A 143,639-nucleotide genomic window follows, 5' to 3' on the forward strand; every position below is an offset into this window, starting at 1 on the left:
TGACTTATATGGAAACACTGGTGTGGTCAGGGGGAAAAGCAAATTTCCTGGGAGAAGGAGGTAATGGAAGTTCACTGGTTGAGTTTAGATGGTGTGATTGCCTGGTAGATGGTGGTGAAAGGTAGTGAGTATCATTACTGCTCTTCCTACAGAGTTCACATTCTTTTCAAACCTTGATTTCTTTCCTTTCCTGTGGTCACTTAGTTGAGAATTTACCCAGGAAGACTGCCACTCAGTAAGTACTGTTTTTGTTCTTCACAAAATGTTTTTTTTTTGCTGAGAAGTGATATTAAGGAAGGGGGCCTTAGTGGAGATTGTGTGGTTGTGAGTTAGAAACCCTCAGTCTGAGCTCAGTTTCGTCACTAATCTGCAGTGTGACTTTGAGTGCACACTCTTAAATCTTCCTGAGAATCAGTTTCTCTATCTTCCGAATATTGATGCATCCTCAAAGAATACTTGAGGGGATGAAACATAAATATGCAACTGTACTTGCGCAAAAAAATGTAAATTCCTCTTTTTTTCCACCTATGCAATGTCATGTTTTTCTTAATTTCAGATCTTATAGATCTCCCTATTACTAGAATTTAAATTCTTTGTACTTCATACTTCAAAAGTTGATATCTAGAAGTTTTCTTGTAGCAAATTAATATAACAAAAAAGTGGTTGTTTTTCATTTAATGCCACCAGAGAGAAAGAAAATATAGTTTTCAAATGCTCATCCTTACTGCTCCCTTTCTTTAACTTGAGAAGGACTCTAATTTGAATTTTTGAAATTCAATCTAATTAATATGTGCTGAGGACTTTTTGTTTTTTTTTAAATCAACATGAGAGGTGGTTAGATTATTCTTCCTTTTCAAAATCTTGGGGAGTACTAGTCAGGGAATTTTAGGTTGTTTATTTGGAGGAGAGAAAATGTACCTGGCATGAAGACTTGGTTCAGCAGATAAGAGGAGGCACTAGAAGGTTAGCTTTTTGACAGTAGGGGCTCTATCACCTTTGATCATCACCGGACCCAAGTGTCTAGCACTGAGAAGGCACAGAATTGGTATTTACTGGTTCATTATCCCTAATCGGAAAATCCCAAATACAAATGCTCCAAAATTTGAAATGATTTGAGACAATGCAATACTGAAAGTGGAAAATTCTACTCCTGACTTAGTGTGATAGGTCAGAGTCAAAACACAATTGCATTAAAAATATTATAGAAAATCACTTTCAGACTATGTGTGTATGTGTGTATGTGAATCACAAATGAATTTTGTGTTTAGACATGGGTCCCATTTCCGAGATATTTCCTCATGTATATACAGATACTCCAAAATAAAAAGAAATCCTAATTCTGAAACATTTCTGTACCTCAGATTTTGGATAAGGCATATTCAACTGGTTATAACCATTAGTTGAATAAAAACAGTTTTGATAAAAATAAGTTTGGGCTTTTGTGATACTGACCTGCTGTTGGCATGTTCTTCGCGACATCTGTCTCCATGTTGCTTTTCCTTAATTTTTCCCTGAATTTCATCCCTGAGGTAAAAAGCCTCCCACTCTGGACTTTCCATCACCTTTATCCAGCTCTAGCTTGCTGCTGTGGGTAATTCGGTCCACTCACTGTGCTCCACACAGACCAATAAAAATAACAGCAGCTACAGTCTGTTCAGGACTGATACAAGTTTTGTGGCCAAACCCGTTTTGGACGAGGAAAATTGGCTTGGAGAAGTTGAATGTCTTCCCTGAGCTCCCATTAATAAGTGGCAGAGGCAAGACTGGGATCCAGGCCTCTGGCTCACCAGCACAGGAGGCACATCTCAGAGCAGACACATATGCCCCCTCTCCACAGCGTGCCTGTGATGCCTCTTCTTCTACCTGTACCCTATTCATGGGGCACTCCTCACCTCTCCTGCAGTCTGCCTTTTGCTCTCCTATTTACTTTTCCTTACTGTGCCCTCAGTCTTGCCTCAAAGACATTATGACTGAATGGACATATCAGTGTCTTAGAACAAAATGTGTCTCTAAGTGGTCTCTTGGAACTTACTCCTAACTGCCTTATTGTTTTCAAGAGTTTATCATAATAATCCCTAACACTGGATGCTATCAATTTGCCAGTGTTTTTCCCACTTTGCCGTATGAGGAATCTAAGACTCATAGCTGATAATAAACTTGTGGTCTAGGATCTGATTACAGAGTGGACTCCAGAGGTTCCCAGCCACTGTGGGCACCTGGACTGAACTCCATGAAAATAGGCACTGGGTCTCATATTATTTTGTAAACTATAATGCCCATGTTTGGCAGCCAAGGCAGATTAAAATAGCTGGGCTGATGAACGGTCTCAGACTGTTGCTTAGGGAAGTCTGTGGGGCTGGCTCTCCTGGCCATGTCCCAGTACCCTAAGCCAAATCTTAAAAATAAGAATCTCTTTTTGGCAGAAGAAAGAAGCAAGACTCTTGATAATTTCAGAAACTAAACTCCCTGAAAGGATAAATATTTCTGCCCCTGTACAGTAGTAAAAATGCTTACTCTTAACACAGTTCCAAAAGAGAATTCAAAAATAGTTTTGGCAAAAACTGCATTGTCAGAAAGTGATTATCACCTCCTCATTACTCATACATAATATAGCCTCCTGCATATTTGTTCATACACATTCAAGTGTATTTGAGAAAATATTAGGACTATTATTTTTTAAAATAAAATCAGCTTATGTAGTTCTTTCAAGATTTGAAGAAAAAAAGTTAGACATTACCATTATAAATTCCAGGAGAACCTCAAGTTTGAGTCCTGGTAATAAGTCCTGGTGAGGACACACAAGCACAAATGCACACGAACAGATGTTAATGTGTGTGTATCTATAAACATAAACAACATTAATATGTGTGTATGTTACATATATCAAAATACGTGAAAATCATTTATCTTAAAATGTCAACTAGTTAAGAATTTAAAAAAATATATTTCAACTTTGTTATAAACTTATAATTATATCATACAGAAACTCCATAACCTTAACAATTTTATGATTGAAAATTTCAAAACATGGCATGTTCATTCTTTATTTGCACCAACTGAGAATAAAATCTCCCTCTGCTGATTGTTTCAGTATTTGCAATTTTTCTGGAAAGATGGTGAAAAAAAAGTGATAAAAAAAGAAAAACAGCTTTTATTTTTAACATTCCAAAAACTAAGTACTTAGGGAGATATATGTATATTTATATTCTAGTGCTTAGTTATCTAATACTTTTACCTAAGATGCTGTGTAGAAGCAGCAGCTTAAAGCAGCATAAAAATTGCTGAGCTGGGCTGGGGATATAGCTCAGTTGGCAGAGTGCTTGCCTCACATGCACAAGGCTCTGGGTTTGATCCCAAGGCCAGATTCCATGGCTACCCTTACAGAGTCTAGCTGGAGGTTCCTGGGCAAAGTGGACCCTCTCCAGCCTCAGATTCTTTATATGATATAATGAGAGGATTTCAGTGTATGTTCTGCAAGAAGCTTTCTAACCCTTAAGGTTTTATGATTCTTAAAGTATTGATTCCCTTTCTTTTTTAGGACTATATACATGTTTTAAAGTGATATAAAATAAATATTTAGAAAAATAAGATTAAAATGACAAAATGGGTATAAATCAGTTGTGCTAGTGCTATCACAACATGGTGGTGTTGCACAGTATAATAAATTTAGAAAGTAATACCCTGAAGTGTTCGAAACAGATTGAACTTAAATTACAAAAAACATCATTATTTTACAGTCTTAAATTACAAAAAAAATCATTATTTTACAGTTTTCTGATTAAAGTATAACACACAGTTGATAGTGTGTTATATGAAATTTCATAGAGGTTAAATGTGAAAAAAAATACGTTTTTTAAAAAATTAACAAAAAAAAGATAGTTTCTGAAAGTGCTACCATTGATGCCAGACTGCTCAATAATTGCAATAGTCTGATGTGTCTTGAACAATTTTAAATAGTACTTTTCTCTCTTTATGTTTTCCTCTTCTCTGGTCTAAACACTTTTCCCTCCACCCTCCCAACTTGTTCTTCTTTCTCACTGTGTGAACCTGTTTTTAACTTTTCCCCTTAGACATATCTTATGGTTATTCTGGAAGTAAACTATTGCTTAAAATCTGAAATGAGATACTGTAATAATATTGCATCAAATATAAGCATGACCAGTGGTTTTCTGTTTTAAATATGAATAAGCATTAGCATTTGTGAGGTTTTTTTTTTTTTTTGGTTTTTCTTTTTTTTGTTGTTTTTTTTTGTTTGTTTGTTTTGTGATTTATTTCAAAGATGAATTAGTCAGCATTGACCTCTCAGCAGGAATTGCCTAAGTTGTAAAAACACTGACAGTTCAGAGAACACTCCTTGATGAAGTCACTGGGAACATTAGTGTGAGATTTGTGATTTGACACCCTCTTTATTTCTCTATTATTCATATTGAATTTATATCCTTAAAATAATATGTGTGTGAGGGGGATTAGCACAGGATAAGTTTTAACTTAGCTTTTAATATTTGCTTTTTTAATAATGAAATTGGATCACTATCTTTTGCCTTTAAAAATACTGTTAGTTGTAGATAGACACAATAACTTTATTTGATTTATTTATTCTTTATGTGGTACTGAGGATGGAACCCAGCATGTCATATGTGTTAGGCAAGTGCTCTAAACTAAGCTACAGCCCCAGGCTCCACCCCACCACACACACACTTATTTGGGTGGTTATTGTTGCATAACAGAGCAAACTAAAAGGGCTTCCAGTTATTCTGTAAAAATGAACCCCCATTTGAGTTAGGGTTTCTCTACCCCTTGTAGGAGACAACCTTGAGAGAGGAGCCCTCACCAGGGATCTGGCCTGAGATAGGAGATCAGAAAAGGTAGACCAGGAAGAGTGAGTTGAGTGGCATGGCAGGGCTTTAAGGAACTATTCTGATCCTCTCCTTACTTGAAAGCTGTTTTTCTTCTCTTGGTTGGAAGCCTAGATGTGTCATGATTCTGCAGTGTCACTGACCCAAACTGTCAGGTGTGGCAAATACTAATGCCTTTCCATGCCAAGTTTTGGGGATTTCCAGTAGTGAGGCTATGCTGGATTCTTCAGCCTGATGGCGGATGGGAAACTTAGAGTACATCATAAAACTCCATCATTGCATTTGGAATTCATATCCAGAACTCTTAGACACTCTCCTTGGATTCCCAGTAATATGGGCCTCTAGTTCTGAATCAGTGCATCTCTTTATTGAGGCATGCCTTGTATTTTTCCTATTGAAATGGAATAACATGCAAATGAATATGAGGCTAGTGTTTTTACCAAGGTGTTGTGAGAATTATCGATCTGATGACTTTAATAACAGGTTCAGGGAAAAGAAGAATGAGCCCCAGTTAGTGGGAGCTATATGGACCTGCCTAACTAAACCCTGAGCTGCTTGCCTCTGCTTTTAGTTGTGAGGAGAAAAGGAAGTAGTTCAATCTGATTAACCCAATGTAGTGTAGACTTTCTATTGCTTGTAGGTGAGCCCTTTCTGAAATGATTAAGTCAACATAAGGTTGATTATCTTTATTCTCTTTCCACTTTGTAATCATATTCATGTAAAACTGTAATTTTAAAACTTAATTATCCATTGACAACTGTTTTTAAAATGTACCCTGCAGTTTGCTCATCTTAAAATGATCCCCTTCGGTGGCGGTCCCTTCACCAGTTTTTGCTGATGGAAGCCAATGTGCCCAGCCCTGGGTGAAGGCCCTTTCCATAGGGCTGCGGGCCTGTGCCTCACCTCCTCACCTGTTCTTGGTAACACAATCCTTCCCCTGTCAGCAAGGTAGGCTGTTAACTCTTCTTGTAGAAATTGAAACCCCTCTGTCTCTGGCCCCAGGACACCAGGAAAGGTGTGTGCTAGACACACGCAGACACCGGCTCCGGAGAAGAAACTGGGATAGGTCCACAGGCGCCCCAAGCCCAGCAGAGCCTTCACTAGCCAAGAAGCCATGATTGGGGAGGGGCGCAGGGGCAGGGGCAGCTCTTTCCGCGGAGGGGGGCGCCATTGTTGTGGTCCCTGCAGCCCTTTCTCTCTGCCCATCCTCTGTGGAGGGATCTGGGAAGAGGGCGCCGCAGAAGGCGAGCCAGGCAGAGACCCTCAGGCGGGCAGGGCTCCGCAAGTCCGCCGCCAGCTCTCCGCGGCAACCCGGACTGGGTTCTACCATGAAGGATTATGTTCTTCTAGGACAAAAAAAAAAAAAAAAAAAAAAAAACAAGGGACCAAGAAGAGATTTATAAGTTATCAAAGCACAATGAATGAGTAAATACAAGTCAAAACATGAGAAACAGAGAAGTTTAAGTCTGCAAAACAGTACAAAAAAGTACAAAACAAGGAATGATATAATTTAGATGGAAGACTGACTCTTGATGGCGTGAATTTTGATCTGGTTATTGGAAGGAGAGGATGAATCTGGTAGCTGCCTCAAATGGGTAATATGGTAATACACTGCACAGGGATAGATGAAAAGACAGAGAAAGTTATGTTTTGTGTAAAGCGGAAGATTGGTTGGCTAAAAAAGTATCTGTAGGACATGGTAATCAAAAAAGCATTCATTTGCCTTATAATTTTTTTTTAATATGAAGCTACTAAATAAACAGTTTAATGGGTAAAGAAGTTAGACATAACACATTCAAAAGTTCAAATATGATGTATGATAAGGAGTAAAACAATAACACAGAAAAAATCACAGATGGTTTGAATCGGTTACATGATACCTACTCTGCAGGCTTATTAAATACTATAAAATAGCATATATGTAGCACCTAGCTCTTCATGGGCCTGAGTTTGTTGTCTTTCCCTCCCTCTAGATACCTTTTAGTTCTCAGATTGCAATGGAAAGCAGAGAATCTTGAACAATGCATGAAAATGAAACTTTCAAAAGAGGTGTGACTTGAGCCATAAAAGATTTGTGGGGGTTAGTGAAGTAATGGACATCATTCCAAACAGATGGGTATATAGGTGTGTTTGGAGGAAATTTAGGAAGCTTTTGTTGAACTCAAGTGGATGAAGAGGCTTGAAAGATGGGCTTGGAACCAGATATTGGCTAGTGGAATCTTCCTTTTCTGCTGAGATCCCGCCTGGAACCCTATTTTGGCTAATCGTTTACCTGTCACTGTGTGTCAGATCCTGTGGTAAATAGGAGTTAGAAGTTGACTAACATTGAATTTCTCATAGCAAACAGCAGAGTGCTTAGTACAAAATAAGGTCCTCAATACATATTTGTTTAGCACGTTAATGGAACAAATGCATAGGGCTGAATGTATATGGCTTTTCATGCCAGAGTTGTTTCTAAGTATGTGGACAATATGAGACTGAATATAGTGGAGGGGTAGATTGGAGTGTTTTGGAGAGATGGAACTGTGACCCTGGCTTATTGGATTATGGAATTCATGGATGTAGGCGACTTCTTCTACAGTACATGCTGAACTCTGACACCATTTCTTATCTGTTTGTTCTTTTGGTCTTAGTTTCATTATTTATTAAATAAATCGCCAGTGTCTTCCTCATAGCTTTGAGGGTAAAGTGGAAAACAGCTCAGCACCTGGCACATCCTTGATACTCACATACATGTTAGTAATAATCACAATAATGGCTATTTTGTTTTTATTGATTAAAGTATTGATATCTATTTGAGTCTAAAAATGTATTCTCAATCTACCCAAATATTGAGCAAAACTCAAAATAATGTATAGTGCTAGTATACAATACTTTGTAGTTGACTAGGTTGTAGGAAAAAAAAACCCTCTTATTATGTCAAAATTTCATTTTTGGAGACAAAAGATCTATCTAAAAGACTCTTTAATCTCACTCTGTACTAAGAGAGCATTTTTTTTCAGCACCTGCTTAGTCTATTATACTAACTTGGTTTTCTTGATCTTCGTAGCAATTCTGAAAATGTTGACCATAGTTTTTTTATCCTAATTTTGGAGCTGAAGAAATTAAAGCTTAGTGACAAGGCTAGTTTGTGACAAAGTTATTTATGATTAATAATGCTGAAAAGGAGAGGCTGAGGTTTAATTTTGAATTAGTGTCAAAAATAACTTGGAAGCAAGATAAAGAACAATCAGTCATTATGAACACCTGACAAGGATTCCTGAAAAATGAGACTGCACCCGTTATAACCCTGCTGCCATCCCCTTAGTCTTGCAGTGTGCACAAGCACAAATGTATGTATGTGTTAGTTTCATCTTTTAAAGAGTTGCCTTTTTGGTAACATAGTGTTATAAAATACCAAATGTTGCTCTTCAGGGTTTTTTTCTGAAAATTTGGAAACAGCAGTTTTCAGTTGCTGCAAGGAGAGGACCTTTCACTCTTCAGAATTTAGTTGTCTGTCAGATGTTTTTAAAGCCCTTAGAAAGCAGGTATATTGCACTGTAATGAATATGGGACCTGTGTGCTGTTTTGACATGAAGGATTCATTTTAGCATTTAGCAAGTTCTAAAGTATGGCATAAAACAGCATTTCTTGGGCTGAGGATGTGGCTCAAGCTGTAGCGCAATTATCGCCTGGCGTGCGTGCGGCCCTCGCCTGGCATGTGTGCAGCTGGGTTCAATCCTCAGCACCACATACAAACAAATGTGTGTGTGCCTGCCGAAAACTAAAAAAAAAAAAAAAAAAAAAATAGAATAAATGAATAAATATTAAAATTCTCTCTCTCTCTCTCTCTCTCTCTCTCTCTCTCTCTCTCTCTCTTTAAAAAAAAAAGAAAAGAAGCAGCATTTCTAACTTCTCAATCATCCAGACTTCAAACCTTGGAGTCAGCTTCAAGACCTTCCCTCTGTATGCACATCAAGTTCTGCACATTCTTTCTCCCTAACCTATTTTTCAAAAAAATGTAATTTCTGTCTTGAAGGCTGCCTGGATCTACTCTAATGTGTAGTTGTGTCTTCCTTGTGCACCTCTGGTGGTTGGCATTTGATTACTATCAATCTCAACCTGCAAGACTGTGAATTTTTAATTTAAAAGTAATATTTCACCATGAAATAAACAGCCATATCTCACTCAACAGAATGTTCTTACTATCTAACAAAGTGTGGTATGGAGTGGGTTCGTTGCTTGATGATTTAGCGAAATAAATGACTTTGATTATGTGGAACCCAAATAAGATGTTTGAGACCAGAGAAACTTTTTGTAATATTCAGTTCTAAATTAAGAAATAAAAGAGAAAAAAATCAAACATTATAATAAATATTCTGGTAATTATATAGTTACTGTGGGCTTCATTATTATTGGCTGACAGACCAATCTTTTACTTCCCAAGTGGTGATCTTCATCCTTGTATGAGTAGACTTTTATTTATTTATTTTTTTTGGGGGGTAATTTTCCTTAAAAGGCCATGATAACTCTAGTGGAATAAGGATTATATTAATATCCCCCAGAGAGACTTTATATGACTATTCATATTAACTGCACCCCACAGAACCACCATGCTGAGGAATAAACTGAAATGCTAATTAGGGTACTTGGAGTTGTCCTGTCTCTTTCCTCTAAGAAATGTGAGCTCACTGTGCATATAAAACACACTGAAGCATAAAGCAGTAAAGTTAACCCTGCCTAGTGCAGTCTGGGTAAGGAAATGGAAAGTTTGTGTCTGGGTTGCCCAGAATCTTCCATTTTCCATTGTTACTACAACAATCACGCTATTCTCTAGAACTTGCAGGGAGTGCCTGTCCTGGTGAAGCCTGGGGCCCTTCATGGGGTCAGGCTTGAGAAATACTGAGTAGGTTCAGTAAAGCTTGTCAAGGTGTCTGTGCAGAAGGGATGTTGCAATAGTAAAGGACTACTTAATTTTCACATGGCAATGTTTTATTTAGACTTTATTGAAAATTTTCTTGTATTGATCAATATTTTAATTGTAAACTTCCTTTAACCCCCATACTAGGATAAAAATTTTAGTGTAAGGAAAAAAATTGTCATTAAAGGTTTAAGATACCATTGAACAGTGGCTTTTTATTTTTTTTGAACACTGGCTATTTTTAAGTGCTTTTAATGGAATGACACATGTTAAATTACACAGATCTGTGCTTTTTAAAAACACATGCTTAAGATTTATTATACTTTAATGATACATTTAAATAAAATTATCAAATTAATAACTTTATTAGTTTGTTAAGATAATATTGAATAGTAATATTTAATAGGTGTTCGCCCCGCCCCCCCGCCCCGCCCCGTGCCCCTGCCCCTGCGTTGCCCCTGCGTCGCCCCGCTACCCCCAGTGCGCAGGCCTGTGCGCCCCAGCGCGAATGCCTCAGGAGCACTGCTGGCCCCCAGCCGCCCACTTTTTCCTGTTGGCTTCTCTCGGATCCTGGCTGCCACCTGCTGAGCGCCTTGGACCTCTTGAGTCCCGCAGGTGAGTTTCCTCCTTGAGCAGCGGCGGGGGCGTTCTCCCGCGCTGGGGCGGGCAACATTCCGCGCCCCCACTTTGCTGCGACCTTTGCGGGCTCGCCAGCGGGTGCGGGCTGCAAGCCTCTGCGGGAGGCGGAGGGACGCCAAGCAGCGGGAGGGATGGAGGGCTGCGTGTCATTGTTTTTGGGCTACCGAAGGCGGACTGAACGTGTGGCGCGCGGGAGAGGAGCGTGGGGACCCCGGCTTGGCAGAGCCATGGATGGACCGGATCGGGCCTTGGACTCTGCAAAAGCTGAGGTCGCGGTCACAGCGAGACCGGGAGATGCGCTCCTGGGTCGGTCTGGGGGCCCGCACTGAGGGTGGTGGGGCCAGAGGTACTCGGGCGCCCTTGCTGGCTTCGTCGTCTGGCTCCGACCAGGAAGACAATGGGAAGCCCCGGTCCTCCGCCTGGTCCTGCCCAGAACCCCGCGGAGGAAGCAGAGCGAGTCCACCTTAGCCAAAGAGGACATCATCCATGGGTTTGCCAGGACCAGCTTTGTCCCTTTTGAAGCGCTGGAGGTAAGCGCCCCCTCCCCCGTCTGCCTTTCCGCGCGGCCCCTTTGGTGGTGCCAGGCTCGCCTCCTTGGGCACAGTCTGTAAGTCTGTTGGCCCGACGGGGCTTCTGTGGGCGGGCTCGACGAGGAGCGCTGGCAGCAGACTCAAGGAGCCCTGCCCGCCTGAGGGTCTCTGCCAAGCTCGCCTTCTGTGGCGCCCTCTTCCCGGACCCCTCCACAGAGGATGGGCAGAGAGAAAGGGGTGCGGGGACCACAACAATGGCGCCCCCCTCTGCGGAGAGAGCTGCCCCTGCCCCTGCGCCCCTCCCCAATCATGGCTTCTTGGCTAGTGAAGGCTCTGCTGGGCTTGGGGCGCCTGTGGACCAATCCCGGGTTCTTCTCTGGAGCCGGTGTCCCAGTGTGTCTAGCACAGATCTTTCCTGGTGTCCTGGGGCCAGAGACAGAGGGGTTTCATGGTTTCTTTGCCACCCCCACCGCATTTTTTTTTTAAATTGAAGCTGGGGAAGGGGGCATTTTCTCCTGTTTGGGAGAAAGGAGGGAGGAGGGGAGAGAAGAGATAAAACATTATTTCATGTACTTATTGATTGATTGTATGTCGTCCTCTGAGAAGTGTCTGTTCAGGTCTTTGGCCCATTTGTTGATTGGGTTATTTGTTTTCTTATTGTTTAATTTTTTGAGTTCTTTGTATACTCTGGATACAAAGTGTACAGTGTATAGTGTAGAGTGATAGGTGAAAAGTCTGAAGCTTTAGCTTACTTAAATGGCTATAGTAAGACTTTTTGGAATGCTTTATTCTTTTTCCATTAATTTTCAGTACCAACTGTTGAGCTTTGTATACACACACACACACACACACACACACACACACCCCTTTACAACCACCACATACCCAAGTCTGTCAGAAACTTTATTATATTTTTAAAAATTTAAAAATATTTTATTGATTGATTTTACTGACAAGTTGTATTTACCATGTGTAGGATGATGTTTTAAAGTATATATACAAGATATAATGACCAAATATAGCTAATTGACACATGTATTCTTTCATGTCACTATCATTTTGTATTTAGAATATGTTAGAACACTTTAAATCCATTCTATTAGCATTTGTAAAGAATACAATATACTAATTACTCTCACCATGTTGTGAGTAGAACTCTGACCTTCTTATGCCTATGAAATTACATTTTTTTTTTGTTTTGGAGCAACATTACTCTGCACCCCAACCAGCACAGCCCTAGTAACTATCATTTTACTCTGTTCATCTCAAAGTTCACCTTCTTCAGATTCTTCATGTGAGTAAGATGTAGCAGTCAATGATTCATTGTGTCTGCCTTACAGCACTTAACATAAACTCCTGCATATTCATCCATGTTGGTTTGAAAGACAAGCTTTTCTATTTTCTTTAAATCAACAAGAATTTATTTGGAGAGGATGTGAGGTGAAACAGAAGACTGTGTATTCATTCCATGATTACTTAAATGGGTACATTTTCATTAAACCCAGAGAAAAGGCATATGCAAAAGCAAGCCTTTCTTGGTCACATTCTTCAGTTTCTAAAGTTGGATTTTTTAAAGAATTTTTTTAAGATATAGATTAACACAATACCTTCATTCCATTTATTTATTTATTTATCTGCATAATGCTGAGGATCAAACCCAGTTCCTCACACATACTAGGTGAGTGCTCTACCACTGAGCCACAACCCCAGCCCTTGGATCTTAATATACTAATTGCTGATTGCTTTTTTGGGTGCATATTGATTGTACACAACAGTAGATTTCACTCTGGTATATTATTCTTGAATTCCTCATAATTTGATCAGTTTCACTCCCCTTTACCACTCTTTCCTTTCCTTACCCTGGTCCTCTTCCTCTTCCCTAATGATCTCACTTATACATTCATTCTGTTCTTCCCACAATCCCCACAGCTTCCACATATAAACAGGATACTTGTCTTTCTGAGTCTGGCTTATTTAACTTAATGTGATCATCTATAGTTCCATCCATTTTCCTGCAAATTACATAATTTTGTTTATATTCATGACTGAATATTGCTCCTTGTGCAAATATAGTACATTTTCTTTTTTCATCTGTGACAACTAGGATGATTACATAACTTGGATGTTGTGAATTGTGCCATGTTGTACATGAATATGCTAGTATCTTTATAGTATGCTAACTTTAATTCTTGCCACTAAAATACTGACAAGTGATTTAGCAGGATCATATTGTAGTTTAATTTTTAGTTCTTTGAGGAACCTCTCTACTCATTTCCATAGTGACTGTACTAATAGATATTCCCAGCAGAAGTGTGTAATAGTTCCTTTTACCCTGCATCCTCTCCAGCAGTAATTATTTGTTTTCTTGATGATTGGCATTCTGACTGGGGTGAAGTGGAAATTCAATGTAGTTTTGATTTGCATTTCCCTAATGATTAAAGATTATTAATACTTTTTGTAATTGATGGACATTTGTAATTTTTTATTTTTTAAAAATGGTTGTATTAGTGCATTGTAGATATACATGATATTGGGGTTCATTTTGACATACTATATACCTGTATGTATTATTTGCTCCATTTCAAGTCCCTAGTACTTCTCTTTCCTTCCTACTCCCCCTGTTCTTCCTCCTCTACTCTATTGGAATATTTATTGATTTTTTTAAAAATAGGTACCTTATCAATATTCAACTTAATAAAGGTGAAATTCACTGTGATATATTCATATATGTACACGACATGATTTGGTCACTTTAATTCTGCAGTTCCTTCTTTTTCCTGTTCCTCCCCTCCCCCAACTTAAAGCAATTAGTTGGATGACTACATTCTCTTTGTATACTAAGCACATCTGGTAAGGAAATGTTTTTCTTATTGACATTGCTAATCTAAAATTCTTGGTGGTAATTTGACATTTTCTTTGCTTTGAAACAATTTGGTATTGAAATTATCCATATCTTAAGGCTATGTGAAATCTCTTTGTAAATTAAACTGTTTGGACTGTGTCACTTTTGGGGGAAGTATCTCTTTGACGATTTTATCTGTATTTCTTCTATGGTAATTGGTGTCTTTGAATTTTCTGCTTTCTGGAGTGGATGTGTATAAATTCTATTGTCATGGAGCTATCCATTTCATCAGGTTTTATTTGCATAAAGTTGGGGGTAGTAGTTTCTTATGATTCTTTTAGCTTCTTTTCTCTGGTTATTTCTTGTTTTGCATATTGGCATCTTCTCCCTTATTAGGCCTTAGATTTGTTGCAATATTTTCCTGTTTTATTCTTTTACGCAAAAAAGAAATCTGAGACTTACTTATTAGTTTCATTACTTTGCTTTTTCCCCCTAAGTCTTAATTTCTGTTTCTACCCACATCAATATTTTTTGTTCTCTTCAAGTTTAATTTAGTGAAATTCTCTTAATTCTGGATGTGAATGGATTTATTTTCATTGTTGTTTAATAGGTATGTATTTAAGGTTGTGAATTGTATTCTTAGAAAGTTTTTAGCAATATAAAATATGATACACAGTGTATGCATTATACTTATTATTGCATAGATATTTTAGAATTTCTGGTTTCCTGACAGTTATTTGAGTCTTAACATTTTCAGATGCTAGGAGCTTCTTAACAACAGATTTTCTTAGTGACTTTTCTTTAATTGCATTGTGTTTCGAAACTGTAGTCGCCTATAATCCTAGAATTTACTGGGATTTTATCATTCACTTCAAATGAGACCACATTTTTTTCCCTTCCTTAAGGTCGATTTCTTAAAGAGAAGGTTAATTTTATGATTTTTACCTTACAGTTAAATATATATCAATTAAATCTATTTTATTATGACAACCTATGTATGTTTTTAGTATTTTTTACCTACTTTTTAAAATCCATTTGTGATTCATGCTTTGAGAGGGTTGAATAATAATCTATGAATAATGGATTACCATTTGAAACTCTTTATACCTGCTATAGAGTTTGTGTTACAAATATGTATCATATAACACCTAGATATTAATATCATTATTTGATATGAATATCTGATATGATATGAATATAAGTGAATCACACTCAGCATTGTAGTGTTTTCTTCTTTGCTTGTTTGGTTCTTTTTATTCCCAAGTTCAATATTGCCTGATGTAGGATCTGCCAGCCTCCCTCATTTCCTCCCTTCCTCTTTTCTTTCTTTATTTTTTCTTTCTTTCTTCTTCTCTTCTTTATCCCATGTCTTTCTTTGTCTGTCCTTTTGTTCTCAAGCTTCAACAGTCAGGTGATTGTAGAATGGAGTGGAATCTGCCTGTAATGCAACTGAAAGTGTGTTTCCTTTCAGTGGGTGAGTTTAATTCTAACAGTCTGAACAACATAAATTTGGTGTTAGTACTTTATTTTATATCACGGCCTCCAATTAATAGATTTTTTTCAACAACATTTCATAAGGTGTTCTGCTTTCTTATTTCTGTGTTTGCTTTCTTTTTATTAGAATAGTCTATATATTTCCACTTTAAATGTAGTAATTGTTGTAACTGTAGAAAAACCTTTAAGGTCCTTGTTGCTTTAAAGATCATGCAGTTTTCCTCACTGATGATCCATAATACAACTAATATTTTTCTCTTCACATATCCTTTTCTGCCAGCTGACTTTAGCATTATAAGACAAATAATTTAAAATCCTTTTGTTATTTATCAAATTTAAATATCTTTGGTCTTAGTTACTAAGGGAGTCATCTTAATGCTCTATACACTACAGACCATGTTCTTGCTTCTTCAGCTTTCCTATTTTTTAGTAAATTTTATCATTTCCATATTGTTATGGCTTAAATTACCTATATTTTCAAATAGCAACATAATTACACACTTGATTGGAATTTAGTGCCATAATTAGTTTCAGTGTTCATGCCAATCTTTCCACTCTTTGCTAGTATTTATTCCAGCTATCTCTTGGATGACTGTAGTTTGGCTTTTAGTAAATTTCTTGAGAAGGCACCAGGAGAACAAGATTTTAATTGTTCATACAGTTTGGAACATTTTCTGTTTCCTTTACAATTAGTGAGTTAGGTTGGGTTTAAAATCTCATCTTATTTTCTTCTTCCACAATTTCATAAACATTCCTCCATCCAGAAGAATAACTTGAAGGCAGTGGTGTCCACTGAATCCTGTTTTTGAATGTTGCTTTAGACAAATGCAAAAGAGACTGATTTCTGTTCTACCCTATAAGTTACTAGAATTTTTCGCCTTGCTGTTCAAAGAGTTGTAGTAACTTTAATAGGATAGGTCCTAGTCTTGACAGTTTATCTAGGGAACTGTGTGACCTTTCAGTTGGTCTTTTATTGCAAATTTTTTTCTTTTGTTTTATCCTGTATATATTTTTTTTCTTCCAATGTTTTGTTTTTCTTTTGTGATTCCAGAGATGTGCACTTAGATCCTCTTTACTTGGTTTTAGATTTCTCAGTTTATGTCTAGAGGTTCTTAAATTTGAAATAGTTTTTCTTTTTTGCTTCCGTTTCTGTCTTATTTCTTATATCTATGCACCTCAGTTGCGATTTCTCTGTAAAATCCGGTGTATAGTGAATAATACTTTACACTCTGCTTGCTGATGTTTCATTTTGTCTTTTGTCTTCTATTTTAGCCACGTGGAACTCCTATTTGATCCTTTTGCAGTAACTTTTTAGAATGTTCCGGGTTCCCTTGGCCTCTGCATTTATATAATTGTCTTCCTATAAGGCACCCTATGATTTTTAGAGTGAAATTTAAGGAGACAGGAAAGGGCTGGGGTCTTTCTGTCTTGACCTCTCTGCCCGCCTTCTTCTCCTGCAGGTCTCTCTCACATCCTGCCTCTCATACAGGTTGTCTGGACCTGTCCTTTCCATCATTTCTCACATGTACAGGTCCTGGCTTCTATTCACATATATTTTTAAGCAATCTATTTTTTTTTTTATTCAAAACATTACAAAGATTTCAGAATCACATCGGTTACACATCCACATTTTTACATAATACCATAATAGTAACTGTTGTATTCTGCTACCTTTCCTATCCTCTACTATCCCCCCTCCCCTCCCCTCCCATCTTCTCTCTCTACCCCATCTACTGTAATTCATTTCTCTTCTTATTTTTTTCCCATTCCCCTCACAAACTCTTATATGTAATTTTGCATAACAATGAGGGTCTCCTTTCATTTCCAAGCAAATTCCCTTTTCTCTCCCTTTCCCTCCCACTTCATGACTCTGCTTAATGTTAATCTTTTCCTCCTGCTCGTCCTCCCTGCTCTGTTCTTGGTTGCTCTCATTATATCAAAGAAGACATTTGGCATTTGTTTTTTAGGGATTGGCTAGCTTCACTTAGCATAATCTGATCTAGTGCCATCCATTTCCCTGCAAATTCCATGATTTTGTCATTTCTTAGTGCTGCGTAGTACTCCATTGTGTATAAATGCCACATTTTTTTTTATCCATTCATCTATTGAGGGGCATCGGGGTTGGTTCCACAGTCTAGCTATTGTGAATTGTGCTGCTATGAACATCGATGTGGCAGTATCCCTGTAGTATGCTCTTTTGAGGTCTTCAGGGAATAGTCCGAGAAGGGCAATAGCTGGGTCAAATGGTGGTTCCATTCCCAGCTTTCCCAGGAATCTCCATACTGCTTTCCATATTGGCCTCACCATTTTGCAGTCCCACCAGCAATATACCCTTTTCCCCACATCCTCGCCAGCACTTGTTATTGTTCGACTTCATAATGGCTGCCAATCTTACTGGAGTGAGATGGTATCTTAGGGTGGTTTTGATTTGCATTTCTCTGACTGCTAGAGATGGTGAGCATTTTTTCATGTACTTGTTGATTGATTGTATGTCCTCCTCTGAGAAGTGTCTGTTCAGGTCTTTGGCCCATTTGTTGATTGGGTTATTTGTTTTCTTATTGTTTAATTTTTTGAGTTCTTTGTATACTCTGGATATTAGGGCTCTATCTGAAGTGTGAGGAGTAAAAATTTGTTCCCATGATGTAGGCTCCCTATTTACCTCTCTTATTGTTTCTCTTGCTGAGAAAAAACTTTTTAGTTTAAGTAAGTCCCATTTGTTGATTCTTGTTTTTAACTCTTGTGCTATGGGTGTCCTATTAAGGAATTTGGAGCCCGACCCCACAATATGTAGATCGGAGCCAACCTTTTCATCTATCAGACGCATAGTCTCTGATTTGATATCAAGGTCCTTGATCCATTTTGAGTTAACTTTTGTGCATGGCGAGAGGAGGGGATTCAGTTTCATTTTATTGCATATGGATTTCCAGTTTTCCCAGCACCATTTGTTGAAGATGCTATCCTTCCTCCATTGCATGCTTTTAGCCCCTTTATCGAATATAAGATAGTTGTAATTTTGTGGATTGGTTTCTGTGTCCTCTATTCTATACCATTGGTCCACCCGCCTGTTTTGGTACCAGTACCATGCTGTTTTTGTTACTATTGCTTTGTAGTACAGTTTGAAATCTGGTATCGCTACACCTCCTGATTCACACTTCCTGCTTAGAATTGCTTTTGCTATTCTGGGTCTTTTATTTTTCCATATGAATTTCATGATTGCTTTATCTATTTCTACAAGAAATGCCGTTGGGATTTTGATTGGCATTGCATTGAACCTATAGAGAACTTTTGGTAATATTGCCATTTTGATGATGTTAGTTCTGCCTATCCATGAACAGGGTATGTTTTTCCATCTTCTGAGATCTTCTTCTATTTCTCTCTTTAGGGTTCTGTAGTTTTCATTGTATAAATCTTTCACCTCTTTTGTTAGGTTGATTCCCAAGTATTTTATTTTTTTTGAGGATATTGTGAATGGGGTAGATGTCCTCATTTCCAGTTCGGAAGATTTGTCACTGATATACAGGAATGCCTTTGATTTATGCGTGTTGATTTTATATCCAGCCACTTTGCTGAATTCATTTATTAGCTCTAGTAGTTTCTTTGTAGACCCTTTTGTGTCTTCTAGGTATAGGATCATATCATCCACAAACAGTGATAATTTAAGTTCTTCTTTTCCTATTTTTATGCCTTTAATTTCTTTCGTCTGTCTAATTGCTCTGGCCAGTGTTTCGAGAACTATATTGAATAGAAGTGGTGAGAGAGGGCATCCCTGTCTTGTTCCAGATTTTAGAGGGAATGCCTTCAGTTTTTTTCCATTTAGAATGATGCTAGCCTGAGGCTTAGCATATATAGCTTTTATAATTTTGAGGTAAGTTCCTGTTATCCCTAGTTTTTCTAATGTTTTGAACATAAAGGGATGCTGTACTTTGTCGAATGCTTTTTCTGCGTCCACTGAGATGATCATATGGTTCTTATCTTTAAGTCTATTGATGTGGTGAATAAAGTTTATTGATTTCCGTATATTGAACCAGCCTTGCATCCCAGGGATGAATCCTACTTGATCATGGTGCACAATCTTTTTTATATGTTTTTGTATACGATTTGCCAGAATTTTATTGAGGATTTTTGCATCTAAATTCATTAGGGATATTGGTCTGTAGTTTTCTTTCTTTGAGGTGTCCTTCTCTGGTTTGGGAATCAGGGTGATATTGGCCTCATAGAATGAATTTGGGAGTTCTCCCTCTTTTTCTATCTCCTGAAATAGATTATGGAGTATTGGTATTAGTTCCTCTTTAAATGTTTTGTAAAACTCTGCTGTATATCCATCCGGTCCTGGGCTTTTCTTGGTTGGTAGTCTTTTGATGGCTTCTTCTATTTCCTCCCTTGATATTGATCTGTTTAGGTTGTTTATATCTTCCTGATTCAATCTGGGTAGTTCATATGTCTCAAGGAATTTATCTATGCCTTCACTATCTTCTATTTTATTAGAGTATAGGGTTTCAAAATAATTTCTAATTATCGTCTGTATTTCTGAATTGTCTGTTGTGATGTTGCCTTTTTCATCCCGTAAGCTAGTAATTTGGGTTCTCTCTCTTCTTCTCTTTGTTAGTGTGGCTAGTGGTCTATCAATCTTATTTAATTTTTCAAAGAACCAACTTTTAGTTTTGTCAATTTTTTCGATTGTTTCTTTTGTTTCGATTTCATTGATTTCTGCTCTAATTTTAATTATTTCTTGCCTTCTACTGTATTTGCTGCTGATTTGTTCTTCTTTTTCTAAGGCTTTGAGGTGTAGTATGAGGTCATTTATTTGTTGGCTTTTACTTCTTTTAAGGAATGAACTCCATGAAATGAATTTTCCTCTTAGTACTGCTTTCATAGTGTCCCAAAGATTTCGATATGTTGTTTCTGAGTTTTCGTTTACCTCTAAGAATTTTTTAATTTCCTCTTTGATGTCTTCTGTAACCCTTTTTTCATTCAGTAGCATATTGTTTAATCTCGATGTGATGTAGGGTTTTTCCTTTCTCATTTTATTATTGATTTCCAATTTCATTCCATTATGATCAGATAAAATGCATGGTAGTATCTCAACTCCTTTGTAATTGCTAAGCTTTGCCCTGTGACATAATATATGGTCTATTTTTGAGAAGGATCCATGTGCTGCTGAGAAGAAAGTGTATCCGCTTGATGTTGGGTGGTATATTCTGTATATATCAATTAAGTCTAAGTTATTTATTGTATTATTGAGCTCTATGGTTTCTTTATTCAATTTTTGTTTGGAAGATCTGTCCATTGGTGAGAGAGGTGTATTAAAATCTCCCATGATTATTGTGTTGTGGTCTATTAGACTCTTGAACTTGAGAAGAGTTTGTTTGATGAACGTAGCTGCACCATTGTTTGGGGCATATATATTAATGATCGTCAAGTCTTGTTGGTGTATGGTTCCCTTGAGCAGTATGTATTGTCCTTGTTTATCCCTTTTGATTAACTTTGGCTTGAAGTCTATTTTATTTGATACAAGTATGGACACCCCTGCTTGCTTCCGGGGTCCGTATGAGTGATATGATTTTTCCCAACCTTTCACCTTCAGTCTGTGTATGTCTTTTCCTATCAGATGAGTCTCCTGTAGGCAGCATATTGTTGGATCTTTTTTTTTAATCCATTCTACTAGCCTATGTCTTTTGATTGGTGCATTTAAGCCATTAACATTTAGGGTTACTATTGAGATATGGTTTGTATTTCCAGCCATATTTGGTTATGTATGATACTTAACATGATTAGTTTTTCCTCTATGCTTAGTTTTTCCTTTATTGTACTACCTCTCGTTGTTGGTTTTCATTGTTATTTTTCATTTCCTCTTCCTGTAATGTTTTGCCAAGGATGTTTTGAAGAGCTGGTTTTCTAGCTGCAAATTCTTTTAACTTTTGCTTATCGTGGAAGATTTTTATTTCATCATCAATCCTGAAGCTTAATTTCGCTGGATACATGATTCTTGGTTGGAACCCTTTTTCTTTCAGCGTTTGAAATATGTTGTTCCAGGATCTTCTAGCTTTCAGAGTCTGTGTTGAAAGATCAGCAGTTATCCTGATTGGTTTACCCTTAAATGTAATCTGCTTCCTCTCTCTTGTGGCTTTTAAGATTCTCTCCTTATTCTGTATGTTGGGCATCTTCATTATTATATGTCTTGGTGTGGATCTCTTATGATTTTGTATATTCGGTGTCCTGTAGGCTTCTAGTATTTGGATTTCTTTTTCATTCTTTAAGTCTGGGAAGTTTTCTAGTATTATTTCATTGAATAGATTACTCATTCCCTTGGTTTGGACCTCTGTACCCTCTTGTATCCCAATAACTCTTAGGTTTGGTTTCTTGATGTTATCCCATAATTCTTGGATGTTCTGCTCATGATTTCTTAACATTCTTGCTGAGCTGTCTATGTTCTTTTCAAGTTGAAAAACTTTGTTTTCGTTGTCTGATGTTCTATCTTCCAAGTGTTCTACTCTGCTGGTAATACTCTCATTTGAGTTTTTAATTTGGTTTATTGTTTCCTGCATTTCCAGGATTTCTGTTTGTTTGTTTTTTATATCCTCTATCTCCCTATAGAGTTGATCTTTTGCTTCTTGGATTTGTTTATGTAATTCATTGTCCAAGTGATTTTTCATTGTCTGAATTTGATGAATAATGTCTTCCTTGAGACTCCAGATCATCTGAAGCATGTATATCCTGAACTCTTTGTCTGACATTCCATCAGCTGCAGATATTACCTCATCTAATGTTGAATTGACCTGTATTGTTTGTGGTCCTTTCTTTCCTTGTCTTTTCATACTGCTCATGATTCTTTCTAGCTTTGTGAAACTGTTGAGTTAATGTTTTTCCCCTTATATATTTGTATTGTTCTTGAATAGCTTCAATATCCCTCTTTTTCAGAGAAAGACAATGTTAACAGATCCCAATATCAACAGTACATTATCTAAGGACAAGTTTTCATTATTAATACATTTATAGTTAGATTCTAAGACTATAGATGTTGGATTTAATTATTACTTAAGAATATATTCCTTAGTTTCATAAAAGGCGTACCATATCTGGTGGCATATAGAAAACTTAATTTCAGACGAAGGATGTTATACTTAAAGAGAAAGGAGTGAGGGAATGAGGTTAAACTAACTTAGCACCTTTGGAGAACTCTAACCACTCGACTGGTAATTTATGGAAGAATGTATAGACTCAACCTCCTATTATATAGTTACCCTATGTATAGATAGCAAAAGTTAGGAGATTGAAAGTGGTATAGAGAGAATATGAATTAAAAAAAAAAAGAAAAGAAAAGAAATAACAAGGAAGAAAAGAGAAATAAAAGAAGGGAAAGGGAAGTAAGATAGAAATACAGAAAAAAAAATGGGGGGAGGTGGGGTATATGCAATTCCTCTATATTATATTACTTTGGTAATTCAGTTGTTCATGCTCAGTTCTTGGTTTCACATATGCTGAAGTTGTGGAAGAGAGAGAAGAAAAGAGAAAGAGAGGAAAGAAAGAAAAAAAAAGTCTCTCAGAACACTGTTTTCCTTGCTTCCAGTAGGTGGCGTTGTCTATTCCTAGTTTGAGCCTCTGTATTCAGGGTGGTGGGTATAGCCAGTGTGAAGGGAAATGAGATTCCACCTGTATCTTTCCTACTCTAGTCTCTGAGGTAGAAACCAGGTGCCTCTACAGTTGTTGTTTTGTGTTGATAGCTACAATCCCCAAAAGCTTGTGGGAAATATTTTGAGTTATCGCAGCTAAGGGTGGGGGAGTTGGAAACCGGGTACCTGGATCAGCCGCAACTGTGCTGGTAGCCACACCCACTTTGATGGGTTTTAAGGGTTGATGGGCTTCCTGGAGACTAGCGCTCTGGGCGGGACCGGACTTCCTGCTCCGGTCTGGCTGAGCGGCTGGCGCCTTCCTGCTCCGGTCTGGCTGGGCGGCTGTCGCGGCCTCCTGCTCCGGTCTGGCTGGGCGGCTGTCGCGGCCTCCTGCTCCGGTCTGGCTGGGCGGCTGTCGCGGCTTCCTGCTCCGGTCTGGCTGGGCGGCTGTCGCGGCTTCCTGCTCCGGTCTGGCTGGGCGGCTGTCGCGGCTTCCTGCTCCGGTCTGGCTGGGCGGCTGTCGCGGCTTCCTGCTCCGGTCTCTTTTTAAGCAATCTAGTACCAGTAACTTTCTAGTTTCTAAAAGTTCTTTTAATTTATTGTCTACTCAGATTATCTTTTTTATCACAGCCCCCAAGTAAAAGGTCTTCTCTTTTAACAACAAAATTATTTCTTGTCCTCCTTCTCTTCCTTCCTTTCTTCTTCACGGTAATTTAAGTTTGGGGGGAAACATGAGGAAAAACAGGCACTTGCTTTGCTTGTTCTTTTGATCTAATCTCTCTGAAATTTCTGATAATGTTTCTAAAGAATAGCAGTAAAGAAATTTTGAAGACTGAATAGGCAAAATGTTTATATTTTTCTGTCTTCTCTGTTTAATATTTGTATTTTTTTGGAAGCTCATACTATTCAGAAAACAAACTAATGACTTTTGTATATATTTGACCAGTTGATCCTGATTTTTCCCCTGCCTCACAGTTCTGAAAGTTTTCCTTCCTGATCTGGTAATTTCCATTTCTCAGACCTTTCTATGTGTTGGTGACCATTTTTGTTTCTATTCAGCATTCCTAGAAAAATCATGAATATCTTCTGCACTGAAATAAAATTTATCTCTAATCAAGTATCTCTGCCCTCTAGGGCGAGGTCAAGATCTTCAGCATGAGAGAGAGTGAGCCTGCATATCTTACCCCTTCCTACATGTTTTGCCAGGCTCCTCTTTGTTCATAGGTTTGCTTGTTTTCTTTACTTCTAACCTGGAATCACTTTCAGTCCTGAATCCATTGTCCATTTTGGACACTTGTCTTGTATCTCAGGATAAAGTGAAGTTCTTTCCTTTTTAGGGTTCTAGAACTTTATTTATGGTCAGTTATAGAATTTAACACATTGTCATAAGTATTTTTTAAGTATCCACCTGCCCTCTTCTAGGCAGTATCTATCCTGCCTAGTAGTTCCTTGAAAGTCAGGGGAACAACTTCTAGTATAGATCTGGTAGGCACATTTTAAAACACTTGAATGAACTGCAGGTTGGTGATATGTATCATTCCTGTGACTTAAGTGTTTTTCAGTAATTTCTCTGAAAGAAGAATTTTTCACTGTAAATTGTTTAGATTTTTGAGATGTTCTAGACTCTCCTGATCAAAGAGTTACCATTAGAGGTGAAGGGGAGAATGGACTAGTGATGGATGAGATAAAGCTCGTCAAGTACATGCCACATCCTTTTGGAAATAAAGTGTCTTATTAGAGTGATAGGAGCTGATAGAACTAGGGTTTCTGAGTTTATGTCTAATGATTTAGGCTATATGTTAATTACCACAACAATCTATTTTAGGGCTTTCTCTGAAATTGATGTTCTTAGGATAATACTTGATTTAGTGTTCATTCTAGTGACCACTATGTCAGGTAGCAAAAGAATATTCATTGTTCCTGGAAAGAAGACCATATGCTTTTGTTAAGAAAAAATGATAAAGCTAACAATTGTTAAGATGAGATAGGAAGATTTCCCACTGTGTAACTGGAGTGTCTAGTTTCTTTCCACATTGATTGTACATGAGTATAATACCTACTGTGTACAGAGGGCCCTCTGCTAGGTGTTCTGGGAGAAGCTAAGGAAACAAGAGCCTGGGTTCCACCATGAAGGATTATGTTCTTCTAGGACAAAAAAAAACAAGGGACCAAGAAGAGATTTATAAGTTATCAAAGCACAATGAATGAGTAAATACAAGTCAAAACATGAGAAACAGAGAAGTTTAAGTCTGCAAAACAGTACAAAAAAGTACAAAACAAGGAATGATATAATTTAGATGGAAGACTGACTCTTGATGGCATGAATTTTGATCTGGTTATTGGAAGGAGAGGATGAATCTGGTAGCAGCCTCTAATGGGTAATATGGTAATACACTGCACAGGGATAGATGAAAAGACAGAGAAAGTTATGTTTTGTGTAAAGTGGAAGATTGGTTGGCTAAAAAAGTATCTGTTGGACATGGTAATCAAAAAAGCATTCTTTTGCCTTATAATTTTTTTTTAATATAAAGCTACTAAATAAACAGTTTAATGGGTAAAGAAGTTAGACATATCACATTCAAAAGTTCAAATATGATGTATGATAAGGAGTAAAACAATAACACAGAAAAAATCAGAGATGGATTGAATCGGTTACATGATACCTACTCTGCAGGCTTATTAAATACTATAAAATAGCATATATGTAGCACCTAGCTCTTCATGGGCCTGAGTTTGTTGTCTTTCCCTCCCTCTAGATACCTTTTAGTTCTCAGATTGCAATGGAAAGCAGAGACTCTTGAACAATGCATGAAAAATGAAACTTCCAAAAGAGGTGTGACTTGAGCCATAAAGGATTTGTGGGGATTAGTGAAGTAATGGACATCATTCCAAACAGATGGGTATATAGGTGTGTTTGGAGGAAATTTAGGAAGCTTTTGTTGAACTCAAGTGGATGAAGAGGCTTGAAAGATGGGCTTGGAACCAGATATTGTCTGGTGGAATCTTCCTTTTCTGCTGAGATCCCGCCTGGAACCCTATTTTGGCTAATCATTTACCTGTCACTGTGTGTCAGATCCTGTGGTAAATAGGAGTTAGAAGTTGAGTAACTTTGAATTTCTCATAGCAAATAGCAGAGTGCTTAGTACAAAATAAGGTCCTCAATACATATTTGTTTAGCACGTTAATGGAACAAATGCATAGGGCTGAATGTATATGGCTTTTCATGCCAGAGTTGTTTCTAAGTATGTGTGGTTGGTTTCACTTCCTCTAAGCATGGTAGAGATGGACTACATGCAGGTTTGTGCTTGGTTGTGGGAGATGCAGGAAACAAGCTTTTCAAAAGATCTTTCAAAGCATTCCAAAAATGTTCTGCCCCACAAAATCACGTGCAACTCATCTTGTTTTCTTTTACTAATCTCAAAACACCAGTTTTGAAATGGAGATGTCCCCACTGCCCTCCATTCTATAATGAAGCCAACCAGCACACCATACTTCCTGCTGATCAGAATTTTCAACATATCTCTATTAATCTGGACCAAAAGGGTAGGTATCCATAATTCCAGTAAATAGAGGCAGTCCCTGTGTCTTGGAGATAAAACATACAGGAGACTCTGATATCTCAAAAACAGAGTTCCAGCAATGGGACCTTTCTAAAGAGGGTATCCCCTTGGTGAATCACCAAGGAAATGACTATAATTGCTTCAGTTGAAGAAGTGGGGTTTTTTCCTTCACATGCCTCTAAGCACAGTGAGATGGCCAGACTCTGGAGATCAGCTTTCCTCTCTGTAGATTGTAGCAGCAAGTTTTTTTTTCTTTTTTACTAGAACCAATTCTGACTGTTTTCTTTCACATGGTTCCTACATTTAATTGAAACTCACCTCAGTTTCTATCCCTTGGATGACCATGTAACCATGACTACAGCTTTCCAGAGCTCTTTACAGATCTATGTCTCAGTTTTTTTTTTTTTTGTTGATAGAGCCTGACTTGTGTTGTTGATGACTCCTGACCTGCAAAATTCATGTCCTTGTTGGGTCCTGGAAAAATGAGAACATAAAGGCCAGGGTTTCTCATCAATCATCAAGAAAGTCTAGAAAAAGGAACCCAAGTAAAGTAGTTTCTTCAGTAAGCACTCTGATTCTGCTGAGAAGAATCTGCAGTGCACCTGTCCTCCATTGACATCTCAGGCAGAATCCAATTTGATGAAACTCATTACTGGAAGTTAAAATACAATTTTTTAAGATTATAGAGGTTGTGAGCCTACCAGAGAAGATCTTCCACCTAGCCAGTTTTTCCCTGAAAACTGCTGCAGTTAAATTATTTTATTAACTATTTTATTACTCTAAAAAACATATTTTTGGTCTAATCTGTTCATTGGCTTTCTGTAATTGCACTCCACTGCATGCCCTTACTCAGGTTTGCCAAACATACACTTGTTGATTTGACCCAAATTCAGGGTGCAGTCAGTAACCATTGTCCGCATCTACATATATGTTTTTTACCATAGTATAATATTTTGTAATTTTTTCTTGTGTGGAAACTGTATTGAAAAGAAAGAAAACTTTTTTTAAAACCAGTTTGTCATTTTATTAAACTAGTTTTCCTATCAGTAAAAGTTTCACCAAAAGAAATTTAGATTTCTGTAAGCCCTTGCTTCCCAGAATAAAACAGTGGGAACAAGGCTTCTTTTCTACTTGATGTGACATAATTCAGTATCAACAGGAAAAGCTTCTAATTAGAATGTTTTAAATGTTTAATGATGTGTAGCAAATGTGTATATACATATATATGTGTGTGTATACAACTTACACTTTATACTTGTTATATGGTATATATGTTATATATGGTAAAAGGTCCTCTTATTTTTAGTTGTAATTTATGACTAGTGTTCAGTGTAATGAAGTTACTTCCTGATAGAAATATGCACATCAGTTAGTGTACTATTGGTAGTTTTCTCTCTCTCTCTCTCTCTCTCTCTCTCTCTCTCTCTCTCTCTTCTTTTAACTGTCAATGGACCTTTGTTTTATTCATTTATATGCAGTACTAAGACTTGAACCCAGTTCTTCATACATGCATGGCAAGCACTCTGCCACTGATCCTTCTATCCTGGTTTTATAGTTAGTAGACAAATGAATATAATATTTTGCTGATTTGCAGAGTATATATAACACTGTGATATAAAATATTTCAATTTTTAACGTGTACTTCTCAAGTTTTTAAATCTAATTTATTTCAAATCTGGAAAATTTGGTGTCTCCTTAGAATACTGATTAGGCAATCTTCATATAATTCATTAGTGATATAATTTTACCAGACAACTATCTCTCAGATTCTTCCTCAGAATAGTGTTGGTCATTCATTTGGTGATGCACATCAAAGAGAAAAAGATGGTATAAATGGACATACAGAAGGTAAGAACCACTCGTTATAAAATCATTGGATGTAATGCATGTTTAAAACATGAACACTAGTGTGATTTAATAGTGGAAGAAATGAAAATAATAAATAGTATGGGAGTTGAAATAGTGTATCTTATCAAGTTGCAACCACAGGGTAAGTTGGAGTGATCCTAGAGGAACTGAGTTATTAGGTCCATTTCCAGACCTACTTAAATTAGAGGAACGTTGAGACATAAGAAAAGGGGAGAGAAGAATTCGAAAATGAAGAATGAGAAAAGACTATAGACAACAACAACCAAAAAAAAAAAGAAAAAGATAAAATAAGCAGATGCACTTTGATGATGGCCTGATAAAACATTCCTTGGAAAAATTATGACTTCTAATACATCTACAAATTAGAGTACAAATTTGGAGAATTTTAAATAGGTGAAATAAATGACCAGGCACATGGTGCATACCTATATTCCCAGTGGCTATGGAGGCTGAAGACTGAGAAATAATTTTTATTTTAAAGCCAGCTCAGTAACTGAATGAGGCCCTCAGATATTCAGCAAGACCCTTTCTCTAAATAAAATTTAAAAAGGGATGTGGATGTTGCTCAGTAGCTAGACACCCATGGGTTCAATCCCCAGTACCAAAAACAAAATAACAAAGCAAAAAGAAACATCAAATAGGCATGTTAAGTTAGAGGAATTGGTAGAAGATTAAGCATGCATAAGAACTCTCAAATTTTATTGAATCATATATTGGGCACCATGTACAAAATGTATGTTCTGACTCAGCAGGTCTTTGGTTCTACATCCTGAATACATTCAAAGATGCTTCCAATGCTCCTTGATCCACAGACTACATTCTGAGTTGCAAGAGCAGTTGAATAAATTGCCCTTTAGAAAATCTAAATTAAGAGCCATTGTGACTTAGTTCATGGCATAACTATATTAAATTAGAGCATACATCTTGCTTTGTTTTTGATTATGTCTGTTGGCAAAGGGGAAGAACAAATGGATGAAATATAAAAATTGTATTTTTAAAAAATATTTTTTGTAGCTGTACACAATAACTTTATTTATTTATTTATTTATTTTTATGTGGTTCTGAGGATCGAACCCAGAGCCTTGAATGTGCAAGGCAAGCATTCTACCGCTGAGCCATAACCCAAGCCCCCAAATTGTATTTTTTAAATATTTTTTAAGTTGTAAATTGACACAATACCTTTATATTATTTATTTTATATAGTGCTGAGGATTAAACCCAGTTCTTCACATGTGTTAGACAAGTGCCCTAAGACTGAGCCAAAACCCAGCTCCTAGAAATTGTATTTTTAAGATACAGTTACTGCATTGGAAAGAAAAAGTAGTGGGAATAATCTAAACAACAACAACAACAAAAAAAGAATCAAGACTACAGATCTAGAGATAGCTTTTGAAAATTAAAGGGAGGGGGTAGTGAGGAGGGAATAAAATTAGCTAGGTAATTTTGAAGGTAATAATAAGGAGACTGAGGTAGTGCATTTCAGCTGGTTTCATTATATTTGCCTTCAAACAAAAGTGAGAATTACTGGTCCAGAGATGGTTTTAAGCAGGGGAAACTGTTAGAATTGGGGCAACCAGCCACTTTAATTTCTTTGCTCCATAACTACTAAGTATAGGGAAGTATTGATATCAGTATTTGATATCAGAAACATAGCGTTTAAGAAACATGAGGCATTTTAAAAGATAATTAGTTTTTTTCTTTAATGAAACCATGGCTTTGGGCAAGCTAGGAATGCATTCAATTACTCTACCAAGTCCTTTTCTCTATATAGCTAGTGTTCTGATATGACAGATATTTTATGAAAATCTTTGAAAGTCTAAGAAGTTATATCAAACAAGGCTCATTTTGTAAACAGCAGACTCTTTAGGTTAATTTGTTGAATACCAAAGCTGTTATTTTTGTATATATGCTAATGAATTTGAAATATAAAAGGTTATTCATGTCTGATAATTCTTTTGCATTTAAGTTCACTTTTCCCCTTTGGATTACCATATATTAATATTTTATGCTTATTAAAATTATTTATTAGATACAGTTTCTATGTCTTCTCAAATGAATGAATCAATAAACTTTGAGTGGGTCAGACCAGAGAATATATTAAAAGAAGATACACCACTGTCCTCCATGGGTATGGAAAAATGATTATTTTAATAAGTGTATACCAAACCTGATCATTTCTCAGAACTTTCCTCAATGCAAATGAATTATACTTTCCACTTGACGGTTATCACAACTTTGGACTTACTATATTGTAGGACAAATGGAGGAATAGGGTACTTACCTGTAATAAAGTTAATGAAATGATTGTGATAGGCTACATTAAACACACCTGCTGTTAAATTATTTTCTTTACTTTATATATTTATAGACCAATTTCTCCTTTGCTCCTCTGATTAGATATCCCCATTCCCTTAATCAATCTGCACCTTTACTTGGTATGTGTGCATTCCCTATTATATTTTTGGTAATTGGAACTGTAATCTCACTTTTGAAAACTTAACTCTATTCTTAATTAAACTAATATTGGATGTTTTTCTTCAGTATATTTGAATCATGCTGCTGTACTCAACAAAAACCAGCAAATACAGAAGTCCAAATGATAAAATATTATTTATCAAAGCTAACCCATGGAACTTGACTCCATGTCAATTTAGCAGGAAGGTGTGGTTGATTTTGTCATATTCATGTTTTGTGGATTGTGTATCTCTTTTGCTTTTCAGTATTTCAGAATTTCACACATCCTGTTGTGAAGATAATTATAAACTTCTATGTTTATCTTGAATTATTAACTGTGTATAGTATAAAATGTACAACACGTATTGAATATCTACTTCCCAAACCCATACAGCCTATCTTAGACAGGAGGTATTTTCTTCAAAAGAATAACAGTGGGGACAACAGAAGAAAGGATTTGCAAATCAGGCAAAAAAAAAAGATACACACACACACACACACACACACACACACATACATACACACACATATACATATACATACATACACATTCCAGTGTCTATATTGGCATACAAGTTTAAAATTATATCTTTAAAGTCACAACAAAATGATTTCTAAAAAAAATCTTTATCTCAGACATTTTTAAAATTAAATTTCCTGGAATTCTTATACATGTTAGGTGAATTATGAGGCTCTATTTTCCTCCAAAATTTTATAAAAACTTATTGCATAGCTGCCAATAATTTCCAAATCTGGGAGATGAACATAAAAATATGTGTCTGAAACCCAGAGATTAAGTATAGTGTGTGAAACAAGACCCAATTAAAATTTAAATTCAATTCTAATATAATACCCACTTTATTGAATAATTACATTGAACCCATGTTGTACTTTATGCAGCTGAGGATTCTATGTCCTTCATCAGTTGTGATTATTTTTTTATTAAACCATACAAAGTATTATTGTGTATTCTTTATATTATTAGTTTTCTATAAAACTAATAGAGTATTTTTAGGAAATTACTCTTTTATGATTTTTATTGACCCAGAGTTGTGAATTCAAAAATACTTACACAAACTAGTTTATATATTCCCTCTTCATGCTTTTCTTTCTTTCTTTTTTTTTTTTTGTTTGCTTTTGTTTTTAGTTTACTTCTCAATGATGGGGACTGAACACAGATACTTTGGCATGCTAAGCAGTGGCTCTGCCACAAAGCTTTTTCTCTTATTTACTGGAAGGTTGGGTAAATCCAAGATTCAGGAAACTGACCCCCAAGCACTAAAATGAGTTCCTTAACATACAAAAATGAGAAATTCAAATATTAGATGGTAAATCCAAAAAACTTAAACAGTTGGTGTGTTTTAATTCTACATGTCATTTGAAACCTTGTGTAACAGTACAGAGCTCTTATTCCAGAGACCCAGCTTTGTCCTTTATTACTTAATGAAACTTCATTCTACACTGGTTCCAGGAAATGATATATGCTCTATTTTTCATGGAACATTTTTTTCCATTCTGGCCTGCTTTTTTCTATTTGTCACTCCTGCCATCTTCTTATTCATTTCTGCTCATGCATATGCTCTCCACACTCATCCTATCTTCAGCATTTGGAGCCATCTAGCTAAAATGCAAATGTGACTATGAACCTCTTTAGAAGATAAAAGGCCAGCTTTTAAAATTACCCAGAAATCTTTCATGAGTTCAGCCTAACACTTTATCCTTTCCCTTAATTTTACTGTCATCTGGATGGCTCCTCACCAATCCCTATATTTTTAGACACATACTGACCCATTTAATGCTTCACTCTGTGTATAGCTACAGCCTTTTAAGCTTTCCCCATTTTCTGCCTCTGACTAGTAACCTCATTCCTTTAGTCTCTGCTGAATCCTAGCTCTAGGAAAGCCACTATTCCTGGCACCTTTTTACTCTATTCTCATAGGGAACATAATAATTCTCAGTTCAAATAAACGGTTGATGCTAAGGTGATGTAAAAGAGGTCTTCTCAAGTTCAGGAGCCAAAGGGCTAGACAGGGGAAGGAATAATTTACAGGTCAACTGGTAGATATCCAGTTGAATAGTGGCTGAAATGCTGAGATACCTCAAGGGGGTAAAAAACAGTTTATGACAAGGAGATTGGTAATCATGCAGGACTGAACAGACTAAGTTGTACAGAAGAACACATTTTTTAGAGTAATGTAGAAAAACATTGCATATGCAAGATGTTCATTGATAACAGTAGAGAGAGTCTAAGTCACTGTGGAAATGACTACTGATGAATAGTTGTTTTTAAAAGTTAATGTTATGGGGAAGAGAATAGCAAATTGTGTGTATCCTCACATTTCTATAGTGTTTTTAAAATTTAATTCTGGCAAAGTTTCATTCATCTTGAGTGGATATACCTTTGAGATATTCTTGTTTTCTTAAACCTGGTGATACATAGTGTCTCCTCAGGTAGACTGTTGAAGTTTTATACCACTAAAAAAATTCCCTGAAAAAAAATTCTTTGCTGGGTACAGTGGATCACCTCTAAACACAGCTATTGGGAGATTGAGACAAGAGCATGGCAAGCCTCAGGCCAGAACAAACACTTTAGAGAGACCCAGTTTCCAAAAATAAACAAATATACAACTCTGGCAGAGCTCTTGCCAATGTTGCAATGTTCTAGGGTTAAATCACTTGAGTACACACAAGTATACCCCACCAATAAACAGTTAAAGAGGTAATATCACCTAAAATTCAAGCTTATTATTACTTTTTATTTTTGGCAGACTATCATTCTCTCTAAATGTTCTAAGTAGTTTACGTAAATCTACATACATTTTTCAGCTGAACCACTTTGGTTCTCATCATCTGAAGAAGAGGAGGAAGGTCTTGATGACACCAAAAGTAAGCAGCCACAGGTGTGTTCACTCATATATTTTTTTAAACTTCTGATTTCTTACTGTATTCCTTATTTTAAGAAAGTCAATATGGGCAAATTTGATTACCTTTCATAACAGTGTTTTGAAATCTAAAGGTGATAATTTAATATTCAAACCTAATAGAATTTAACTGGTTATGAATCTGAAAATACCATTAAAATTCAGGATAATATATAGATAAATATTATCCTTGTGATTCGGGCAGAAGTTTTTCTGAATATTATTTGGGTTTCCATTTTTTTAATCCCTGAAAATGATGAAGAAGTTAAAATTAGTGGTTTTGCAAATAACCATTTAATTAATGAACATATATAGTTGTGATGGTCATTGAGTACATTTATGGTAAAGGATGGTCCTTCCCAGTGGCTCAGTTTTAGTTACATATAAACATGGTGCCCACACCTGGCTGCACAGGTTGCCTCTAGGGTTCCTCAACCTGGTGCTCTTGACCCTGCTGACCCGATCCTGGGGGGACTGCTTTCTGCAGGGTCAGATGGTAGCTGCATCTCTGGCCTCCACCCACTAGGTGGCAGGAGCTCTGCCATATCCCAGTCAAATATTATGAAGTGCCTGCCCAGGTGGCCAGGGGTCCTGAGGGGTGGAATTGAGCTAGGTTGAGAGACAGCCTGGGACCACCCTGTGACTTCCTCATGCCAACCCAGGTAGGACCAAATAAGGGGCACAGCAGCACCTCAGCCTGGGCAGGAACACTCCTAGACGAGGTGTTCTCATCTCTTGGGCCTCAGAGGACCTCAGAGGTCCCTGTCTGATCCCCAGACAGGATGTGCATGGCTGATCCTAAAGAAGGTGGACGGTGCACACATTTCCTGCCCAGGCCCCTGGAATCCCGGAAGCCCAGAGAAAGGGGCAGAAGGGGCCCTGGTCCCCCTCTGAGTGGTTCTCTGGGCCCTGGAGGTGGGGTTTCCACCCATTCAGTGTAGAAGGGCAAGTTCCCCTGGAGGGCAGGCCTGAGATTCCTCTTCTGTCATTGCCCAGGCCTCGGCCCCTCCCCAGCTTCCATGGGTCCTGCAGCTTCCCCTCCACAGGCTCTCGCTGCTCTGCTCAGTTCCAGGAGCCCAGGACCCTCTGCCTCCCGATGCTGTGGCTGCTGCTGTCCCTGCTGTGGGCAGTGAAGGGGGCCTGTGCAGAGGGACCAGGGATGGGACACAATGATGGCCCTCGGCTTCCCCCCGGGTGCCTGGCTCAGGATCCGGGATCCAGTGTGGAGATGCCAAATTCCATGAGGGTGCAGGAGGTTCTGTGTGTCCTGGTGCCCTGCAGCTTTTCCTGCCCCGGCTCAGGGAGTGGCCCAGTCTCTGGCTACTGGTTCCGTGCAGGGGCCAATACAGATCATGACTCTCCAGTGGCCAACACCACCCTACTTGGAGAGTGCAGAAGGAGACCCAGGGCAGATTCCTCAGAGGTCCTCGGGGACCCAGGAACCAACAACTGCTCCCTGAGCATCAGAAACACAGTACTCTGTGCATCTGACAGTGGCATGTGACAGTGACAGTGGCCTGTACTTCTTTCAGATGGAGAAAGGAAGATTTAAGTGGAGTTATTGTGCAAACCAAGTCTCAGTGCATGTGACAGTATGGCTCCAGCTCTGGGGCAGCCTAGGGAGGTCACAGGACAGGGGTGGGTGGGACCCTGCCCTGGGGGAGTGGGGCTCAAGCATTAGAGGCTCAGGGAGCAGCTGGGTCAGAGCCTGAGCTTCTCTCAGGGCCCCACCTCCCACCCTCCCTACTGACCCTGCCTGCACCCCTCTGCTCACCAGCCCTGACCCACACCCCTGACATCCTCGTCCCTGGGGCCCTGGAATCTTGCCATCCCAGCAACCTGACCTGCTCTGTGCCCTGGGCCTGTGAGCAGGGGACGCCCCCCACCTTCTCTTGGGTAGGGCCCACTCTGTCCTCCCTGGGCCCTAACATCATCCACTCCTTGGTGCTCATCCTCACCCCGTGGCCCCAGGACCATGGCACCAACTTCACCTGTCAGGTGAAGTTCCCTTTAGCTGGCGTGACCACAGAGAAAACCATCCAGCTCAATGTCACCTGTGAGTAATTGGACAGGACACCTAAATTCCTGGGGGTTTGAGGGGCAGGGAAGGAGGCTTGAGTCCCAGGGCTGAGGACAATTATTGTTCATGTTCTGGTGACCTAGTTTAGTCAGGGACCTTGGAGGGCACAGGCCTTGTCCCTCTGTGTGTCTGTGGTCATGGGGTGGGTGTGGGGAGTGGTGCTTCATCTTCAATCCAACTAAAAGGGGCAATAAGCCACCTTCCTGTCCACATGCTGTAGAGAACCCTGCAGTCAGTGTCTCCCCAGGGGCTGGCCCAGGCAGTGGGGGTCCTCACTGGGCCTGGGGAGCAGGGCCACCTCAGTTCAGGGCAGAGCTGGGTCCCCCTCATGCTGGACTAACCTGGTGATGGAGCCCCTTGTTGGGGAATCCAGTGACCACTCCTCACCCTCAGCCCCACCACTGCCTTGAGCACCTGTCCCCACCCTCCCTGGCTTCCTGGAACTCTAGCACCTGCCCCTCACCACCACAGGGACAGGGTGACACTCTCATAGCAGAACTGGGCTTCCCAGGCCCCCTCCCAGCCTCCTCCTGGAACCACCTCCAGCCTCCTCTTCTTATTCCCCAACAGCTTTGATCTAAGTGCTTGTGGGAGGAGGCACCGTCCAGGGAATACGCAGAACACACACAGCAGACTGTCCCCAGAGCCTAGGTCCCTCCCAGAAGTGACTAGTGTCCATGAAAGCTGATCTGAGCCTTGGATTGTCCACCTGAGGACTGAGAGGTCACTGCATGTCAGTAGCACTGAGGATCCATGTTCCTGGTGGAGTCCCACTGCAAGGAGGGACCCTGTTCTGTGGACAGCTACCACCAACTGGCCGTCCTGGCTCTGACTCCATTCAGCCCAGAGGATTGAGCAGTGGATGGTCCTGAGTCTCCGTCCACAGCTGGGTGTGCACATCAGTGAGCTCAGCTCCTGAACGCAGAGACACCTAGGTCCCAAGCTCTTCTCATTCTGGGAGCATGACCAGGTGCTTCTCCCCTCAGAGTGGAGACAGTAACTCCCACCAGCAAGGGGGCCAGTGAGGGTGTCCACCAAGCTAGGGTGTGGAGAACCTCCTGTCTGGTTTTGCTTCTGGTGCTGGGGATTGAACCCAGGGCTCAGGACCTACTCACCACTGAGCGACACCCTCTACTCCTGGAAGAACCCTTGGATCTCTGCCCATGTCAGGTCAATTTCAAATCTCCCTGTAGTTTATAAATTTACATCCACACATTTTTATTAAGTTAAAATCCACACAGTGTCAAACCCACCACAATCCACTTTACACTAGACATGGCATCTTGTGCCTGTGCAGTGATGTGACCCACAACCTCTGTGAATTCCCAGAACACTTTCATCACCCCAGAAGGAAGCCCTGCACCCATGAAGCAGGTCTCCTCCTCTGGCCAACACTAACCTGATCTAGTCTCTGTGGATTTGCTCTCTGGACGATGCTTAGAAATGGAATCACACAAAAGTGGCTTCTGTTCTGGCCTCATTCACCAGACAGTGATTTAAGGTTCTTTCCTGTAACACAGAGGAGCACTGCACTCCTTCCCAAGTGTCCAGTATCTATTGTGGGCAAGACTACGTTTGCTCATCCATTCACAAGTTGATGGAGAGGAGGGCTGTTCCCTCCCTTTGGTCATTATGAACATTGGCTGGGAGGGCTGGTGTTTTTCTTTGAGTAAGGGTTTCCTGTTCCTGGGGTATAATCTGCAGGTGTAACTACCAAGGCTCTTGTCACTGTCCCTGTGTCAGGATGACTGCCCCTCCCCCAGCGTCAGACACTCTAAATCCCACCCTCATTGTCCACGCGTCCTGAATTCTCCACACTCTTACCAACACAGGGATTTTCCTTTGTGCAAACTGTGCTCTGCTGTGGGTGTGAAAGGGACACACACTGCAGCTTTGATTGGCATGAAGGTTCCCGTGGAGGGAGATGAGAACATTTTCCTGTACGTGTGGTCATTTGTAGGTCTCTTCAGAGGGGGTGTTTTCAAATTCCGGGATCCTGCTTTAGCCTGGGTGTTTGGGTCCTTGGTCACTGGAGCCCTAGGAGGGTTTTCCACACACTGGACAATGACCTGTCCACCCCCAACCCTGTGACTGGCCACTCTGTGCTCCAGTTCTGTGTGTTGTCTCTTCATTTTCTTGATGTGAAATCGATTAACGAAAGACTTCCTTGTGACAATGAGGAAGTTATGTCCTGTGTGTCCAGCTGCTGTTCAGTCAGGGCCTGCGGGGAGTCCTGGGCTGATGACCCCACACTAGGGTTGGAGGAGTCCTGGAGGAGCCATGTCCATGGCCTCAAGTGGGAGCAGGGACTCGAGTTGTGGATTAGCAGGTGACTCTGGCCTTGTCCACTTTTCTGCAGGGAGGTCAGGACCCATGGGTCCTGGTGGCCATTGGGAGGTGGCTGTCAAGATCCTGCTCCTCGGACTCTGCCTCATCTTGCTCAGGTCAGCACAGCCCAGGGGTGGAGAGGAGGTGTGGGCAGGGCAGGCATCTGGCACTGAATCCCAGAGTCTCAGATTGGGGGACCCAAGGGGTCAAGAATGAGAGCTGAGGACTCTGCCTGGGCCATGGACCATCGCTGTCTGTCCCCAGTTCTGGTCCAATGTGGGGGGAAGTGGGTCTCATCAAGGAGGTCTTCAGGCCAGGCCTCCTTGGCTTCCCTTAGTCACCTCCAGCCCCCTGACAGGGGACAACGTAGGCGATCACTGCCCACTGCACCAAGCTGCCCTCCTGAAGGCCCTGGTCTCTTCGCTCAGAGTGAGGTCCTGCAGGATGAGGGCAGCTAGGCCAGAAACGGGCGAGGAGCTTGCAAATGCTGTCACCAGTTAGTCCCAGGTCAGTGACGCAGTGTCTCAGCATGCCACATGCCCAGGGACACCTTCCCTCTGATGTCCACAGGTTGGCCAGCTCCACCATGAGCTGTCCCTCCTGTCTTGAAGCCCACCTTCCTGCCTGGGTCCCCTGTGACCCTGGCTCAGGGCCCCATCTCTACAGCAGAGCCAGGTGGGTCCCCACATTGGCCTTGCTGAACTCCCTGGTGCCCTCAGCACCTGGCCATTCTCCTAAGCCTGGCCTTCCTCATGTCTATTGCCCCTGAACATGGTCATTTGTGGTCCTCGTCTCTCCTGCTCACTGTGTCTGGCTCAGCTCCTGCCATCTGTACCCCATACCAGCCTCTAGAGTGTGCCCACTTCCTCCATGGCATGACCAGCTGTGTGACCTCCATGGACGGTGACAGGGGAACAGGGGACCCTGGACAAGAGGGCCTCATAGGGCCATGCTGTAGACTCTCTCCCAGAGCCGTCCTCCCTCCTCTGCAGACCCCCACACTCTCAGGGTCAGGCTGCTGGGGTCTGAGACTTGGCAGGCGCAGACCCTACTCCTGACACGCAGCTCCGCCCCCTCCTGCCTCTGCACCTCTTTGTCCTCCTTCAGCTCCAGGCGTTTGTGTGTGTGTGTGTGTGTGTGTGTGTGTGTATTTGAGGTTCCTGCAGGTGTTGGGGGTAGCGTCCACCCGTGATTAGGGCTGTGTCGTCACTGATGTGGAGGTGCTCCCTGTCCCAGGGTCTCCCTGGGAGCTGCCATCAAGCAGCCATCCTTGCAGAGGTGGCAGGAATGAAAACAATCATAAACAGTGGGCGAGGACACATGGCACTGACGGGCGTCTGTTGGAGGTGGTGCAGGGGGCAGCTGGTGGCAGGTGGCAGGCTCTGGGGCCATGGCTATGGGTCGTGTTTAGGCAAAGCCGGTGGCGGGGGGGTGGTGACGGGCTAGGGTTCCCTGAGGAAGGGACCTGGGAAGGGGTACAGGGAGCAGCGTGACATGGCTCAGACCAGAGGCCACCGCTGTGCTCTGTGGAGTGACTGGGCACAGAGGGGGGGGCGAGAGCAAAGGTGGGAGGATGCAGACTGGCCCTGCAGACTAAGCCCTGGACGCAGGGCCTGCGAGGATAGCAGGACCTGCGAGGACAGCAGGCCCTAGGTGCACGTGGCATTAGCAGGACCCTGTGCTTCTGTGGTTGTTGGCCAGAGTGGGTCCTGGGTGCCCAGAGAAGGGAAGGGAACACGCAGCCTCCTGAGGAGCTTGGGAGGAAGGACCAGGCCGGGTGTGGGGAGGACGCGCTGGGAAGAGCTGGAAGGTCAGAGTGTCCAGGGATGTGGTCAGTGGGGAGAAGGGCAGGGGTGGTGGGAGCATGCTTCCCTGAGCAACCAATGGACTCAGAGGGGCAGGGCTGTGGGAGGAGGGGGGTTCTTAGATGCACCTGGCCCCACAAGGGATCCTGGGAAGGGAGCTGCCTGCACCCTGGGGACAGAGGAGAGAATCCACCTGTGGATGTCACACTGTGTCACTGGGGAACAGTGAGTCACCTGGGTAGATGGAGAAGAAGCACAGTTGTCCTTAGTGACCTTCACTGTTGTCCCCGACCAGTGCCTGCAGCTGAACTAAGGTCACCATGTGAATTTGCAGGGACCCAAAATAAAACACAGACACAACTGACCTTCACACAGGCTTCAGGACAGTGGGGGGGTGGGGGAGAGAGAGAGAGGGAGAGAGGAGGATGGAGGGAGAGGGAGAGAGAGCAGGAGAGGGAGAGAGAAAGGGAGGGAGGGAGGGAGGGAGATGGAGAGAGAGGGAGGGAGGGACAGAGGGAGGGGGAGAGAGAGGACTTCAGAAGTCAGCTTTTATGTGGGGGGACACTTTGCTTAAAAAGTTCTATCCATAAAAAGGCAGAAGGGGCAGGGATACCAGGGATGAGGTGAGTGGAACCTATTCATTGTGCTGTGATCCCATGTGTCTTGTTCAGTTTTTGTTACCTGTGCTTTGGGGTTACCCAGGAAATTATACACCTGCCATGACCATGGTCATGGCGCTGTCCCCATGTTCCCTCCAGTGGTTTGACAGCTCCAGGTCTCACATTGGGGCCTTCCACCTGTTGTGGTGGCCTTTGTGCAGGGGGAGTATCGTGGGCAACAGCAGTTCCAACGCAGCGATGGGGACGGATGTGGAGACTTCACTGGAGAAAGTTCAGGAAACCTGGAAGGAGGGGCGGGCTGGAAGTACAAGGCATCTAGAAGAGTTTGGTTGCAAAAAGGGATACACAAATGCCTCTGGGGACAGAGGGCTTTTCTTGGATCCTGCTCCACACCCTCCAGAGCTGCCCTGTGAATCCCCTCCATGTGCCCATTGATCTGTGATGGACACGGGGGGACAATTCCCACACTGTCTCTGCAGAGCTGGGGCGGGGTCCACCCCTGCTTCTCCCAGGGTGAAGCCTGGATCCCTGGCTGCCGCCCCCCCCCAGTGTCTTCCTCTGCGGATGCCTGGTCTCCTGCCCTAGAACATGTGCTTCCTCTCCCAAAGAGAGACCCCGTGATTGGATTCAGGCCCCCACTGGATAATCCTGGATGATCATCGCTACTCAAGGTCATTACCTGATATCATCTGCAAACCCTCTTTTAACAGCAAACATCTACAGCTTGGTGGCTAAGGCCTGGGCCTCGTTGGATGTCTCCCTTCAGCCCACAGCCATGTCCTGTGACCTTCTGCTCCTGGAGTGGCCCCCTGTCCTATGTTCCTGACCTTTGCTCGGCTTTTCCAGCCCCAACACACTTGTGTGCTCCTGGTGTGCAACACCCAAGCTGGGGAACAGGGACCTGCTCTGCTGATGAGGTCATTCAAGGGGGAGAGAAAAAGTCACACATGAGAGGTAACCCTGGGACTAGGGCATGCTTGTGTCCAGAGCATGTCAAGGTGGACCCTCTGGGATGGGGCTGGAGCTCAGTGGTGCAGTGCTGGCCCAGCATGTGTGGGGCACTGGGTTCAATCCTCACAGAAGAACCTCAAAACCAGGCCATCTACAAATGACAAGTAACAAAAATGGTCCCCACCTGATTGATAAATGGTCTCTCTGTAAGGAAATCACACATGGCTGTGCAAAACACTGGGGAAAGGACTTGGAGACATTTCTCCAAGGAATACAAATGGTGCCTACCATGAAGATGTGCACACACACCAGCATCAGGAGTCACCAGCGAAGTGCAACCCCAAACCTCCACGTCACCCTTCACACTGCACCTGTTAAATACGTGCCCCTCACACCCATCATGAGGTTCCTATTTTAAAATGGGCAATGCCAGTGAGAAGGAGGACGTGGGGCTGGAGGCTTGTGCTCTGTGCTGAGAAGGAGAAAGGGGGCACCCACTGTGGAGGGCAGCGCCGCGGTTCCTCAAAACACCAGGAACAGCTGATCTGGTCACCAGAGGTTCCACTGTGACCATCCTTAGGGAACCCACACAGACCTGGGAGGCAACGTGTCCACCCCAGGGTCACTATGGCAGCATTCACTGTAGCTAAGGGGAAGTGGCCACCTGTCCCTCAGCTGCTGCTGGACCAACCCAGCCTGCCCTAACCTGCAGGGGAGGAGGACCTACAGGAGCCTCAGCAGGGTGCCCCCTGAGCACAGAAGGCCAGGCACAGGGGACAGCACCATTTCCATTGAGGGGGCCCTGGAGCAGGAGAGTTCACAGGGGAGTGGGGTCTCCATGGCGGGGCCCCAGGAAGAGGCCTCCACTGGGCACAGAGAATCCAGGGCCAGTCAGTGAGGAGAAGCTGCTCAGCAGCCTTGGCCTGTGGGGCTGGAGACTGCAGCCAGGGGTGGTGCACGGCCTGCTCCAGGGGAATACAGCGACCAGAGGGGGAAGACCGTGGACTGCAGTGGACCAAGTCCAGCTGTGTGTACCCAGGAACAGGGCCTGAATCCCACCTTCTCCTGCTCCAACAGAGCTCCAATGAGAGGACAGTGAATCAGTAGAAGAGCCCAGTGGGTGGGGGAGGGGACAGGTGGAGGACAGAGGTAGGGGACACAGCACTGGGACTGAGTGGAGCCAGTCACCTTTCCTGCCCAGATGACGGTGTCCCAGTGACCCTGCTCTCAGACACAACTGTAACGCACCAAGGAAACCTTCACAAAGGAACAAGGATGGTTAACATGACATAAGTTTAGGGACACCCTGGTGGCCCCAAATGCTAGAGAGGACCTGCAGCCACTAAAGCTCCCCAAGACTGCCAGCAGGACAATGAGCGGTACCGCCATGTGGAGAGGAGTTGGCAGAGTCACCTAAAAGGGAACCTACACTCTTGCCAGGGATCCAGACAACCTCTCCCAAATCTTTATCAAGTGACATGGGGACTCTACTCCACAAAATAAGTGGCTTGTCCTTGTGTTTCTATATTTAGAGCAGCTTTCTGTCACTGTCACCAGGCCTGACAGCAACCCCACCATCACCTGGAAGCCACGTGGGTGGGCCCGTCATGAAAGAAGCCTCTGGAGACACAGCCAACCCGCGATGACCCTGGAATATGTGGAGCCAGGAGAGTGGAGCAGACCTGAGCCCCTGCTGCATCTTGTCCTCGTGAGCCACTGGGGCTGTCTGGAAACCTGAAGTCCCTTGGGGGCCACTTCACAGTGTGAGGCAGACTAATGTGGAAGTGCCAATATGTGTCACAGGAAGTCCCCAAATGGCCCCCGTGCTCACCCAGCAGGCAATACTCTTGGGAGAGAAGCCCCTCAGCTCTGGTTGAGGACACTGCCCCCTCTCTGTGCCTCCTGAGGACACCGCGTGGCCCTGTTCTAGAGGGTCACTGACCTGGTGTCTGCACTGGACACTGGGAACAGCTCTGTGCCCTATTGAACCCCTCCCTCATGCTACCAAGGCAGGTGGCTGACTTCCCAGCACCTGTGGCTCTGGAGCAGGCAACTGAGGCCTGAGCTTCTAGGTGGGCCGCCCCAGGTGGGGACTGGGTGGCAGCCTCTTGTGGCCTCACCAGCAGTACAGGGAGCCCTGGTGGTTTGCACAGAGTGTTTGGCTGGCTGTGTCCCTCTGCCTTTCTTGTGCTCAGACACGGCCCTACAGAGTCCCTCCTGCAGGACTGACCACTCCACGGAATGACACTAGTCTGGCCCCAAGTCCAGGCAGGAGTTGGCCAGCTCCTGGTGTGACCAGTACACACAGAAAAGCCCCTCAGGTGGGAGGACTCAGAACCCTGCCAGTGTCACACGCTTCCAGTGTCCCTAAGGCCCTGGTCCCAACTCAATGTTCCAGGGAAGTACCCAAGACGGGGGCAGAGCCTAGTCACCTCACTTTTCTGCACCTCTCTGGCAGGCTTCTGGGTCTCTGGCTGTGGGGTTTCCCTCCTCAGCACAGAGCAGATGGACTGCAGTGGTGAGCAGGTCTGAGGTTCCTCTGCTGAGAACCACCCAGGCCTCGGCCCCTCCCCAGCTTCCGTGGGTCCTGCAGCTTCCCCTCCACAGGCTCTCGCTGCTCTGCTCAGTCCCAGGAGCCCAGGACTCTCTACCTCCTGATGCTGCAGCTGCTGCTGCTGCTGTCCCTGCTGTGGTCAGTAGAGGGGGCCGGGGAGTGTGCCCCGTGATGACCCTCAGCATCCCCAAAGGCGCTCCCTTCAGTATCCAGAGCACAGCGTGGCTGTGCCCAAGTCCTTGACGGTGCAGGAGGGTCTGTGTGTCCTGGTGCCCTGCAGCATCTCCTATCATGACTCAAGGAATGGCAAAGTCTTTGTCTCCTGGTTCCATGCAGGGACCAATACAGACCACAGCTGTCTTGAGTAATGAGACCCAGGGCAGGTTCCACCTCCTCCTAGACCCAGGAACCAACAACTGCTCCCTTAGCATCAAAGACACCAAGCGCAGTGACAGTGGCTCCTACTTCTTCAGGTTGGAGAAAGGAAAGTTTAAGTGGAATTATTGTGACAAGATGGTCTCAGTGCATGTGACAGGTAAGACTCCAGCTATGGGCCAGCCTCAGGGAGGTCACAGGACAGGTCTTGGTGGGACCCTTCCCTGGGGGAGTTGGGGGTCAAGCATTAGGGGCTCAGGGAGCAGCTGGGTCAGAGCCTGAGCTTCTCTCAGGGCCCTACCTCCCACCCTCCCTACTGACCCTGACTGTCCCCCTCTGCTTATCACCTCTGACCCACACCCCTGACATCCTCATCTCTGCGACCATGGAGTCTTGCCATCCCAGCAACCTGACCTGTTCTGTGCCCTGGGCCTGTGAGCAGGGGATGCCCCCCACCTTCTGGGTAGGGCCTTCTGTGTCCTCCCTGGGCCCCAACATCATCCACTCCTCGGTGCTCACCCTCACCCCGTGGCCCCAGGACCATGGCACCAACTTCACCTGTCAGGTGAAGTTCCCTGCAGCTGGTGTGACCACAGAGAGAACCATCTAGTTCAATGTCACCTGTGAATAATGGGCCAGGACACCTGGGTCCTTGAGGCTGTGAGGAGCAAGGAAGGAGGCTTGGGTCCCAGGGGTAGGAACACTTTGTGTCCATGTCCTGGGTACTTGGTTGAGTCAGGGACCTTGGAAGGCACAGGCCTGTCCCTCTGTGTGTCTGTGGTTATGGGGTGGGTGTGGGGAGTGCTGCCTCATCTTCAATCCAATTAAAAGGGGAAACAAACCACCTTCTTGTCCACGGTGCTGCAGAGAACCCTGCTTCAGTGTCTCCCCAAGGATGGCCCAGGCAGGGAGGGTCCTTTCCATGGCTCTTAGTGCTGTGCTGTCTGAGCCAGGCTGGTTGATACCTAGCTTCCAGGTGTTGGAATACTGGAGAGGCCACGGGTCCCCCCAGGAAGCCCCCGTCAGGCCTCCATCCCCAAGTATATTCCTATAATTGCATAAGGACATTTGGGGTGACCAGCAATTAGCTCTTTGCATATCTCAAAGAATTTTCTGTTTTTTTTTTTCAATCACTGATGCCTTGGTGACATTTGAAAAATGGTCTTTATATTTCAGAGGAAATGAAGTTTCACTGCAAAATCAAGTGACAGATGCAGAGATTTCCCATACACCAGCCCCCGTGTGTGTGCACCACCTCCTGAGTTGTATGACGTCATGCTCCAGAGTGGGTCATTTACTACAATCCACAAACCTACGTGGACACGTCACTGTCACCTGGAGTCCTCACTTCTCAGCAGGGCCACCCTTGCAGTCGTATGTTCTGTGGGACTTGACACCATAATACAGTCACATAGAAGAGCCCTTGAAACATCACTGGGACTTTCTTGCTTATCCTGTCAATCCTTCCTCCCTTGGCCCTGACCTCTGCCCAGAGATCAGCACCACGGCCTGTTCCCATCGGCATTGTCATCTGGTCTCCTCACTGGACAGTGAGACCCCAGGGCAGGAGTGGTTCCCTTATGAGTCCTCCTCAACTGTGGACCTCCACTGCCCAGGGACACCCGGACTCCAGGTGTTGAGGTCCTGGGAGGCTGCCCAGATCTGACCCAAGGCCTGACATGGATTCCCTGCTCCACCCTGCTTCTTGTCCCTTCTGTAGGCCCAGGGAGCCCTCTGACCCTGAGTGACAGGGCCAGCAGAGACCAGGACAGGAGACTAGGGAAGAGGGAGGGATGAGGTCCGTCAAGGTCCTGCATCTTCTCTGTCCCCATCCCTGTCTCTAATGGAAAGTCCTTGTCCCCCATAGCTTCATGGTCCCACTGTGACCAGGTCTGGGGTCTGTGGCATGGAGACCCTGGGTGGAGAGAGACTGGGGTCCCAGGACTGGGCAAGAGCCTGGGTGGACAGGAGGCACAGGGTGAGCTGTGTTCTTCCTTCTAAGGTTCCTGACAGGCTGACGTCTTCTGAGGGGTGGGAAGACTTAGGGGCTGAACCCACGTGGGAGGTGATGGCCCCCGAGTGCTGAAGAGGAGGGGACACATGCCTGGTTACCAAGAGTGGAGGTCACCCCAAGTCTCTTCTCTCTGCAGGGAGTCAGGGGACAAACGCAGCAGCAGGAGTGGTTTGGGGGGCCATCAGGGGGGCTGGTGTCATGGCTCTGGTGGCCCTCAGTCTTTGTCTCATCTTCTCCATTTGAGCCCCAGCCTGGGGTCGGGGATGGGTCGGGGTGAAGAGGGGGGATCCAGGGTTGGAGGAATCTGGAGGGGTTCTGAGGGCTTGGGACCAAGATGGGGTATAGTGGAGTTGAGGACCCAGGCTGAAGCCTCTGGGCAAGCCTGTCCCCTCCCAGCCCCAGCCTCAGATGCCCAGGAAGCAGGGTGGAGAAGGGACCTTGTCACAAAGTCCTATGGTGAAGACCACCAGTTGACCGCTGACCTAAACCTGCCAGTCACGTACTCCAGGCTATGACAGTGACCCCACTGAGCAAACCAGGCTCAAAGACACCCGTGTCCCGTCAGAGTGATATCCCACAGGAGGAAGGCAGCCAGGGCAGCAGAGGGAATGAGTGACACCTACCCCGCCCTCCAGCCAGCCTCCCTGGTAAGTGCCCTGTGCACCCTGTGATACAACCTGTCCTCAGGGCATGTCCCCAGGTGGCCATGGTGGTGCCCACTCAGCATGCCTAGAACTGAGCTGGTCGCTGTCCCTTGTTTTAGAGTTTAGGTCTAGTGTTCAGACATGGCAAGGCCAGTCTACCGGAGATGATGGCCTTGTGTGAAGACAGTGTGTGACTCCCAGTTCCAAAAAGGAACTGGCAGGCCACGCCAAGCAAGGCCACTTGTGGAGCAGGAGGGCTGGTCAGGGGACAGGGGGAGGGGAAGTCGTGGGAAGGAGCCCATGCTGAGGGCCTGGGTGAGACCGGGCGGGCAGCAGGTAGGACTGGCTGTTTTGTGTCAGCAGAGCCTGGGATTGGTGTGTCTCTATTGTCTGACGCCTTGCCCTAGGTTATTAGGTTATGTGATGGTCATCCAGAGAGGAAGGGCTCAAGGAGGACGTGGTTGGTCTGGGGTCTGGGTACCTGGTCTGCAGGGAAAGGTTCATAGTAGGCGTGTCCTCTGCTGTCCCTGGGGATGGGCTCTGAGAGAGGCAGTGTCTGGGGTGGGCAAGGCCCTGATGTCAGAACCTCAGAAGTGCATGGCTAACCCATCCCTACACCCTTCACTCGCTGGGTTCCCCATCTCTGATGGCACTCCTGTCCCCACAGCCCAACAGAGACCTGGCCCCTCTCCACCCCAGTCCCCCATCCTTCTCCCTCTGCCCACCTCCACCAAGGTACTCCTGTTCCTCTGAATTCAGCCTAAGGCAGCCCTCCCCCTGAGCCCAGCTCCCTCCCCCACTCCTTTCTGCCTCATACCCCTTCCCCAGCCCATGAGCAGGACCTGCACCAACTGTCCTTGTCCCCACCCAAGTTTGAAAAGCACTGCTTCTCATTGCAGAAGAGGAGCCCCTTGGCAGCCTGCCCTGGCATTTGGGGCAGGAAAGGCAGGGTCACGGTCAGCGGAGTGGACCTAGAGCCCAGAACTGGGCCTGCAGCAGAGAAGGGCTGCATCTCCGAACCCTCCAGGCAACTCGGCCCCACTCCATAGCTGCCCAGGCTCCTGTGGGCACAGCTGTGCCACATCTGGTGGCAGCCTCATTCCCTGGGCTTCCCCACCTGAGCTCCACAACAAGACCTCTGTGGTCACCTGTGCCCTGTCCTCTGAAGTCGCCATGGGCAATCACCTGCCTATTCAGCAATCTGCACTGGTTCCCTCTAACACTGACCCACAGGGCTCCCTCTGCACTTCCACCTCCTGTACACCCAGTGCTGGGCACAGAGGCCCAGGACCCCAGTGGTGTTTGGGATGGAGGATGCGTGAGGGGAAGCCCCTCCTCTCTGAGTCAGTTCCCGTGTCTGTGAGACAGCAGAACAGGGGTCTGCACCCAGGTCTGTGAATGCAGAGCAGGATTGGGAGCAGAGGGGACTCCTGTGTTGTGAGGCATCAGGCCACCTAGGGAGCAGGAAGGAGGGGCAGGAGGGTCCTGCCAGGGTGGACCGCGCCCAGCCCCTCCAGCTTCCCCACCCTGCCCTGTGTGACCCTCTCTCCTTTCCACACAGGTGTGTCAGCAGGAGCCCCCGCTGCCTGGCCCTGCTGACCACTGAAGCTCCTCAGGAGATGGCCCTGACTTGGGGCAAGAGCAGGAGCTACACTACGCCACCCTCAGCTTTCACCAGGCCTCCTGCAATGTCCATGGGGCAAGTCCTGCAGAGGACACCTCCACCCAGTACTCAGACATCAGGGCACAGGGAGGGACCAGCAGGAGCCTGTCTCAGCAGAGGACACCTGCTGTGGAGCCACACTGAGTGACCACGCCCTCCAGTCCTGATGCCCCAGGATCTGGCCAACCCTGCATTCCTGTGGCCTTGTCAGAGACTCAAGGGAACAGCAGGGAGGCCTTCTGTGTTCGGCACAACCCTAGGGTGGAGTTACACTCACCTGTTCCCTTGTAGTCCTGCCCCTCTGCCCTTTTAGGTATAGAACTTTCTAAGAACAGAGTCCTCCAATAAAAAATGACCTCCAAATGTGTTCTCTCTCTCTCTCTCTCTCTCTCTCTCTCTCTCTCTCTCTCTCTCTCTCACACACACACACACACAGACACACATAAGGCTATTGTGAATTTCTCTTGTTCTCTCCTTTGGGTGAGTATGAGGCCAATGACTGGGAAGCCGTCCTGAGGTTGTGTGAAGGTAAATTGTGTTTTGTTTTGTGTCCCTGCAAATTCACAGGAGCCATCTTAGTTCAGCTGCCCGTGCTGGCCAGGGGCGCAATCCCACCCATTATGGGACCAAGAGGCTGATGACTGACACCACATAGAGAAGGGGTCCCTAAGCAGCCATGAGTGCGTTTCCTGCTGTAATTACATTATCTGAGAATTTGCCACCAAAGACCTGGATCACACCTCTGCTCACTCCTGATGAACCCTGTGACACAGGCCAGCCACTCTGCCGCTCTGTATACCAGAATCCAGGTCTGCATTAGTGTAACACTGACTGTGAGGGAGCCAGAGGTGAGCATAACATGCACCTGCAGGAGCCCATGACTGTGCATCCTGGTCCTTCCCCCTGACTTTAGTCCAGAGGCCCCTGAGCACAGACACTGAATCAGCAGCTCAGGCTCCGTCTGCCCACACTCTGCAGGGGGCGCTCTCCCCCTGACCTGCACCACCTCCCTCCACTCCCAGCCTCCTTCTCTCCATTCCTCCTGTCTTCTACTCAGCCTTCCCAGCTCCTTTATGTCCTGCCACAGGCAATTGCAGGCTAGCACTGAGAAAACTTTCTAGAACTCAGAGCTGACCACAGGTAGGCTAAAATCTCCATGCCCTTCAGAATGAGCTCAAAGGCAGATGCTGGGTTGAGTGGTGAAGTTGAGCTCATGACTGTCCTTCTAGAAAACCCAATTATAACAATGAAAGCTAGTTCAGGACGTAACTGCCCAACATGCACCAAGCAGCACCAAACCATGGCAGGGACAGCATTACGCCAGAAATTCATGAGGACCAGTAAATAATGGTGGACTCTGGCCGTGAGTGAAAAGCACCTGTGGCCTGGATGCACTCCCAGGTCCTCAGCAGGGCGGCTGAGTCAGGCTCCTGTCCAGGCTGGTGGCAGGTGTGACCAGCTTGTCTTCACTGCCGAGACACTGGGAGGTGGCTGTGATGCTTCCGGGTCCTGAGAAGTTGGCATCGTCCCATGTCCCCTGCTCCTCCCGCCTCAGTGCAACTAGGAACCTGTAAATGGTTAAAAAGACGGAGGGACTCTGAGAAGTGGGTGAGGCCAGCTGGTCAGGACCCTGGACTGGAGAGACACGGAGGCAGGGTCTCTTCTGCCCCTTCAGCCGCCACCACCCCACAGTGGCAGGTCCCTCAGGACCCCACCCCCACCCCTGGCCAGCAGCAGAAGGCAGCCACGTGGGCTCCTGGTAGAACAGGCTCCCTCTGATGGCCTCAGGCAGGACCGACATTTCCTTGAAGGGGAGCCAATCAGAGCTGAATCAGTGGTCACAGGTGGTCCCCTCCCCATCAGGCCTGAGCCATGGCCACTGGTATTTCTGAACCTCAGTTTTCTTCTTGGTCAAAGTCATGAGGCTGGTGTGAAGCATGATGCTTACAGGAGCAGCTCAGGGGCCAGCAGAGGGCCTCATCAAGCACAGCCCCTTCCCTGTGGCCAGCCTGGGGGGCAGATGACCTTGCCCTCAGGAGGATGTTGCCTGAGGGGGACAGGCAGCTGCAGGGGGTGCTCAGCACAGCCCACCTCTGATGTCTGGTCCCCTGTGACTACACCTGTGTCTCCACCTGTGCCTCTGAAGCAGGCCTGGCCATCCCCTCCTGGGCCACACTGGGCTCCTCAGGCTCTGGGCTCAGCTCTCTGCAGAGCTGGGGCAGCTGAGCTGGATCCTGACCCTGTTTCAGCACCACGGTCAGTGGCAGACCCCCTGCAGGGATGTCCCTGGGCAGAGTCTCCTGGTGGATGGAGGTCCCTGAGCAGAGCCTTGTGCACACTTCAGTGCAGAGGTGGGTTAGAGAGGGGCCTGGTGACACGCTGTCTGTGAGCTGGTCAAGGGTGTCCAGGTCCATGTGGGGTGTGTGTGTCCAGGCTGGGGCGTCTTGGCCCTGGGGGTGTTAGAGAGGGATTCAGGCTGTCCTGAGGTGAGGGTGGGTTAGCAGGGATACCTCCAGTGACCAGGTGGGAGTCGCCGTGCGGTCTTGGGACAGCATTGGTAAGGAGCATAAGTCACTCACAGGCATTTAGAGCACACCAAGACCCTGGGAGAATCAGGTTGGCTCTGGTGAGCAGCCTGCTCCTGGCAGCCCACACCCACAGGCCTTCTCCACTCTTCATCTGAATTTATTTCCCTCTTTCCCCTCAGAGGTTTCCCTCTGTCTTCTCACATTTCTGTCTGGGGAGTCCGTCTCTTGCCACGTTGTCTCAGGCACCGCAGGCCCCAGCCCAATTTCTGCCCAGATGCTTCCTGCAGCTTCTTCTCAGCCCAGGCTGACCTGAGCCCAGAGTCCTTGAAGGACAAGGAGTCTGGGTGCCACTGAGACAGGAGCATGGGGACCTCATGCCTGCATCCCCCACCTCCCATGTGCCCCTCTCCTTCTGGTCCCTGCCTCCGTGGGGGGCCCACCTGGGCAAACATCCTCCTCCCCTGTGGCCTCTCCAGGATCTGCTCCATCTGGAGGCCTGGGATGCTGTCTCTAAGGCCAAGAGCACAGACCCAGCAGGGACCCTGTGCACAGAGGCACACCTGGGTTCCTTCACTACTCCATCCAAGGATGATTTTCCCCAAACAGGGTCACCACCATGACTGTCATACAGGGAAAATTAACACATTAGATATTTTACTTCACTCATTATTAATGAGAGAACCAGAAAGGAGAGAAAGAAACACAAGTGTTTTGATAGGAATTTGTGGATGAACTATGAAACCAGCTCACTGTGTGGGAACCAAGGGCCTCCAGGAGACAGAAGGCAGGTTCATGTGTGGGAGGAATGGTTTGCCCTTCTCCATCTCTCCCTTAAGGCATGGTCATATAGCACAAAGGCACACCAGGCTGGGATCAGATCACTGCAGATAGGATGCTTTAAAGAGCACAGAGTCGTCCCTTGGAGAAGCAATCTCATTTTGCAATTCTGTATTTCCTTACCATTTGTAAAGTAACTACTGAGCACCTCACATATGCCACACATTGTTCTAAGAAGGATTCAGCAGTAAGCAGAAGAGATACAAAATCATCATTAGGTATACAACTTAATATTGAGAAAGACAGGTAAATAATAACTAAGTGTATTGCATGTTATTCTGGTTGGTGACAAGAAGTTTGGAATGAAACAAAATGAACATACAGAGAGTGACCATATCACATGCACCTGCACGCACAGATTCAAACACACATTCACACATATAAACAGGCACATCTCAAAATTCACACATATTCCTCATGCAGACACACACATGCACTAAGAGATGAGATGCATACACACCTCAGACACATCACAGCTCAAACACAGAAAAATCCACATGCACACCTCAGACATGTGCACAAACACCATGGACACACATGCAGACCCACATTCAGGACACATATACACTCCAGATGCTGATGTGCACCCCACATATGCACACACACACCTACCTCAGACACAAACAGAGGCAACAGATACCAACACAAACACACCACAATGCACAAAACATGGCCATGGACAAGGGAGAACCCGCTCATGCTACAACACACACAGCAGGGCAGCAGCTACCCTGGGTCCTGAGGGGATCCTTCACTATGCCATGGAAAACTGGAGCTCTGGCTCTCAAGCCAGCCAGACCCAATGTCCTGGTAGGAGAGAAATGACAGGTGTTATTGTTTTACTTCATTTTATTTTTTGCAGGGCTGAGGACGGAGCCCCAGGTCTCATACAGGCTAAACAGGAGCTCTATCCCTGAGCCACGTCTCCAACACTTTCTTATTTTTAAAGAAATTTTTCATTTTGAGGAATTTTATATTTACAGAAAATTTGCTGAGATGGTAGAGAGAGTGTCTATAAATCCCTCACCCAGATGCCCTTGTTAAAATCTGAGATCACCACGGGACATCTCCACAGGAGGAGGTGACACTGGGACATGCACTCTGTCCTAAGCACAGGGCGGGGTGGGGTGGGGTGGAATTGTTCTCTGCATCCAGTTCTGATTTACCACTGAACGTGATCCCAGGCCTTTCACTCACAGGATCTTGTGGGACAAGTCTCATCCTTTCATCCTCCAATCTCTCATGTCCCAGTTGAGGTCCTCTCTGCCTGTTTATCTAAGGGGCCACTGAGCCACTTCCTGATCTGGTGAGTCTTCCCCTTCTCCTGCCTCCCTGGGCCTGGGAGTGCTCTGGTACTATATAAAGAGCTTCAAGACCCAAAGACAACATTCTCTCCAGCATGAGCCTTCTCCAAGTCCTTCCTACCACCCTGGGAAAATTCTAGAACTTCTTCCTCTTGGATCTCATCCATCTCTTCTCCATAGCTGTATTTATAGGATTTAGAGACTGTCTGAATTGTCTGAGAGGAAGCTATAGAGAATAATGGGTAAATTTAAACCCCTTTGTAAGAGCCAGAAGGTGGAGAAAAACCAAATGCCTATGAACTGATGAATGGATTAGCACACTGTGACCTACCCATATGGTGGAGTATCACTCAACCATAAAAGGACTGAACATGGAGGTCCACTACAGCATGGATGAGTCTCAAGAACATGATGCTACATGAGAAGCCCAACATGAATGATCACATTTTGTATGATTCCAACAATAGGGAATGTCCAGAGGAGGTAAAACACTGGAAACAGAAATTAAATTGGTGAGTTTCAGGAGGTGGATGAGGAGGAAATGGATACCAACTGCTTAGTGGACACAAAAGTTCTCCTTTTGAGGTTATAAAAATGTTTTGCAACTAGATAGAGGTGGTCGCACAACATTGTGAATGTATTAAATGTCATTGAGTTGTTTGCTTTAAAATGGTTCATTTTATGTCATGTTATTTTGCCTCAATTAGAAAAATAATAGGTTTGTCACAGTGGCATTGGCTGTAATCCCAGTGCCTTGGGATGCTGAGGTCCAAGGATCACAAGTTCAAAGCCAGCCTCAGCAATAAGGGAGGCCCTGAGCAAAGTCAAGAGACCCTCTCTCAAAATAAAAATTGAAAAAGGCTTGGGATGTGGCTCAGTGGTAAAGTGCCCCTGTGTTCAGTCCCCAAAACCAAAATGTGATGATGATGATACTGATGATGATGTTGATGATGGTGATGGTGATGATGGTGATGGTGATGATGGTGGTGATGGTGGTGATGGTGATAGTGACGGTGATGCTGCTGCTGCTGCTGCTGCTGCTGCTAATGGTGCTAGTGGAAATGGGGGTGATTGTGATGATGGTGATGGGGATGAAAATTTGAAGTCAGATATCCAGGACTCTAATGCCTGCTTCACAACTCCATCTCTTCCTTCTTCCCTTCACACATCTGTAAATGGGGATAACAGGACCACTTAGCTCATGGGTTCATGTTGAGGATTCAGGGAAGTGGCCCAGCAGTCTGGTGCATGTCTGGGGTGTGGTAAGCGTCCAGCAGCAGTCAGCTTTGGGGGAATGGTCAAAGTGCATTCAGTTGAGTGCCACGTGCTGCTGAAGTCATTGATCAATTTTCTAATTGACTGTGTCAGTTTTTCACTGATGTGGCCCAAACACCTGGTGAGAACAGCTCAGAGGAAGAGGAGTTTATCTGGGAATCACAGAGGTTCAGTCTATGGTGGGCAGACTCCATTTCTCTGGGGCCAAGGTGAGGTGGGACATCGTAGCAGAAGGGTGTGGTGGAGGACAGCTGCTCATCCCAGGGCAGAGGAGAGCACAGTTGGAGGGCAGAGCCGGCGACAAGTAAAAGCCCCAAAGGCACACCCCAGGGACTGCTTCTTCCAGCCATCCCCATATGCCTCCCATCACCACCCAGTAATCCCTCAAATTATTATCCCATCATGTGGACTAATCCACAGATTAGGTGACAGTGTCACAGTCTCCTCATTTCACCTGTGACATTCATGCATTGGCACACCAGAGTTAAGGGACCAGGAGGGTTTGAATGACATTATGGGCAGAAGAAATGTAAACCATCTCCCTGAACTTACACTGGCTGTAGATATAAGGGACAAGGTGACACAGAGCGAGCAGAATCCTGGGACAGGGGCAGTCCAGGGAAGGAAGGTGTTGATGCTCCTTGATTAGTTGGACCTAATAGCTGAAGGATGTCACCTTGATGGGGGATCTCCAACCTGCAGGAGAGGGGGGTGGAGCCTTTGTTTGTTCTTTTTTGATTTAGCTTAAAACCGTCATTGTCACACCAAACCTCCCTTTCTTTCTCTTTCCTCCTCCGTTCTCCAGCCTGTGACTAGTGAGAACATCTCAGTCCTTTCCTGGCAGTGGAGGTTGGAGAGTTTCCCTGGAAGAAGATCCTTACAGCTGCACCTGGAGGGGAGGCAGGAGTTGGCCAAAAGAGAGGAGCCAAGGAGCAGCCAGGTCCTGTACATCAGGGTCCTCCAGAGTCACCTGGGGTCTGTGCCCAAGGGCCAGGCAGCCAGGATGAGGGCGGACGTCACCCTGCAGTCTCATGGAAAGGACAAACCTGGACTCAGAAGGAGATTTATCAACAGGATAATCTTCTGGGGCAGGAGGACCCCTGGGCCATACACAGGTCATCATGGATTTTATAAGGTTGGAATCGTGTGGCATCTTTTCCTATCATGATGGAACAAGACCAGAAATCCATCCCAAGAGGAGAGCAGAGAGCCACACGGATGTGGAAATCCTACACCAATGGTAAACACCCTCTGGGCAAGAAGAACTCCCCAGGGAGACCCAACAATTCCTGGAGATGAAGAGCAGCAGGACACAGCATGAGGATCCACAGGTCTAGGGGGCAGAGCTGGAGAGAAAAGTGAGCATAAGAGCTGACCTGGGGAGGAAAGGTCTCCAACCAGTGACCTGATGTCAGGCAAAGACCAAAGTACAAACCTAACAGAGGGGAACCACGGTCACCACAGACACCATGACACCAGACAGAAAAGTAACAGAAAATCAAGCAAACAAGAAACTGCTTCTTAAAAAAATCAAACAGAATTGACCAAAGAGTCTGTACTTGACTGACCAAGTACAGACTCTCAAATCATGAAAGTCGTAAATGAAAATGAGGCTATCCCAATGACTTTAGAGAAATGAAGATGATTAATTGAGCCCCTGGGACAGTCCTAGTTAATGAGTGGCCCCACCGGGGTGAGAGGACAGATTCCTGGAACCTGCAACCTACACAGGTTGAACCATGAGCAGGCGGAGCCTCTGAGCAGACCTCACACTGGCAAGAAGATGAGTCCCTAACCCAAGACCTCCACCAGGACAGTCCTGGCCCAGATGGCCTCACTGATCACCTCTACTGATCATGTGGGGCTAACATGAACGTCAATCTCCTCCATAAAGTGTGGGGAAAGGAGCACCAGCTCATTCTGGAGGCCAGCATCGTGCTGAGGATGTGCCAGATACACAGGACCACAGGGAAATGGAGCTGGCCACCAGGAGGAACGTCCATGCCAGGATCCCCACATGACAATCCAAACTGAAACCTCTGTCTTTAATGACACTGACAATTACTCTTTAAATGGTTAAAACCATAATTATTATTTCTCATCTATTTTCTCAAAAAATTATAAAGAGTATTGTACCATATTTGGGATCATTTCACCCCAAACGTTTCCATCAGTTCAATAAAATTTCAATCAAAATTCTGGCAGGTGTGTATGTGGAGGGGGTTCACAAGCTGTTTCAAAGTTATAAGAAAATGCAAAAAAGCTGAAAATTTAAGACTTTCTTGAAGTAATAGAAAGCTGGAATCCTGAAGATGCCTGACTTTTAGATTTGGATGAAGTTAGAGTAACTAAGACACTGGTTTTGGTGGAAGCAGAGATAAACAGGCTACTGGATCAGAATAGGGCACCTAAGTAAAGACCTGGGAACACAGAGAACTGGGGGTGATTAAGGGCCACAAGGATTCAGGGGAGAAATGGTGTTTTCAATAATTGGTGCCAAAGTCATTAGAAATTTAAACAAAAGAGGATTAACCTGGATCCACATTTCATATCACATCCAAATATCCATTTGTTATATATCATAGACTTAAGTGTCACTATAATACAGTGAAGCTCCTAGAAGAAGCAAAGAGGAATATTTTATAATATTAGGGGGACTTATATTTCTTAATCAGTATACAAAAATCAGTACCCATGTTTAAAATTTTTTTAGTTGTAAATGGACACAATACATTTATTTTTTTTTATTTTTATGTGGTCCTGAGGATTGAACCTAGTGCCTCATCAGTGTGAAGCAAGCACTGTACTGGTGAGCCACAACCCAGACCCTAATTTTTAAAAAATGTTAAATTGGATTTCACTTAAAATTCTAAGAACTTCTCTCAATTTTAAAGCATTAAAGTCAGGTGTGGTGGCACACATCTGTAATCCAAGTGACTCAGGAGGTTGAGGCAAGAGGATTGCAGGTATGAGGCCAGGTCAGCAAAATTAGCAAAGCCCAAAGCAACTTAACAAGACTCTGTCTCAACATAAAAAATAAAAGGGCCTGGAGATTTGGCTCAGTAGTGAATCGCACTTGGTTTCAATCTTTAATACATTAAAAATAATAATAATAAACAACACTAAGAGAGTGAAAGGAAAGCAAAGTCTTGAAGATATTTACAATGTGTGATTCTAAAAAAAAAAGAATTCATATCCCACTATATAACTGCTATAAAACAAGAAATATAAAAATTACAAAACAACTAAATTTTATTTTAATGAAAATAGTGTTCACACAGCCCTCACACCCAGACATTTCCAAATGGTTTATAAGTATAGAAAATAACATTACCCCTCTGGGAAATGCAAATTAAAATCATGGGACCACCCTAACACACACACACACACACACACACACACACACACACAAACACACACACACACACACACACACATACACGCCTTCATCACCTGTTAGCAGAGATGTAGAGCACATGGGACTCTCCTGCTCTGGGGGTGGGAGTGTCACCTGTTTATCCACATCAGCCACATCTTACAAAGTGATCTCTATGTCTAACCTGTGGAATTCCGAGGCCCGCCCGACGTGCTTGTCCCTAATTAAATGACCACTCACGGGTGAATATGATGTAGGCAATATTTCAAGCCTGGAGGACACAGCCAGGAAATGTAGTGATATCAATTTCTGCCACCTCGAGCTTATGTCCTAGTGGGACAGGCGATAAAAGCAGAATTGATCAGCATAATGTTTTGAAGTGGGTCAGAAAGCATGCAGTGGTTGAAGCATGGGAGATTAGAAGGATCAATCAAGAGGAAGGGAGTGTCTGGGTTGGAGGGTGGGTGGGCTTTCATGAGTGTGGTCAAGAGAAGCCTCCCCAAGTAAAAACTGCTGCCTACCAACTCCCAGGACTCTGCCCCCCTCTATTGATTAGCTCTGTCCCACTGGTCACAACGAGAGGCGGGACATGCAGGTGAGCTCCTGATTGGCCCTGGTCACTGTGCCTCAGCTCCTGAGGCCCCTGCTCCATCTGCCTGACTGGCTGGGGGTGTGGAGTAGGCATGTGCAGATGCTGATTGGCTGCTGAAAATGCACACAGCCGCTGATTGGCTGTTGAAAATATCATGCAACTGCTGATTGGCTGATGATGTGGGTGTGACCTGCGGGGGCGGGGGTTCTGGCCAGCAATTGACTTCCCTGTGCCTTCCCTGCACCACAAAATGATGATGACCTGTCTCTGGACATACATTGCTTGTGGCGTTTCTGGAGTGGCAGAGGGGTCCTTCCTGGGACTCCCCAGACTGAGCTCCAAGAGCCGGGGTTGCTGTGGTCTTCAGTGATCCAGCCACTGGCCTTGGAGGCCCTGCACCAAGGCCTTGCAGGCCTGTGGGGGGTACAAGGGCAGCCGAGAGCTTGGAGCTCTGGTCAGTTCACCTGGAGACCGTGTCTATGCTCCCTGGTCTGTGCTGTTCTATATCACTCCTGTCACCTGGTCAGCCTGCCTCCCCATCAGTTCCCTAGTCGGCCTGTTTCCAGATCCATCACCCGGTCAGGCAAAAGGGCAGCAAGTTAGTCACCAGTCTGTTGGTAAAGCAACTAAGCTGTGTGTCAGTGAAGGATCAGATTAGTGCCCTAAGGAGTCAATGATTAGCCCCTTGTGAATCAGTTCATTAATTACTGAGACAATTCACCCCTTCATGCCCTGCTTGTTAGTGGGTTAATTAGGCTCCTCTACATCAATCTCTTAGGAGAAGGCAGTCAGTTATTAGTCTCACAAGTTATCCCACCTATAAAGACAGGGTATCAGTCTCCCTGTTAGCCTTGGGCTTCTCTAGAAAACCATTTTTACCATTAATGTAAGTCAGTGCTTCCTTTATAAAGGCAGGGAGAGGCATTTCCACTCTTCTCCCTCTGCTAAGGAAACACACGGAGGTAAGTGAGTCCAAGACAAAGAATTGCCTGCAGCCCCTGGAACACAGACCAAGGTGAACTTGAGAAAAGTGGTGGTCAGGAGCCTGGCAGAGAGGAACAAGAAGAAGTCAGAGTTTTAAAACTAGATGGACCCTAAATCTTCAGGAATAAAGACCAGTCTTGTCATCAATGAGAAAAAGGAAACCAAGAGGGAAAAAATACTTGATCCAAGGTCTTCAGTGATTTACTGGCAAAGCCTGAGCCAAAACCCAGGTAAGGTTCATTCAATATCCCAAATGAGGTTTTCTTATTTTTTATAGCTTTATTTTTTTAACTTATTTTCTTCTGTGGTGCTGAGGATGGAACCCAGGGTCTCACAGCTGTGAGGCGATTGCTCTACCACTGATCCACAACCCCAGCCTGAGATTTTTAAATTATAGAAACAGAAGAAAAACAGCAAGCCAGCATGTGTTTGTTGTGGAGAGGCTCCTGACTGGGGAACTTGGCAGAATCTTCATTCTGTGAGCAGAAGTCGGGCAGTCAGTTTGGACAGTGAGGGTTAACTCTGCAGGTGAACTCCACCCTGAGGGCCCTGTCAACATGGAGAACTGTGCAATAGGGAAGAGGAGGGCAGAGTCTGTAGCACAGGCAGGAGTAAAGGGGACCTAGAGCTCATCCAAATCCAAGGCTGACGGAGCCAGGCAGGCAGTTCACTAAGAAGTAACTAACATTATAAGGCATCACTCTATGTGAGGTTGTTCTATTAGCTCATTTAACCCTGAGCCACAACCATATGAGATGGGGGCTGTTATTATTACACGTTTTAAACACAAGGAAACAGGGCTAGGGAGGAGTGAAGCAGCTTGTCTGCTCCTATACAGCTAACTAGGATTCACACAGGCAGTGTGCTTGACTTTTTCTTTTTTTTAACAAAAGAGAAGTAGTGAGTTCCCAGCTTGGGTACCACTGGTTGCCAATCTTGGGAGAGTCCAATAGTGAGGGAAGTGACTTTCTTGAGACTCACCCAGGAAGTAAGGACAAAGATCAGGCCTTCTGACTTCCAGTTTATGATGAAGAAGAATCTAGATCCCTTTGCTGGCACACTGTGTGGGTCATCTCAGGTCATACCTGAAGATATCTGTAACTTGTCTTGTGTGTAGTTTACAACTCTTTCCTGGAATGTCTTAGCAACCTTATAAGGTGGTCAGGACCAGCTGATTTAGTCTCATATCTTATTCATGAGGAGATGAACGTGATAGAATGAACTTGATCATGCTTATATCGCAGGTTTTAAAGCTACATGAAATCCTGAGAAGGGCACTCCATTTGGAGTCTAGTTGAATATGAAACCTGTCAACCCAATGGCTGCTCACATCCTTTGTCGAGACACAGGACTCTTATGGGTCTATGACATTCTATGTGAAGGGATACTGAGATCTATGTCCCAGGTTGCTGGAGGATTAAGTGAGACAGAGTTTCTCTAGAGTTGTAAATTGCATCAGTAATTTTTCATTAGATGTCAACTAAAAAGTAGTTCCTAGTCACAGCAGTGTGATTTATGGGTTTGTGATTTATTCATAATAGCCAAAGAGTGGAAATAACCAAAATGTCCATCAGTTAATAAATATGTAAAATAAAATGTGGTGGACATACATTGGGAGATTCTTCAACATAAAGACTAAAGGGGCACTGAGAAATGACATGAAGAGGCGAGAAACATGCTCAGTGAGAGAGAGAAAGTCCCCAAAACTATATTTTATTTTATTTCACTTATTAAAATACCCAGATTAGATCAATCAATTGTTACAGAGAGTATGTTAGTGTATTTCTGGTCCTGGGGCTGGGAGCTGGGAGAGTGCAGGTTAGAACACACTGGCGTTCTGTGTGATGATGAAATGTTCTAGAATTAGACGATGGGGATGGCTGCACAAGTTTGAATACACTAAAATCCCTACTGTGCACTTTAACACGTTCAATTTTTGGTGTGTATCTTATATCTTAATTGAAAATTATTTTTAGAAGTTGTTACCAGCAGAATCACAGCTACATAAAGTCTATAAATTCTAGGAAAAATGATATCCACATGCAGAGGAATGAAAGTGAACACATTTTGTGCCACATAGAAAAACCACTCAAAATGGGCTGAAGACTTAACATGAGACCTAAATCTGTAAAACTACGAAAAGAAAACTCATAGAAAGAGTTTCTTGACCTTAATCTGTGCAGATATTTCTATATTCACCCCAAAGAACAAGCACTTCAATGTGGTCCAACTGACAAATAAAATGTCCCATATTTAGGCACAACGTGGCTTTTGTGAATATGCATCACTGTGCTCTGTTGTTACCATCACTAATGTCACTCTCTTATGGACAGATAGAGGTGTCATCTGCTCACTGTGTGCAGCACTGAGTTGTGACACTCACCTATAGCCTGGAGGGCTGAGCACAGGGACTCCCATGTGAGCACTCTCAACCCCACCAGCCCCTCTGCACTCCCACCTGGCACACCCTGTGCTGTGGGAAGATGCTCTGTGCCTGGCAGTGTGTGCCCTGTTGCTCTGTCATGGGAGATTGGGGGTGCTCTCTTAGCTGTGCTGAAATACACTGCACGTCACACTGACCTTGTCCCCTGGGTGCCCTCGACCCCAGAACTCATTCCTCCCAGGTGCAGCTCTGGACCCTTGGACCCTCCTCTCACCTGGCTCACCCAGCTCTATAGTCTTGTATTTGGGTGTGAATTTGTCACATTCCACACACAATGACATATGGGATATTTTTCTTTCAAGTTCCCACGTATTTTACTTAAAATCATGCCATCCAAGCTCGTGTGTGTTGTGAAAACAGCTCTATTTTCTAAGGCCGTATAAGATCATGCTGTGTGTGTGTGCATGTGTGTGCAATTGTGTGTGCATCACTTCATGTATGTGTGTGCATGTATGTATATGAATGTGTTCTCCTGTAAGTTGTGTGTGTGTGTGTGTGTGTGTGTGTGTGTGTGTGCGCGCGCGTGCATCACCTCTTCATATACAAATTTCCCTGGTGGACACAGAGGCTGGCTCCCTGCCTTGGTTCTTGTGAACAGCGCAGCAATGGACATGGGCTGCAGGCGTCTCTCTGACAATCTCATCTCTTGCTGTGGCCATTGACCCCCACAGTGGGGCTGCTGGATCCTGGGCGGGTCCTTCTCTCAGGGTTGGGGCTGTGCTCTTTCACAGGGCGGCTCTGCTGACAGACACCCCACAGACTGGGCACGGGCTCCTTCCTCTGTGTCTTGCTGACACTTGTCTTTTCTCTTTTTGACCCTGGCTGTCCTAGCAAGGGTGTGGGGACATCCATTTTTTTAACCTTTATTTTATTTGTTTTTAATTTCATGTGGAACCAGGAACAAAACCTAGGGCCTCTCACCTGTAGCAAGTGCTCTACCACTAAGCCTCAATCCCGCCCTCCACTGTGGTTTTGATTTGCATTTCCCTGATGACTAGTGACCTGGGTGTTTTAAATATTCCTACTCTCCTCAGGAATCTGCTTCAGGGAAATATCTATTTGGGGCTTTGTCCATTTTTAACAGGTGGTTTGTTGTTGTGAAATCTTTTTGTTCCTTGTGCACTTTGGATGTCCAGCCCTAATCCATATGTGTCTATATTTGTGAACATCTGACCCTGTCCCTTCTCTCCTTGTTACCTGCTTGGTCCTTTCCTTGGTTTTGCTGCATTCCCATCTGTCTTGTTCAGTTCTTGTCACCTGTGCTTTGGGGTTACCCAGGAAATGATACCACCACCATGGCCAGGGTCAGGGCGCTGTCCCCGTGTTCCCTCCAGCATGTGACAGCTCTAGGTCTCACATTGGGGCCTTCCACCTGTTGTGGTGGCCTTTGTGCAGGGGGAGGATCGTGGGCAACAGCAGTCCCAATGCAGCAAAGGGGACAGGTGTGGAGGCTTCCCTGGAGAACATTCAGGAAACCTGGAAGGAGGGGCAGGCTGGGAGTACAAGGACTCTTTGGAAGAGTTTTGTGCAAAAAGGGACACACAAATGGCTCTGGGGACAGAGGGCATTTTTTGGATCCTGCTCCACACCCTCCAGAGCTGCCCTGTAAATCTCCTCCATGTGCCCATTGGTCTGTGATGGCCACGGGGGGACAATTCCCACACTGTCTCTACAGAGCTGGGGCGGGGTCCACCCCTGCTTCTGCCAGGGTGTAGCCTGGACCCTGGCTGCCGTCCCCCGGTCTCTTCCTCTGTGGATGCCTGGCCTCCTGCCCAGGTCTCTCCCACAGAGAGACCCCATGATTGGATTCAGGCACCTGCTGGATAATCCTGGAGGATCAACTCTGATCAAGGTCATTAACTGGTCTCATCTGCAAACCCCATTTTTAAAGCAAACATCTACAGGTCTGGTGGCTAAGGCCGGGGCCTCTTTGGATGGCTCCCTTCAGCCCAGAGCCATGTCCTGTAACCTTCTGCTCCTGAGGTGGCTCCCTGTCCTATGTTCCTGAACTTTGCTCGGATTTTCCAGCCCCAACACACTAGTGGGCTCCTGGTGTGCAACACCCACGCTGGGGAACAGGGACCCGCTTTGCTGATGAGATCATTCAAGGGGGAGAGAAAAAGTCACACATGAGAGGAAACCCTGGGACTAGGGTGTGTGCTGTGTCCAGAGCATGTCAAGGTGAACCCTCTGGCATGGAGCTGGAGCTCAGTGGTGCAGTGCTGGCCCAGCATGTGTGGGACACTGGGTTCAATCCTCACAGAAGAACCTCAAACCAGGCGATCTACAAATGACAAAGGAATAAAAATGGTCCCCTCCTGATTGATAAATGGTCACTCTGTAAGGAATACACACATGGCTGTACAAAACACTGGGGAAAGAACTTGGAGACATTTTTCCAAGGTACACAAATGGCTAAGCCTGCGGACACACACCAGCATCAGGAGTCACCAGCAAAGTGCAACCCTAAACCTCCATGTCACCCTTCACACTGCACCTGTCAAATTCGTGCCCTTCACACCCATCATGAGGTTCCAATTTTAAAATGGGCAATGCCAGTGAGGAGGAGGATGTGGGTGCTGGAGGCATCTGCTCTGTTCTGAGAAGGAGAAAGGGGGCAGCCGCTGTGGAGGGCAACACCGCGGTTCCTCAAAAGACCAGGAACAGCTGATCCTGTCACCAGAGGCTCCACTGTGACCATCCCCCAGGGAACCCACACAGGCCTTGGAGACAACATGTCCACCCCAGGGTCACTGTGGCAGCATTCAATGTAGCTAAGGGGAAGTGGCCACCTGTCCCTCAGCAGCTGCTGGACCAACCCAGCCTGCCCTAACCTGCAGGGGAGGAGGACCCAGCAGGAGCCTCAGCAGGGTGCCCCCTGAGCACAGGAGGCCAGGCACAGGGGACAGCACCATCTCCACTGAGGGGGGCCTGGAGCAGGAGAGTTTACAGGGGGAGTGGGGTCTCCATGGCGGGTCCCCAGGAAGAGCCCTCCACTGGGCACAGAGAATCCAGGGCCAGTCAGTGAGGAGAAGCTACTCAGCAGCCTTGGCCTGTGGGGCTGGAGACTGCAGCCAGGGGTGGTGCGTGGCCTGCTCCAGGGGAATACAGCGACCAGAGGGGTGGACCATGGACCACAGTGGACCAAGTCCTGCTGTGCGTCCCCAGGAACAGGGCCTGAATCCCACCTTCTCCTGCTCCAACAGAGCCCCAGTGAGAGTACAGTGAATCAGTAGAAGAGCCCAGGGGGTGGGGGAGGTGATAGGTGAAGGATAGAAGGTGGGGGACAGCACTGGGACTGAATGGAGCCAGTCACCTTCCCTGCCCAGATGACGATGTCCCAGTGACCCTGCTCTCCGGCACAACTGTAACGCACCAAGGAAACCTTCACAAAGGAACAAGGAGGGTTAACATGATAGAGGTTTGGGGACACCCTGGTGGCCCCAAATGCTGAAGAGGACCTGCAGCCACCAGAGCTCCCCGAGGCTGACAGCAGGACAATGAACGATACCGCCCCATTGGGAGGAGTTTGGAGATGTCATCTAAATGGGAACCTACACTCTTGCCAGGGATCCAGACAACCTCTCCCAAATCTTCACCAAGTGACATGGGGACTCTCCTCCACACAATAAGTGGCTTGTCCTTGTGTTTCTATATTTAGAGCAACTTTCTGTCACTGTCACCAGGCCTGACAGCAACCCTACCGTCACCTGGTGAATGTGTGAGAGGTGTCCACAGAAGCCATGTGTGCGGTTCCGTCATGAAAGGAGCTCCTGGGGACACAGCCAACCCGCAATGACCCTGAAATATGTGTAGCCAGGAGAGTGGAGCAGACCTGAGCCCCTGCTGGGGGAGGGGAACCCGCGAACTGAGCACTGCATCTTGTCCTCGTGAGCCACTGGGGCTGTCTGGAAACCTGGCGTCCCTTGAGGGCCACTTCACAGTGAGAGGCAGACTAATGTGGAAGTGCCAATATGTGTGACGGGGACGTCCCCAAATGGCCCCAGTGCTCACCCAGGAGGCAGCACTCTTGGGAGAGAAGCCCCTCAGCTCTGTTTGAGGACACTGCCCCCTCTCTGTGCCTCCTGAGGACACACCGTGGCACCTGTTCTAGAGGGTCACTGACCTGGTGTCTGCACTGGACACTGGGACAGCTCTGTGCCCTATTGAACCCCACCCTCATGCTACCAAGGCAGGTGGCTGACTCCCCAGCACCTGTGGCTCTGGGGCAGGCAGCTGAGGCCTGAGTTCCTGCGTGGGGCGCCCCAGGTGGGGACCAGGTGGAGCCTCTTGTGGCCTCACCAGCAGTGCAGGGAGCGCCTCGTGGTTTGCAGAGTGTCTGGCTGGCTGGTGCCCCTCTGCCTTTCTTGTGCTCAGACGTGGCCCTACAGAGTCCCTCCTGCAGGACTGACCACTCCACGGAATGAGACGAGTATGGCCCCAGGTCCAGGTAGGAGTTGGCCAGGTCCTGGTGTGACCAGTACACACAGAACAGCCCCTCGGGGTGGGAGGACCCAGAACCCTGCCAGTGTCTCGGACTCCCAGTGTCCCCAGGGTCCTGGTCCCATCCTGAGTGTTCCAGGGAAGTACCCAAGATGGGGCAGGACCTGGTCTCCTCTCTCCTCAGCCCCTCTCTGGCAGGCCTCTGGGTCTCTGGCTGTGTTGTGTCCCTCCTCAGCACAGAGCAGATGGACTGCAGTGGTGAGCGGGTCTGAGGTTCCTCTTCTGAGAACCGCCCAGGCCTTAGGCCCTCCCCAGCTTCCGTGGGTCCTGCAGCTTCCCCTCCACAGGCTCTTGCTGCTCTGCTCAGTCCCAGGAGCCCAGGATTCTCTGCCTCCATATGCTGCAGTTGCTGCTGCTGTCCCTGCTGTGGGCAGTGGAGGGGACCTGTGCAGAGGGGCCAAGGAGTGTGCACCGTGATGACCCTCGGCTTCCCCTGGGGTGCTCCCCTAAGGATCCAGAACACAGCATGGATGTGCCCAAGTCCGTGACGGTGCAGGAGGGTCTATGTGTCCTGGTGCCCTGCAGCTTCTCATACCGTGGCTCAGAGACTGGCTCTGTCTTTGTCTCCTGGTTCCGTGCATGGACCAGTATAGCTTATGGCTCTGCATTGGCCACCACCAACTCTACTCGCAAAGTGCAGGAGGAGACCCAGGGCAGGTTCCTCCTCCTCAGGGACCCAGGAACCAACAACTGATCCCTGAGCATCAGAGACACCAAGTGCAGTGACAGTGGCTCCAACTTTGTACAGTTGGAGAAAGGAAGGTTTAGGTGGATTTATTATAACAACAAGGTCTCAGTGAAGGTGACAGGTGAGGTTCCAATTACAGGGCAGCCTTAGGGAGGTCACAGGACAGGCCTGGGTGGGACCCTGCCCTGGGGGAGCTGGGGTCAAGAATTAGGGGCTTAGGGAGAAGCTGGATCAGAGCCTGAGCTTATCTCAGGGCCCCATCTCCCACCTTCCCTCCTGACCCTGCCTGTCCCCCTCTGCTCACCAGCCCTGACCTACACCCCAAACATCCTCATCCCTGGGACCCTGGAGTCTTCCCTTCCCAACAACCTGACCTGCTCTGTGACCTGGACCTGTGATCAGGGGATGCCTCCCACCTTCTCTTGAGTAGGGCCCTCTGTGTCCTCCCAGGGCCCCAACATAATCTGCTTTAGCCTGGGTCCTTGGTCACTGGAGCCCTAGGAGGGTTTTCTACACACTGGACAGTGACTCGTCCACCCCCAACCCTGTGACTGGCCACTCTGTGCTCCAGTTCTGTGTGATGTCTATTCATTTTCTTGATGAGGTTGATCAATTAGGGAAAGGCTTTGTTGTGACAATGAGAAAATTATGCTCTCCCTGTCCAGCTGCTGGGAAGTCAGGGCCTGGGGGGAGGCTGGGCCGATGAGCCTCGACACTTGAGGATGGAGGAGCCATGTCCATGGCCTCAGGTGTGAGGAGGGACTCGGGTTTTGGTTTAGCAGGTGACTCTGGCCTCGTCCACTTTTCTGCTGGGAGGTCAGGGCCCACGGCCCAGGTAGTCCTGGTGGCCATTGGGGAGGTGGTTGTCAAGATCCTGCTCCATCTTGCTCAGGTCAGTGCTGCCCAGGGGTGGAGAGGAGGTGTGGGCAGGGCAGACTTCTGGCACTGAATCCCAAAGTCCACAAAAGGGGACTCAAAGTGGCCAAGAGCACTGGTGCCTGGCAGGGGCTAGTGGGTGCTGAGGACTCTTCCTGGGCCATGGGCCATTGCTGTCTGTCCCTAGTTTTGGCCCAATGTGATGGGGAAGTGGGTCTCTCAAGGAGGGCTTCAGGCCAGACTCTCTCAGTCACCTCCAGCCCCTGATAGGGAACAGGGCAGAAACCACTGCCCACTGTACCCAACCTGCCCCCCTGTAGGCCCTGGTCTCTTCCCTCAGAGTGCAGTCCTTCAGAAAAAGGGCAGCTAGGCCGGCTATGGGAGTGGAACACATGAACACTGTCACCATTAGTCCCAGGTTAGTGACGAAGCGTCTCAGCATCCCAGAGGCCCAGGGACCCCTCCTCCATCACGTCCCCAGCCCAGTTTCTCATGGCCACAGTTGAGCTGCCCATCCCTGTCCTGAAGTCCACCCTTCCTGCTGAGGTCTTATGGTCCTTGGCTCAGTGCCCCCTCTCTACAGCAGAGCCAGGTGGGTCCCCACCTCAACCTTGCTATACCTCCCTGGTTCCCCACCTAGTGATTTTTTTCTCATAAGCCTGGCCTCCCTGATGTCTGTCCACTCTGACCCTGGTCTCCCTGCTCACTGGATCTGCCTCTGCTCCTGCCATCTGTCCCCAGCACCAGCCTCCAGCATGAGCCCACTTCCTCCATGGCTTGACTAGCTGCGTATCCCCTCCATGGATAGTGACAGGAACAAGTCAGAGCCTGGACGAGAGGGCCTCCCAGCCCCGTGCTGTGGACTCTCCCCCAGAGCCGTCCTCCCTCCTCTGCAGACCCACACACCCTCAGGGCCAGGCTGCTTGGATCCAAGACTTGGCCGGTGCAGACCCTGCTCCCGACATACAGCTCCACCCCCTCTTTCCTCTGCAAGTCATGGTCCTCCTTCAGGTCCAGGCTAGAATGTCACCTGCCTCTCTCTGTGTGTGTGTGTGTGTGTGTGTGTGTGTGTGTGTGTGCGTGCACGCGCACGCGCATGCATCATTTCATCATATAGAAATACCCGCTGGTGGACACACAGGCTGGCTCCCTGCCTTGGCTCTTGTGGAGAGTGCAGCAATGGACGTGGGCTGCAGGCATCTCTCTGACAAGCTCATTTCTTGCTGTGGCCATTGACCCCCACAGTGGGCCTGCTGGATCCTGGGTGGGTCCTTCTCTCAGGGTTGGGGCTGTGCTCTTCCACAGGGCAGCTCTGCTGATGGATACCCCACAGACACTGGGAACGAGCTCCTTCCTCTGTGTCTTGCTGACACTCGTCTTTTCTCTTTTTGACCTGGGTGTCCTTTCAGGGGACTGGGGACATCCAATGTTGTTGTGCCTTGCATATTCCTGATTACTAGTGACATGGAGTGTTTTAAGATACGCCCGCTGTCCACAGGAATCTTCTTCAATGAAATATCTACTCACGTCCATTTTAACAGGTGGTTTCTTGCTGGGAAATCTGTGTCCCTTGTGCACTTGGATGTCCAGCCCTGATCCATGTGTGTCCATATTTGTGAACACCTGATCCTGTCCCTTCTCTCCTTGTCACCTGCCTGGTCACTTCCTTGGTTGTGCAGAAACTCTTCATTTTGTCACAATCTCATCTGTCTTCATGAGTTTTTGTCACATGTGCTTTTGGGGTTACCCAAGAAATGACATCACTGTCAAAGCCACAGTGCCCCCTTGAAGCGATTGTTCTCTTTAGGCATTTGTGAGCTGCTTCCTTTCCTGTCCTCAGCAGTGCTGACCTGGGGACTCTTCCAGCACCTCTGGTGACTCCAGGGCATGGGGTTATGGAAATGAAGTGGGAAGAGAAACACTGAGGCAGATGGAGGGGAGGTGAAAAGTTAGAGTGCAGAACTCAGCCCAGGACCCGCCCAGCCTGCTTCCATTTGTCAGTTCTGAATGACAAGCAGAGTGGCCAGTGGCCATGCCGCCCATGATGTCATCTCTCAGGTCCTAGTGAGAAACTGATGTGACTTCATTTTCAGAAACCAGCCTCTACCTCAGAGCAAAGCTTATCCAAGGAAGGGGGCATGATCTTTGTCCTTGGAAAGATCCACAGAGCACTCCTAGGCACATACCCAACCTGCTGAGTTGTTTATCTACAAATAACAGGAGAGATCTGCGGCACAGGTGTCCCTGACTCTGTCAGGCTAGGTGAAGACCCATAGCAACCCCCTAGCAACCACCAATCACCATGAGACAGGGAAATACCTGGATGCAAGATGACCCCCAGTAGTTTATGGTGATTGATAACTGTAGGGGTTCTTAGCCCCCCATCTCCTCCTGACCAGCGGAAGAAGTGGGGAAAGCAAGCCCTGACCAAGACAAGCCAGGAGAGGTAAAGATCGACTAGCAGCCTGCACCCAGCCCTCCCTTGCGGGAGAACAATGCCACACGCCAGAGAGGAGTCCAAGCAGAATCCTATTTATTGAGGAAGTACACACAGCTTATGTACTGCACAGGAGCCAATCAGAATAAAGGTCAGAGGGGTGGAGCAAGTTCACGTGTACACCCATTCCATAGTCCATAAGAAAAGGCACAGTTGTCCATGAGGGCCGAAGAGTTCCGGACCTATCCTGGAGGTGGTTCGCCTTTTCTGTCACCGCCCACAGCACCACCTCCTGGCTGATTGCCAGGAGCCATCCCAGCCACATGAGCAGCCCCAAGACTGGGATGTGGGCAGCCATGTCCTACAGATAACCTGTTGGGAAACCATATAGTTCAACAGGAACACCCCTCATGGCTTAAACCAATCAATTCAAACAAATCCCCCTCTTGTACTAACCAATCACCCCTACCCAACTTTTTCCCACCAGTGAATGTGCTAATCATGTTTTAGAGTTGTTTTATAATTTTCCCGTGGTGTGTGATGATTTGCTAAGAGATGCTAGGATGTATGTGGGGATCTCTGCCTTCTCCAAAGAATGTATAAAACTGCTGCAAACCCTGGGCTCGGGGCCTCTCAACGTCACCAGTTGCTAGGTGCACATGGCGGACCAGGCTAGCTGTCAATAAGCGCCTCTTTGATTCTTACATCAATCTTGGTCTCTGGTGGTCTTTTGGGAAACCTGAATTCGAGCATAACATTTGGGGGTCGTCCAGAATCCCCCTTATAAGCCTACCCAGACACCCCGATTGACAGGCACTGCCTATCTGTAGTTTTCTGTACTCTGGTTGTCTGCAGGTTCTGGGTCTGTATTTTCTGGTCGGCAAAAGGTCCAGGTGGACGCACCAAAGGGCAGCCGACAGGGATTTGTGGGAGACGTCCCCAGCCCCTTCTGAGTTCTGAGTGGATTGCCTTTTACTAAAAGTGTCTGTATTTTGAAGCTGACGGATCCTCCATCTGCCTCCACTTTTAGTTTCTGTTTCACAATTCTAGCCGCGATACAAATTCTGTGTTATGTGTGTGTTTCTATTGTCCTGTCCACCTCCACCCCAACATGCTGGCAAGGGAACTAATCCCCCTGTCTGGGGTTGTGAAGGGAAGGCCCCAGTTGGCCTGGAACCAGCACCCCACTTCCATTTTTGTCGATAGTCTGAAAAGGGAATCTGTTTCTTTGTGTGTCTTTTTGTCCATGTCTCTGTTAAGTGTGATGGCATTGTTTTACTTTGGACAGATGCAGTGTCCCAAGTTCTGATCTGCCTTAGATGTGTGGAGGTAACTTTAGCTAAATTTTTAGTCCATAAGAAAAGGCACAGTTGTCCATGAGGGCCGAAGAGTTCTGAAAATGTCCCTGGTATACTTCTCCTGCTTCCCTGTAGGGGACCAAAAGTCAATAGAACCGACAGCTTTTCTGTTCTCACCTTTTACACCCCTTTAGCTGTGTTTTAAAGAACTTTGATAAATTTACTCACCTTTGTTAAATGGGATTAGGGAAGCAGTGTTTTCTTTTCTTCCTGTAGTTGACTTGAATGCACGCACTGCAGAGGGAAATGCCTGCTGGGGATCTAGGAACTTTGATATCCTCTCTTTTTAGTTTTCTCAAAACCCTTTCCTCCTTATTAAATTGTCATTACTTGGCTTCCTGGAAAGAACTGAACTTTCAGTTACAAATTTTGACCCCCCAGGGGGGACTCTAGAGGAGCCCCCTGCTCCACTTTCTTGGGAAAGCATCACACTCCAACTGCATGCGGAGGATTAGCTGTTTGAGAGCTGACTACTGGAAAGTTAGGAGGTATGCCAGTGTGCCTTGGGTGGGACCAAACCAGAGGAGCGAATCCTGTAAGAAAAAGGAGGGACTGAGGGACTCCCAGCAGCTGCCAAAGCCCCGTTTGCTTCGGGGAACTCCCTCCTTCCTTCCCTGCACTGTAAGGATTGCTCCATCTCTGTCTACTTAAAAAGAAGGGGACACTGAATGCAGTAAAATCACCACACCAAGACCCTTGATTTTACACTTCTGGTTGCCCCTCTGTGAGAACAGCTGGTCCACTCATGGGGACATGTATGGTGCCACTGGTGTAGGAGTCATTATTAAATGGGAGTTAGAAACCTGGGGAGATTTTTCTCTTATCTGGTCTGTTTTAAAAGTTCCTGTCTGTCAGCCATAGTCAGGAGCTCCTTTCTGTCTGTCTGTCTTTGTGTCTTTGTTTGTATCTGTTTCTGGTCATTTAAGACATGGGCAATAATGGGTTGATATCAACTGTGGAATCTTTAAACTTTGCAATGGAGATTTCACCTGTGAAAAGATACAAGGCCTTTACTATGGTGCTATGTGTTCACACTTTTGTTATGTGTTGTCAACAGATGAAAATAATGATGTCTTTAGGAAAATTGGAAGATATGTAGAGCGCTCATGAAAATTTTAAGAAATGGATCCAAATATCTTTGATTTACGTGATTCCAATGATTCAATTTAAATTGGGTAAACAGATAAAAATAAAGCTTAAAATTAAGCTTACACGTTTTTCTAGGTGTTCAAAAAAATAAAATATTGATGTCTATGAAATAATCTGCCTAAATTCAGAAATTTACAAGGATTGTTTCAAAATGTGAACAGAAAAGGAGGTTAATATATGGAAAAGAGAAGTTTCTAGGAATGGATTTAATAGAAGGAAAATGTGTTTCTGGATAAGAGAGTCTATGTGATTAAGTAAATAAGAGGGTTTAAGTAAGTGATAAAGCAGGTCTGTGTACATTGTTTACATATGTAAATTTTTGAGCAAGTAATCCTAAAGAAATTAAAAATTATACAACTATGGTTAAACAAGAACAGTTATTTTGCAATATTGTAATATGTTATTTCTTTAAGAGCTAAACTTGGTTAATATAAAAACATCAAGGTAATTGTGGTGCTATTAATGTGTTCATATATTCCAGGTATGAAAGTCTGTAAGGTAGAAGCTTTGAAAGAGCATTATATCAAGCTGGTGTTCTAAAGTTGTATGGTAATTTTAGGCTTAAAAGGAAAACATATTGGAGATTTATTTATACCATTTCATATTCTATAACTGGACTTGTTATCAATAAGATATGTAAAGTTTTATGTTACTTTTTACACTGAGGTACAATTTAAATGTATTTTTAAGTTAATGAGAACCTAATCTGTTTAAAGGTTAATATTGTAAAACACAAAAGTACTTTGCTACTTTTCCACAAAAAGGTTGAAAGCTTTCAGCCTTTCTTTCATTCATGTTTTAGATGTGATATATTGTGTTATCTAATATTCATGTGAACTTGAACAACAATTTATGTAAGCTTTGTATAATGATGTCTAAAAAGCAAAGATCAATTTCAGAAGTAGAACACTTAAGATTTATGAAGAGCCCGCCTTACCTGAGATAAGGCCTGTGTCCCAACTCACTACATGTGAAAGTGACTATGAAAGAAGTAGGCCAGATTTCAGTACATTTAAAAAGTTGTGTCCAAAAGTTTGTTTTTGTCAAGATTACTAGGATCTCAAACAGGAGATATAATGTATAACACTGCCAAAGCTCAAGGTAGCAATTACATGAACTAAATATGTTTTTACTCTTGATAATTTTATTTCGTAGTTTTCTTATAAATTGTCTAAAGATTTCCTGTTAATGTTTTGCAGAGGTACTGATTTAAGAACACACAACCTTGGTTGATTTAAGAAAATGAGTTATCACCTACAGGATAGAGATATAGGCATTAAAGCCCAGTTCTCTTAATATAAGGCTGTTGAAATTGATTCGCTGAATGTTTAAGATTAAGATTTAAAATTAAAATAAATTAAGAGAACCAAGAAAACCAATATTTGGCTCTTGACCTCTGAGTCAATCTTAATCCAGGGAACAGGGGAGTTCTCTAAAGAGCTTTGCAACTCTGGGCCACATAACCTCCCAATCAGGGAGATTAATGAGACCACTGGAGAACAGAAAGCCAATCAGTGCATTTTCTATGAAGAAGAGGGTCATCAGACAAGAGAGACATCCCTGATGCTTCTGAGGGAAGCCACATGGTCAAGCAAGACCTGGACCCATCCTAGCACAAATGGCACTAGCAGAACTGAGAAGCTGCTCTCAAGTTCCCCCAGGATTCCCATGGAAACTCAGAGCTGACTGTTGACAAAAGATAGAAACAAAAGTCAGTTTGACTGCTTCATCTTAAACACTTAGCAAAGACAGTTAAAACCAAAACACAGCTATTCCTGGGCATTTTAAATAATAATAATAATTAAAAGTAACTTAAGGTATATACCGTGTGTTAGCCCCCAAAAATAAGTAAGACTGGAGGCTACAGAAGAGATTCTTAGGCAGGAATGCCTGATAAGTATCAAGAGGAACTGCCAGAGTAGTTTTAGTTTGAGGCCTACAGATATTCCTAACCTACACAGGTAGGCTTGGTGTTTGCTAGTATGATTATCCAACCCTAAGTAACAGAATTAAAGGTTTCTCTATTAGACACAGAGGTCATACTAGCAAAAGGATTTTGCAAGATCAGAGGACATTAAATTATTAAACTGGATCTTAAGGTGAAGGACATCTATAACTCTAAAAGTTAAATATTATATTTATAGTCCTGATAACTGGGGATGTTGAAGCCTGGTGAGGGAACTTCCATACAGTGACATGTTCCAGCTGCTGCAACATTTATTCAGGACTCATGGTTTTTGTTTCTCTCATAGAAGCACCCTTCCCCAGATAACTTTACAACCTGTTCTTCCCCAACCAGACTCCAAACCGAACTGACTTCTAAAAGGGAACTCATGTCCCCCCACGTCCCCTGCGTTGTCATCCCCCACGTTGTCGAGCCCCCTCGTGTTCAATGCCCCCTCTCAGCTTTGAAGCAGCCAGAATGAGCCAACATCCTTCTCCTTAGAGCAATAAAGTGTTCCTAAAATTAGAGGGGGAATAAAGCCAGAAACAGATAGACAGTGCAGACAGGTAAATCGAGTCAGTTTGGATCTAGGAGGCCAATTCTGAGTGAGTCTTGGAAGTTGAAGACTGTCCCCTGAGGGTTGTTTACTCTACCAACATGTAGAGCCTACCCAAATAGATCCCCAACTGAGGGAACCATGATTGGTTCCCAAGTTTCCAGACAAAGGGGGGAATGAGAAACTGATGTGACTCCATTTTTGAGAAACCAGCCTCTACCTCAGAGTAAGGCCTGTTCAAGGAAGGGGGCGTGACCCTGGTCCTTGGAAAGACCCACAGAGCACTCCTAGGCCCATACCCACCCTGCTGTGTTGTTTATCTACAAATAACAGGAGCGATCTGTGGCATCAGGTGTCCCTGACTCAGTCAGTCTAGGTGAGGACCCATAGCAACCCCCTAGCAACCACCAATCAGCATGAGACAGGCAAATACCTGGGATGCCAGATGACCCCCAGTAATTTGTGGTGGTTGATAACGTGTTGGGAAACCACATAGTTCAGCACGTACACTCCTCATGGCTTAAACCAATCAGTTCAAAGGAATCCCCCTCTTGTACTAACCAATCACTCCTACCCAACTTGTTCCCACCAGTGAATGTGCTAATCATGTTTTAGAGTTGTTTTATGATTTTCCTGTGGTGTGTGATGATTTGCTTAGAGATGCTATGTTGTATGTGAAGTCCCTGCCTTCCCTGAAGAGTGTATAAAACTGCTGCAAACCCTGGGATCAGGGCATCTCAGCATCACCAGTTGCTGTGTGCGCCCGGAGGACTGAGCTACCTCACAATAAACTCCTCTTTGCTGCTTACATGGATCTTGGTCTCTGGTGGTCTTTTGGGGGTCACGAACTTGAGCATAACACTAAATGGGGTCTTTAGACTTGTAGGAGGCTCTGTCTTCAAGTTCCCTCCCCTGACTGTTCCTGCCAGGGAGACACTGAGGCCTATCCAGTGCAGTTGTCCCTGGTTGGGACTCTGAGCTCTTCCCCGTTGCTCTCCACTCACCTCCTTGCTGGACGGGGACTGTCCTCTAGGTCTCAGGTCAGGTAGCCCGATTCCTCCTGGGGAAAAATGAAGGAGTCAGGTAGAAAGTCCTTAAGTCCTGAGTACAATGAGGCGTGAAAGAGTCCAACGTCTGACCAAGCCCCATCTCAGGGGACCCTAGGGGCTGGAAGAGATGAACTGCGGGTGTCCCCTCTACTCTGAGTCCTCAACATGCCCAGACCTGACTTTTAATACCAGGTTCTCTTGACATCAGAAGAAGGATGAGCAGGATCTGCCCTGGACGGTGCCCATCCTTATCCCAGTGCAGGTGAGGGTCAGAGGTGCTGATGATGTTCTCCTAGGGGAGGATCGAGGACCCCTGGCCACGTGGGCTCCCTGCTTCACTCCAGCCTCCAGCCCCTGAGATCAGGAGGGGCCTGCTCCAGGAGGTATGTGGCCTCAGGTGGGTCCCCCCCCTGCTCAGCAGGAAGCTCTGAGACCTGGTGTCCTCTGAGCCCTGCTTTGTGGAGGTCAGCAGCCCCGCCTTTCCCCTGCCCTCCCAGGCTCCTGGGCCTGCCCTGCCCTGCTCCTCCTCCTGCGTCCTGGATACTCTCAGTCTCCTTCCCAGCTGCCTCCTCTCTGCCCAGTTGAGGATGAGGTTCTGTCCCCACCTGGGCCTTTCCTTGTCCCATGCAGGGTGTTTTCTAAAGGGGTGATGGGGGAGGGATCATTTGTGGTTGTCTCTTTACTTTTTATTGATAAAGACATTGTTTTTTAATCTTCAAAACATCTCCTGTAACTGGCCTAGAGCAACTGTCCAGTAGAACTTTTGCAATGGTGCAGAAGGTCTGTGTCTGCACGTCCAATGTGGTGGCTGCTGGCCACACAGGGCGGCCAAGCACTTGATGGATGGTGTAACTGAGGACCTGAATTTTTTACTTATTTAATTTTAAGCCATTTTAAATTTAAACAGGTACATATGGCTAGTGTCTCCCATATTTTTAACTCAAGCCTAGAGACCCTCCCTTTAAGGTAGTATAACTTTAATATTAAATGAAGCCAGTACTAAAATGTCTTAAAATGTTTAACCCTTAAATTAGAAGACCTTTCAAATAATTGTGATCTCAAGGTTTACATTTCAGTTATGTTTAATTTAGCTTTAAACATCATTACCAACATGACCAGTATCACTGCTAAAGGTGATGGTTTGCTCAGCGAAGAAGAATTTTGGTGTGCTGGATACCTGGGTGTATGGGAGGATCCTTGGGGATTGAACTGAGACTGGACATGCCAATTCCAGGTGATGAGGACTGGCTGGTTGTCATGGGTGACCAGCATGCTCTACCACACACTCCTGCTGTGAGGTGCTGTATCACCACAGGCCCCAGGACAAGGGGACCAACTAACCAGAACTGACTTCCCAACAGTGAGTTCCAACATCAACCTTCATCTGTATAAGTTGCCTCTCTCAGGAGTTTTGTTGCTGTGACAGAAGGCTGACAGTCACCATTGTTAGCATTATTACCTCCGTCTCCCAGAACGTCTTACTGTTAAACCACCGTATTACCATGGTCGGCAGAGACAACATCATCACCACCATTGTAACCAGCCTGCCCATCACCATTATTACCAACGTGACCAGTATCACTGCTATTTATTAACATCCAATCCAGTGGTTCTCAACCAGGGGAATCTTGCCCTCCACATGGACTTCAAGGTACCCAGAGAGATTTTAGTGGTCTAATCTGGAGGTGGTGGTGGTTTTTATTACTGGACTTGAGTGGGCAGGGGCCAGGGACCGACAATGCACAGGACAACCTTACCGCCACCTTGAAGAATTTTCTGTCCCCAAGTGATGGTGGTGCCAAGGTGAGAAACTGGTACAATTTCTGCCCAGGACACTGGGGTCCCTGTCCTCCAGCGCATGTCCAAAGCCCACATCATCCTGCAGGGCAGGTGGGACTCTCAGCGTCCTCCAGGAGGGGCTGGGGAATCGCTGGGAGAAGTGGCCTACTCAGGGCCCCCTGTCCAGCTAGTGCAGGGTGGGGTCTTGACCACACCGTCAAATCTCTCCCTGCCTGTTGACCTCTGGCCCCTGTGTCCCCACTTGCTTGGCAATATGTGACTCCTGGGTCCCTGATACATGCTGGATGCCTGATGAGACCCTCCCACTGTCAGCCCTGCCCTCGAGGCAGAGACCAAGACCCACAGTTTAAACACAGAGAAACTGGGCTGAGGAGAAGGGGTCCCTGCAGCTACCTGCAGTCGTGGCCAAGGCTCACCACCCACTGTCTCCCAACCCTCTGGCCCTGGGTTCTGCCCACCTGCTCTAGCTCCTGGCCTGTGTCCCCTCCAGCCCTGCCTTCCCTTCTGCAGCCAGAGCTGACCTTGAGTTCCAGCCCCAGCCAGGTACCCCCTGCCAGAGCAATGGGCACCTGCAAAGGTAGAGTTTGACCAGGCCGTAGACCAGGATCCCACAGAGGTAGCCACAGCCCAGGGACGTCACCAAAATGAGGAACACCACCAAGGGGCCCGAGATGGAGAAGCCAGGATGAGGCGTAGGAGCAGGCAAGGGTCCTGGGGAGAGAACACCCGGGTCAGGACCCCACTCAGTCCTCATTCACCCCTCCTCCCTGTGCCCACCCACCTCTGTGCTTCAAAGGCTTATCAGTGCTTCCTCTAGGCAGAGCACATGGTACCTGGCCCGTCCCGGGAGCCCAGCACGCTGTGGGGTGTGACCGAGTGTCCAGCCCACATCCTGCCCCTGCTCACAGCTGGCTCTGGGATGACCGGCTGGCAGCCACTTGGGCCCTTCCTTGCAGTCTCACACTGTGTGGGGACTGTCCTGACACTGCAGATGGGGACCTGAGTCAGGGAACCTGAGCTGCCTGCTTCTGCTTTGTGTGATGGTCAGGGCAAGGCTAGGATGTGACCTGGGTCTGAGACCCCAGACTCCTCCTGCTTCCTGGCCTGTCCTGGGCTCTCTGGGCCTGTCGGCCTCTCCCCTCAACACAGAAAGCTAGATGTGTGGTTGGGGAGAAGCTGCCTTCCCTGTCTTAGACTCACGTCCACGATTCCGTGACAGGCACACAGGTAGGATGTTGGCCAGCACAGAACACATGCTCAGTAAATGACAGCTCTCACTGTCCCCAGGATTCTCCCTGGCCCCTATGTGAGGGTCTGGAGAATTCAGAGGAGGAATTTTTGGACCTGGACAGTGAGGACAGGGAGGACACCACCAGAAGCCATGAGCATGGGGTGGCACTGTCTAGGCACAGCAGGGAGGGGAGACCTGGAGAGGTGACCTGGGAGGGTCTGTGGCACTCACAGGGAGGCTGGATCCTGACGTCCCTTTAGAAGGCCAGAGGGGGCTACAGAGGTGTTGGGAACTCAGCCAGGAATTGCCTTTGTCTCAGCATCCCCTGGGTAACCCATGTCCCTCAGGTCTGCCTGACATCCCCACCATGTCCCTCTGTCTGTTTCCCCTGAGAGTTCACCTTTCTCTCCAGAAGAGCAAGATCCCCTCCACCCCTATCTGGGCCTGCCCATCTCAGCCACCTGGCCTGTGGCACTGGCATTGTCTGAGGACTTGTGTATCCCCAACCAGACATTGCTGTCCCTCAAAAAAAAAAAAAATAAACCATTGGATCTGTCCTCTTCTCCCCTTAGCTGCAGACATCAGGGCCCAGTGTGAATGGGCACCACCTGGCTGTGGCATGAATGCAGCTTCTCCTTGTCCCCTGGAAAGACTTGAAAGTTCTTCCCTCCCCATCTGACGGGACTTCTCCTCCCCCAGCCCAGTCAGCCCTGGTGAACAACGTTTGAGGATGTGGCTCCCTCAGACAAGAGGCAAGAGAGGGGAACCACTCTCTTTCTGAGTCCTTGGGCTGTGGGGGAGATGCCATCAACTGGGGGCTTGTGAACAGCAGAGATTGCTCCTCGCAGTTCTGGAGACTGGAAGCCCACACCCAAGGGGCTGGCAGATCCCATGTCTGGGGAGGCCAGTGTCCTCCTCGACCCTGCCTCCTCCTTGTGTCTTCCTGTGGTGGAAGGGCAAAGGAGCTTCCTTGGGTCCCTTCTGTAAGGACACTAATCTCACCTAGGCCCAATCCCACCCCCTGCATGGACAGGATGGACAGACATCAGGGAGGCCAGGCTTAGGAGGAAACAAAGGTGCTGAGGGGACCAGGGAGGTACAGCAAGGTCGTGGTGGGGAAAAGAGGAAAGAGAACACTGGAGTCCAGAGAGGGGACACACACACAATCAAGGACTGAATGAAGCACAGGAAAACACACCCTTGACATGGGCCCAGGAATATGGCCAAGTTGATGTTCCTGTGACAGATGCATTTTCCTGTACCTCCTTCAGCTATATTGACTCAAGCTCTTGAACCAGAACATGTGGCAGAGCTGTATTTTGTGCTCAGGAGCTGAGCTCACTGACGTGCACACCCAGCTGTGGACATAGGCTCAGGACCATCCACTGCACACTCCTGTTAGCTGAATGGACTCAGTGCTGGTTGGTAGAGGACACCCACAGAACGGGGTCCATCTGGGCAGTGGGACACCCTCACCACCAAGAACGAGGACCCTGAGTGCTACTGGGGACAGACTGCTGTGCATGTTCTGCGTGTGCCCTGGACTGTGCCTCCTCCCACAAGCACTTAGATCAAAGCTGTTGGGGAATAAGAAGAGGAGGCTGTAGGCAGTTCCAGGAGGAGGCTGGGAGAGGGCCTGGGAAGCCCAGTTCTGCTGTGAGAGTGTCACCCTGTCCCTGTGGGGTGAGGGGCAGGTGCTAGAGTCCAGGGATCCTGGGAGGCTGGGGACAGGAGCTCAAGGCAGACGTGAGGCTTCACTGGGGAGAAGTCAGTGGGTTTCCCAATAAGGGGCTCTGTAACGAAGGTGAGGGCACCCAACCCTGCCCTGAGCTGAAGGCCCTGCCCCCCAGCCCCAGCGAGGCCCCTCCCTACCTGGGCCAGCTCCTCGGGACACAGTTACAGTTAGGTTCTGTGGAGAGTCTGGGGCAGGGAGACATGCAGACCTGTCAGTGGGAGGCTGGGGGACATCAGTCCTCTGTCCCAGGAGCCTCATGGTGGAGAAGGATGGAGGCTGCATCCTCCTGGCCCAGCCCCCACATGATTTCAGGACCCAGCACCCAGAGTCCAGGGTCTGACCCCTCTCCCTGCTCCCTCAGGGACCAGCCCCATCAGAGACCCAGTTTCCCAGCCCAGCTCTCACATGAGATGTTCAGGTGGACGGTCTTTGTCCTGGTCACATGGGCCCCAGGCAGGGTCACCTGGCAGGTGAGGTTGGTGCCATGGTCCTGGGGCCGCAGAGTGAGGGTGAGCACCGAGGAGTGGATGATGTTGGGGCCCAGGGAGGACACAGAGGGCCCTACCCAAGAGAAGATGGGTGGCGCCCCCTGCTCACAGGCCCAGGGCACAGAGCAGGTCAGGTTTCTGGGACGGCCAGACTCCAGGGTCCCAGGGATGAGGATGTCAGGGGTATGGGTCAGGGCTGGTGAGCAGAGGGGGAAAGGCAGGGTCAGGAGGGAGGGTGGGAGGTGGGGCCCTGAGAGAAGCTCAGGCTCTGACCCAGCTGCTCCCTGAGCCCCTAATGCTTGACCCCAGCTCCCCCAGGGCAGGGTCCCACCCAGCCCTGCCCTGTGACCTCCCTGAGGCTGCTTTGACCTGGTGCCTTACCTGTCATTTGAACTGAGACACTGTCATATATGTAATTGAATTTCAAGTGTCCTCTCTCCGCCCAAAAGTAGTAGAACCCCGCGTCCATCTTCCTGGCATCTCTGATGCTCAGGGAGCAGTTGTCGGTTCTTGGGTCCCCAAGGAGGTGGAACCGGCCCTGGGTCTCCTCCCGCACTTTCCGGTCAGAGTCATTTGTGGCCACTGGAGCATCAGTGCTCTTGTCCTGATGCTGGAACCAGTAGCCATGAACTGGGTACTAGTTAGTCCAGCTGTTCCAGGGGTAGGAGAATTGGCAGGGCACATGGACACACAGGCCCTCCTGCACTGTCAGGCTGCAAAGGTGTTGAGAACTCAGCCAGAAATTGCCTTTGTATCAGCGTCCCCTGGGTAACCCATGTTCCTCCTAGAGGAGGAGCTTCAGCCAGCCTCTGCCAGGGCGGCCTCTGCCCTTGGAGACCAGCCCCCACCACCACATCCAGCATGCAGCCCTGAGACCAGAGAGGAAAGGGACCCTCCCTGAGGCACCCTGTCCCCTCCCTCACTGTTGACATTCTTCCCCTTGGGAGACTTCGTGATTGAGCTCTGTGATTGAGGGCCAAATGAGTGTCCTCCAGGACAGGCCACCAGAGCACCCAGGGCCACCGTTGTCCTGCTCCCTGTGGTCACCCCTGCTCCCCTCGGGCAGCCCTGGCCTTCCTCTGCAGTTCTCCATCTAAGCTCACCCCCTACAACACCATGGCTTCCTCTGAGACTCTGTGCACACAGAAAGTTGGGCTGTGTTCGTCCACTCAGCCCCATGGATCTGTCCATTCCATGGTATCCCCAGAACCAGCTCCCAAACCTGGGGTGGGGTTGTCCCCTGCGATGGCTGGGGGGGAGGGGTGGGGTTGCACACTTAGGCCCAATCCCACCCCCTGCATTGCCAGCTGCAGTCCCACCTGCAGCCCTCCTAGGCCTCCCACTGCCCAGACACCTTCCTAGCTGGAGCAACTGCAGAGCCCAGTGGGCAGAAGGGCTGGTCAGGACCCTCTGTTTTCCATAGTCTCCAATTTCCAAAGAAAAACAGAAGAATGGGAAGGAGAGACCTGGGGAAGCCACAGAGAATGCATGTAGAATGCCAGAGCCCTCCAGAGGGTGACCTCCTCCATTCCCATGGACACCAGTCTCCCTTATATCCTGCCCCCAAGGAGTCCATGTGGCCCAGTGTCCATCCCTCTGCAACCTTGGAGTCCTTGGGTTCTTCATTAGGTGAAATCCCCAGAATCAGTGTGGCCAGGAGAACTGTCTTATCCCACATTGCTTCTCTCTGCAGAGGAAATGGGATGGCGGGTGGTGCTGGTGGTCAGAGCTGTGGGTGACTTGTGTCTGGATTCTGGTAACTATTGGGGAGCTGGTGGCATATCAGTCACCAATTCCTTCCTCAAATCCATGCTTCTTGAGTCCACACTGGCCCTCCTGCACTAGAACTTTCTTCTCTAGACACTTCACAGAGACTGACTAATGGCATATTCTGGTGAGAGGGCAATGGTAGGGCATGGCATGCCACCAAACTAAGAGCAGAGTTAGGACTGTCACTGAGTGAGGGACAGTGCCCAGTGTGCAGAGAGGCCAACGCTGGGCACCAGTGTATGCAAAAGAACTTGATGGCAGATGAGGAGGAGATGGAGGAGAGCTCAAAGCTCCCCATCTGGCCAGTCGTGGAGGGATTTAAATGACCCAGTGGATGGGGAAATAGGCTGGTTGTAACCTGGAGTGTGGGTGGCAGAGCGCACGTCTAGTGGCTGGTCCAGGTGCCACCTGTGGGTATGCTACAACTGAGGGATTTCCAGTCTCTCTCATCAGGTCTGGGCTCTGGCTGTTGGTGGCCCCCCAGCTTTTAATCCAGGGCTGTGAGGCCCTGCTCTTGGGAGACTTTGGTCCTCTTGTGCCATCAAGGTATCTTTAGGCCGTCCTAGGTGCTGGGCCTCCACCCTGAGGAAGCCTAAACAGTGAGACTCTGAGCAGGCACGGACTTTGGCACTTTATGTGTCCATATCAGGACCTCTGGGGACTGAGGACAGAGATGAGACAGCTCCTCTAATCCTCCAGCTGCTGCCCACTCCTTCCTTGGAAGCCCTGTCCAAAGGCTCTTGTCCACCTCTGGCCTTGTCCTGCTTCTCCCCCCAGGAGCCTTCTCTGAGTCTCCAGACCTGCCCGGCCTCCCTTCTCCCTCATGGCCCCTGGTGGCTCTCACTCCTTTCTGTCCTGTCCCATCTGCAGGGAGCCTCAGAGGAGCTCCTTTTCCCTCTTGGTGATGGAGCTGCCACCACTCCCCAGTGACGACCGTAGGAGTCCCTGGGGTCTCTCTCACCCACCACACTCCCCTACACGAGTCTTGCGAATGTCCCTTCCTGAAGGTGACTCAGTTTCTCTGCCAACATCCCTGTGGCCTCAACTCCTGGTCAGTTGTATTCACTTCCTCTTCTTCTCAGCTTCATGCTGATCTCCTCCTCAGCCCCGTCTCCCCGTCTTTCCCACGTGGGTCTTTCATATCGTCCCTTCGGGGTTCTTTAAGAAGGGCCCCCTCCCTCCCTTGCTCTCACCCTATTCAAGTCTTTAGCCTAACACTTGAGCCCTGCTCAGCCTAGTTCCCTCCTCTTCCTTCAGTGTCACCGTGCCTGGGTACCTCTGGGGTCATTAGTAAGTTCTCTGCCTTGCATGATCCATTTGTGAACACTGTCATGTGCAGCCTGGCCCTGGAGGGGACAAACACTTAACAGCCCCTCTCCTTTATCTGCCTGTGCCCACCTCAGTCATCCAGTCCTCACTGCCCATTTCCAGGACAAGTCTCTGCCCAATATTTGATGCTGGATGAAGATGTTTTTATCTAGTTTCCACAGCAAGGGTCGTGCTGGATACATCCTCGCAATAAGTGCTTTTGAGATTTGGAAAAATGATGCTACTGTTTACAGAAACTTCTCATCTCAGGTCTTTGTTCTGACCACAGCATTTTCCTGTCCGCCTTTCTGTCTTTAGTGACAGTTTCAGTGCCCCCTGTTTTGTCCTGCCAGATGGTGAGTGTATAACAGGGATCAGGTATTTGGTGGCTCTCAGGGTGACTAGGTAAGTTTTACTGTTAGAACAAGCTCAGAGAAACTTCTGGCTCAGTGAGATCCCCCAGGAAGCAAAGCAGACCAGCTAGAGAACATAGTGGTTTCTGGGAAGCAGGATGAGCCTGCTCCGTGTCCTGGGGAGACATTGTCTCATCCCCAGGGTTCTCCCTGTAGGCACAGCCTGAGAACGTGGGTAGAGAAATTAGTGCCTCAGGTTTTGGGGGTGCCACCAAGATGAGCCCAACACAGAGACTCCCGGGGGACCGCCCTCCCCAGCAGGTTGCCCCCCCTTCTTTAAGGTGTGGGTGAGCTCAAAGGTCTTCCTTTCCCAGGAAGGACTCAAGACTGTCACCATGATCAACGTGTTAGCACCTAAATCTGGAACATTTAGCTTTTCCCAGAGGAGAACATAGTAAGGGGGAACCCACACTCTGACCCACAGCTCTGATTTCTCTCCTCTTTCTTTGAGGAAGTTCAGAGGTGGTGATGGGAAGGCAGTGACACTGGAGGAAAGTCAGTCCTCTTTGGCACAAATCCATTGTCCTAACCTTTAACAGAAACCAACTTTGGTTACTTTCCCCAACTCTTCCCTGGGCCTCTGGGGACATGGGCTCCAGGAAGGTGGCGTTCTAATGTCATCTTTGCTCAGGTGGGAGATGGGCTGATGGATGCTGTTGAGGAAAAAATGATGGGGGGGGTACTGACAAGGTCTAATGGAGGTTTGAGGTGTGCTAATATTTGTTCTAGAAAGTCCTCCCGTTGCCAAGTGAGAAAGACCTGGAAAATGTCATGCAGAAGTCATGAGGTCATCGCAAGTTACTAAGGAGTTGGTGGAGACCATGAATTCCCAGCCTCCCGTGAGAGGTCAGTCATGTGCCGTACACTTCTTCAAAACCAGGAGGACACGAGGGAAGCTGGATAATTACCAAGAAAGAGAAAATAGAAGACACAGACCACATGCCAAGAGGCTCCAGATGACAGAGAGAAGAAATGCCCAGACTGTGAAGACATAAGTGCTCCAGGATGACCAGGGCTGCTGGGTCTGGGGAGCAGGACCAGCTCTAATGGTGTCATAGACTGTACCTGTAGGAGGGCTGACACAGAGCACAGCCGACACTCAGGAAAGGGGAAGTCAACGGGTCTCTCCTGGATCCACTGAAACTGTTGAATTAGCATAAACTGCACCAGCAAAGTCTGGTGAGAAAGCACCTTTTAAAGAATCCTGATGGAAGACGGTCCTAAGGAAGAGTGACCCCACTTCTTGGTATTATGATGATCAATCTCTGGAATAGATGGCCCCTCACCCACGAGTCCTTGTCACTCAGTTGTCCCCATCTGTGCCCATGGCCCATCTCCCTGGGATCCTTCTCTCTTCAGGTTTGGGATTTGCAATCTTAGGCCCAATGGCGTTTCCTGGAGACTCAGTGTTCCTAAAAGAGCAGGGACAAGAGGAGAGTCCACGATGGACCAGGAAGGGGATGGCAGTTTTCCAGATACAGGTCTGCTTGTTCCCAGATCCCTCCAGAAAGACAGGCCAGAACTTCCCGCCCACTCTCCTGGTCTGAGCTGGGTCCCCTCCCGTGGGCCCTGACTCCTCTGCAGAGCTGGGTGGGTTTTAAGCCCACGCCCCACCAACACTGCTCAGCATCGTGGACAGCACCTCCCATGGCCTGGGACCCCCCAGGTCCCTGTCTTGGGAGGACAGTTTCACTGTGTGCTGAGTCACCTCCATGTGCCTCCCAGACAGACGGGGTCAGGGTCAGGGTCAGTTTGGAAGGAGAAGGTGGACCACAGGTCAGAAAGAGCAGGGCGCTGGCAGCCATTTCCAGGTCCTCGCTCTGTACCTGGGAAAGTGACATCGAGCACCATCCACGCTGTGTTCTGGGGCCGGGTGAGTGGAGGAACTGTCCAGCTGGATGTCTCATAGGAGAGGGGCCAGGGCTCCAGGACCCTGAGAGCAACGGGGACCCCAGGGAGAGTTCAGGTTTGGGACACTGAGTGCCTGGTTCCTGGGGACAGACGTAGGAGAGGGACCCCAGACTCCACCTTCTGTGCTGACTCTGGCTGTAGACTGAGGGAGGCAGCATCCATGGCCGCACCCCCACCCTGAGCAGGAACTTGCATCTCATCCCAGACCTGCTTTCCCCGGGCACCACCGCCTTCAGTGACGTTCCAAGTATGAAGAAAAGGGTGGGTCTCCGCCACCCCATGGCAGGGCCAGGAGACCAAGCTCACGTGTGAAAAGGCTGGGGTCAGAGATGGGAAGTCCTTGTTCCCCTGCAGTCAGGTGCCTGTCCCACGACACCTTGATCATCCCGTGATCAACTCAGGAGCTCTGCTGAAGTCCTCTCAGGTGTCACACATTGAGCTTGGGGAAGCCTGGAGGGGTGCTGCAGAGCAGGGACCTCAGCACTCAGTGCTCTGAGGAGAGATGCTGGTGGGAATGCCAGGGGACTGTCCTCTGCCACCTGAACGTTCCCTTGGTAGCACTGTACTGTACTTACCCCACCCTGAGGCTCTGTTGCATTCTATATTTGTTGTCCCCCCATAAATCTGTGGCTTTACTGGTCTGCCTCTGTGTCACCTACAGTGGGCACAGCCACCCCAGGGTTCTCAGGTTACAAATGTGAATGGGGGTCATGGGATGTTGGGGGACAGCAATCCCTTCCATAACAATATCTGGTATCATGCAGACTGGCTCCTAGTTGCTTTGTATCTCTATGTCATGTGCTGTGACTAAAATGTGTCCCCTAAAGTCCACATGGGGAAATGTGGTCCCAAAGCCACAGAAGGAGGGACCTTTGGGAGTTGAGTAGGATTAGATGAGTTCATGGGGGTGGGGACCCCTGATGGCATTTGTGGATTTGTCAGAAGAGACCTGGGCCAGCGTGCTTGCCCCACCCCACCCTGTGGTGCCTCTGCCATGTTATGACACAGCAGGGAGCCTCCCCAGGGGAGAAGATGGGGCTCCATGCTCTTCATCTGGAGCCTCCAGAGTCATAAGGCAAATGAACTTCTGCTCTTTATAAATCACCAGACTCAGCTGCTTCATTATAGTATCAGAGAACAGCCTGACTCTGTAGTGTCTGCCTGGTTCTCTCTGCCCCCTCCCCTCTAGCGCTCTCTCTCTCTCTCTCTCTCTCTCTCTCTCTCTCTCTCTCTCTCTCTCTCACACACACACACACACACACACACACACACTCACACACACATACACCCACACAAACCTACCTAGGCACTGGGCATCCGAGTACTGAGATGGGCCTCATCCTGCCCTCTTTCTTGGGAGGATGGGGCACCTGTGAATAGGACCTAGTGGTCAGGTCAGAGGTCCTAGGTCACTGTCTTGGTAAAAGTGAAATATCAGTGATGACATTTTCCCTGGTTGTTTGCATGTTGCTGCCCATTTCAGTCTCTGCCACTTGGGTCCACCTGGGCCACCAACCCTTGGCCCAACACTCAGTGATCCCTGCTCCCAGTGGCTGTCCCCAGGACCCTCCCTCTGGCCTGGAAGTTAGGAGCTATTGCGTCACACCAGTGAGATGACCAACAGATCATGATGACCTGTGACCCATCCCTGTAATAGCCCAGGGTTCCTGACCCTCCCAGCCCTGTGGCTGCTTCTCCTTCCACCTGGGTCCACTTTAGCCTGGAGCATGTGGAGCAAAGGATTCTGGGAATGCAGTTCTGGCCTGGCCAGGCTGACCGAGTGGAGACCTCCAGAGGCGTCTTCACACAGGGCTCCTCGTGGCCAGCTAAGAGCAGCCCTCTCAGATCAGTGAGCAAGAAGAGCAGCCCAGCTGCAGTCCAACCTTCTCCCTCAGCTGTGCCCCATGGCCTGCTGTTCCAGGCAGGTACTGCTGCCCATCAACCCTAGGACTCATTGGATTGTACCTCCCCTTCTCTGAGTGGGTGGGGCCCCGGCTGGGCACTGTGTCTGGTGGTTGGCCCTGGGTTCTCTCAGGCAGCTGCACTGAGATGGTGGCCTCTGTCACGGTGGGGCATGTGACATCTTGGTGCTCCTCCACGTGGGTCTCTGTCCAGCAGAGGGCCCAGGATGCCCAGGTGCCCAGGGATCCATGGGGTGGGGTGGAGGCTGTCTGACCTCCTCAGTCTCAGAACTTCTCAGCCTCCATGTTCTATGGGCCAGAGCAGCCATGGGCTCCATTCACCCCAAGAGGAGGGGCTGTGGGAATGGGAATAACCCTCTAGTGACCCGAGGAACCCTTTGTTCTCTGGGTGGTGTCTGGGTTGTGTCTGGAGACTGTTTCTCACAGCTGATCACCCACCTGCACACCAGCTGCCCCGTCCCCCTGCCAAGGACAATCACCCCTCTCAGGGGTGTAGGGAGGGTAAAATGGGGACAGAGCCAGCAGCCTGGTGTGGTACATAGGACATTCCTGAGGGTGGACAGGACAGAAGCAGAGATCTGTCCCCCTCCTGAGTGCCCCCTTCCAGGTAGACCTGGGCTCTCCCTGGCACACCTGACGTGCTGACCCCCTGACTACAGACTCTTGGTAGGCTCCTCCACAGAGCTGTGTGCATCTCCTGGGTCAGAACCCACTCTCATAGCATCATGGACAGCACCCGAAGGCCTCCCATCCCCAAGCCAGAGCCAGTCCTGAGCAGAGGCAGCGCCCACTCTGAGCAGCGCCCTTTTCCCTTCTGGGCAGAGTGGGAGTGGACAAAGACGGAGCACAGACTCACTGCTGGCTGAGGACTTCAGCAGAGGGGGCTACAGAGGTGTTGGAAATTCAGCCAGGAATTGCCTTTGTCTCAGCATCCCCTGGGTAACCCATGTCCCTCAGGTCTGCCCGACGTCCCCACCATGTCCCTCTGCCTGTTTCCCCTGAGAGTTCACCTTCCTCTCCAGAAGAGCAAGATCCCCCCCACCCCTACCTGGGCCTGCCCATCTCAGCCACCTGCCCTGTGGCACTGGCATAGTCTGGAGACTTGTGTGTCCCCAACCAGACTTTGCTGTCCCTCAAGGAAACCACTGAATCTGTCCTCTTCAAACCTTAGCTGCAGACCTCAGGGCCCAGTGTGAATGGGCACCACCTGGCTGTGGCATGAATGCAGCTTCTCCTTGTCCCCTGGAAAGACTTGAAAGTTCTTCCCTCCCCATCTGACGGGACTTCTCCTCCGCGAGCCCAGTCAGCCCTGGTGGACAATGTTTGAGGAGGTGGCTCCCCCAGACAAGAGGCAAGAGAGGGGAACCACTCTCTTTCTGAGTCCTTGGGCTGTGGGGGAGATGCCATCAACTGGGGTTTTGTGAACAGCAGAGATTGCTCCTCGCAGTTCTGGAGGCTGGAAGCCCACACCCCAGGGGCTGGCAGATCCCATGTCTGGGGAGGCCAGTGTCCTCCTCGACCCTGCCTCCTTCTTGTGTCCTTCTGTGGTGGAAGGGCAAAGGAGCTTCCTTGGGTCCCTTTTGTAAGGACACTGATCTCATTCCTCAGGGCTCTGCCCCCAGGACCAATCACTTCCCAAAGTCCCCACCTCCTGTGACCCTCCCCTTAGCAGTTAGGATTTCAACATGTGAATTTGGGAGGGACACAGCATTCAGCACACAGCACTCACCACTCTGACCTGGGTGTCTTCTTCTGAAATTGGGGAAGTGGAACAAGAGGGCTTCTCCAGCTCTCTCAGAAGTTCCTCTCTTACATGCAGATTCTCTGTGGCTTCCCCAGGTCTCTCCTTCCCATTCTTCTGTTTTTCTTTGGAAATTGGAGACTATGGAAAACAGAGGGTCCTGACCAGCCCTTCTGCCCACTGGGCTCTGCAGTTGCTCCTGCTGGGAAGGTGTCTGGGCAGCGGGGGGCCTAGGAGGGCTGCAGGTGGGACTGCAGCTGGCAATGCAGGGGGTGGGATTGGGCCTAAGTGTGGAACCCCACCCCTCCCCCCCAGCAATCACAGGGGACAACCCCACCCCAGGTTTGGGAGCTGGTTCTGGGGATACCATGGAATGGACAGATCCATGGGGCTGAGTGGACGAACACAGCCCAACTTTCTGTGTGCACAGAGTCTCAGAGGAAGCCATGGTGTTGTAGGGGGTGAGCTCAGATGGAGAACTGCAGAGGAAGGCCAGGGCTGCCCTAGGGGAACAGGGGTGGCCACAGGGAGCAAGACAACGGTGGCCCTGGGTGCTCTGGTGGCCTGTCCTGGAGGACACTCATTTGGCCCTAATACATGGAGTTTTTTTTTTTTTTTTTAGCTGTCAATGGACACACAATATCTTAATTTATTTTCATGTGGTGCTGAGGATCACACCCAGTGCCTCACACATGTGAGGCAAGCACTTTACCACTGGGCTACAGCCCCAGCCCCACGTGGAAATGTCATTTACCCACATGACACATCTTTCCACCTCCCCCAGAAAAAAGTTTCAAGGAAAACCCACACAAGTCACAGGGCTCCACCTCCCAGGACCCCCACGACCTGCCCCAGCTGCAAATCACAATACTCAGGCGCATGCTGCTGCTCACATGAAATCCTGGCCTCCCCCAAGTGGTCCGTCCACACTGGCATTTCGTGCTCTATTCCTTCTCTTCTCTGGAACTCCTGGTGGTAGATCCAACAAGCTCTGGAGGCCCCAGGTCCACATGCTCTGGAGTAACCGGGCAGCAGAGAGCATGGTGGTGAAGGAGTCCGTCCTGGTGGCTGGTGATTGAGGGAGACGTTTTGCACCTTTTAAAATCTGCCTCTTCTCTTCAAACTGTCTTCCTGGTCAGTCCCTCCTCATAAGGTCTAAGCCTGGGTTCTCTGTCCCTCAGGTCACCTGCTAGCCGGGTCCCTCTGCATCCTTGGTGTTTTACAATAGAGAACTCAGCCCTGTGTCTCCTCTGTCCCCAGCCTCCCACTGGCAGGTCTGTGTGTCTCCCTGCCCCAGAGTCTCCACAGAACCTGACTGTAACTGTGTCCCAAGGAGCTGGCCCAGGTAGAGAGGTGCCTCTCTGAGGCTGGGGGTGGCAGGGCCTCTTCAGCTCAGGGCAGGGCTGGGTCCCTTCAGCCTGGTGACAGAACCCCTTACTGGAGAACCCATTGACCCCTCCCCACCAAAGCCTCAAGTTTGCCTGGATGTCCTATGCCTTTCCCCCCAGGCTCCCTGGGATTCCAGTGCCTGCTCCTCATCCCCACAGGGACAGGGTGACACTCTCACAGCATAATTGGGCTCCGAAGCCCCCTCCCAGCCTTCTCCTGGACCCACCTCAAGCCTTCTCTTCTTATTCCCCAACAGCTTTGATCTAAGTGTTTGTGGGAGGAGGCACAGTCCAGGGCACACGCAGAACACGCACAGCAGTCTGTCCCCAGAGCCTAGGTCACTCCCAGAAGTATGCAATGTCTATGTAAGCTGAGCCTTGAATTGTCCACCTGAGGACTGAGAGGTCAGTAGCACTCAGGGTCCTTGTTTCTGGTGGTGTTTCACAGCACTGATGGACCCTGTTCTGTGAACGGCTTCCACCAACTGACGGTCCTGGCTCTGAGTCCATTCAGCCCACAGGAGTGAGCAGTGGATGGTCCTACCTGAGCCTCTGTCCACAGCTGGGTGTGCACTCAGTGAGCTCAGCTCCTGAATGCAGAGGCACGTGGGTCCCATGCTCTTCTCAGTCTGGGGCATGACCTTAAAGGACGTATTACTCTGAGCAAAGGTTTCCTGTTCCTTGGGAATAACCTGTGGATGGAGCTACCAAGGCTCTTGTCACTGTCCCTGTGTCTGGATGAACAGCCCCTCCCACAGCTTCAGACACTCTGAATTCCCACCAGCATTGTCCAAGTGTCCTGAATTCTCCACACTCTCACCAACACTGGGGTTTTCCTTTGTGCAAACTGTGTTCTGCTGTGGGTGTGAAGGGGACACTCAGTGTAGCTTTGACTTTCATGAAGGTCCCCGTGGAGGGAGATGGGAACATTTTCCTGTACGAGTGATCATTTGTAGGTCCCTTCAGAGGGGGTGTTTTCAAATCCCTGGATCCTGCTTTAGCCTGGGTGTGTGGGCCCTTAGTCACTGGAGCCCTAGGAGGGTTTTCCACACACTAGACAGTGACCCGCCCACCCCCAACCCTGTGACTGGTAACTCTGTGCTCCAGTTCTGTGTGATGTCTGTTCATTTTCTTGATGGTGTCGATGGATTAGCAAAAGACTTCATTGTGACAATGAGAAACTCATGCTCTCCCTGTCCAGCTGCTGGGCAGTCAGGGCCTCGGGGGAGGCTGGACCGATGGACCTCGACACTTGAGGATGGAGGAGCCATGTCCATGGCATCAGGTGAGAAGAGGGACTCAGGGTGTGGATTAGCAGGTGACTCTGGCCTCGTCCACTTTTTGGCAGGGAGGTAAGGGCCCATGGCCCAGGTGGTCCTGGTGGCCATAGGGGAGGTGGCTGTCAAGATCCTGCTCCTTGGCCTCTGCCTCATCTTGCTCAGGTCAGCGCTGCCCAGGGGTGGAGAAGTGGTGTGGGCAGGGCATGCTTCTGGCACTGAATCCCAGAGTCCAGCAAAGGGGACTCAAAATGGCCAAGAGCACTGGTGCCTGGCAGGGGCTAGTGGGTGCTGAGGACTCTGCCTGGGCCATGGGCCAACGCTGTCTGTCCCCAGTTCTGGCCCAATGTGGGGGGAAGTGGGTCTCTCAAGGAGGTCTTCAGGCCAGGCCTTATCTGTCTCCCTCAGTCACCTCCAGCCCCTGACAGGGCACAGGACAGGGGACCACTGCCCACTGTACCCAAGCTGCCCGCCTGAAGGCCCTGGTCTCTTCCCTCAGAGTGAGGTCCTGCAGGAAGAGGGCTGAAAGATCAGCTACCGGTGTGGAACATATAAATGCTGTCACCAGTTAGTCCCAGCTCAGTAAAGAAGATCTCAGCATCCCACATGCCCAGGGACCCCTCCTCCATCATGTCCCCAGGCCAGCTCCCCATGGGAACAGTTGAGCTGCCTGTCCCCATCCTGAAGGCCACCCTTCCTGCTGGGGTCTTGTGGGTCCCTGGCTCAGGGACCCTTTCTACAGCAGAGCCAGCTTGGTCCCCACCTGGACCTCACTGTATCTCCCTGGTCCCCTCAGTCACCAACTGGCGTTTCTTTCCTCCTAAGCCTGGCCTCCCTGATGTCTTTCTACTCTGACCCTGGTCTCCCTGCTCACTGGATCTGCCTCAGCTCCTGCCATCTGTCCCCAGCACCAGCCTCCAGCATGAGTCCACTTCCTCCACGGCTTGCCCAGCTGCGTGTCCCCTCCATGGACGGTGACAGGGGAACAGGGGAGCTGTTGGAGAAGGCCTCCCAGGGCCATGCTGTGGACTCTCCCCCAGAGCCGTCCTCCCTCCTCTGCAGACCCCCACACCCTCATGGCCAGGCTGCTGGGGTCCGAGACTTGGCAGGCGCAGACCCTGCTCCTGACACGGAGCTCCACCCCCTCCTGCCTCTGCACGTCTTGGTCCTCCTTCAGGTCCAGGCGTGTGTGTGTGTGTGTGTGTGTGTGTGTGTGTGTGTGTTTGTGTTTGGGTGTGTGTGTGTGTATCACCTCTTCACATACAAATACCTGCTGGTGGACCCACAGGCTGGCTCCTTGCCTTGGCTCTTGTGGACAGTGCAGCAATGGATGTGAGCTGTAGGCGTCTCTCTGACAAGCTCATTTCTTGCGGTGGCCATTGACCCCCACAGTGGGCCTGCTGGATCCTGGGCGGTTCCTTCTCTCAGGGTGGGGGCTGTGCTCTTCCACAGGGCCGCTCTGCTGATGGACACCCCACAGACTCTGGGCATGGGCTTCTTTCCTACATGTCTTGCTGATACTCATTTTTTTTAACTGTCCTATCAGGGGTGTGGGGACATCTACTGTTGTTTTGACTTGCATATTCCTGATGATTAGTGACATGGTGTGTTTTAAGATACATCTGTTGTCCCCATGAATCTTCTTCGATGAAATATCTATTCAGGTCTTTGTCCATTTTTAATAGGTTGTTTCTTGTGGTGAACTTTGTGTTCCTTGTGTATTTTGGATGCCTGATCCAGTTGTATCTATTGAAATCATGCGACCCTCTCCCTTCTCTCCCTGTCTTTAGTCTGTTTACTTTCTTGATTATGCAGAAACTCTTCATGTTCCTGCAATCCATCTATCTTCTTTAGTTTTTTTAACCTGTGCTTTTGGGGTTTCCCAAGAAATGACACCACTGCCAAGGCCAAGGTCATGGAGCTGTTCCTGTGAATCCTCCAGCAGTGTTTACACCTCTGGGTCTCTCATTCAGGGGAGAGGAAACCTTACACATCAGAAGACATCCTAGGGCAACTAAGTGTCCTGTGTGCAGAGCATATCAAGGGGGGATCCTCCAATCTGGGTACAGCTCAGTGGTGGAGAGCTTGCCCAGTGTGTGGGGCACTGGGTTCATTCCTCAAAGAAGGACCCTCAAAACCAAGTTATCTGCAAACAACATTGGAGATAGAGGGTCCCCACCAGAACAAAAATCCTTCACTCCATAAGGAATAAACACATTGCTGTGTCAAACACTGGGGAAAGGATTTAGAGACATTTTTTCAAGGATATACAAATGGTGGCTAATCACATGACCACACACCAGCAGGACTTGTCACAAGGGAAGTGCAACCCCAAGCCTCCACGTTACCCTTCACATTGCACCTATTAAATGTGTGCCGTAAAGACACCAGGAGACAACTTCATACCCATCATGAGGGTCCTATTTTAAAATGGGCAATGCCAGTGAGGAGGAGGACGTGGGGCTGGAGGCTTGTGCTCTGTGCTGAGAAGGAGAAAGGGGGCAGCCGCTGTGGAGGGCAATGCCATGGTTCTTCAAAAGACCAGGAACAGCTGATCCGGTCACCAGAGGTTCCACTGTGACCATCCCCCAGGGAACCCACACAGACCTGGGAGGCAACGTGTCCACCCCAGGGTCACTGTGGCAGCATTCACTGTAGCTAAAGGGAAGTGGCCACCTGTCCCTCAGCAGCTGCTGGGAACAACCCAGCCTGCCCTAACCTGCAGGGGAGGAGGACCTAGCAGGAGCCTCAGCAGGGTACCCCCTGAGCACAGGAGGCCAGGCACAGGGGACAGCACCATCTCCACTGAGGGGGCCCTGGAGAAGGAGAGTTCACATGGGATTGGGGTCTCCATGGCGGGGCCCCAGGAAGAGGCCTCCACTGGGCACAGAGAATCTAGGGCCAGCCAGTGAGGAGAAGCTACTCAGCAGCCTTGGCCTGTGGGGCTGGAGACTGCAGCCAGGGGTGGTGCGTGGCCTGCCTCAGGGGAATACAGCGACCAGAGGGGGAGGACCGTGGACTGCAGTCGACCAAGTTCTGCTGTGCGTCCCCAGGAACAGGGCCTGAACCCCACCTTCTCCTGCTCCAACAGAGCCCCAATGAGAGGACAGTGAATCAGTAGAAGAGCCCAGTGAGTGGTGGAGGGGATAGGTGGAGGGAGGACAGAGGTAGGGGACACAGCACTGGGACTGAGTGGAGCCAGTCACATTCCCTGCCCAGATGACGGTGTCCCAGTGACCCTGCTCTCAGACACAACTGTAACGCACTCAGGAAACCTTCACAAAGGAACAAGGATGGTTAACATAACATAAGTTTAGGGACACCCTGGTGGCCCCAAATGCTGAAGAGGACCTGCAGCCACCAGAGCTTCCCAAGACTGCCAGCGGGACAAGGACTGGTACCGCCCCATGGGGAGGCATTGGGAGATGTCACCTAAATGGGAACCTACACTCTTGCCAGGGATTCAGCCAACCTCTCCCAAATCTTTACCAAGTGACATGGGGACTCTCCTCCACACAATAAGAGGCTTGTCCTTGTGTTTCTATATTTAGAGCAGCTTTCTGTCACTGTCACCAGGCCTGACAACAACCCCACCATCACCTGGTGAATGTGTGAGAGGTGTCCACAGAAGCCATGTGTGCGGGTCCATCATGAAAGGAGCTCCTGGGGACACAGCCAACCCGCGATGACCCTGGAATATGAGGAGCCAGGAGAGTGGAGCAGACCTGAGCCCCTGCTGGGGGAGGGGAACCCGTGAGCTGAGCACTGCATCTTGTCCTCGTTAGCCACTAGGGCTCTCTAGAAACCTGACGTCCCTGAGGGCCACTTCAGTGAGAGGCAGACTAATGTGGAAGTTCCAATATGTGTCACAGGAAGTCCCCAAATGGCCCCAGTGCTCGCCCAGCAGTTAGCACTCTTGGGAGAGAGGTCCCTCAACTTTGTTTGAGGACACTGCCCCCTATGTGTGCCTCCTGAGGACACCTTGTTGCCCCTGTTCTAGAGGGTCACTGACCTGGTGTCTGCACTGGACACTGGGACAGCTCTGTGCCCTATTGTACCCCACCCTCATGCTACCAAGGCAGGTGGCCAACTCCCCAGCACCTGCAGCTCTGGGGCAGGCAGCTGAGCCCTGAGCTCCTGCGTGGGCCGCCCCAGGTGGGGACCAGGTGACAGCCTCTTATGGCCTCACCAGCAGTGCAGGGAGCGCCTGGTGGTTGGCACAGAGTGTCTGGCTGGCTGTGTCCCTCTGCCTTTCTTGTGCTCAGATGAGGCCCTACAGAGTCCCTCCTGCAGGACTGACCACTCCACAGAATGAGACGAGTCGGGCCCCAGGTCCAGGCAGGAGTTGGCCAGCTCCTGGTGTGAACAGTACACACAGAAAAGCCCTCAGGGTATGAGGACTCAGAACCCTGCCAGTGTTACACGCTTCCAGTGTCCCTAAGGCCCTACTCCCAACTCAGTGTTTCAGGGAAGCACCCAAGACGGGGGCACAGCCTCGTCTCCTCTCTCCTCTGCCCCTCTCTGGCAGGCCTCTGGGTCCTTGGCTGTGGGGTGTCCCTCCTCAGCACAGAGCAGATGGACTGCAGTGGTGAGCGGGTCTGAGGTTCCTCTTCTGAGAACCGCCCAGGTCTCGCCCCTCCCCAGCTTTCGTGGGTCCCACAGCTTCCCCTCCGCAGGCTCTTGCTGCTCTGCTCAGTCCCAGGAGCCCAGGACCCTCTGCCTCCCGATGCTGTGGCTGTTGCTGCTGCTGTCCCTGCTGTGGGCAGTGGAGGGGACCTGTGCAGAGGGGCTGAGGAGGGTGCTCCCTAATGACCCTTGGCTTCTTCTGGCGCGCTCCCATAAGTATCCAAAACACAGCGTGGATGTGCCCGAGTCTGTGATGGTGCAGAGGGTCTGTGTGTCCTGGTGCCCTGCACCTTCTCCTACCACGGCTCAGAGACTGGCAACGTCGCTGTTTCCTGGTTCCGTGAAGGGACCAATACAAACCATGGCTCTGCATGGCCACCACCAACTCTACTCAGAAAGTGAGTAACGAGACCCAGGGCCAGTTTCATTTCCTCAGGGACCCAGGAACCAATATCTGCTCCCTGAGCATCAGAGACGCCAAGAGCAGCGACAATGGCTCCTACTTCTTCAGGATGGAGAAAGGAGAGTTTAAGTGGAATTACTGTGATAACAAGGTCTCAGTGCATGTGACAGGTAAGACTCCAGCTCCAGGAAGCCTCAGGAAGGTCACAGGACAGGGCTGGGTGGGACCCTGCCCTGGGGGAGCTGGGGTCAAGCATTAGGGGCTCAGGGAGCAGCTGGTCAGAGCCTGAGCTTCTTACAGGGCCCCACCCTGCCTGTTCCCCTCTGCTCACCAGCCCTGACCCATACCCCTGACATCCTCATCCGTGGGACCCTGGAGTCTTGCCACCCCAGCAACCTGACCTGCTCTGTGCCCTGGGCCTGTGAGCAGGGGACACCGCCCACCTTCTCCTTGGTAGGGCCCTCTGTGTCCTCCCTGGGACCCAACATCATCCACTCCTTGGTGCTCACCCTCACCCCGCGGCCCCAGGACCATGGCACCAACCTCACCTGTCAGGTGAAGTTCCCTGCAGCTGGCGTGACCACAGAGAGAACCATCCAGCTCAATGTCACCTGTGAGTAATGGGCCACGACACCTGGGTCTTTGGGGCTGTGAGTGTCAGGGACGGAGGCTTGGGTCCCAGAGCTAGGAACACTTTGTGGCCATGTCCTGGGGGCCTGGTTTGAATCAGGGACCTTGGAGGGCACAGACCTGTCTCTCTGTGTGTCTGTGGTTACGGGGTGGGTGGGGGGAGTGCTGCCTCATCTTCAATCCAACTAAAAGGAGCAACAATCCTGTCGAGGGTGCTGCAGAGAAACCTGCGGTCAGTGTATCCCCAGTGGTGGCCCAGGCAGGAGGGGCCTCCCTGGAGCTGTTAGAGTCTGAGCAAACCAGGCTCAAAGACACCCGTGTCCCATCAGAGTGACGTCCCACAGGAGGAAGGCAGCCAGGGCAGCAGAGGGCATGAGTGACACCCACCCCACCCTCCAGGCATCCTCCTTGGTAAGTGCCCTGGGCACCCTGGGATCCAGCCTGTCCCCAGGGCATGTCCCCAGTTGGCCACAGTGGTGCCCACTCAGCATGCCCAGAACTGAACTGGTCGCTGTCCCTTGTTTTAGAGTTTAGGTCTCAGTGTTCAGACATGGCAAGGCCAGTCTGCAGGAGATGATGGCCTTGTGTGAAGACAGTGTGTGACTCCCAGTTTCTGGAGGAACAGGCAGGCCATGCCACGCAAGGCCACTCGTGGAGCAGGAGGGCTGGTCAGGGGACAGGGTGAGAAGAAGACTGGGCAGGAGCCCATGCTGAGGGCCTGGGCGAGACCGGGCAGGCAGCGGGTTGGACTGGCTGCTCTGTGTCAGCAGAGCTTGGGGTTGGGGTGTCTCTGGTTGCCTGGTGCTTTGCCCTAGGTTATTAGGGTATGTGATGGTCGTCCAGAGAGGAAGGGCTCCAGGAGGACGTGGTTGGTCTGGGGTCTGGGTACCTGGTCTGCAGGGAAAGGTGCATAGTAGGCGTGTCCTCTGCTGTCCCTAGGGATGGGCTCTGGGAGAGGCAGTGTCTGGGGTGGGCAAGGCCCTGATGTCAGAACCTCAGAAGTGCGTGGCTAACACATCCCTACACCCTTCACTCGCTGGGTTCCCCATCTCTGATGGCACTCCTGTCCCCACAGTCCAACAGAGACCTGGCCCTTCTCCAGCCCAGTCCCCCAACCTTCTCCCTCTGCCCACCTGCACCAAGGTACTCCTGTTCCTCTGAATTCAGCCTAAGGCAGCCCTCCCCCTCAGCAAAGCTCCCTCCCACTCCTTCCTGCCTCACACCCATCCCGCAACCCATCAGCAGGACCTGCGCCAACTGTCCTTGTCCCCATTCAAGTTTGAAAAGCTCTGTTTCTCTTCACTGCAGAAGAGGAGCCCCTGGGCAGCCTGCCCTGGCATTTGGGGCAGGAAAGGCAGGGTCACGGTCAGAGGAATGGACCTAGAGCCCAGAACTGGGCCTGCAGCTGAGAAGGGCTGTGTCTCTGAACCCTCCAGGCAGCTCGGAGGCTGCCCAGGCTCTCCATGGCTGCCCAGGCTCCTGTGGGCACAGCTGCCCCACATCTGGTGGCAGCCTCATTCTCTGGGCTTTTTCACCTGAGCTTCACAACAAGACCTCTGTGGTCACCTGTGCCCTGTCCTCTGAAGTAGTCATTGGCCATCACCTGCTTATTCAGCAATCTGCACTGGTCCCCTCTGACACTGACCCACAAGGCTCCCTCTGCACTGCCCCCTCCTGTGCACCAAGTGCTGGGCACAGAGGCCCAGGACCCCAGTGGCGTTTGGGATGTAGGGTGCGTGAGGGGAAGCCCCTCCTCTCTGAGTCATTTCCCGTGTCTGTGAGACAGCAGAACAGGGGTCTGTACCCAGGTCTGTGAATGCAGAGCAGGACTGGGAGCAGCAGGGGACTCCTGTGTTGTGAGGCATCAGGCCACCTGGGGAGGAGAAAGGCGGGGCAGGAGGGTCCTGCCAGGGTGGACCCCGCCCAGCCCCTCCAGCTTCCCCACCCTGCCCTGTGTGACCCTCTCTCCTCTCCACACAGGAGTGTTGGCAGGAGCCCCTGCTGCCTGGCCCTGCTGACCCCTGCAGCTCCTCAGGAGCTGGCCCTGGCTTGGGGCAGGAGCAGGAGCTGCACTACTCCACCCTCAGCTTTCACCGGGCCTCCCGCAATGTCCATGGGGCAAGTCCTGCAGAGGACACCTCCACCCAGTACTCAGACATCAGGGCACAGGGAAGGACCAGCAGGGACCTGTCTCAGCAGAGGACGCCTGCTGTGGAGCCACACTGATTGACCACGCCCTCCAGTCCTGATGTCCCAGGCTCTGCCAACCCTGCATTCCTGTGGCCTAGTCAGAGACCCAAGGGGACAGCAAGGAGGGCTTCTTTGTGGAGCATGTCCCTAGGGTGGAGTCACACTCACCTGTTCCCTTCTAGTCCTGCCCCTCTGCCCTTTTATGGATAGAATTTTTTAAGAACAGAGTTCCCCAATTAAAGATGACTTCCAAATGTTCTCTCTCTCTCTCTCTCTCTCTCTCTCTCTCTCTCTCTCTCTCTAGGCTATCGTGAATTTCTCTTGTTCTCTCCTTTGGGTGAGTATGAGGCCCAGGACTGGGAAGCCGTCCTGAGGCTTGTGTTAAGGTAAATTGTGTTTTATTTTGTGTCCCTGCAAATTCACAGGAGCCATCTTAGTTCAGCTGCCCCAGCTGTTCAGGGGTGCAATCCTGCACTTTGTGGGACCAAGAGGCTGATTACTGACACCTCATAGAGAATGGGTCCTTAAGCAGCCATGAGTGCATTTCCTGCTGTAATTACATCATCTGAGACTTTGCCACCAGAGACCTGGATCACATCTGTGCTCCCTCCTGATAAACAGTGTGACACAGGCCAGCCACTCTGCCCCTCCGTGTACCAGATTCCAGGTCTGCATTATTGTTATAGTGACTGTGAGGTCGGCAGAGGTGAGCATAGCATGCACCTGCAGGAGCCCATGACTGTGCATCCTGGTCCTTCCTGCTGACCTTAGTCCAGAGGCCCCTTGAGCACAGACACTGAATCAGCAGCTCAGGCTCCCTCTGCCCACACCCTGCAGGGGGCGCTCTCCCCCTGACCTGCACCATTGCCTTCCACTCCCGGCCTCCTTCTCTCCATCCCTCTTCTCTCCTACTCAGCCTTCCCAGCTCCTTTATGTCCTGCCACAGGCAAACTGCAGGCTAGCACTGAGAGAACTTTCTAGAACTCAGAGCTGACCACAGGTAGGCTAAAACCTCCGTGCCCTCAGAATGAGCTCAAAGGCAGATGCTGGGTAGAGTGGTGAAGTAGAGCTCATGACTGTCCTTCTAGAAAGCCCAAATATAATAATGAAAGCTAGTTCAGGACGTAACTGCCCAACATGCACCAAGCAGCACCAAACCATGGCAGGGACAGCATTACGCCAGAAATTCATGAGGACCAGTAAATAATGGTGGACTCTGGCCGTGAGTGAAAAGCACCTGTGGCCTGGACGCCACTCCCAGGTCCTCAGCAGGGTGGCTGAGTCAGGCTCCTGTCCAGGCTGGTGGCAGGTGTGACCAGCTTGACTTCACTGCCGAGACACTGGGAGGTGGCTGTGAGGCTTCTGGTCATGAGAAGTTGGCATCTTCCCATGTCCTCTGCTCCTCCCGCCTCAGCACAACTAGGAACTTGTAAATGGTGCAAGAGACAGAGGGACTCTGAGAAGTGGGCGAGGCCAGCTGGTCGGGACCCTGGACTGGAGACACATGGAGGTAGAGCCCCTTCTGCCCCTTCAGCTGCCACCACCCAACAGTGGCAGGTCCCTCAGGACCCTGGCCCCACCCCCGGCCAGCAGCAGAAGGCAGCCACGTGGGCTCCTGGTAGAAGAGGATCCCTCTGATGGCCTCAGGCAGGACCAACATTTCCTGGAAGGGGAGCTAATCAGAGCTGAATCAGTGGTCACAGGTGGTCCCCTCCCCATCAGGCCTGAGCCATGGCCACTGGTATTTCTGACCCTCAGTATTCTTCTTGGTCAAAGTCATGAGGCTGGTGTGAAGCAAGAAGGTAAAGGGGCAGCTCAGGGGCCAGCAGAGGGCCTCATCAAGCACAGCCCCTTCCCTGTGGCCCAGCCAGGGTGGCAGGCTGACCTTGCCCTCAGGAGGACATTGCCCGAGGGGGACTGGCAGCTGCAGGGGGTGCTCAGGGCAACCTACCTCTGATTTCTGGTCCCCTGAGACTCCACCTGTGCCTGTAAAGCAGGCCTGGCCATCCCCTCCTGGGCCACACTGGGCTCCTCAGGCTCTGGGCTCAGCCCTCTGCAGAGCTGGGGCAGCTGAGCTGGATCCTGATCCTGTTTCAGCACCATGGTCAGTGGCAGCCCCTCTGCAAGAATGTCCCTGGGCCACAGTCTTCTGGTGGATGGGCGTCCCTGAGCAGAGCCTTGGCCACACACCAGTGCAGAGGTGGGATTACAGAGGAGCCTGGTGACACGCTGTCTGTGAGCTCGTCAAGGATGTCCAGGACCCTGTGGGGTGTGTGTCCATGCTGGGGTTTCTTGTCCCCGGGGGTGTGAACTAGGGATCCAGGCTGTCCTGAGGTGAGGGTTGGTTAGCCAGGGACATCTCCAGTGACCAGGTGGGAGTGGCCGTGCTGTCTTGGGACAGCATTGGTAAGGAGCATGAGTCACTCACACTGGCATTTAGAGCACTCACCAGACCCTGGGAGAATAAGGTTGGCTCTGGTGAGCAGCCTGCTCCCGGCAGCCCACACCCACAGGGCTTCCCCCCCTCTTCATCTGAATTTATTCCCCTCTTTCCCTTCAGAGGTTTCCCTCTGTCTTCTCACAATTCTTTCTGGAGAGTCCATCTTGCACAGCTGGGTTTCTTCACTACTCCATCCAAGGACAATTTTCCCCAAAGAGGGACACCACCATGACTGTTATACAGAGAAAATTTACACATTAGATATTTTACTTCACTCATTACTAATGAGAGAACCAGAAAGGAGAGAAAGAAACACAAGTGTTTTGATTGGAATTTGTGGATGAACTATGAAACCAGCTCACTGTGTGGGCACCAAGGGCCTCCAGGAGACAGAAGGCAGGTGCATATGTGGCAGGAATGGTTTGCCCTTCTCCATCTCTCCCTTAGGACATCGTCACACAGCACAAAGGTACAGCAGGTTGGAATCAGATCACTGCAGACAGGATGTTCTCAGAGCACAGAGTCGTCCCTTTGAGAAGCAATCTCATTTTGCATTTCTGTATTTCCTTACCATTTGTAAAGTAACTAGTGAGCACCTCACATATGCCACACATTTTTTAAGAAGGATTCAGCAGTAAGCAGAAGATAAACAAAATCATCATTAGGTACACAACTTAATAGTGAGAAAGTCAGGTAAATAATAACTAAGTGTATTGCATGTTTTTCCAGTTGGTGACAAGAAGTTTGGAGTGAAACAAAATAGGATTATTTTTATGGGGAATGAGGGATGGACTGGACTCTTCAATATGTCACCCAAGGACATCATCCCTGAGAAACTAATATTTGCAAATGCACACACATAAAATGGCAATCATACAAATGCACACACAATCCACACAAACACATATACAGACCACAGATATACACTCACAGACACAAAGAAAATCCATCTGCACATACAGAGAGTGACCATATCACATGCACCCGCACGCACAAATTCAAACACACATTCACACATAAAAACAGGCACATCTCAAAATTCACACATATGCCACATGCAGACACACATGCACTAAGAGATGAGATGCATACACACCTCAGACACATCACAGATCAAACACACAAAAATCCACATGCACACTTCAGACATGTGCACAAAGACCATGGACACACATGCAGACACACATGAGGACACATACACTCCAGATGCTGATGTGCATACCACATATGCACACACACACACCTACCTCAGACACAAACAGAGGCCACAGATACCAACACAAACACACCACAATGCACAAACCCTGGCCATGGACACAGGCAGGACCCACTCATGCTACAACACACACAGCAGAGCAGCAGCCACCCTGGGTCTTGAGGGCTCTTTCACTCTGCCCTGGGAAACTGGAGCTCTGGCCCAGTGTCCTGGTAGAAGAGAAATGACAGTGTCACAGTGCCTCTGGCCACTGTCTGCCATCTGGATGACTTAGTTCCCAGGGCCCAGCTGCCCTGCTCACTGATGTCACCATTCTCCTCCTGTTGCTGAGATCCAGGGACCCCATGGACTTGCAACCCTGGTGCTGTCCCAACCTAGAGCACCAGTTGCCTACATGCTCAAAGTGAACAGTGCAGGATGGACAGGGCCAGGCAGCTTTCTGAGGAATGCAGGAAAGGACCAGCCAGGCCAGGTGAGAGGGGAACTGGTCCCCCTATAGGTGTGGGGAGTAGAGAGGCAGGGAGGCTAAGAGGGGGGTCCTGGGTCCCAGGCCAGCAGGGAGCCCAGGAGCACTGGGAAGTGGATCTGTCCCTGGAGCCCCTGCCCCTGTGAAGGTGTGGTGGACTCACAGGTTGTTCTGAGAGCCCCTCAGCATGTCTGGAAAATTCTTCTCATCTCCTCGTCCACCACAGCCCCAGAGGAACAACCCTTTGGAGAGTGTCCCTTCTCCTGCCAGGTCTCCAGGCTCCTGGAGGGGCCCAATGTGCTGATGAAGGGGCTGAACAGGAGGGAACCAGAGTGTCCCCCATGGGACAGCTGTGAGGGCTGTTGGCTGCAGAGCTCACCTGGTGGCTCAGTCACCACCCATGTCCCCAGAGAGCAGGAGGAGGATGAAGATGAGGAGGTGGTGATGAAGGGAAGAAGTTAAGACTTGGGTTTCCCATGACCCCAGAGCAGACAGGATAAGAACATGACTGAGGCTGAAGGGACAAGGGGTAGAGTGAGACAGCAGACAACCCGTGATGCCCTGTGGGTGCCTGTCCCAAAGTGAGACCTTATAGGGTAAAATATGGGCTGAGGTGAAACCCATTACCTGCCCTACCCATGGGATAGGGACAGGGCTAGGCTCTGGTGACCTAGAGCAGGACTATCTTAGAAAGATAAAAGTGGAACCTAATGAATTCTCGGCCTGGCAGGCTGGGGGTGACCACATGAACCAATCCTCAAGGGGAAGAGCTTTCCACCCTTCAGGACAGTGACTTGATCATTAGCACACACTGGCTGCCTTGTGACTGGTGACCCACTGGCTGTCTTCTGCAGGTCCAGGTGACTTAGGGGGACATGCTGAAAAGGGACCATTGATCAGTAAATGGATGGGCTCTGAGAGAATTGACCAGGAGTCTGCGCTCTTGGGGTCTGACCATCAGGAGCTGGTCATGCACACCCGACAGGCTGCCAGGTGGTGAGGGTCTTGGATGCGGGGCTTGGACGGCCGGTGGCTGCCTGGCTGGCTACAGTGGCCCATCAGAGACCAGCCTGGCCTCCTGCAGCCCAGTTTATGGATCCTCACTCAGATCCCACTGCCACTCCAGGGGTCCAGTGACCATTCTTCTGCAGTGCAGGGCACGAGGTGGAGGGCTTCACTGCAGCCCTGGGCCACCCTGGACCTCACAGGGACCACCCACCCTGCAGCCAAGCAGCGGCCCCAAACGCTTACTCCACTTCCAGGCAGTGGGATAGAAGGCTCCAGTGCCACATGGAGCAGCCACCAGAGACAATCAGGAGCTGAGCCTGCAAGCTCCTCCTCTCTGTGTGGCCAGTGGGTGGAGCCAACCTGTGGTGTGGGCGGAGTCATGGAGTTTGGTGTTCTCTTCTCAGCCAGGCCCTCCTTGACCACACTCAGGAAACCACACCCCACCTCCAACCCATCCCTCAGTTCCCTTGATTGACCCCATTTCACTGTAGGCTCAACCTACACCCCTGAGGCAGGGGCATCCAGCTGCCCAGAGAGGCCATGCACCTTCCCGAGGCAGCACAAGCTTCTCCCCCAGGCCTGAGAACGCCCCACTCCCCAGTGTCACCTCACACCAGGGTCCCACGACCAGGGCTCCTACCACACCTTTCCTGTGACCTCCCTGCAGCAGAGGTGATGGTGGAGAGAGCTGTCAGGCTAAATGTGTCCTGTGAGTGCCAGGTCAGGGTGCACAGGTCCCTAAAAGCCAGGACTGAGGAGAAAGGGGGGAGCATCACAGACCCCATCGCCTTCCCCTTCCTATATCTCTGGGGACAGGTATCCACAGCCACCTTCCTGTTACTTGAGAGGGAACAATCCTGTCTCCACAGAACCCGGCCATGTGAGATGGCACAGGTGGGCACAACCACCCTCTCTGGGGTGTGATGGAGGTGGGGACTGTTTCAGCTTCAGACAAGACCTGGGTTTCAGAGCTCAGGAGGAAGTCAGACCAGGTGCAGGACCAGCAAAGGCAGGAAGCCACCCACTGTCACCTTCCAACTCCATCCTCCTGCTGTCCCCAAGGGATCCCAAGGCCACTTCCCCTCTCACCTGTCCCAGGGCTACATTTTTTTTTTAGTTTGGTGGTTATTTATTCATTCAATTAATAGCTCCTTCTACATATTTCACTCATAATGATTCAAAGATGCTCCTCTGCCTTCAAACCATATTCTTTTTTAAAAAAATATTGTTTAATTGTCAATGGACATGTATTTTATTTATTTATTTTATGTTGTTCTGAGAATCAAACCCAGTGCCTCCCACATGCTAGGCAAGCTCTCTACCACTGAGCCACAACCCCACTCCCAGAGCTACATTCTTGTCCCAAACTCTGCCCTCATTCTCCTTAGGGTCCCAATTTAGCCTGATCCCCTTCAATCTTGCAATGTTATTGTTTTATAATAGTAAGCACATAGTTTGTCTTAGTCTGTTTGAGCTTCTGTAACAAAATACTGTGCACTGAGTGACTTAACAGAAATTTAATTCTATGTCCTGTGGGCTAAAAGTCCAGGTTCCAGGTGCTGGCCCATTTGTCTCCTGGTGAGGGGTTTCCTCCTGGCTTTTAGATGATCATCTTCTCCTCTTCCTGTCTCACACTGTGGAGAAAAAGGATCCAAGCTCTTTGGTGTTTGGAGGATAGCCTGAGGCCTGAGCCTATGCTACTCCATTTTAAAACTCCAGTTGGAAACCTGCAGTGTCAGTTGCTCACCTAAGGGGGACCTCCGGTGTGGCCTCAGACAAGTCACCTCCCCTCACCCTGATAACAGAGTGCAGCCCCTGGCAGGCTGTCATGGTCTGTTAAGAGGGAAAGGCGAGAAGCTCAGGGCGGAGACCAGCAGACCAAATGTTTCTGACCCCACGGTAAATGATGTCATGGAGAAACCCAGTGGTAGATAATAAGGGTTGAAGGAGCGGGGGTAAAAAGCCCCAAAATTTATTATAAATAATAGAGCTAATGAACAGGGATTCAGCCAGTGGAAACAAGGATGCACTCAGCTGGAGGACCTGACGAGGACCTGGACTGACGTCCCATCACTTGTCATCATTTCCTGATCCTCTGTGTGATCCTCACTGCCCTCAAACTACCAGCTCATCTGGACCCTGGTGAGAATCACAACTACTCCCTGTAACCCTCTCCTTGACTGGTCGTCCACTCCACACCAGGAGAAGCCTGCCTTGGGTCAGGACCTGATCACCGTGGTCTGAGTGAGTGGGCATCTGCTGGACATAAAGCCTAAGGCTCGAGACTTTAGAACTTAGCACCCAGAGGGGATGTCTGTCCTGAGCCTGATGATTAAGTGTGTTTGCAGTGCCTAGAATTAAGTAATCTAGAATTGTTTGCTGTGAATTGATTATGACCATTGCAGTGCCTGGCATTAAGGATTGTCCTTTTCTTGGTTAAGAACCTACAGAGTGAAATTGTATTGAGTGATTTGAGGGAATAAAGCATTGAAAAGGGCAGAAGTGTATGGACATTCTTTATTTCTCCCCTCGACCGCATACATTGAGCCTTTGCCCCCTGGTGACAGTGTTTCCTCTTACTAGTCCTACATGAGGGTTCTGCTCCCATGACCTCAGTGACACCAGACACCTCCCAAAGGACTGTCTCCAAATACCACTGTATTGGGGGTTAGGGCTTCAACACATGGATTCTAGGAAAACAGAATTCAACATGCAGTAAAATTGAGTAAGAGTAAGGTAATCCTCACATCTTGTGTCTCTCCCTGCTAGACTATCCTTTCATAGGGAACCTCTGTGTATACATTCAAGTACACACACACACAGACACACACACACACATACACACACACACACACACACACACACACTTTCTATGCATGCTGCCTTGTATCTTATTTTTATTTCATTTTATTTTTCTGCAGGGCTGAGGATGGAGCCCCAGGTCTCATACAGGCTAAGCAAGCGCCCTACCCCTGAGCCACATTCCCAACCCTTTCTTATTTTTAAACAAATTCTTAATTTTGGAGGAATTTTATATTCACAGAGAAGTTGCTGAGATTGTACAGAGAGTGACTATAAATTCCGCACCCAGATGCCCTTGTTGAAATCTGAGATCACCTCAGGACATCGCCACATGAGGAGGTGACAGTGGCATGTGCATTCTGTCCTATATATAGGCCGGTTGGGTGGGATGGAATTGTTCTCTGCATCCAGCTCTGATTTACCACTGAATGTGATCCCAGGCCTGTCACTCACAGGATCTTGTGGAACAGATCTCACCCTGTCATCCTCCAATCTCTCATGACCCAGTTGAGGTCCTCTCTGCCTGTTTCTCTAAGGGGCCACTGAGCCTCTTCCTGATCTGGTGAGTCTTCCCCTCCTCCTGCTTCCCTGGGCCTGGGAGCTCTCTGGTACTGTATAAAGAGCCTCAAGACCCAATGACAAAATTCTCTCCAGCATGAGATTCTTCAAATCCTTTGTACCACCCTGGGAAAATAATAGAATTTCTGCCTCTTATATCTCATCCATCTCTTCTCCATAGCTGTATTTACAGGATGTAGAGAGTGTCTAAATTGTCTGAGGGAAACAATAGAGAACAATGGGTAAAGTTTAAACCCTTGGTAAGAGCCAGAAGGTGGAGAAAAACCAAATGCCCATCAACTGATGAATGGATTAGCACACCGTGACCTACCCATATGGTGGAGTATCAATCAGCCATAAAAGGACTGAACAGGTAAGTCCACTCCAGCATGGATGAATCTCAAGAACATGATGCTCCATGAGAGAGCCCGACACGAATGATCACATATTGCATGATTCCAATAAAAGGAAATGTCCAGAGGAGGTAGATCTATGGAAACAGAAATTAAATTGGTGAGTTCCAGGAAGTGGAGGAGGAGGAAATGGATACCAACAGCTTAGTGGACACAAAAGGTCTCCTTTTGACGTTATTAAATTGTTTTGCAACTAGATAGAGGTGGTTGCACAACATTATGAATGTACTAAATGTCACTGAATCGTTTGTTTTAAAATGGTTCATTTTATGTCATGTTATTTTGCCTCAATTACAAAAATAATAGGTTTGTCACAGTGGTATGTGCCTTTAATCCCATTGGCTTGGGAGACTGAGGTCCAAGGATGACAAGTTCAAGGCCAGCCTCAGCAATAAAAGAGGCCCTGAGCAAAGTCACAACACCCTCTTTCAAAATAAAAATTGAAAAGTGCTTGGGATGTGTCTCAGTGGTAAAGTGGCCCTGGATTCAGTCCCCAAAACCAAAATGTGATGATGATCATAGTGATGATGATGTTGGTGATGGTGATGGTGATGATGGTGATTGTGATGGTGATGGTGATGATGGTATTGGGGATGGTGATGGTGGTAATGGTGATGATGATGATGGTGATTTTGATGGTGATGGTGGTAATGGTGATGGTGATGGTGGTGATGGTGATGGTGGTAATGGTGATGATGATGATTGTGATGTTGATGGTGGTAATGGTGATGATGATGATGGTGATGATGGTGATGATGGTGATGATTATGATGGTGATGATGGTGATGCTGCTGATTACGGTGATGGTGCTGATGGTAATATGATGGTGATGGTGATGGTAATGTTGATGGTGATAGTAATGATGATGGTGATGGGGGTGATGGTGATGGGGATGGAAATTTGAAGTCAGATCTCCAGAACTCTAATGCCTGCTTCACAGCTCCATCTCTTCCTTCTTCCATTTGCACATCTGTAAATGGGGATAACAGGACCACTTAGCTCACGGGTTCATCTTGAGGATTCAGGGAAGTGGCACAGCAGTCTGGTGCATGTCTGGGGTGTGGTAAGCATCCAGCAGCAATCAGCTTTGGGGGACTGGTCAAAGTTCATTCAGTTGAGTTCCACATGCTGCTGAGGTCATTGTTCAATTTTCTAATTGACTGTGTCAGCTTTTCACCGATGTGGCCCAAACACCTGGTGAGAACAGCTCAGAGGAAGAGAAGTTTATCTGGGAATCACAGTCAGAGGTTCAGTCTATGGTAGGCAGACTCCATTGCTCTGGGGCCAAGGTGAGGTGGGACATTGTGGCAGAAGGGCATGGTGGAGGACAGCTGCTCATCCCAGGGCAGAGGAGAGCACAGTGAGAGGGCAGAGCCAGGGACAAGTAAAAGCCCCAAAGGCACACCCCAGGACCTGCTTCTTCCAGCCATCCCCACATGCCTCCCATCACCACCCAGTAATCCCTCAAATTATTATCCCATCACGTGGAGTAATCCACAGATTAGGTGACAGTGTCACAATCTCCTCATTTTACCTGTGGACATTCCTGCATTGGGACAGGAGATTTCCAGGGAACACCTCATACTCAAACCATAAGAATCCCCTAAGGTGCCAGCTGTATGCTGCTCTCCACCTGCCACCTGATACAGTGAGTGTCCCTGTGGTCACAGGGGAAAACCTGCTGAAGTCCCAGTTTGCAAATAGGAAGTATTAGATAATGTTTCTATAAGGAGAAATTTCGCATGTGCCTGGCCAGGGTTTTGTTTCACTTCTCCCTCTCTCTCTTGTGGTCCCTTCCCACAGTCCCCAACTTCTGATCTGTGCCCTCTTCCCCACCTCCAGGTCCAAGTTGTGACCTCTGTTCCCCAGACCATTCCTACAGCCTTCTCCCCAGCCTCTGGCCTCCCCTCATGCTCCAGCCCATCACCCACAGCATCAGCAAAGGGAGCTTCCTAATGGTCCCCACCAGCCCTGTCCTTCCCCACTAACCCCCTCCAGTGAGACCCTGGGGGACTCTCCATCTCCCCTCCACACCAGAACCCTGTCTCAGCCCTGACCTGCTCATCATACCTGGTCCTTCCTGGGACTATCAGGAAGCCTCTCCAGGCCTCCTTCGCAGTTCTGCCCACTGCAGTCCCCTCCCCTGTCTCCATCTTGGCAGGACATGCTCACCTGTGGCTCAAATCCCACCTCCCCACCAAGTGCTCCCCTGCCTCCCCACCCCCGCACTTTCCCACGGGGTGGCCTGGAGCTGGGTTCAGCCCCCTCAGCACCCTTCTATTTGGGCATTTGGGGCTGGTGACTCTGTGGTGTGGTGGGCTGTCCTGGGCACTGTGGGAGCTGAGCAACCTCCCTGGATTCCACCTACAGGACATGGGCAGAGTCCTCTGTCCAGATGACAAGCAAAACTGTCTCCACTCTGTGCTAGACATTCCTGGGAGCCTCCTACATCACTTTTCCTACTTGGGCCATTACTCCTCTCCTTGTCTGGTTTCCAACCAGTAAAACAATTAAGTGCATTTGATTCCTCCTCGTCACACCTGTGAAGGAAACCCTGGGGGTGGCTGGGTTCTCCTGTTTCTCTGCTTTCATGCTGTGCCACATGCATGGATCTGCCACCCTAGGAACCTCAGAGGAAGGAGGCACAGTGCTTCCCTCACCTTAAGACATCAGCTTAGGGGACACACCCCTGTTACCCTGTAACTTGGGAGGCTGGGACACGAGGATCACGAGTTCACCGCCAGCCTCAGCAACCTAGCAAGGTCTTCAGCAACTGCACAAGAGGTGGTCTCAAAATTTAAAAAATTAAGAAAAGGCTCAGTGGTAAAAGCACACCTGGCTTCAATCCCAGTGGCTGGGGAGGCTGAGGCAGGAGGACTGCAAGTTGAAAGTCAGCCTCAGCAACTTAACAATACCCTGTATCTAAAAGAAAAAAGAAAGAAAGAAAGAAAAAGAAAAAAAAATGTTCCAGGGATGTGGCATATGGCTCAGTGGTTAAGGAAAGTTGGTTTGTTCAGTCCCTAGTATCATTTTTTTTTATTTTTTATTTATTTATTTTTTAATTAATTTTTATTGTAGGTTGTTCAAAACATTACATAGTTCTTGATATATCATATTTCACACTTTGATTCAAGTGGGATATGAACTCCCATTTTTACCCCATATACAGATTGCAGAATCACATCAGTTGCACAACCATTGATTTACATATTGCCATTCTGGTGTCTGTTGTATTCTGCTTCATTTTTTTTTAAAGAAGACATTTGGTGTCTTCTGGAAAGTTCCAGTTTGAGGTTAGTTGACAGTTTCTGGTGGTTAACCTCAAGCTTACTGTCCTGGGAGATGACCAGTCACTATGAGTTAATGTTCATTTTCATTACCTTGAAACCCAAGGTACCAGAGCCAAGAGCCAGATCTGGGAACACTAATGGTTTCCCAGTTAATTATTTCTACCAATATGTGGGGCTCAAATTCATGAGTGGTTGGGGTTTGGAAAGGGACAGAAATAGGTGACTTCCTAAGACACAATGGATGAGGTTCCTGTAAAAAGGAGTCCAAGATATTGAACAGGCCATTAGGGCCCAGGTCTGGGGCCAAGGGCACGAGCTCTTGGGGAGGGAAGTTGTTCAGCTTTGAGACTAAGAGGTGTCTGAAGAAAAGGGCTGGTGAGCAGCACGGATGCTGGCCCAGGGGAGAGACCTGGCCCTCAGACCAGTCCCCTGGGCCACCAGCAGCGTGGCCAGATGGCAGCTGGAAAAACATCCACCAGAGTTAAGTGACCAGGAGGGTTTGAATGACATTATGGGGAGAAGAAATGTAAACCATCTCCCCTGAACTTACACTGGCTGAAGATATAAGAGACAAGGTGACACAGAGCAAGCAGAATCCTGGGACAGGGGCAGTCCAGGGAGGGAAGGTATTGCGGCTCCTTGATTGGTTGGATCTAAGAGCAGAAGGATGTCACCTTGATGGGGGGTCTCCAACCTGCAGGAGATAAAGGTGGAGCCGTTTTCTTTTCTTTTTTGATTTAGCTTAAAACCCTCATTGTCACAAACCTCCCTTGTCTCTTTCCTCCTCTGTTCTCCAGCCTGTGACTAATGAGAACATCTCAGAGTCCTTTCCTGGCAGTGGAGGTTGGGAGAGGTTCCCTGGAATAAGCTCCTTCCAGCTGCATCTGGAGGGGAGGCAGGAGTTGGCCAAGAGACAGGAGCCAAGGAGCAGCTGGGTCCTGTACATCAGGGTCCTCCAGAGTCACCTGGGTCTGTGCCCAAGGGCCAGGCAGCTAGGATGAGGGTGGACGTCACCCTGCAGTCTCACAGAAAGGACAAACCTGGACTCAGAAGGAGATTTATCAACAGGAGAATCTGCTGGGGCAGGAGGACCCCTGGGCCATACACAGGTCATTATGGATTTTATAAGGTTGGAATCTTGCAGCATCTTTTCCTATCATGATGGAACAAAACCAGAAATACATCCCAAGAGGAGAGCAGAGAGCTACATGGATGTGGAAATCCTACACCAACCGTGAATACCCCGTGGGCAAGAAGAACTCCCCAGGGAGACCCGACAATTCCTGGAGATGAAGAGCAGTGGGGCACAGTGTGAGGATCCACGGGTCCAGGGGGCAGAGCTGGAGAGAAATGTGAGCATAAGAGCTGACCTGGGGACAAAAGGTCTCCAACCAGCGACCCACCATCAGGCAAAGACCAAAATACAAACCTTACAGAGGGGAACCACGGTCACCACAGACACCATGACACCGGAACAGAAAAGTAACAGAAAATCAAGCAAACAAGAAACTGCTTCTTAAAAAATCAAACAGAATTGACCAACGTGTAGCTAGACTGACCAAGTAGAGAATCTCACATCATGAAAGTCGTAAATGAAAATGAGGATATCCCAATGACTTTAGAGAAATGAAGATGATTAATTGAGCCCCTGGGACAGTCCTAGCTAATGAGTGGCCCCACTTAGGTGAGGGGTCAGATTTCTGGAACCTGCAACCTACACAGGCTGAGCCATGAGCAGGCAGAGCCTCTGAGCAGACCTCACACTGGCAAGAAGATGAGTCCCTAACCCAAAACCTTCACCAGGACAGTGCTGGCCCAGATGGCCTCACTGGTCAACTCTACTGATCGTGTGGAACTAACATGAACCTCAATCTCCCCATAAAGTGTAGAGAGAGGAGAACCAGCTCATTCTGGAGGCCAACATCGTGCTGAGGATGTGCGAGATACGCAGGACCACAGGGAAATGGAGCTGCCCACCAGGAGGAACGTCCATGCCAGGGTCCCCACCATGACACTCCAAACTGAAACCTCTGTCTTTAATGACACTGACAATTACACCTTAAAATGGTTAAAATCATAATTATTATTTCACATTTATTTTCTCAAAAAAATTATAAAGAATATTATATCACATTTGTGAATAATTCACCCCGAACTTTTCCATAAGTTCAATAAAATTCCAATCAAAATTTTGATAGGGTTATGTGTGGAGGGGGGTTCACAAGCTGATTCAAAGTTATAAGAAAATGGAAAACAGTTGAAAATCAAGACATTATTGCAGTAATAGAAAGCTGGAATTTTGAAGATGCCTGACTTTCAGACTTGGATGAAGTTAGAGTAACTAAGACACTGGTTTTGGTGGAAGCAGAGATAAATAGGCCACTGGGACAGAACAGGGCACCTAAATAAAGACCTGCGAACACAAAGAACTGGGGGTGATTAAGGGCCACAGTTATTCAGGGGAGAAATGGTGTTTTCAATAATTTGTGCCAAAGTCATTAGAAATCTAAACAAAAAGAGGATTTACCTGGATTCACATTTCAAATCACACCCAAATATCAATTTGGTATATATAATAGACTTCAGTGTGACTGTAAAACATTGAAGCTCCTAGAAGAAGTAAAGAAGAATACTTTACAACCTTGTGGGGCTCATATTTCTTAAACACTATACAAAAAATCATTAGCCATACTTTAAGAAATGGTTTTTAGTAGTAGGTGGACATAATGCCTTTTTAAAATTTTTATGTGATGCTGAGGATCAAACATAGTGCCCCATAGGTTTGAAGCAATCACTCTGCTTTGAGCCACAAACCCTAATTTTTTAAAAATGTTAACTTGAATTTCACTAAAAATTCTAATAACTTCTCTCAATTTTAAAAGCATTAAAATTTAAAATTGTAAAGCTGTGGTGGCACACATCTGTAATCCAAGTGCCTCAGGAGGCTGAGGCAAGAGGATTGCAGGTATGAGGCCAGCCCCTGCAAAACTGTTAAGGCCTTAAGCAACTTATCAAGACCCTGTCTTTTATTAAAAAATAAAAGGAGCTGGAGATTTAGCTTAGTCGTGAAGCACACTTTCTTTCAATCCCTAATAAATAAAATAAATAAATAAACAACACTAAGAGAGTAAAAGGCAAGCAAAGACTAGAAGATATTTGCAGTGTGTATACCTAAAAGAAGAATTTATATCAACTGCATAAGTGCTATAAAACAAGAAAAATAAAAATAAAACACAACTGAATTTTACTTCAATGAATATAGAGTTTACACAGCCATCCCCCCCTCCCCCACAGGCCTTCATCACCCGTTGGCAGGGATGTGGAGCACATGGGACTCTCCTGCTCTGGTGGTGCGAGTGTCACCTGTTTATCCACATCAGCCACATCTTACAAAGTGATCTCTATGTCTAACCTGTGGAACTCCGAGGCTGTCCCCACGTGCTTGTCCCTGATTAAATGACCACTCATGGGCAAATATGATGCCCTCAATATTTCAAGCCTGGAGGACACAGCCAGGAAATGTAGGGACAACAATTTCTGCCAACTTGAGCTTATGTCCTAGTGGGACAGTCAGGCGATAAAAGCAGAATTGATCAGCATAGTGTTTTGAAATGGCTTAGAAACCATGCAGTGGGTAAAGCATAAGAGGTTAAGCGGATCAATCAAGAAGAACACAGTGATCTGTGCTTTCATGAGCGTGGTTAAGAAAAGCCCTCTTGAGTAAAACCTGCTCCCCATCAGCTCCCAAGACTCAGCACCCCCTATTGATTGGCTCCTTCCCACTGGTCACAAGGAGAGGCGGGACATGCAGGCTCAGCTCCTGATTGGTCCTGGTGTCTGTGCCTCAGTTCCTAGAGGACTGTGCCCCATCAGCCTGACTGGCTGGGGGTGTGGAGTAGGTGTGTGCAGCTGCTGATTGGCTGATGAAAAGACCACCCACCACTGAATGACTGAGGGATGGGAGTGCCCTGTGGGGTTTTTTTGGCCCCTTTTGAGCCCTACACTGCCTTCCAGAGCATCAAATGGATGGTGGTGATCTGTCCCTGGGCGCACATTGCTTGTGGCGTCCCTGGAGTGGCAGAGGGGGCCTGCTTGGGGCTCTGTAGGCTGAGTTTCAGGAGGCGGGGCTGCTCTCCAGTAGGCAGTGGGAGTCAGTGATCCAGTCACAGGCCATCGCAGCCCTCCCTGCACCAAGGCCTCCCAGGCCTGTAGGGGTTAATGGCCAGCGAGAGCTTGGAGCCCTGGTCAGTTCACCTGGAGCCCGTGCCTGTGCTCCTTGGTCTGTGCTGTCCTATGTCACCCCTGTCACCTGGTCAGCCTGCCTCCCCATCAGTTCCCTGGTGGGCCTGTTTTCCAGATCAGTCACCAGGTCAGCCAAAAGGGCAGCAAGTGAGTCACCAGTCTGTTGATAAGGCAACCAAGCAGTGTGTCAGTGAAGGATCAGATTAGTGCCCGAAGGAGTCAATGATTAGCCCCTTGTGAATCAGTTCATCAATTACTGAGACAACTCACCCCTTCATGCCCTGCTTGTTAGTGGGTTAATTAGGCTCCTCTACATCAATCTCTTAGGAGAAGGCAGTCAGTTATTAGTCTCACAGTCATCATACCTATAAAGACAGGGTATCAGTCTCACTGTTAGACTTGGGCTTCTCTAGAAAACCAGTTTTTTCCATTAATATAAGTCAGAACTTCCTTTATAAAGGCAGGAGAGGATTTCCACCCTTCTCCCTCTGCTAAGGAAACACACAGAGGGAAGGGAGCCCAAGACAAAGAATTGGCTGCAGCCCTGGAACACAGACCAAGGTGAACTTGAGAAATGCGGTGGTCAGGAGCCTGGCAGAGAGGAACAAGAAGAAGTCAGAGTTTTAAAACTAGATGGACCCTTACATCTTCAGGAACAAAGCCCACTCCTGCCATCAATGAGATAAAGGAAACCAAGAGGGAAAAAAATACTTGATCCAAGGTCTTCAGTGATTTACTGGCAGAGCCTGAGCCAAAACCCAGGTAAAGTTCATCCAACATCCCAAATGAGGTTTTCTTAATTTTTATGACTTGATTTTGTTTATCTTTTTTTTCTTCGGTGCTGAGGATCCAACCCAGGGACTCACACATATGAGACAAGTCTCTACCACTGAGCCCCAGCTCCAGCCCAAGGTTTTAAATTATAGAAACAGAAGGAAAAAAGCAAGGCAGCATGTGTTTGGTGTGGAGAGGCTCCTGACTGGGGAACTTGGCAGAATCTTTTTTCTGTGAGCAGAAGTCGGACAGTCAGTTTGGACAGTGAGGGTTAACTCTGCAGGTGAACTCCACTCTGAGGTCCCTGTCAACGTGGAGAACTGTGGAATAGGGAAGAGGAGGGCAGAGTCTACAGCTCGGGCAGGAGTAAAGGGGACCTAGAGCACATCCAAATCCAAGGCTGACGGAGCCAGGCAGGCAGTTCACTAAGAAGTAACTAACATTATAGGGTGTCACTCTATGTGAGGTTGTTCTATTAGCTCATTTAACCCTGAGCCACAACCATATGAGATGGGGGCTGTTATTACACAATTTAAACACAAGGAAACAGGCCTAGGGAGGCGTGAAGCAGCTTGTCTACTAATATACAGCTAACTAGGATTCACATAGGCAGTGTGCTTGACTTTTTATTTTTTTAATAAAAGAGAAGAAGTGAGTTCCCAGCTTGGGTACCACTGGTTGCCACTCTTGCGAGAGTCCAATAGTGAGGGAAGTGACTTTACTGAGACTCACCCAGGAAGTAAGGACCAAGATCAGGCCATCTGACTTCCAGTTTCTGATGAGGAAGAATCTAGATCCCTTTGCTGGCACACTGTGTGGGTCATCTCAGGTCATACCTGAAGATATCTGTAACTCGTCTTGCTGTGCATTTTACAGCTCTTTCCTGGAATGTCTTAGCAACCTTATAAGGTGGTCAGGGGACCAGCTGATTTAGTCTCATATCTTATTCATGAGGAGATGGACATAATAGAATGAACTTGATCATGCTTATATCACAGGTTTTAAAGCTACATGAAATCCTGAGAAGGGCACTCCATTTGGAGTCGACTTGAATCTGAAACCTGTCAACCCAATGGTTCCTCCCATCCTTTGATCCAGACACAGGACTCTTCTGGGTCTATGACATTCTATGTTAAGGGATACTGAGATCTAAGTTCCAGGTTGCTGGGGGATTAAGTGAGACAGAGTTTCTCTAGAGTTGTAAATTGCAACAGTGACTTTTCATTAGATGTGAACTAAAAAGTAGTTCCCAGTCACAGTAGTGTGATTCATGGGTTTGTAATTTATTCCAAAGAGTGGAAATAACCAAAATGTCCATCAGTTAGTTAATGTGTAAAATAAAATGTTTTCTACTTACAGTGGGAGTTTCTTCAACCATAAAGACTAAAGGGGCACTGAGAAATGACACCAAGAGCCTGAAAACATGCTCAGGGAGAGAGAGCAGGCCCCAAAACACCATAGATTATTTTGCTCAATTTCTAAAAAATGCCCAGAGCAGATAAATCCATAGTTACAGAGAGTATATTAGTGGATTGATGGTCCTGGGGCTGGGATTTTGGGAGGGTGAATGTTATTGCACACTGGGGTTTTGAGTGAATGATGAAAATATTCTAGCATTAGAAGATGCATAACTTTGTGAATACACTAAAATCCCTACTGTGCACTTTAAAACGGTCAATTTTTGGCATGTATGAATTATATCTTGATCGAAAATTAATTTTAAAAGTAGTTGCCAGCAGAATTACAGCAAATAAAGTCTAAAGATTCTAGGAAAAATGATGTCCATCTGCAGAACAATAAAAGCGAATACTTATTTTGTACCACATAGAAAAACCAACTCAAAATGGACCAGAGACTTAACATAAGACCTAAATCTGTAAAACTACTAAAAGCGAACTCTTAAGGCAAGAGTTTCTTGACCTTAATCTGAGCAGATTTTTTTTTATTACCCTGAAAGACAAGGGACAAAAGAAAAGTAGGCAAACTGGATCACATCGAACTAAAAAGCAAAGAATACAATCAATATAGTGAAGAGAACCCACGGAATGGGAGAAGACTCTTGCAAACCTTGCCTCTGTTAAGGGCATCTAATCTGGAAGATAAAGGAATGCAAACAAATTAGCAGCAAAAAATCCACTCATCTGATTTTGAAGTGGATAAAGGACCTGAATAGACAATTTTGATAGATGACACAGAGGCAGTAATTCCAATAACCAGGAGACATCCTAGAGACCCACAGTGACACCTTCACATAGACATGTCACAGAATCCTCTGTCATACACAATGAAGACCCCTCCCCGGCCACATAGGCCTTCCAGACCCAACTTAAAGATGTCCACAGAGACCACCACAGAACCTCCAACACAGCAGTCATAGAAACACAAGGCCCTTCCTCAGATACAGCACCATGTTTAGGGTCTTCACACAGAGATCTTACAGAACACCTGACACAGACCTCCTAGAGGGACCTGTGACAGAGATTTGTACCAAGAGAGACCTCAGACACCTAACATAGAGAATTCACAAATTCACACAACAACCTTTCAATGCCACATCCTCTCCATGTTGACAGCTCCACATTCATCTCTTAGCCCCGACTTCCTGAGGGCTCCGACTCGCACGTCTCTGGTGAGACCCAAGGTGGCCAAACAGGTGCATGTAACCCAGCTGGCTCAGAAACCCACCCCGACACCTGTTCTTCCCAGTGGTGCCTCTCATGGCCTCATGGTCCTTGGGGACTCAGAGCCAAGACCCAGGACAACCCTTGCTCTCCCTCTTGCCCTAGGAGCCCGTCGGTGATGCTACCTTCTCCAGAAACGCACAGTCCACCTGAGTCTCCTGACACCCAGCTCTGCTCTGGTTACTGTCCTCACTCCAACATGCACCCTGTGCCTCTCTAATGCCACCTCACACAGCAGCGAGCAGGAGGTCTGCCTGTGTGAGCCTGGCCCTGGTACGTGCCTCCCTTCTCGGGCCTTCTCGAGTCTTCCCACTGCACCCTGAGTAAAAGCCAGGCTGCTGGCCAGGCCAGGCAGGTGGAGAGCTGTGAGGATGGACCCATACAGGCCTCTCTAGGCTGTTCCTATCACTTCCCAGGCTGGGCCTGCTCTTCAGCTGCGGAGGCCTGCTCTGAACTGTCTCCTGCCTCAGGGCCTTTGCACCTGTGGTTCCCTCTGTTTGTCATGCTTCCTGCCCCCATATCTCTGCTGCCTGGTCCCTTCCAGACAGAGAAATGGTGCCTCCCTGGAAGTTTGGGGTCCAGTGGGCTGTCAGAGTCCCTGCTCTCCAGCCCCAGCCTCCCTGGCCAGCGGCAGACAACTGCTCCTGGCTCCAGGTCCCCTTGGCCCTTAGCTGACCTCCAGAACAGGTCTGAATGACAGGGCAGGGACACAGGAAGGCGCGTGCCCCAGGTTGATGAGGGAGGGGGACTGTGCCAGGCACCTCAGCACCATGGTCGGCCACAGGAGTGACTGTCCTGGCCCCATCCTGGAGCCTGGCTCACCAGGCATAAGGAAGAGGGTCTGCACTCCCTGCCAGATGACCCATCCAACAGACCAGAAGGGGGAAGAGAGCTGGCACCTATCCTCTGTCACCTAGCCCCAAAGTGAAGGCACCTGAGAGGGAAGGGAGGCCTCCAGGGGCCAGCCTCCTGGCACTGGGACAGGAGGGTGCTGCCTGGCACAGGGACAGGTGGGTGCTGCCCGGCATGGGGCTGTGGGGGGCCTTGGTGGTGCCTTTGGAGCCCAGGCCCTCCTGCCTTCCAGGAAGCCCCAGTCAAGGCCCCATCCCCATGCCCTTCTACCGTGGAAGTGCTTGGCCATCTTCCGCCGCAGGGCCTGCAGGGTCACCTGGGAGTCCGCCCACTCCAAGACCAACCTTCGGCTGTACAAGTGGGTGCTGTGACACAGGGCATTGAAGACTCTCTGCAAGGGGACAAGAGACAAGGCAGTGTGTGGGCCTATAGCCTGGGGACATTGGGGCTTGGGGCCCATCTGTCCATGAATGGTTGTTTCCGGGGACGCTGTGAGGGCCCAAATGCCATCACAGCCAGCAGGGCTGCCTGGTGCCTGGCCAGGGCCTTGCTCCCGAGTTACGACCTCTACGCACAGGGTGCCCCATTAGCAGGCTCCCCATCCCCCACACGGCAGCTGTAGGAAGCCCATCTCCATCTGCCCACTGAATGACAGCTTTGCAGCCCTGTGTCACTTGGTACCACTCTCCTTTGCTGGCCCCGGTGGCCCTGTCTCCCACATTGTTCTTGAGTAAGGCCCTTTTGGTTTCTGCTGACTCCCTGTGAGTCCCCTGCTCTTCTGCTGCTTGTGTCCAGCCCTGGTCCTGCAGCTGGGGGCCTGCACATGCTCCTCCTCTATCTCCTTGCTGTTCCAACCTCCACACTCAGTCCAATGCCCTGTCTTTACGTGCAGGACCATGTCAGGAAGGCTTCCTGTAGGGTTCTGCTATTGGGGCCTGGAAACTGAACCCAGGGGTGCTTCACCACTGAGCACTGGCCCTGACTTTTCATTGTGAAGGTCTCACTAAGTTGCTCAGGGCCTCTATAAATTGTGAGGCTGGCTGTGAACTTGTGATCCTCCTGCCTCAGCCTCCAAAGCTGCTGGGACTGCAGGAGTGAGCCACAGCTTCACAATCCGGGCAATCAAATCTCCGTCTCTGGATGGGAACATCGGTATGAGCCAGTGTGGGGCTCAGAGGAGACAGAAGAGGTGACCTGTGAACAGTCTGAGGAAAGGGTGGGGCTCACAGCAGGTAGTCCCAGGGCCAGTTATCTGTGCCCCTGACATCACCTCAGCCTGCTTTCGGCAGAGCTAAGGGAGGTGTTGGGTTTGAAGAGGACCAGGCCCAGGCGTCCCCATCAGGGTTGGAGGGTGAGAGGAGCCAGTGCTCTGCTCTGGGTGCTGGACAGCAGCTCTGGGGCTAGGCAAGGATTGGGATCTGTGCCTCCTGCTCCCCCAAGCCAAGACACAACAGGCAGCCGGGAAGTCCTTGGCTCTCACCCAGGAGGGGTCTGGACAGTCGATCTGTTTTGGGGCCACTCCGGGGCTCAGGTGACTGAACTAGGAGGAAGCAACCGGGGTGAGGGGACACTGGAGGAGGGTGGGCGCTCATCTGGCAGAAGCCGTGCCACCAGGGGTTCACTGCATGGAGACAGGCTGAGTGACAAGACCACAAGCCGAGGACACCAGGCACTGTGGTTGTTGTGGAGGTACTCCAAGGACTGGCCCTGCTGACCTCCACTGTGGATGCACAGCCTCTGGGATCCACAGAGGGTGCCCTGAGGTTGCTGGAGCTGCCTGGGGAGGGCAACTTGTCCCACAGCCCCAGGAAGCAAGTGGTGACACCACCAGACCTCACCCTACCCTGGTCATCTGGTCACCTCTGTGAAGGGGCTGAAAGTGGAAGTCACCCAGGACACCCAGTGCCCACCTGGGAGAGGGAGGGACGGGAGGGGCGGGACACAGCCCTGAGCACATGTGGCCAATGGAGGGCACATGGGGTTCTGAAGAGGGCCAGGTGTGGGGAACTGCGTCTTCCTTTTTTATTTTAGCTTTAATTTAAAAAACCTTCCTGGCTGCCAGCAGAGCCTCTGTGCTTTTTCCAGGTGGATATAAAGATGAATCTGGACTCAGAGCCAAAATGGCCCATTCCAGCTCTAAACACACGTACTCTCAGCTGTCAAGGGAGGAAAATGGCCTGGTGGTGGAGCAGGGCTGGATGGGGGAGAGGAGCTGGTGGGGAGCCTGGCATAGCGGCGGTGCCATCCTGGTGCCAGCGTCCCTGAGGAGCGCATCCGAGATGTGGGGGTGGGGGTGGCCAACAGCTGCATCTGCTGGATTCTCAGCCTCAACCTGAAGGAAGGCGAGGAGGCCGGGGAGGCGGCCCCCACTGGCCCAGCCTCTCTGCCTCCTTTGGCCTCCCGTGGGTGCGCCTTACCCTGGGAAACAGTTCTCACTCCTGGGCCTGGAGGCTTGGTGTATGTCCCTAAACCCCTCTCCTGGTTCTCCGACATTCCCCCTGACCACTTTCATCTCCTCTGCACTCCTCAAACACTTAATAATGGCCTCTCTGAAAGGCTTTCACACTCACAGACAAGTGGTGGTCAGCTTGCGATGGGCTCTGTGGCTGGCTAGCTGAGTTCAAATCCCTGTTCACTGTGTGATCTTGGGCAAACTGCTTAACATCTCTGAGCCTCATCTTCTGCCCATGGAAAGGAAAGGCAGCAGCAGAGAACTGGGAGGGTCCTGCGGATCCTGCTGCTGGCCGCTCTTGTTGTGCATTGGACTTTTCACTCCCACCACAGAGCAGGGGCAATGGCAGGTTGACACACAGCTCTGTGTGACAGTTACCACGCAGATATGTGGTTCTCCAAAAATAGCAGAATCACCCTCCAGTTCCATCCCCGCAGGTTAATGGGAAGTCAGGCTGTGTTCCCTGGTGCCCACGGCCTTACTGACTGGAATCTTGTGGCCTCAAACTGTCACAGGCAGCGGGGAGGACACTGATTCCAGGCTAAATCTGGCCTTGGATAATCCAGAGTGACTGGGCTTCATTAAAGAAGCATAATGCGAATGTGTTGGGTGGAAGCTTGCAGGGGTGGGGGGGTGGGTTGTGGAGGAAAAAGACGGCCCAGGCTCCAGGGGACACTGAGGCACACGAAGGTGCCAGGCAGGGCAGGGAAGTGCAGGTCCCCTGTGATGGGTCAGGTCTGCCAGCTGCTTCCTCCTAGGCTGTGCCCATTGGGCCACAGCCACATCCTCACCTTTCTAGAGGCAGCTCAGAGTGGACTGTGCCCAGCGGCCTTGGTGCCTTGCAGGGCTTGGGGCTCCTGCGGCTCAGCCACACTGAGGACCCCATTGAGGACCCCTTGGGCTGCCTCCCGCCCTGGGCTGATGGTCTCCTCATTTTAGAGATCTTCTGGCTGCAAGGAACTTTGAGCTCTTGGCCCCAAGCTCAGAGAGGACTCTGTCCTTCTGGGCAGGGAAGGGAGGGCCAAAGGGGCCGGGCCCCCACAGGCCAGCTTCCTCCTTCTTTGGATTTCAGTGGCTCCACATCCCACCCCTGGCTCGAGCCCTGGAAGCTGCCCCCATGCACAAACCTGCTGGCATCCCTGGAAGGTACTGCCCTTCTCTCCCATGGGCTGCAGCAGATGCCCACCCAGGACCCAACACACCTGGCTTCCTCCCTGCAGCTGCTCCCAGGCCTGGCCTTGACCCCTGCAGAAAAGGCACTGTGTCCCTGTCACCTCAGTGGTGCACTGTGCACAGAAAATAACCAGAGAGACGGAGGCATCTCCTCACTGCAGGTCTCCTGGCGGCTTCCTTCTAGCCCTGCCCTTCAGCCTGCCAAGAGGGGTCAGGCCAGGAACATGTTGGCACTGGGGAGCGAGCCTGGGATCCTGACTTGACACACAGCCCTGGTCTGGCACTGCACCCAACATGCACGACTGTGGACAGGGACCATGACCCATGATGCAGGATCAAGAAACTGAGCCCCCGCTGGCTTGCTTGGCAAGACTAAGGTCCAGGATGGAGCTCTGAGTCTGTAGTCATTTGCAAAAGAAGGCCACGGGGCCACCCTGTCCCTAGGAGCCCCTTCTTGCAGTTTTCTGACGGTGAATGAGTGGCCATTCCCGTCCACCCCCATAGGAGGTGACTCCTGGGCCCCACGGCAGGGCTCATGCACACGGGTTTCTACTCAGGTGAAGTGATGAGGGCCCAGGGTGGAGGCGAGATGAGGTGGGCACTTCTTCCCTGCTCGGCCCTCACCTTTTCATCCAAGCCTCCCTTAGGCTAAGTGAGGTGACATTTCTCCACTGATCCTCGTGAGTCCCTCAGCCCATTGTGAGCCAACACACCTGTCTACCTTTGAATGGCAGCCATATGTGTGCTTGCGTGCTCTGACCTTGACCCTGAACCTTGACTCCCTGGGTGCCTGAGCTCCTGGAGGGCAGGTGGGGTTCCTCCCCAGGCAGCAGCCTGAGCCCTGGGAAAATGGAAGCCCCTGGGCCCACTGACCGCAGCTGCCCAGAAATCCTGGACTTGGCTCTCCTCTTAGTAGGGCACAGCCCACAGGTCTGGGGAACCCAGGTCTCCCGCCACATTGTCCAAACTCCATGACATCGGTGGTGTGTTGTGGCGGTGCAGGTGGACTGAGGCTTTCATGAAGAGCAGGAGGCCCTGGAAGCTGCCAGCGTTGCAGGCCTGACCTTTCCACAGCCTCCCTGGGACACCCTACTCCTCCCAGCAACAAAAGCCCACCGCACACCCTTGGCAGGACTTCAGTCCTACAGGCTGTGAGGGCTGCCTGGTTCCTGGGTAGGGCCAGGCATGGATCCTGTCGTGATGCCCAGGATACCCTCCAGGCCCCTCTGGCTCCCTGGGGAGCTGTCCTGGCAGAGACTGAGGGAACACAGGCCATGCCAACCGGCCAGCAGTGCCCCTGAGCTGGCTAAGGATCAGCCCAGGGAAACCAACTTCTTTGGGACGTCCTGATGTTTCCCCCGCCGTGGGTACGGTGGGTGCTCCAGGACAGACCTATTCCCCATGTCCCACATGCCAGGTCCTGAGAGCCACCTCTTGGCAACCCTGCAACCCCTGCCAACCACTCCTGGCCTGCGTGGAGGGAGAGTGCCAACTGGGCAAAAATGTCCCCCAGTTCATGGGGTCTGTGCACAACAAAGAGTGACTCTGTGTCCTTCTGAGAAATGACACCATGTGGCAGAGTGTGCTTCTGAGACAGATACCAACAGGCCCATCCCCAGCTGGTGGCTCCCAAAACATCTCTCTCCCACCCCCATGCCCACCCGCTTCCCAGCTCAAGCAGCCCGACTCATCCCCAGGGACCCTCCCCCAGGGACCTGCTGTGAGCCACGTGCTCTACCAGAGATGGGCACCTGGGTGCCACCTCCACCTCAGGAGTTCACAGCATGCTTGGGACAGCAGAATGGCCACTGAGGAGGAGGGCATGGGCCCAGTGATTCTCGGGGCTCCAGCAGGGCACAGGGCCCCGCCCCGCTGCTCTCTGGCTCCTGACTGTTGAGAAACTTCCCTCTTCACTTTCTCAACTGCACAGTGGAAAGCTCTGACTTCTTAGGCCAACAGAAGATAAGGTAAGACAACTGCTGCTCCTCCAGCCCTGACCCAGCGCCTGGCGAGGGCCAGGCTCCCAGAATCTTTCACCAGCACTGGAAGCAAAGGATTTGAATGCCATGGAGGAGGAGAGGTCCTCCAGCTCAGCTGGCGCCTGGACCTGCCCATGGTAACTAATTGCCTCTGAATCTGAAAGGACATTGCACCTGACTCCTTGCTCTGACCTCCAAGGACAGGACAAGCCTCAGGCTGCTGGGAGGCTGGCAGGGAAGCGGCTGGGCTGTGCCTGTGTGGCAGTGGCTTATCCTGGTTCTAGACACTCAGTTCACACCTGTGTTGGCTGAGCCCAAGTCCATGCCCTGCAGGTAATTTCAGGATCCAACCGCCTTTTCTTGTCCCTCTGGGCTGTGATGACAGCAGAACCCCACGGTGGAGCACCGCGTGCCCAAATGTGTGTGTGTACGTACCACGCTCAGGACAGCATGACTACTGGGCCTGCCCCCAGCCAACACCCTGGAGGGCATGGAGAACGTCCAGCTGCAGCACCGACCCAGAGGCCGGAGGGACACTCTGCTGCCCCCACTCTTTCATGCCACAGGCTGTGGCTGTGGGCAGAGCTTCCAGGCGTGTTCCCTGTCACCCTCAGTGGCCCCCAGGGCAATTTCCTCTGGTGGGGGTAAGTCCCTGCACACACCCAACAAGGAAGAGGCAGCTCTGCTGACTGCCATGCTGACCGCCACGTTGACCCCTGTGTGACCCTGCTGGGGGAGGGGGCGTCAGGACAGTGCGCCTTGCCCCCTCCCTTCCCCAGGCAATGCCCCTGGCACCCTGCTGCATCCCACCGACCTGGGCCTCCCCCTCACACTCAGTCAAGAAAGTGTGCCCTAGCACGTGCCGGACCATGACAGTTCCCAAGTGGATGTGGCGGGGACAGGCTCCCAGCAAGGAGGAGGGTTGGGGGGCCCTCGCAGCTCCACCTGGCCCTGGCTGCCCACCGCAGTGGACTCTGTAAGGTGACCGGGGCTGGGAGAAGCCTGCTCCAAGCTCCCTCGGATGGGGGCAGGCATGGGGCCTGTGCCCTGTGGCTCGCTCAGTGCCCACCCTTGGCTGGAGGGCCGTGAGAGCGCGGGAGCTGCCAGCTGGAGGACCCCACAGTCGGCTGTGCTGTCTTCCACAGCAAGAGCAGGTGGCTGCCAGCGCCCGCTGACATGGCGCTTGGCTCTCCCACGTGTTTATTTAAGCTGACACATCACTCTGCTCATTGGATAACATTCCATGTGAAAATAAACCTTTTAAAACAATAGCGGTGGCGGCAAATAAAAACAGCTGCAGCCGCAGAAGTACAAAGGTGTGGACGGGGAGGAGAAGGAACTGCGAGCAGCTCAATCTTCCCCAGGCCGCCCTCCCCGTGGCCCTTTCTTCCTTCCTCCATGACCGCCTGGGGGACGGGGGCTTCTAAGAGAATCCCAGTGGCCAATGGTGGCCACTCAGCCAATGAGGACCTGGCTGGGGAGCCCCAGTACATGTGGGCTGGCTCCTGGGCTCGCCTCAGGCTTGACCAGTGGGACGCAGGGAGGTTGATCCTCTGCAGGGAGGCATGAGGAATGCCACCCTTTCTCTGGGGGCTGGAGAGGCTGTTCCCAAAGATACTCCAAGGGACAGCCTCTGGCCTCTGCCAAGGTGTCCCTAAGAGGTGACACAGAGATGGCCCTGGGTTAGGGGACCCCACAGATGAGGTGGAAGGACCACTGTGCCCAGCTGGTGAGCCCTGGCTGTGGGACTGTGAGCAGGACACAGGCCTCGAGGCCTCTGTGTCTCCAGCCGCAGAGGCCTCCTGCCCCACCCCCAGAGTCCTGTGAGGATCAAAACATGACGCCAAGGCCCCAGAGCCGCTCCCCTTCCTCAAGACCATGCCCGGGAGCTGGCCTGGTATTCAGAGCACCCACAGCAGGAGTCACTCACCCACTGCAGAGTGCAGTCCCTGAGTCAGGGTTGGGTATTCGCCCGGGCTGCAGACAGGCCGGGAGGACGGAGGAGCTAGGCGGTTTTCCCTGTGTGGCAGGCAGATGGAGTGGCCATCTCTGAAGAGCTGTGGCTAGCACTTTCTGGAAGTGGCTCATTAGGTGGGGGGATGGCGAGGGCCTGTGCCTGGAGCACGGAGGGAAGGGCTACAGGCCCTTGGGGGTCAGAAGCAGCTGCCCAGCAGAGGAGAGGGTGGGATGAGCCACTCCTGAGGGCCGGGGCCTCCCTCCTTCTTCCAGGAGCCAGAAATGGAGGTAGGGAAGGGATGGTGAGGAGCAGCCGCCACCTCCAGACCCAAGTGTTGTGTCACGGTGACCACAGCTCTGGGGTTGGAAGGGGGTGTTTTGCTCCCTGCCCTTCCCCACACCTCTCCCTGGGTCACCCCACTCTAGCCACCCCTGTGTCACCCTCACGACCAACAGGAGGTCGAGCTGGCCTGTTCCCAGAACACCTGGCACCCAGGCCACAGGCCACTCTGCAAGGAACTGCCACCACGCCACAGGGGAAGGAGGTGCAAAGCGGTCCAGTGGCCCATGGTCACAGGACAGGCGACATGACACTGGGATGCTGACTGGCAGTCTGGCCTCGCAGTTTGTGTGCCAACCTCCCATGCTGACCACAGCCTGCTGGTGTGCCCTGCTGAGGTGTTTCCTAGGCCCACTAGCCCGGTACAAGCAGACAGTGTAGCCACACCTATGCCCAGCACAAATACCGACAGAGGAAACCCACCCACAGCCTTCTCTACCCAGCCCCCCACTGTGCGTACACCAAGGACAAAGGACAGCGGCCTATGGGGACAGGCACTGTGGGAGCGAGGAGGGAATGGCCAAGTCACATGCAGAGCTCATCATGTGCCAGGCCTGGGCCAGCGCACCATCTGCTGTGCCCAGAAAGGTGGGCCCTGCCATTGGTGAGCCTTCCAGGCTGCACAGCTGCCCTCTGCTGCCTCCCATGCTGCCCTGGGCCTGCTGCCTGCAGGGGCTGCACCTCCAACCCTGAAGGGAGGCAAGGAAAGGCTGCCAGCCCAGGAGAGAGGAGCAGGTGTCCAGATGAAAGTGGCCACATGGCCACAGCCCAGGCACCTGGTGCAAAGCTTGGGGACAAAGTCTGGCAGGACCCTCCGGGGTGTTCCCAGGGCCCGAGCACTGACCCAGAGGTGCACCTTGGGCTCTGTGCCAGCTGACCCCCTCACTGGGACCCTCTTATGCCACAGTGTATTCAAGAAGCTTCTGCTTTCCCAAAGGAATCCCTGCCAGGGCAGAAGGTGCAGGGCCACCAGCACAGCCTCCCTGTGGTTTCTCTTCACCCTCGATGGGGCCGAGGCCAGAGCTCCCAGAGGGAAGTCCATGACCATGGCCCCACAGGACCTTTTATATGGAGCTCAGGGTTGAGGGTGCAGCAGTGACCAAGGACACAGCAGGGAAGCCTGCTGGTGGCAGGTGAGAACCCAGCACCCACAGCAGGGCCAACATTTTGTACTCCAATTTGGAGCAGAGGCTCGATTTCAGAAGGCCAGGACTGGGCTCAGGGACAGAGCCCTGCTGGCCCGTGTGAACCCCTGGATCGAGTCCTCAGCACCACAAATCTCCAACCAGCCAACCAAGCCTGGCGGGACAGCTGCAGGGATGCAAACAGCATGCACATGGGGCCACCAAGGCTGCCTCCCATGCACAACCATACCAACCACAGCCTGGCCAAGGTGCAAAGATAACCAGGGAGACGTGTCCCCACGGGCTGCCCCTGGCACCTTCTGCTCTCGTCTCTGAGTGCCTTTCCACATAGCACACTGCCCTCCCTGGGGACAGCTGAATGGCAGAGCCCTCTCTGTTGTGTGAAGGCCTGAGAAACCTGCAATCTGGGCTCCTGCATGGGTGCAAGGGAGCAGCCCTTTCCCATGTCACAGACGCAAACCCAGCAGCGTTCCCTCCCAAGGTGCAGCATGAATTAGCACGGTCAGGAAAAGGGACACAAGCTTGGGGGTGGTGCACGCTGCACTGAACAGGCCTCAAGCTTCCCGAGGGTCTCACCTTGGCATCCTGCTTTGTGAGGAAGTCCACAAAGCTGAAGCCCCTGTGCATGCCTGTCCAGGTCATTTTCTTGGGCAAGCGGAACATCTTCAGCTCTCTGAAGGTGCTGTGAACAGAAGCAGACGGGGTCTGAGCACAGGGATCTGCATAGGGGGTGGGTTGCTGGAGGACGGTCACACGTGCCCCCAGGCACACGTGGCACACCCGTGTTCACCAATTACTCCCCTGGTGGCTCACATGGGGAGGTCATTTTCAGCTCCAATCCAAGAAGCTGCTGGCTGGGGAACCTGTCCTCCCCTTCCTGGAGGGGAACCCAGTTCTGTGGGACCCAGGCTTGTGCCCATGTTGCCAGGCCAGAGAGGCCCCAGGTTCTGGGTGTGGGGCCAGGTCCAAGTCCAGGTCCAGCTGGCTGCATGGGAGCTCAAGGCTGAGCAGGCGAGCAGGAGCAGCAGCTCCCAGGACTGGCACCTAGGAGGCGCCTTGAGGGCTGGCACTGGATCGACACAAACCTCCTTCCTCCACATCACGTCCCCTTCCCTGATCTGTCCTTTGATATCTGTGAGCCAACGCAGGCAGCGCTATGCCAAGAAAATGGCCCTCCTGCCACAGGGATCACACAGGTGACATGCCAACCCTGTGGCCTGCTCCCCCTAGAGATGCAGGACAAAAGGACCAAGCTTCCTCGGGCCTTCCTGGCCCTCTCCTTGCGTTCCCATCCCCAGCCCCCTCCTAGTATCCATTTATCAACTACAGAAGCACAAATTGCTGCCGATAAATATTTAATGTGCGGCTCTGCAGAGAGGGCTGGCATATTTGAAAATCTACACACACTCGTGGCCCCCGGCGCCCACATGCCCCCGATGGTCCAGGATGCTTCAGGGCCAAAGATCGACCAGGGACCAACATGGGAAAGGCCATCAGCCCTCCTCAAACAACATAAGCTGAACCTGAGGTGTTAACTCACGGCCGCAAGCATGACCAGGCATCTGACAGTCTGATTTCTGCCTGCAGGACAGCATGCAAACACTGCCTTATGAAGCCTCAAAATGAATCCACACGTCTCCTCGCAGCTCCCCAGAGCTCGACCCCTCCTGGCACCTCCTCTGCACAGATTAGGAACAGCTCTGGTCAGGATGCAAGCCTCCTGGGAACAGGAGGAGCCATAATGAAGCCCATTTGTCTTCCCGCTGCGAGGTTGTTCCTGATCCCTCCGTAGGGGGCTGGGGCTGGGGACACAGGCCAGGATGGTGGGACAAGAAGGTGAGTCTAGAGAGCAGGCAGTGCAGTTCCCAAAACCTGCTTTATCCTGCCACCTAAAGCCAACACGTCCCTTGATAGCCAGGTCACCTCTCAGGTCCCTGCCTCTGCTGGGGCTGGTGACGAGCTCTCTGCTGGGCCCCTTCAGATACCTGACCCTCTGGCTCCAGTTCTTCAGAGAGGCATGGGGACCCCAGGGATGACATGTGTGGTGGCCACAAGGACCAGGGTCTGTGGGTGAACCTGCAGGTCCAGCACTGGTGGTCCAGCAGTATGGAGGGCCTGTTCCGCCGACCCAGCCTTGGTCCCCACTGGCTCACAGCAGCCCTTTGTGATGTCCCCGAGGCATGACTGGAAGCCACCTGTAAAGCCAGGGCTCACTGTGGGGTGGATGTCTGTCTGCCCCCAGCCTCCCCAGGGCTGGAGGTAAGCTCTGCATGGTGGGAATCACAGTGGTCTTGTCACCTGTATCTGCAGCAAGCTCCACCAGGACACCTGGAGCCAACCTGAGCCAACCAACAGGTGACAGCAGCCTCCCCTCCCAGGCAGGGGACATGGGGCATGCACAGACATGCTCATCAGCAGCCTGTCCCCAGGTGACAGAGCTGGAGAACGAGTGTCCAGGCCTGGCCTCTGGGCCAGACAGTGTGGCCACCCTGCCAGCCACTATCAGGAGCCAGCTTGGCCAGGTTGACATGAGCGGAGGCCCACGAGGGGGCCAGAAAAGCCCCATGCAGCCCACCACAGTTCAGTGATTGCCCAACACCAGGGGACAAGAGAGGGAACAGCCTGAGCTTTCTGTCCTCCGGCGCCAACCCCGACTTGTGCCCGCAGGGCCCACAGCCTTCTCCCCTGTGCGTCCTCAACTTCTGCCCAGGTCTCTCAGCCCTTTTTTGTGAAGAGCCAGCCTGTGTGAGAGAGAGAGAGTGTGTGTGTATGTGTGTGTGTGTGTGTGTGTGTGAGAGAGAGAGAGAGAGAGAGAGAGAGAGAGAGAGAGGGAGAAAAGGAGAAGGGAGGGCAGAAGAGGGAGCCCGCTGAGGTCACCCACCCCCTGCAGCCCAGGGGCAGCTGGATGCTCTGTACATGGTAAGCAGCTGGGGGTCTAGAGACAATGAGAAGGTGGAGAGGACAGGCTGGTAGATCTGGGCTTCTGTGGCCAGTGGAAGAGGCGCTGCAGAGATCAGCAAGGGGAACTGTGACAGATGGACACTCTGGGTCCACCACAGAACCCAGCTGGGGGTCTCAGGGAGCCCTGGCCAAGGGCTTCCAGATGGACCTCTGCAGGCCAATGGAAGCTGTGTCGGAAAACCCTGGCAGCTTCAGGGAAATGGCTCTGGTGAGCAGGTTCTTTCTTCTACTAACAGGACGAGAGGGAGCTGGGTAAGATGGAGCTGGAGGATTGGAGTTAGATCTTAGAAGAAACTTTTGGACATCTTCGGACACTTCCAGAAATGTCTGGCTTCAGCATCAAATGTACTGAGGCTTCAGCATGCCATCATTGCTGCCACGGTGCCAGCCATCGAGGAGTGCCTGCCAGGGCTGGTCTTTGAAACATACCATCTTCAGGGGTAAGGGAACTGAGGATAAGAGTGACACCATCTATTGGGTTACAGCTGAAAAAATCAAGGGCCAGAGAGAAGGCTATTGGCCAAGTCCTCAGGACCTGGGACCCGCGGCCCAGGACTGCTCCTGTCCTGGAACAACGCAGGGACAGCGGATGGCCCTGGGCACTCGTGTGACCGTGTTGGATCTCGTAAGGCCAACGATAATGATCATGGAGATATTGAAAGAGAATTGAAAAGAGATAAGAAAGGTCGGGGAGAAAATAGATGAGGTGCCATTAGATCTGGGGAGAGAAGTGGGACATGAACACAGGCAATTCTTAAGCTCTGGCCTGATGCCAGGTCTCAAGTCCTTGGAAGGAACTTTAGAAGGAAATTCTGCAGGAACCTGTCTCCCAGGGTGAAGGCTACCACTGGGGACAGGCTGGGCAGGACCAGGTCCCAAGGGGAGGGGCTTGGCAGCACACCAGGCCTCCTCCCCAGCCAGCCTGCTCCCCACTGTGTAGATAATAGGAACCACAAAATAGCAATTACTGTATCTGTAGCTGTGGATGAAGAGGACAGGCCGGGCCTTTAAACACGGCCTACCTCCCCCAGCCCTCCCCCGTGCTGGCACTTTGGTAACAAACTTGCACCTCACTTTTCCAAATATTTCATTCACCTCGGATTCACCAATTACTCCCCAATGCACGCACTACCCTCTCCACCATGCCGGGGACGCATGATTAGTGACAGTTTTTGGGTCTGCGACAACTGGAGTTTGTTGCCACGTTCCTAATTCTTGTGGGGTGTGTGGGGTGGGAGGGGCCAGGCCTGGTAAAAAGCCGGTGTGCACAGCATGTTTGCACACAGGCGTGAGGCCCACACAGGCACATGTGCCATGCCACAGTGGTGTGGGTTTCACCTCTGCAAGCTGCAGCCCTAACCCGCCCTGAAGACCAGGTACCAGTGAAGAGGGCAAAATCACCTGTGCCCTTGCCCAGGGAAGGAGGGGATAGGAAGGAGGCACCAGGAGGAGGGGGTGTGACCCACAAGAACCTCTGTGCCCTCTTCCCCTGGTCTGCAGCTGCTGAAGGACTAGTGGGCAGGCGCCAGCCCTGACCGCCTCTCCTCGTGTGCATGTGGCACCGAGCAGGGGCACATCCCAAGGAGCCTAGACCCTGCCTCAGGACAGGCATCCTGATCTCCCGCTGGACCTGCTGGCAGAACCAGAGCCAGCTCAGTTTGAGCCACGTGGTGTGTGGGTGCCTGTTCCCCACCTGCACAAGGCACTGCTGTGGAACAAGTCTGGGGCCACCCAAGGAAGGGCAGGGAGGTAGGATGAGGAACAAGTCACAGGGAGAAACCCCAGCCAGACCTCCGGTCATTAAAAGCCCTTCAAATATGCCACTGCCATCTCCTGGCACATCAGAGGCACATGCAACCAAGCAGGCTGCCCGGCTTGTCCCCTGAGCCCCGTGTGGGCCAGTTCCCAGTGGCCATGCACTGGACCCTCCTGAGTGTGGTGCCATGCCCATTTCCTGGTGGAGAGAACTAAGGCAGAAGGAAGCCACGTTACTCAGGAGCTTCCACTGATCTCAGGGTTGCAGACTCACCTGAGGACAATGGGCAGCAGTGAGCAGAGCTGGACCCAAGGTGGGTGGCTGTCCCCAGGTCCGTGCGCCTGCTCCCTGGGTTCACAGAGGCCGCCCAAGCGGTAGCCTTTGCCCTGGGAGGCAGGATCCTGCAGAAGTTGATGGAGATCAGTTCCTAGACTGATCCCCAGGGACTCTGCGCCTGGGGGAGAGCTGCTGGCCAGACACACACGAGGAACCAGGTTCCCCCAATCCCACTGCCAGTGTCTACAGTGGAGGATTCCAGTGGTAAGCTGGCCCCTGGGCAGCATCCTGTCTCCGGGCCCCCTTTCCTTACGGAGCCCCTATGCGGCTTGAGGCCTGGTTGGGGCAGGCAGGGAGACAGGCCAACAGGACACCTGGAAGCAAACCCACCCCTTTACCCCAGCAGGTGTTTTCTGCCGCCCACACCCCCACTCCCCACCATGGGCTCCAAGGGATGAACTGCCCAGGCTTCGTGCACTTGGGTCAGTCACCACTCAGGCTGTCCAGCTCCCAGGACTTCTGCGCTGATGGTGATCTCTGAACTTGTCTCTTGGGATGTGGCGGTGCCTGAGGTGCCCTGCCTTCTTCTCTGCCACCTTGTTCCCTCCCCTCCTCACTGTGAGGACTACGGTGATCCTCCTCCTCAAGGCCCTTCAACTTCTCTGTCCGTGACCAGGGCCTCCTTTCAGGGGCATTCCAGGGACAGCTCTTTGACACTTACACTGCCTCCATAGAAGTCTTCCCAGACCACCCTACTTCAGGCTGCCTCCATCCCGCCAGCCACCCTGTCATGTGTGATGGCTGCCTGAGTGAATTTCCCACTCCTTCTGCCAGTAGAATGGACCTTGCTGATGGCAGGGCTCCTCCACTGTTGTGGCCACGGCACCCGGGGCTGCCCAGCTCTCAGACACACATGGACTTCCTTTGTCATGGAGCTGAGCCTGGGGTTTTCCCAAAGAATTAGGTCCCCATCCTCTGTGCATCATCTCAGCAGGCCACGCGCTGTGGTGCAGGTGGGGTCACACTCGGGGGCAGGCCATCCAGACCTGTGCAGAGGAGGATGCTCTCTCATGTATGTGACCCACAAGTGCCTGCCATGACTCATGCAGTCACAGAACAAATGGCAGCAAGAGCTTTCACCATGGGCTGAGAACCGTGCCCGTCTGGTGGCAGAGGACGTGGACTATGCACACAGCCCTGGCCAGATGTGCACAGGGCTGCCAACAGCCCCATTGAGGAGGCAGTCCCTGCCCAGGTCCTGCTTGCCCTCTCCTGGGAAGAGCCCCTCTGAGGCTCAGAACTCCTTCACCCACTGCTCATGCCAGGGAGAGCCCTTAGCAGGGCCACCTGGCCACCTTCAGCCATGTTCCCTCTCATCTTTGCCTCTTGGAGGCTGAAAACAGCCTGGTTTCTGGGAAAGTGACAGAGAGGCACAGAGAACAGTGTTCAGCTTCCCTCAATAGCCTTTCCCAGGGTCCTTGACAGGGAAGCATGACCCTCTCATTTTCTAGATGAGAAATCCCAGGGGTAAGAGTGAAACAGCATCTCTGAATAGGAGTCAGGGCCGTGTTCCAGAGAGACTGAGGCTCTGGTGGAGGGGACCTGGCACTGGAAGGCAGTCTCCTTGCCTGGCTCTGTCCAGCACCAACTGGGTGATCCTGGGGCAGTTCTGGGTCAAGAGCAAGACAGACGTGCACAGTGGCACATGCCTGTGATTCCAGTGATGCGGGGGCTGAGGCAGGCAAGTTCAAGGCCAGCCACAGCAACTTAGTGAGACCCCAAACAACTTGGAGAGAGACCCTAAAATACAAAGGGTAGGGGATGTAGCTTAGCTCCCTGGTACAGAGCCCCTGGGTTCAGTCCCCAGCCTCAGGGACAACAGAGAAAGAACAGAGTGTGGAAGGACGCTGGGCTGTGCCAGAGCAAAGAGAGGGTGGCCTTGTCCAAGGTCAAGGCTCCAAGGCCTGAGGGAAGATGGGGTGAGCCAAGGGGGACGGGACAGGGACATGCAGGGGACAAGCCAACTGCACGAACAGCACTGGGGAGCTCATCTGAGACGTGCCACCTCAGCCCAGCTGCTTTGTATCAGCAGCTCTAGGGTGGTGACAGGCCCCAGCTGAGAGCCAGCCTCAAGGGCCACTGCTTCTCCAGGTTGGGCAGGGGCCACAGGAGCCCAGGAGTAGCCCCTCTTCAAAAAACGCCTGAAACCCAGCCTCCTTCATGCGAGATCTCAGATGGCTACCAAGAGCCACGCCATCAAAATACACTGTCACCAAACACGAGAAGCCACCTGCCACCTCCATGACCAAGCTCCATTCTCATGTGGCTTCTCAGGGGCTCTAAGCTCCATGAGGAAAGGCAGGGCTCTGCCACTGAGACCTTCTGCACAGTGCTCACACCTCTGTGGCTGGTCCTGACTCACGCAAAAGAGACCATGTAGTCTGGGGGCTGTGGGCCCTGCATGCACCTGGCAAATACCCCAGAGCAAACCCCATGAGCGGGCACAAAGCTCTGTCCTGGCAAGGACAGAGGGGGACACTGCCGAGGCCTGGCTAAGAGTAAGTGGACTCCGTTTACCACTCAGTTGGGTGACCTCCTGGTGAGGCCACTTTGCGCGCACGGTTCCCCAGAGCAGACGCTTTCACAAATGTCCCTGTGCATGCAGCTGCCTCCCCGTCTATGCACATCTTTAAATGTTTAATATTCGCAGATTTAAAGGATGAGATAAAAACCTGAACAGAAATGGAAACCCTAATATCTTCCCGGCCCATCAACTGGCTCTGCTGAGGACCTTCTCTGGAGCTGCCCTTTGACTTCCTGAGGGCACATGTTGGGCAGGCACCATGCCAGGTGTACCCAAGCACTCTCAAACCATCCCTAGCCATCGGGAGGGAGGCGGGGGCCCATTCGGTGCACAGAAAAGACGTGCTTTAGGCTGCTTAATAGGTCTGCCAGGTGCAGGCCGCTGGGTGGTGACCCCGTGTGCCACAGCCTGTGCTCCAGGGAAGAGCCCACCCCAGGTGAAGGGTCCTGGCAGCAGTGAAGGCCGAGCACTGTCTGCTGAAGCTGAGGGCAGCCTTTGTGTGAAGACGAGCATAAAAAAAGGGTTTTGGAAATCAAAGATGATTATTTTAAATCAGTGCTTCTCAGGCCCTCCCTGAAGGGAGTTGGTTGACCACCTGGGATATGGTCAGCATGGCTGACATCAGGCTCTGCATGAGTCCCTGCCACCCTTGTCAGTCCTTCTGGCTGTTAGCATCTGCACTACCCCTGGAGGACTGAGAGGAGATGTAGCACTTCCCAAGCTCAGTTGGCCACAGAGCCCCACTCACCAAACCAGAGAACCCCCATCACCTCTCAGGGTACCGAAGGCCCCAGGACCCTGCTGGGGGATGTGGGAGGTAGAAAGAAGACAGTGGCCATTCTGGCAGGAATGCACAACATGCAAAGGGGACAGGTCTTGGTGTGGGTGGGTTTTGCAGGAGTCTGGTTCTGACCCTGAAGGGTGAGTTCTGGCAGCACCAAAAACCCCAAAGTCTGCAGGCAACACAGCTGCTGTCACCCCTCAGAGGCTCAGTTTCAAACACCTGTGAAAGGGGAATTGTCACCTCACTACACTCAGCCTCTGTCCCCTTTCGGGAGCCATGTCAGTGGGCACTGTTGTGACTAATGCACTTAACACTGGGAAGATCCTGGTGCTGAGCGAGTGACACCTCCCAGGTCCTTCTGCTGGGCACAGGTGACCCCTGCAGTAGCCCAAAGGAGACAGACGGTGAGTGATACGATGAAACACAATATGGCACAGGTCGGTGGCCTAGAGGGCTACTGCAGGACCAGTGCCCAAAACAGAGTCAGGTGCAGTGAGAACACCTGTCAGCATGCATGGACATGGCCACTGATGGCTGCTGGTCTTTCCTGTTTCCTCAGGCTCAGGTCCTCAAGGCCAGAGATGGGCGTACGGTACAGGGAGGGGGCACTGGCATGCTGCATTGGGTGTGCCATCTCCTGCCTCCATGGGGCCCCAGAGCCACCTGGGGAGGCACCAAGGTGTCTCCTCCAAGGTCAGAGCTGGAGAAGTCCCTGGCTCCTTATTTTGTACCACTGAGCAAGTCACTGCTTTCTGCCCTTGAACTCATGCCTTGATATGGCGGGAGCTGCCAGTCACTGGGAGCTGCCAGGCAAGCGGTGGCAGAGGTGGGAGAGGAGAGGAGGACACACAGAGGCAGCCTCTTAGGAGCTGGCTCCTGCCAATGACTGCCCATAAGGTAAGCACCACGGTGGTGACTCCCATCTCACATGAGGAGGAGCGAGAAGGAGCGAGTTACTCTCAGACCAGGGCTGGCAAACTGAGGCCAAGTTGACCCACTCAATGTGCCGGCACATAAAATTTTACAGAGGACTCGTTCTGTCTGTTGCTTCTCTGGGTGGCGGTGGCAGAGCATCTGGGACAGACCATGTGGCCACGAAGCAGAGCACTCTCTCCTGGCCTTGCAGAAACCGTGTCCACCCCATCCTAGCTCATCTCCTCCCTGCCCATGCCCACTGCACCCCGGGGCAATGCATCAACCCCACCTGCCTGCCCAATACCCTGCATCTTGATCCTGCCCCTGGAACCCAGGTGGCCTTGGCTCCTCACTCCTGAGCAGTCAGCTTCCCCTAATGGGGTACTTAGCGGTCACTGGGGAGAGGCAGGTACTTAGGGAGGCCCACAGCAAGCCTTGTCAGGCCTCTCGGCCTTGCCCTCCCAGAGTGTCATGTACCTGGAGGTCTTGAGAGGACAGATGGTGCTGAGCCCGGCATCGTCCACAGTGCCCTCCCTCCCAACACCGACTTTTCTCCAGTGACAGGGAGAGGATCTCCGACCTCATCCTGCCCTGTGAGTGACCAGACAGCCCCGGGCTTGGAAGGAAGTGTCCCTTGTCCCTGCCACACATGCACAGGCCATGGGGGGAGAAGACACTGCCAAGAAACTTCTCCCCAGAGAGACTGTCACCAAGACATGTGACACAGGGTAAAAAGAAGAACAACGCCAGGTGCCAGAAAGTCACCAAGGGAGTTTGGAGGCGGGGACGCACTCGGGTGGGGGCTATCCTGGGCAGAGCTGAGGGCAGGTCCCACAAGCCCCCATCCTGCCCCCCTCAGGCTGGGCCTTTGTGCAGTGTCACATGGTCAGCCTCCCTGTCCCCGCCTGCTCTGCCCTCCTGCCCAGATCTCGCTCAGACCAGGGCAGGGAAGGGCAGGTCTCAGGGATGCTCCCTGGCTGAGCCACTAGGGCTCGGGCTTGGGACAATACTGGGTGGCATTTCTCAAATGTGCTGGCCTCCACACACACCTAAGTGGGACCTCCTTCCCTGTCCTGCTCTCCCCGCACCCTGGTGTCTCCTGGCAAGAAGCCATCTGTCCCTAAGTGAACCCCTCAAGCTTCAGTCCTGGGAGACCCAGGGGAGACGAACACTGAGTGCTCAGTCCACAGCCCTCCTGTTCTGCACTAGGTGCCCGATGTTGGCAGAATTATCACCTATATTGTGGCATTTTAGAAGAGATAAAAAGATGCACTGAAGCCCCAAACACCGGCTCCCCTTCAACACTTGTCGCGGACTAGTTTGTCCTTTGTCCTCCAAGAGCACTGCTGAGAACCATGTTCTGCCTGAACCCAGCACCCAGAACCACTTGCTTCCCTATTCCTTGGGATGCCAGGGAGCTCAGCCACACCCTGAGGAGCCTTTACTGGTCTGTTTTCTGACAAAAACCTTTATCCCTCATGCCCGACCCCTACTCACCCCAACTGCCTTTGCCCTGCACCTTACCCCCAGGTGGGGCCACACCGAGACTATGTGGGTAGGCTGCAGGGGAGCAGAGGGGAGCTGGGGGACTTCTTCCCAGGACCTCTTGCCTTGGGGCTCCCAGTAGCCCCTCCTCTGTGATAATGGTGGTTCTGACCCACCACCCCACTGTCCCTCCCACCCCTCAGGTCCCAAGTGTAGTGGCAAGGGCCACCCAATAGCATCTGAGAGGCCCAGCTGAGGCTGAGCCTCTGATGAAGGATGAGGAGCACCACAGCTCTCATGCTGCAGGGATCGATGCCCTACAACTGGCCATCCCCTGCTCTTCCTGGCTGTCAGGTACCCTGTGGCTGCTGGCCTGTGGGGCCCAGGGCTTGTCCTGCCTGCACCTGCAGGGTGAGAGTCCTGCTGCCCGAGCTCCAGACTTGGGGGGCAGGAGGGTGTGGCTGCTGCAAGTGGCTTTACGGTGCCATGCTCACCCAGGGCTGGCCACCAAGGTCCTCTGTGTGGCTCTGCAGGTGTCAGGTCAAAGGCCCCTCCTGCGCAGCCTCCCCACCCATGGAGCTGGACGCCCAGGCATCAGGATCCGGTGATGAGTCTGTGCACTGTGACTTTCCCAGTCCCCACCTGGATGCCAGCTCTGTGACAGCAGGGCCACCAACACATCCCCTAAGGCCCTACCCTGTGGTCAGTAGTCCAAGAAATAAATGGAAGAGGGTAGAAATCAGGAGGGCAGAAAGACAGAGGCCCTCTAGGCTTCATCCCTTTCCGAAATCTCCACCCTCAAAAAGTGTCCCTGGCTCTGTGGATGCCAGCGGGTTGTGGGCCACACACACGCCATCACGCACCCACCACCCAGCCCCCAATCTGCCTGTCACCCAGGCTCCTGCCCAGGGTACTGCCTAATGGGCCAGGGGGTAGGAGGGACTCTGGAGCACTCCTGTCCAGATCCCTGCTTACCCCTTAATGACTTCCCTGGAGCAAGTTCCTGCAGGCCACGGTGGCACAGGAAAGTGACAGGAGCTGGGACGGATACAGTTGCCATGATATGGCCAACGTGGTAATTTAGCCTCAGAGCTCTGCATCCCCAGAATAACTGAAGAATCTGTCATGGGAAAGGAAGAAGGAGACAGCATCATGTGGCCTGATATCCTCACCTCCAAAGACACAGTCCAAGTTCTCATAGCCGAGGAGGCCCAACTGCGGCAGTGGAAGGAAGATCTGGGTGAAAAGCCACGTCTGCTCCGTGGAAGGGAAACGGTGAGTCAGAGAAGCTGTGGGTCAGCCACGGGGAACCAGCCTTCCTCTGGCCACCAGGCCCTTTCTGTTAGGGACAGCCTGCCAGAGCCTGTGGCTGGCTCCCCTTCCCTCCCAGCCCTGTGTGGACAAAACAGAGCCTCCACGGCTGAAAACAACCAGAAGGTGGGGCAGATGGGAGGGATCCCTGGCCAGGATCAAGGAGCCCATGTCCTGGGTGTCAGGAGGCTGCTTCTCCAGGATGGGCCTGCGCCCCATCACCTGAATGGCTTCCCTTCCCCACCGACTCTTGGGAACAACTCGAGATGGGAGGCCCCTTTGGGAGGCCCTGCTGTCCCGTGGGGCAGAAGTGCCACTTTGGGCACCAGATGTGGCCA

At 49.8% G+C, this 143,639-nt stretch overlaps 1 protein-coding gene and 3 pseudogenes across 1 annotated transcript; 3 read left to right on the top strand and 1 right to left on the bottom strand.

Moving 5' to 3' along the window:
- The first annotated feature begins 34,834 nt into the window (after positions 1–34,834).
- LOC143390299 (myeloid cell surface antigen CD33-like) lies at positions 34,835–35,739 on the top strand. The gene is made up of 4 exons (XM_076842762.1): positions 34,835–35,135; positions 35,170–35,267; positions 35,307–35,313; positions 35,453–35,739. The coding sequence occupies exons 1-4, from the start codon at positions 34,835–34,837 to the stop codon at positions 35,737–35,739; spliced, it is 693 nt and encodes a 230-aa protein (XP_076698877.1).
- A 7,362-nt stretch (positions 35,740–43,101) lies between these two features.
- On the top strand, positions 43,102–45,640 carry LOC143390300 (myeloid cell surface antigen CD33-like; annotated as a pseudogene).
- A 4,474-nt stretch (positions 45,641–50,114) lies between these two features.
- Positions 50,115–87,427, bottom strand: LOC143390301 (sialic acid-binding Ig-like lectin 9; annotated as a pseudogene).
- Positions 87,428–93,678: 6,251 nt separating this feature from the next.
- On the top strand, positions 93,679–99,243 carry LOC143390302 (myeloid cell surface antigen CD33-like; annotated as a pseudogene).
- The last annotated feature ends 44,396 nt before the right edge of the window (positions 99,244–143,639 follow it).

The sequence above is a fragment of the Callospermophilus lateralis genome, unplaced genomic scaffold (assembly GCF_048772815.1).
Source record: "Callospermophilus lateralis isolate mCalLat2 unplaced genomic scaffold, mCalLat2.hap1 Scaffold_52, whole genome shotgun sequence".
Taxonomy (NCBI): Eukaryota; Metazoa; Chordata; class Mammalia; order Rodentia; family Sciuridae; genus Callospermophilus; species Callospermophilus lateralis.

What these genes read in the sequence shown, in the direction of transcription:
- LOC143390299 (XM_076842762.1), top strand. Translation starts at nt 34,835, where the DNA reads ATGGGACACAATGATGGCCCTCGGCTTCCCCCCGGGTGCCTGGCTCAG. An exon ending in AACCAACAACTGCTCCCTGA is followed by an intron (nt 35,136 to 35,169) that starts GCATCAGAAACA and finishes TGCATCTGACAG; the next exon opens with TGGCATGTGACAGTGACAGT.